Here is a 114,184-nt window from a genome sequence, read left to right as displayed (position 1 = left end):
TGGCACGCAAGTTTGGCGGGCAAAAGGCGGGGTTTACACTCTTTGGCGGTTAGGGGTTCCGCGTTCCTATATGAGCCGGTTTCCAGTAAGGGTGGGCTCTGCGGCTTGACTAGGGTGGGGGAGTGTCTTAAGCAATAAGTAGGTCATGTGGGGGTTATACATGAGATGGTGGGTGTAGCATAAAATGGAGTTAGTCTTGCTCTGCTTGTCCAGGGGTAGGGGGTTTTTGTTAAATTCCTTGGGTCCCACAAGTTAAGCATCTGACTCTTGATCTCAGCTCATATCTTCATCTCAGGGTCGTGAGTTCAAGCCCCATGTTGGGCTCCTTGCTAGGTGTGAATGAAGCCTACTTAAAAACAATAATAATAGGGCACCTGGGTGGCTCAGTCAGTTAAGCGTCTGACTCTTGGTTTCAGCTCAGGTCATGATCTCACAGTTCATGGGTTCAAGCCCCACATCAGACTCTGTACTGAAGTGTAGAGCCTGCTCAGGATTCTCTCTCTCCCTCTTTCTTCCCCTCTCTCCCTCACATACTCTATCTCTCTCAAAATAAATAAACTTAATAAAAATATCTTTAAAAATAACAAAATAAAGAAATTAAACTTTGAAATGAAATTAGAAAACTGTAGTCAAGATCTCTTTAAATCATGGTTGACATTCTTTAAGAATTTTATAAAATCTCTTAATCCTCATGGACCTGAAGTATAGAGGAAAGATCATGTTGATGTCAAAAAAGCCTGAATTCAAATTCCACTTCACCTCTCCTTTGGGTAGTTACTTAAAAGCTAATAGAACTTCTACCCTATGTGTTATTTTTGGCTTTCAAATAGATAGGATGCTTTCTAAGGGAAAAGGTCTGTGACTTTGAGCAAGTATTTGTCTCTTTCTGGGCATTGAGGAAGCACACAAAGATGAGCTATTAACATCTGTGATTTACCCATATCTATGTCTGTTAGCTTTGGTTTATTTCTCCCATTGTGATCAGCAATAAAACCTTTGTTATGGAAAGAGCCTGCCTAGGAAATAAAGAAAGGAACTGGAACCACAGAGGAGCACAAAGTGTCAGGAGCCCTAAACAGGAAAGGTTTAAATTGGATTTGAGATTGGCATTAATGGTTAAATTGGATTTTTCCTCTGTATAGCACAGTGATTAAGAGCATAGATTTCAGAGCCTGACAGACCTGAGTCTTAATGTGTGACTATGACACCTAATAGTCTGTGACCCTGGCAAAGTTATTTAATACCTCACAATTTCTGTATCCATAAAATGGAATAATTGTCACCGTTGTTATAAGGTTGTTGCAAGGCTTAACTGAGAAAATACACATAAAAAGGTTTAGCATAGTGCTTACCTTGATATACTTTCCAGTTACATTGGAATTCCAAGTCAGTCATTGGAATCTATCGAGTAACTAGTAGTATTTGAAATTATAGACCCCTTCCAATAGTACTTGGCATATAGTGTTAATTGATTGACCCCAAAACCTAAATTATGGTTGATTTAGTCTCATAGGTCTTTAAAGGGGAAATCTTTAAATCCACTGCTAATATCCACTAATAATAATGTGCTTTATTTCATGAATCAGTTTCAAAGGGATTTTGATTATACCTTTGCTTTGCATTGAAAATCATTAGTACTAATTTTACAAAATAGCAAAAGTTCTACAAATAGTGGAGATACTAGTGTCAAAACAGTGTCTAGGTTTAATCTACAAGTTCCTTTATATCTTATGATTTGAGGCAAGTCATTTGATCTCGTTAGGCTTCCCTTCATCTGTAAAGGTAGGGAATAATTATCTTTCCTTACAAGATATTTGAGAGTTAAATGCAGTACTTGGCTCATCATTCATAGTATTGGCAGTTTTGAAGGGTTTTGTTTAAGGCCAAATTGATGAGACTGAGAATTAGGTAAAATATGTTTTTGGAAACCCTTTAATTTCCATATTCAAATATGACAACAACATTCTAGGTATGTAATTGAAAATGGTTCCTTTTATAATGTATATTAATGTGAAGTGACAGGAGAGCTAAGGTTTTGTTTTGTTTTGTTTTGTCTTCCAATCCCTGTGCCCAAAGTGGTGCTGAGCCAGCCAGGCACCTGAGCTAAGAGTTTTTGTTGTTCTTCTTAGCTGTTAGTAGTCATATCCCAAGTCAAGAAGGGCTACTCATTAGAGATGGTCCTTGACTGAGTCATTGCAAGATGATTTTGAGCAGCTGTCTTACTGAAGGCATGGGAGTAAGCCATTCGTTTGAAGCACCTGGCTATTGGTGTCGTTTCCCCAAACTTGTTCTAAAGGCTTACTTCTGAAAGCTAAGAGCTCACTGTGGGTACTCCCAGCCTAGGACTTGCTCTTTCATAGGCTGGAGGCTGTGTAAAGACTAAATTTTGAGACTGCATTAGAATCTTAAATTATAAGAACAAAAATGATTAATGTGAGTGCTCATGGTTTCTACCATTCATCCCCTCCTCTCAATTCGAGGAGTTAATGGAGTTAGAACAATTCATTGGACTCCTAAAATGCAGATTAATGGGGAATAGAAGATGGAAGGATAATGGGAAGAAAGGAGGAATTCAGTCAAGAGAGATTGGGTCAATCTACATAATAAAAACTGTGACAAAGGGTGAGGGAGGGGGAAGGGTGGAGTAAGGTTTTACAATTTTTCCTTTTTGAAGTTATAAAACTTAAAAAAAAAAAACCTGTCATCCTAACACAGCTAATCTCATATTTGTATATTAGTGAAGCAATCATATTTATTTTGACCACTCATTAACGATTCTATAGCATTCTAATACTAACGCTGCCCTAGAACATCATCCTCAGGGACAATCTCCACTTCTGTGACCATTTGTGCATTCTTTTCTGTAACATTCACTTGATGCTTAATCACATAATGCCTAAAATCTAAGAAATCTCATGCTATTATGTAACAATGTGGTGGGGAGGAGAGGCCTACTGGATTGGAAGTCTGGAAATAAGAATTGTAGCATACAGTCTGTCACTGGCTTCCTGCGTGACAGACAAGCTTGTTTTATTTAAGACCGTTTCTTCAACTACAAAATGAGTTTCTGAAACTGAAATAAATAACTAAGGCTTCATTCTGGCTTAAACCTTGTTTTTTGGTAATCTCCCTCATTAAATACTCTTAATATACATTATATCAGTTAATTATCTCAATAGTTGTGTGAATGAATGTCAACCCAGATATTATGTTCTCTAGGAAGTCTTCTTGGGGTTGTGTAATGGGTGCCCAGTTTGGATTGTGATCTCTGTGCCTCTATAATAAGCACTGTGGACTGGCCTGTAATGCAATTTAAAATAATATTTCTATGCTTAATATTTCCTCCCCACAAAACTGTAAGTTTCCTGAGGGATTTATAAATTATATAAACTCCAACACTTAAACAGTACCTAGCACAGGTATTTAATGAAATGAATGAATGGAGTTCCATCCAGTACTAGAAACTTGTGCAATAAAACCACTGGTAAGCCATTGCTACAAGTTAATAACTAAGGAATCTATATCTTGCATTAAAGCAAATAGTCTAGAAATAAAGTAGACAAGACACGCTTTACATAAAATTTATAACATTTATTTAGGCAAAAAAAAAAAAAAATTCCCAAAACAAAACTCTGTACACACAACATTAATACCTAAGTGATGTCCTGATTTAAAATATAGCATGATTCATGTACAGAACACTCCCATTCATCTGGCCACAGTGAGAACAGTGCCTTCAGTCCAGAGAATTTGAGAGCCTTGGAAATGTATACACATTACATTTCCCAATGAATTTTTCATATCCTTTGAAAGGAGTTAAACTCTTCCATCGAAATTTAAGCAAAAGATAGCCTTTGTCTCATAAGTCCGTGGGAATTTGACAGTGGGAATTCTACAAAAGTCAAGGATTTTAAGATTTTAAAATTTTATTCTTGCAGATTATCTCAGTATAAATCTTGACATTAACATCATCCCATTTTTAAAGAAAAAAATGCTTTCAACAATTTCTTGCTTTTATGAAAGTGTATCTCAGCTTTCATTAGCTAAGTAGCTTCTTGCTTCTAAGCTGATTAAAATAAGCTTAAAAGAACCCATTTGAACAGTTTCCCCAAAAGGAAGTTCGAAATTACGCTAATAGTATTAATGAACTAGATGTATGATTTTCCATAGAGTAATTTTGATAAATTTGGATTTTCTAAATATTCTTAATAGCCATTCTATCTAGCTCTAAAGTTTGGTTGTGCCATCCAAATGAACTTCGCTTCATCCAGAGAAATGAGAAATAGCACTGACTTTCCCATAATTTACCCAAAAATATTGGCTGAGGGGAGAAACAGAGAAAGCTCTTTCTCAGGCTACCCATCAGTTAATATAGAATGTCTTAGGTTAAGATTTGGAAACTAAAGAATGCATAATTAGGAGTGTACCGTGTCATGCAAAGTCTATCAGATACTAAAAAAGATAAAGCAATTACTCATTTAAAGCACATTGAGCAAATTCCTATCATACTGCTATTCTCATCACTGGATGAAGGTTGGATTTGCATTATTCCTAAAGTAAACAGTACACGAGTTAACACTTAAAATGAAAAATGTGTCGATACAAAGCAAATGGTAAAGGTTAAACATCCAATATCCACACAATCATTTGAAACTGCTACAACGGATTAGAGAGGGAAACCGTAAGTTTGCAAACTTCTCTACAGGCTGCCTTAGAACACTACTCTGAGGCCCTATCCATATAAAGTTCCCAAATAAGTAACATACAGATAAAACTGCCCATATCAGCTGACATTATGATACTGCCTTTAATTTACACCTTCAGTTTAATAATACTGTTTATTCCAAAATAAAAGTTGCGCAATGAACAAATACTGTAAACATAGCATTAGAGAGGGCAGGAAAGGGGTGGGTTTTCCCTGCTACTCATGACCTCTTTTCAGTCTCAGGTATTGGCTGCAGGTTGTTCTACGAGGGCGCCATGCATTTTAAAACACTAAGCCAAAACCATTGTTCATTAATGTATTGTAACTGAGAACATAAAATATATTTTCATTAAAACGTGCTCCAAAGGGCTAGAAGAAGGCCCAATCTTATCTTGACACATGGCATAATTAAACATACAGCTAAATGAAAGTGACTAGGGAGGAAAAGGGCCAACTCAAAAGGTCTCAATAGTAAGAACAACTTCCTAGGCTTGATAGATTTGATGTTTTTAAACACGAATCTTTGAAGTTTGCAAACAAAAGAGATCATGAAATTCAATTCCTATAGCACCCTTTTACGGTGATTCACCTCCACCTTAGGTAATTAAGTTGACTAGTGCCACTAACTGGCATTTCTGTCCAGGGGTAAAGAGCAGCAATATTTAAGGTCAATTCCTAGAACTGTGGGTCTGATACGATTTTTCAAATCCTCAATTAAGATCAGTAACCACTGAGTCCTTGGCCAGAGAGTAAACTAACCCCTTATTACTACTTGATTTATGTTTCTTTTCAACTGCCAAAAGGAAAAAATGATTTTTTAGAGTGTAAAGACCACGAGCAAAACTTATTTGATGTAAAGAACAAGATGCCTGATTTCTGCTTTAATTTTAGACTGTTCTTGTTTTACTCAATGATACCAACATGCATCATTATACTCTTAAAAAGTCTAATTCCATTTCCTTTGGTAGATCTAAACCTTGCTGCTGCTTGTGGACTGATGTAGTGATATTTTACAATATCTGAGTGCACCAGTGATTTGAGCAATGAGTGGTTCAGCCCTAGTCTAAATTGTGCTTGAAACAGCACCTCTAAGCCACTGAAGAGGTAACCCTTGAAGGCACCAAGTACTGTTACATTCTACTATACGCATGTAAAAGATAGGCCCAATTAATAGATTCCAACTGTAGACACAGGCCAGTTATGCCTCATAATTTCAATATATACATCTACTATATTTTAGCCAGATTCAAGACCTTACAGACAATTCTGTGCCTTAGATACACAATTTTAAGAACCATCCCAACCACAAAGGCACTACAATTTTTATATATGGGATGTGAGCAATTATTTTGCTTTTAAGACTCAGAAATATCCCACCATTACCAATGTTCAAAGTAGTAAATTTAAAACTAATTTTCAATATTTTTAAGTCTTCATCTATCAAGTTATTCTGAGCAATGAAGGGAGTTATTGTTTTCTGTACATTGTTAGCTATTTCTGAAAACAATTTGTAAAGATAAAAACCTAAGCCTAGCCTAATAAAGAACACATACTTTTGCTTCAACAGGACAGAAGAGACACTTGAAGCCAAACTTCTCAAACAGGCTTTTCCCTAACTATACAAGCTAAGAGGCCTGGAGATAGTCAAAATAGCTAGCGATTTCCAAGCTAGTGCAGGCCGGCCTATTTTCTACATTTTGCCTTAGACATTAAAATCTAGGAAAAAGGGGGAAAGCTAAAAGAATCTTCCATTTCCCCTGAAATAGACAATCCGTGAAAATTTATCTTGTGCCTATAAAAATTCCTTAAACCAATTAAGTCAGAAGTAATCCACAATATAATATGGTTTTTAATGGTTCTAAATAACTATTTTCTTTTAGTTTAAGTTTTCATCCCTGCGAAGGAGTATGAAATAATTCAAGTATGATTTTTGTGATAGTGGTATGAAATATGTATGTCAAAAATGCTATCAGCACACTAATAAGCCAGCTCTTTTCTAAATAAAAATGCCTCTGAATAATCACCATAATTTAAACATACCATTTTAAATCTCTATTGAAAACAGTTTAGCCATCTATGGAAAAAAATGCAGTCATCTGAAATTGTGATTAACCTTATTCACAAACTAAAATTTTAAATAGAAATTAAATTTCTTGGTGACTTGCTGCCTCCCAGCTGCCATTATTGATATAATGATAATTGATTCTTTACTCTGCTGTAACGGGTATCTCAAAAGGAAAGGCAATTGTCTGAAAAATAACCCATCAAAAAATATTTCCTTTTACACGCTACATCTAGAACCATTGTATTTAACAACAGTCTAATGCTTCTCATTCATTTTTGGCAGTGAGGTGTGGACATCTTTCTCCAACATGAGAACATTAAGATACATGTATTTTGAAAAAAAAAAGAAAGAAAGAAAGAAAATTTAACTTCTTGTGACAAAATTTACTGTTGTTAAGTGTATTTAACTGAGCAGGTAATACCGTGTGTAGTCTCTATGTCACTGAATAAAATGTCTTTGAAATAGAGGGAAAATAATGCTCAGTTTTAACAAGAGACAATTTTATAAAAATTCACATTTTCACAATAGTATGACTTATAGAGATTCAGACAATTAATCTTTAACACAGAATGTTGTAATATTTTACACTGTGATGTCCCGGGAAATATTTCTAGAGAGTAACCAGCAGTCTGTGTAGGAAGCAGCAGCCCATGCTTCCAGGAATAAATATGAAGAATAAGCTACTGCTTACTGCCTCAGAAGAGGTGGGCTCCAGGATAGCCTGTCCTAGTTTAAAAACTGTATTGTAAGAGCAGACCTTTCTCTAGTTCCTTATTTCTTTTTCCCTTAATAGTTTTCTTTCCAATATATTTTTTCTGCCATCCACCCAGGCTCCAGTTGGTGAGTAGCTTTCAAACAGGACTTGGATTTCCGCTCTTTCACACTAAGAAGGACATCTTATAAAAGGTACACAGAGAAGAAAGCCATTTTATACAGAAGCAGTATAAAACTTACAACTGAAGCAGTGCCAGAAATCAGGTTAACAGCTTATCTGAAGCTGCAAATTGATCGGAAGGGACTTTAAGATCAGAAAAGTCTGGCTTAAGGGTTCGTGCAAACTTTATCATAAAACTGTAGAATTTCAAGCACAGGTAAGTTCAAACACGGAAAGATGTGGAAAATTTCCTAAAAGGCAATGATGAAGGAACAGATCCTTCTTGCCTCAGAAGTTAAAAAGCACAAGACAAATTAGAGACTGTTCACATGGGCAGTACTTTACACCGTCAATCCCAAACTGATCTTATGACTCTTGTCATAGAAACCCCTAAAACATCACAGAGGGTAAGATATTCCAAATGAGCCTATCACAAAAAGGATTCCCGTGATTCAGTTATTCAATTACTTATGGCTATCAATTTAGTCTAGCCTGGGGCTGCTTTTTACAGGGAGGTGGTCTCCCATGGCGCACAATGTGTTTTTCTAAGCTGTCTAGAATGGCCACAGCAATCTGTTGGACATGGGGATCCGTCTGTTCGTGTTCTTTGATGTTGTATAAATGCTGTAATCCTCCTTCCTCAATCAGCATGCTGCAATACCTTGAGGCTGAAAGAGGAGAAAGAGCTTTTCTTAAAACACTTAAAAAAAATTATTCTACACACAAAAAAGTTCTTTTTGTCACTTAAATTTCAGCTATTTTTTAATTCTTTTTTTTGAATTTTATTTTTCATTTTTTTTTAATTTACATCCAAATTAGGTAGCATATAGTGCAACAATGATTTCAGGAGTAGATTCCTGAGTGCCCCTTACCCATTTAGCCCATCCCCCCTCCCACAACCCCTCCAGTAACCCTCAGTTTGTTCTCCATATTTATGAGTCTCTTCTGTTTTGTCCCCCTCCCTGTTTTTATATTATTTTTGCTTCCCTTCCCTTATGTTCATCTGTTCTGTGTCTAAAAGTCCTCATATGAGTGAAGTCATATGATTTTTGTCTTTCTCTAATTTCACTTAGCATAACACCCTTCAGTTCCATCCTCATAGTTGCAAATGGCAAGATTTCATTCTTTTTGATTGCCAAGTAAAACTCCATTGTGTGTGTGTGTGTGTGTGTGTGTGTGTGTGTGTGTGTGTATATGTATATATATATATATATATACCACATCTTCTTTATCCATTCATCCATCGATGGACATTTGGGCTCTTTCCATACTTTGACGATTGTTGATAGTGCTGCTATAAACATTGGGGTGAATGTGTCCCTTCGAAACAGCACACCTGTATCCCTTGTGGTAAATGCCTAGTAGTGCAATTGCTGGGTTGGAGTGTAGTTCTATTTTTAGTTTTTTGAGGAACGTCCATACTGTTTTCCAGAGTGTCTGTACCAGCGTGCATTCCCAAAATTTGAGCTATTTTTGCTATTGACTACTACTACATGCTAAACCTTGATAAATACCTCTGTAATGATGTTATGTCTACACTGCAAGGCTCCGCACATAACAATGATTCTCTAATTCATATATATATACAATTCTCATATTCATATATATATGGTTCTCTTATCAAGGCTACCACAGCTATGGGTGGGGGGATTGGTTCCTCACATCCACAAGTCTCTATGTGGAAAGAAAGGGCAGTAGAAAACTTAGACGTTTAAACCAACCCTCTTCCTCCTTTCCTTATACTTTAACTGGGACAGATGAAATAATGGAGGCATATGGAAATTTTAAAACAGTTATATGGAAAAGCATAGACAATTACTTTAGACATGGTAAAAGAAACATTTGCATGTCCTTAAAAAAAAAAAAAGAAAAGAAACATCTGTATGTTCTTAGACTCAAAGTTTGATAAAAGTACCTTTCCATGTGGAAGGCTGTATGTTGATTGGCTAGGTTGAATAGGTTTCTCCCATGTGTTTTATACCAAAAAAATGAAATGGATAAACCATTTTTTTACCAAAAATAAATAAATAAAAATCATAACCTTAAAGCATAGACAATCTGGAAAAGAAAACTTGTTTGATCCCAAATCATAGGTAAGATAGGTGCTATTACACTTTTATGCATTTCCTATATATTTAAAAAAAAATTTAATGGCATTCATATTGCACACGTAATTTTCTTTTAAAATATTTTCTTTGCCTTGTTTTTAAGTATTTCTTCTTTTTATATATACCACTTTTAAAAGTATTTTTAGTTTTAGTCATATTTATTAAAGTATAATTTACACACAGTAAAATATTCCCAATTTAATCTATAATTTGATGAGTTTTGGCAAATGTATACACTTGTATAACCACCACCACAATCAGAATATAGAATAAAAAAAAAAAAAAAAGGTTCCTTGTGCACCTCTGTAATCCCCTCTGCAGCCTCACCTAGGCAACCACTTCTCTAATTTCTATGATATTGACTTTTGCTTGGTCTAGAACTTCAAGTAAATAGGACCATACAGTATGTATTCTTTTGAGTCTATTTTTGCTCAGGATGGCTTATTTAAAAATTTTTATTTTAATGTTTATTTTTGAGACAGAGCACGAGTCAGGGAGGGGCAGAGAAGGAGAGGGAGACACAGAATCCCAAGCAGGCTCCAGGCTCTGACCTGTCAGCAAAGAGCCCCATGCAGGGCTGGAACTCACCCCCTCAGCCTGACTTGAGATGTGTCCATATTGCTATGTATATGTGGTAGTGTTTTGTTTTTTTTTTTTTTAAGTATTTTTAAAATTTGAATATTAGGAGGTGCCTGGGTGGCCCAGTTAAGTGTCTGACTTCAGCTCAGGTCATGATCTCAGATTTTGTGAGTTCGAGCCCCCCATGAGGCTCTCTGCTGTCAGTGCAGAGCCTGCTTCAGATCCTCTGTCTCCCTCTCTCTCTCTGCCCCTCCCCGGCTGTCTTTCTCTCTCTCAAAAACAAATAAACATTAAAAAAAAAAATAAAACAAAATAAACAGGGGTGCCTGGGTGACTTAACCAGTTAAGTGTTCAACTCTTGATTTTGGCTTAGGTCATGACCTCACTGTTGTGAGTTCAAGCCCCATGTTGGGTTCTGTGCTGGGCATGGAGCCTGCTTGAGATTCATTCTCTCTCTCTCTCTCTCTCTCTCTCTCTCTCTCTCTCTCTCTTTCTCTCTCTCTCTCTCAAAAAAAGAAGAAAATAATAAAAAAAATAAAGTATTAAGTATTTTAAGTAAACATTCTATTGCATTGACTATACTATGTATTTTTATTTTTTTAATCTTTTTTTTTTTAATGTTCATTTTTTTTTTTTAACTTTTTTTTTTTTTCAACGTTTATTTATTTTTGGGACAGAGAGAGACAGAGCATGAACGGGGGAGGGGCAGAGAGAGAGGGAGACACAGAATCAGAAACAGGCTCCAGGCTCCGAGCCATCAGCCCAGAGCCCGACGTGGGGCTTGAACTCACGGACCACGAGATCGTGACCTGGCTGAAGTCGGACGCTTAACCGACTGCGCCACCCAGGTGCCCCTAATGTTCATTTTTTGAGAGAGAGGACATGAGCAGGGGAGGGGGAGGGAGGGAGAGGGACAAAGAGAGAGACAGAGGATCTGAAGCAGACTGTGCACTGAGATGGAAAGCCCAAAGCAGGGCTCAAACTCACAAACCATGAGATCATGACCTGAGCCGAAGTAGGATGCTTAACTGACTGAGCCACCCAGGAGCCCAGCATAAGTATTTTTGTGGACTTTCTGTTTCAGTGATCTTGAGGAAATACTTAGAATGCTGGGCAAATGCTAAATGTGCGCTTAACATTATAAGAAATCATCAAACTGTTTTTTAACATGGTTGCATAATTTTTTCATTGTTCTAAATATTTATTTATTCTGAGACAGAGAAAGAGAGAAACTGGGTGAGGGGTAAAGAGAGAGGGAGACACAGAGAATCTCAAACAGGCTCCCCACTGTTAGCTCAAAGCCTGATGGAGGGCTCAAACTCACAAACCATGAGATCATGACTTGAGCCAAAATCAAGAGTTGATGCATAACTGAATGAGCCACCCAGGCGCCCCAAAAATGGCTGTACAATTTTTCAATCTGATCAGTAATGAAGGAGAAAGCTGTGTCACATTCTTGCCAACACTTGCCATCATCCATCTTTTTGTTTATAGGCAGCCTTTTTAGTAGGCATAAACTAGTGTCTCATTGTGGTGTTATTTAATTTTTAAATGTTTGTTTAATTTGAGAGAGCAAGAGCGAGTGGGGGAGGGGCAGAGAGAGAGGGAGAGAGAGAATCCCATACAGGCTCCACACTGACAGCACAGAGCTCAAACCCACAAACCCAGAGATCATGACCTGGGTTGAGATCAAGAGTCTGACACTTGGGGCACTTGGGTGGCTCAGGTGATTAAATGTGACTTCGGCTCAGGTCATTGTCTCGTGGTCTGTGGGTTCGAGCTCTGTGTCAGGCTCTGTGCTGACAGCTCAGAGCCTGGAGCCTGCTTTGGATTCTGTGTCTCCCTCTCCCTGCCCTTCCTCTACTCGCTCTCTGTCTCTCTTTCAAAAATAAATAGACATTAAAAAAGAAAGATTAAAAAAAAAGTCAACTTAACTGACTGAACCACCCAGGCACCCCTCACTGTGGTTTTAATTTGTATTTCTCTAATGACCAATGATGTTGAGCTTCTTTTCATGTGCTTATTGGCCGTTCACATGATCTCTTTGTAGAAAGTCTAGTTAGTCCTCTGCCCATTTTTAAACTGGGTTATTTTTATCATTGAGTTGTAAGAACTCTTTATATATTCTGAAAACATGTCCCTCTATCAGATATATAACGTGCAAATATTTTCAACCTTTCTGTAAATTGTCTTTTCACTTTGTTGATGGTGTCCTCTGTAAATTGTCTTTTCACTTCCTTGATGGTGTCCTTTGAAGCACAAAGTTTTCATTTTTTTAATTAAATCCAATTAAACTAGCTTCTCTGTCACTTAAGCTTTTGGTGTGCTAAGAAGCTACTGCTTAATCCAAGGTTATAGTGATTTATATCTATGTTTTCCTCCTAAAAAGTTTATATGCTTATGTAGATGTAGATGTAGCTCTTACATTTAGGTCTAGAATCTACTTTGAGTTAGTTTTTAATGTTGTTTTTTTTTTTTTTTAATTTATTTTTTGAGAGAGTGTGTGCAAGTGGGGAAGGGGCAAAGAGAGGGGGACAGAAGATCCAAAGCGGGCTCTGCACTGACAGTAGCAAGCCCGATGTGGGGCTCAAACTCACAATCTGGGAGATCGTGACCAGAGCCGAGGTCGGGCACTCAACTCACTGATCCACCTAGGCGCCCCTTGAGTTAATTTTTATATACAGTATGAAGTAAGGAATCAGATTCTTCTTTTACATGTGCCTACTCAGTTTTCCCAGCACTGTTGAAAAAATGGCTCCTTCCCCATTAAATTGTCTTAGCACCCATGTCAAAAATCAATTTTGGGGGTTATTTCTGGACTCTCAATTCTAATGCATTGATATATATGTCTGTCCTAAGGATGTTGAACATCTTTTCATGTGCTTATTTGCCATCCATTAAACTTCTTTGGTAAAGGATCTGTTCAACTCTTTTGTCCATTTTCTCCTCACTTGTATTGTTTTCTTATTAAGTTTTGAGAGCTTTCTTTCTTTCTTTTTCTTTTTTTTTTAAAGAAGATTTTATTTTTAAGAAATCTCTACACCCAACACAGGCTCAAAGTCACAACCCCAAGATCAAGAGGTGCACACTCCCCTGGCTGAGCCAGCCAGGTGCCCCGAGAATTCTTTATAAAAGTTTTGAATACCTATGCTTTATCAGACATGTGATTTGCAAATACTTTGATCCAATATGTGTAGTGGCTTTTGATTCTTTTAACAGTATCTTTCAAAGAACAGAAGTCCTTAAGTTCGATCAAGGGCAATTTAGCTATTTTTTTTCCTTTGTAGATCATGTTTTTGTGCATATTTAAGAAATCTGCAGGGTGGCTGGCTGGTTTGGTCGGTAAAGCAAGCAACTCTTGATCTCCAGGTTGTATGTTCGAGCCCCACATTGGATTGTAGAGATTACTTAAAAAATATAATCTTAAAGAAAAAAAAAAGAAATCTGCCTAACATCAAGTCACAAAGATTTTTTGTTTTCTTCTAGAGCCTTTTTTTAAGTTTGTTTAATTATTTATTTTGAGAGAGAGACAGAGCACGTGCACATGAGAGGGGGAGGGGCAGAGGAAGAGAGAGAGAGAAAACCCCAAGCAAGCTCTGCACTGTCAGTGCAGAATATGACAAACACGGGGCTTGAACTCAGAAACCACTGAGATCATGACCTAAGCCGAAACCAAGAGTCAGACACTTAGCCCACTGAGCCACCCAGGTGCCCCTCTTCTAGAACTTCTTTTTTCTTTTTAACGTTTATTTATTTTGAGAGAGACAGAGTACGTGTGGAGAAGGGGCAGAGAGAGAGGGAGAATTCCAAGTAGGCTCCACTTAGCGCAGAGCCCAACACAGGGCTCAGACTCATGAAACGGTGAGATCATGATTTGAACCAAAATCAAGAGTTGGATGCTTAACTGACTGAGCCACCCAGGCATGTCTTCTAGTACTCTTAAATAGTTTCTTGTTTCATATGTAGGCCTATGATCAATTAAGAGTTAATTTTGGGGGGTGTTTGGCTGGGTCAGTTGGAAGATCATGAGACTCTTGACCTTGAGGTCATGAGTTCAAGCCCCACTCTGGGTGTAGAGGTCACAACCACCCAATCAATCAATCAGAGTTAATTTTTATATAGAGTCCAAGGTAGAATAAGCTCATTTTTTTTTTCCTAAAGTAGGCTCCATGCCTAAAGTGGGGCTTTTTTTTAAGTAGTTTTTTTTTTTTTTTTGTAGTAATCTCTACATCCAATGTGGGGCTCAAACTCACAACTCCAAGATCAATAGTTGCTCTTCCAACTGAGCCAGCCAAGCACCCCTCACTTTTTTTTGCATCCAGAGATCCAGCGGTTGTAGCTGGATTTGTTGTAGCACCGTTTGTTGAAAAGATTATCATTTCTTTATTGAATGCACTTTAAACTTACGTCAAAAATTAATCAACCATATATGTCTAGGCCTATTTTTGTATTCTCTATTCTGGTCCACTGAACCTTTGCCTATTTCTATGCCTGGACTTGCAACTGGTGTCTGAAGTGAAGGCAGTCTTGTGGGACTAACCCTTAACCTATGGGATCTGACACTGTCTCCAGGTAAATGTCAGAATTGAATTCAATTTGTAGTATGCACAGATGCTGTCTGCTGAGAACTGGAAAACTGCTTGGTGGAGTGTGGAAAAAACACGTGTTAGAATTGATGTCAGAAGTGGGGTTTGAGGGGTGCCTGGGTGGCCTAGTTGGTTAAGGTATCTGACTCTTTTGGCTCACGTCATGATCTTGCTGTTCATGAGTTCGAACCCTGCATTGGGTTCGGCACCATCTATGCAGAGCCTGCTTGGAATTTTCTCTCTCCCTTTCTCTGCCTCTCCTATCTCGCATGCGCTCTTTCTCTCCCTCAGAATAAAAAAAAAAAAAAAAGAAAAAGGAAAAAAGAAATGGGATTTGCTATAATGACTGTGGCTCATAAAAATATGTGGTTTGGGAAGAGAAAAGATGAAAGAGGGATGAAAAACCTCTGATTCCAGAGTAGCCAGGTATTCACCATGATATGGAGTAGAAGCTGAGCTGCAATCAGTTACTAAAGGTAAAAGCTGCCAATAGAATTTAGAGATGGATCTAAACCTTACCAGCAACTGCTTGTGGCAGTGGTTATGCAGATTAATCAAGATAAAAGGGCCAGGATTCCTTGGCATGACCCCTCACTGGGGACTCAAAGCCTTTCAGGTAAGACTGGGTAAACTGGTCAGGGAACGGAAAAGTTACCAAAATCCACTGGTGAAGCCCTAATGTGGGCTTATAATTAGATCGAGAGAAAATAAAAATGTGTGGGTTGAGGGGCACCTGCGTGGCTCAGTTAAGCGGCTGACTTTGGTTCAAGTCATAATCTCACAGTGTGTGGGTTAGAGCCCCACACTGGGCTCTGAGCCTGGAGCCTGCTTCAGATTCTGTGTCTCCCTTTCTCTCTGCCCCTCCCTGACTCACACTCTTTCGCTCTCTCACTCTCTCTCTCAAAAAAAAAAAAAAAAAAAAATAAATAAATATTAAACAAAAATTTTTTTAATGTATGGGTTGATGGAATTATGAAAGGTGGAATGTTTAAACAGGTTTTACGTAAAGAAGCTGTGTTTCCTTTACCTGAATGTCTTATGGGAATGAGCTTTATGTCTGGCTAGGGAACACTTCACCTACCTAGTAATATAAGTCAAAATCTGTGGATGAAGTCCTAATGAAGGCTACAGTCAGGAATGTAATAGAATTAAACTAAAAGTTTGTAGGACAACTGGTATGGTTGAGTAGGGTTTATGTAAAGTGATTTTATTTCTTTTACTTGACTGTATTATAAGGATGGACATTTTATTTGACTAGGAAATGTTACTCCTACCTAACATTGTAAAACAGAAAGCATGTAAATCTACTCTTCAAGCAATGTTAAGTAGACGTGCTAAATGGGTACCAGAAGGTTTCTCAAGCCTGTGTAGTGTAGAATATAGGCCGAAGTGCTGGTAGGGACAAATTCTCTGTGCCTTACTTATGTGAAGAACAGACTGGGGCATTGGACTAGAGAATTTCCAACCAAGAGGCATTTACTACCTTGCTATCTGACATTAATTGAAGCTACCTTATGACAGAAGGATTAAAAAATGATCTTAAAACCTGAAATATGCATGGTGTTCTGGGTGATGTCAGAGAAACACTCTAATGGGGATGGCAGTGCTAGGAGAGTTCCCTAGTGAAATGGAAATTGTTTATACAGGATAATGCTGCCTGGGGAATGCAAGGAGGGTATAATCATGGGCAGGAAGACTCTTTCTCCCTAGGACCCACTTGGAAACTGCACAAGGAGCTGCTACATTCTATCATCACTTGGACAGTACCTTGTAAACAGCTGTCCACTAGCCGACAAAGAGTTGCTTGGTTTGTGGACAGTAGTTCCAAGGTGAACAGACAACATCCTGTTTGAAAGGCCAGCACTCTGACTAAAAAAGGTAAAAGCAAATGAGCTCTGTGAGCTGAACTGCATGCTGTTTTCCCAGCAGTGATTAAAGAATTGAAAAGTGATAAAAGGCTCTTTTTCGGTTTTTAATGACTCGAGGGCAGTGGTCAATGGCCTGAGCATACGGATGGGCACAAGGGCAATAGGAACAGAACTGAAGGGGTGCTTGTATGAGACATGGCCCTATGGAAATCACTGTGGGAATCTGAAGAGTGCATTCTAGTAGGACATTTCTACGCCCATCAGAACTCCTTGTAGGTTCAGAAGATAACTGGAATAGACCAGCAGAAGAACTTGCCTGGGGTGGCCACATGGGTCCATGAAATAAGTGGATATGGAGATACTACAGCAATGCAGATATGGGCTGAATGTAGACATATTCCCCTTGCAATCTCTGAGGCACAAATTGCCAGCAAGAACTGTTCAGCCTGCCAGCAAAGGAGACAGACACTGTAGATGGCTATGTGGCAAATTCCCTGGGGGGAAAGGCCCTGATCATAGCTAGCAAGTCAGACTAGCATTGGTAGTCCTGGGGAGATACAGATGGGTCTTGACAGAAGTAGATACTGACTCTGGACTGGGCTTTGCTCAGACAGTGATAGATATGAATGCTTAGAATGCTATAGAGCAACCAAAACATAAGGCATTGAAACAATTTGGACAGCCGACTGTCATTTCTTCTGATCAAGGAACATACTTTACAGTGTATAATGTTGATGGAGTTCAGGACACATTGCCCTAAAACATGGCTTCTTGGCATATTGACTATCCTAAGCTAAAGTTGTTTGAGAAAACAGCAGAAGCAGGAAGATTACTCTGACTTCCCTCCCTCACCCTTCTTCCCTGAAATAGGTCATAAAACGCCCATGTGAAAGGTACCCTCCTTGTACCAGGAAGAAGAAGATATTTTATCACCAGAGACCTGGAATTGGGGGCTGAGGAATCTGTACAAACAAACTGTATTTAACTAACTCTTATTTTCCTAGCCACTTCTTCACCATTTACTACCCCTAGCCAAAACATCTTTGTCTTGTCAATTTTTCAAAAATTTGTTTATCTAAAAGGTATAAAAGCTTCCTGCTCTGGTCACTTCAGGGCTTCATTCTTGTTTGAAGATTCCCACATATAAAACTTTGAAGTTTTAATAAAATTTGTATGCTTTTTTTCTGTAAATCTGTCTTCATCAGTTTAATTTTCAGGCCCATCTGCTCCCTCGAGGTAGCCACCTGGGTCCATGAAATAAGTGGATCTGGGGTACTGCAGCAATGCAGACAGAGGCTGAATCTAGACATTCTTCCTGCAACCTCTGAGGCACAAATTGGCAGAGCTGAGTAACACTTTTTCCTCCCTTCCAATGTCCAACAATGGGCAGAGAGAGATCTTCCTCAGGGTAACAGTTTCAAAGAATTGGAATGGGCAATTCATATATTGGTTGTTTTAAAAAGGGGGTGAGGGGCGCCTGGGTGGCTCAGTCGGTTAAGCGTCTGACTTCGGCTCAGGTCATGAACTCATGGCTTGTGAGTCTGAGCCCTGTGCTGACCGTTCAGAGCCTGAAGCCTGTTTCAGATTCTGTGTCTCCCTCTCTCTCTGCCCCTCCCCTGTTCATGCTCTGTCTCTCTCTGTCTCAAAAATAAATAAACGTTAAAAAAAATTAAAAATTAAAATAAAAAATAAAAACGGGGTGGGGTAGAGGTGAGAAACAGGTCTAAAGAGCTAGATCCCATGCCTTTGTGAGAGTATGCTCATGCTCAATATGAGTGGGGCTAAAAAGAGTGTCCCCACTAGATATTCTTCCGTTTTTCTGGTGGATCCAGAGAAGAGGGAATGGGAAAGGATGCTGGTATGGCTATGTAATTCTTGCCAAGGGAGGATACTGGTAAAATGACCATACTTTTTTTTCCCCCCCTTCTTCTTCTTCCCTGTATCAATTAAACTTAAAAAAAATTGTTTTTAATGTTTATTTTTGAAAGAGAGAGAGAGAGAGGGACAGTGCAGAGTTGGGGGGGGGGGGGGCAGAGAGAAAGGGAGACACAGGATCTGAAGCAGGCTCCAGTATCTGAGCTGTCAGCACAGAGCCAGACTCAGGGCTCGAACCCATGAACCGTGAGATCATGACCCGAGCTGAAGTCTGGCACTTAACTGACTGAGCCACCCAGGAGCTCCAATTAAACTTAAAAAAAAAAAAAAAAAAAAAAAAAAAAAAAATTCCCAACCAGGGGCTTCTGGGTGGCTCAGTTGGTTAAACATCTGACTTCGGCTCAGGTCATGATCTCACGGTTCTTGAGTTGAGCCCTGCATTGGGCTCTCTGCTCTCAACACGGAGCCCGCTTCGAATCCTCTCTTCCCCTCTCTCTGCCCCTTCCCTGCTTGTGCTCTCTCTCTCTCAAAATAAACAAGCAATAAAAAAAAAAATTCCCAAGGGGTACCTGAATGGCTCAGTCACTTAAGCATCCAACTTAAGTTCAGGTGATAATCTTGAGGTTTGTTAAGTTCGAGCCCTGAATCAGACTCTGCACTGACAGTTAAAAGCCTGCTTAAGATTCTCTCTCTCTCTGCCTCCCTCTCTTCCCCTCCCCACTTGTGCGCACATGCACGCTTGCTCTCTCTCTCTCTCAAAATAAAATAAACTTAAAAAAAAATTAAAAATTCCCAGTCTGATGCAGTGGTCACAGATCAGGGCTGCAACTACACATGTTGGAAGCAGGGATGATTCCTAAGTAAGAAATTGTAACTGTATTTTAAAATGTTTTTGTGGTGCCTGAGTGGCTCAGTCAGTTGAGTGTCTGACTCTTGATTTAGGCTCAGGTCATGATCCTAGGGTTGTGGGATCAAGCTCTGAGTTGGGCTCTGTACTGAGCATGGAGCCTGCTTGGGATTCTCCCTCTCTCTCCCTCTCTGCTCCTCTCATACACTCTCCCTAAAAGAGTAAATAATAATAAAATATTTTTGTCAGAATTCCCCAGAGCCTAATGGAGAGGAGATGTTCCATCTGACAGAATTGGGATTAGAAGTGAATGCAATTATACTGCCCGGAAGTAAATACAGCCCACTAGTTCTGTACCTATGTAATCTTACCCTCTCTGAATGAGAGTTGACTCAGTGGGAGACATGTACTAATCTAGTATCACTGCCTGCAATCTAGATCAGCACAGTGGCCAAAACTAATGTCCCTTCCAGAGGTAGAAAAGTTTGGTATAAATGAAGAGAAAGAAAAATAGTAGCTAAGGGTACAGAAATGAACAAATGGGTCATGTCATGAGTGAAATCCAAGAGAACACTAACACCGCTAAAGAAGCTCAGAGCAAGAGATATCTCTTAGCTCAGTTGTACCAGCTGCCTGAGAGCAATATACGTTCATCAGTAGCCTTTATAATATCCTTTATAATAAACTGGTAAATGTCACTAAATGTTTCCCTGAGTTCTATGAGCTGCTCTAGCAAATTAATCAAACAGAAGAGGGGCTTATAGGAACCTCTAATCTTTATAACCAGTCAGAAGCACAGGTAAAAACCTAGACTTGGGACTGGCATCTGAAGTAGGGCAGTAGTCTTATGGGATTGTAGGATCTGATGCCATCTCCAGGTTAATAGTGTCAGAATTAAACTAAATTTGTAGGACATCTAGTCAGTGTTGCTGAGAATGGGAGAATTGCCTGGTGAGTTGTGGAGAAAGCACACACTGGAGCCACAAAACACTGTCTTGATTACTGTAGCTTATAGAATAGCTGGAAGTCAGGTAGTGGAAGTGCTCCAATTTTGTTCTTCATTTTTCTAAGTTATTTTAATATTCTTTGCATTTCTGTATGAATTTTAGAATCAGTCTGTCAATTTCTCTTCAAAAGCCTGCTGGGATTTTGACTGGGGCTGTATAAATCTACAACAGACTTGGGGAGAACTGTCATTTTAACATTATAAAGTCTTTCAACTCATGAATATGGTAGATCTCTCCATTTAGCTAGGCCTTGTTCAATGTCTCTCAGCAGTGCTTTGTTTTTCTGTGTACAGGTCTATACATTTTGGTCAGATACACCCATCCCTAAGTATTTCATAGTTTTTGACACAATTGTAAATGTCATTTTTCCATTTATATTGGTTGTTGTTGGTATACAGAAATGCAACTGATTATTGTGTATATCATGTATCCTGGAACCTTGCTAAACTCAATTAGAACTAGTTGCCCTTTTGCAGATTTCATGGGATTTTTCTACAGAGATAATCAGGTCATCTGTTACCTCACTCTTTCCACTCTGGATGTCTTTTGTTTCCTTCCTGATCACACTGGACAAATCCTCCATTACAATGTTCAATATGGTGAGACTGGACACCCTCTTGTTCCTGATCTTGGTAGGGCAACATTCACATTTAATTTTTCACTATTAATTTTGATGCTAGCTATAGGATTTCCTTAGACATCCTTTATCAGGACTGTGTAGTGGATTTTGTCAATTCTTTTTCTGCATCTATTTTCTGCTTTTCGTTTTTTTTTTTTTTTTAATGTTTATTTTTGAGAGCGAGAGAGTGCGCGAGCAGAAAAGGGGCAGAGAGAGAGAGAGAGAGAGAGAGAGAGAGAGAGAGAATCTGAAGCAGGCTCCGTGCTGTCAGCACAAAGCCTAACGTGGGGCTCAAGCCCATGAACTGTGAGATCATGACCTGATCTGAAGTCAGACGTTCAACTGACTGAGCCACTCAGGTGCCCCAGATTGCTTTTCTTTCCTCTTCTGGTAATAGAAAGGAACACACTGATTTTCAAATGTAAACCAACCTTGCATTCTTGGAATAACCTTCCTGGTCCTTTTTATACACTGTTGAGTTCCATTTGTTAGAAAATTAAGAATTTCCTCATCTACATTCATGAGAGATATTGTTCAGTAATTTTCTTTTCTTACAAGGTCTTTGTCTGGTACTGATTTCAGGGTAATTCTGGTTTTCTTCCCACCCCACATACCCACCGCCCCCCCAAGCTTTATTTCTCTCTAAGCTTCAGTTTAGATAGCTTCTACTGCTATGCATTTAATTTTGCTGATCTTTTCTTCTGTTATCTACTATTAAGTTCATTCAGATATATATTTTTTCATTTTTAGAAGCTTTTTTAATGTTTATTTTTTTCTTTAATTTTAATTTAAATTTAAAAAAAATAATTTACATCCAAATTAGTTAGCATATAGTGCAACAATGATTTCAGGAGTAGATTCCTTAGTGTCCCTTACCCATTTTGCCCATCTCCCCTCCCACAAGTCCTCCAGTAACCCTCAGTTTGTTCTCCATATTTATGAGTCTCTTCTGTTTTGTCCCACTCCCTGTTTTTACACTACTTTTGTTTCCCTTAATGTTTATTTACTTTTAAGAGAGAGAGAAACAGCGCGAGCAGGGGAGAGGCAGAGAGAGAGAAACACAGAATCTGAAGCAGCTCTAGGCTCTGAGCTATCTGCCAGAACCCAATGCTGGGCTCATACCCACAAGTTGTGAGATCATGACTTGAGTTGAAGTCAGATGCTTAACTGACTGAGCCACCCAGGCACCCCATCCAGATATTTTTCATGTCAAATATTTAAAGTTTTAGCTATAGTATTTCTATTTTATTACTTTTTATATTTTTTCTTCTATTAATATTCATGTTTTCTTTAAAATCTTGGATCATATCTATAAAAATTTTTTTGAAGTTACTTTTCTGGTATTTGCATTATCACCATCACTTCTGGGTCTATTTCAAGTGTCTGATTTTTCTTCTGGTTATGGGTCACATTTTCCTGCTTCTTCCCTCATCTAGCAATTTTTATCAGATACTAAACATGTTGTTGAGTTAGGCTAGATTCTGTTCTTTTTTTAAAAGAGTGCTTAGTTTTTCTCCGGCAGAAAGTTAATTTATTTTCAGAGCAACTTAACCATTTCAAACTTATTTTTAAGCTGTGTTAGTGCCACCCTAGAGAAGCCTTTATTTTAGGGCTAGTTTAATCTCTTCTAGCATCTATACTGAATGCCCTGGGTGTTAAGTTCTTTCCAGTGTTAGGAAGTCTAGTATTTCCAAACCCTGTGTGAGCTCCAAGTGTTGTTCAGTTAGCCACTCTTTGGTATTTGTTCTTTCTCAGACCTCAAGGAGTCTCATCCTAGACATTCACAGCTCACTAATCAGACAAAAACTCAAGAAACCTTTAAGATTTCTGGAGTCTCTTCTAGATGTAGCTTTCACCTCTGCATTACTCTGCCTTATACATTCCATACATTTTGTCCGATACCTCAATCTCACCAAACTTATCTCCTCAGGTCAATGAAATTGCTGTGCTGTACTTGGTTCTCTTTCAGGGATGGGAATCTTTGCTGCCTTTTGCCTACTGTCTAGAAAGACTTGTTCCAAATCTTTCCCACCCTGTGTTTTCTAGTATTAATGGTTAGAGGGCGAGTCTGGTACAAGTTACTCTGTCATGGCCCCCAGAGTATAAATTTCTGCTTATATAATTTTCTATCATGTCTTCTTTACTAATAACATACAAATATACCACTGTCTTGGTATTTCAACATTACTTCACATTTATCTATTGCTGGACCTCTAGGTTACTTAAACTTAATTGCTATTATAAATAACGGTCTGATGAATATCTCTCAAACAAGTGCTTGGATATAATTTTAAAATTAACAGGTAGACTACTTAAATGTTGATCAATAGGGAAGTGGCTATATAAATTACTGCTAAGTTCATTTATTAAGTATAGAGGAATGTATTAAGGGTTATGTCCCCCAAAAACACAGGTTAAAGTCCTAATCTCCAGTACTTCAGAATGTGACTTTATTTGGAAATCGAGTTGTTGCTAATATAATTAATTAAGATGAAGTCGTTAGAGTGGACCTTAATCCATTATGACTGGTGTTCTTTTATGAAAAGGGGAGATTTGGACACAGAAACATATGCACAGAAAACAATGTGAAGACATGTGGACAAGATGGTCCTCGGACAGGAGTGATGCGTGTAAAGCCAAGGAATGCTAAGGATTGGTAGCACACACCAGAAGCTAGAAGAAGCAAGGAAGAATTCTTCCCTAGAGCTGTCCCAGAAAGTATGGCCCTAAAGACACCTTGATTTTAGACTTCAAGCCTCCAGAACGGAAAGACAAACATTCTGTTGTTTTAAGTCACCCACATGTGGTACTTTGTTATGGTAGTACTAGGAAACTAATACACCATACAATAAAGATTATGTGATTACTAAAAATCATGTTGTCAAAAACTTTCTAAAATACAGGAAAATACTCATTATAATGTGTGATATAGGTACTATTATTATTCCCATTTAACAAATGTGAAACTGCGGCCCCAGGCTTACTGAATTCTTCAAGATGTCATACATAAGTGCTGGAACATGATTTGAATCCAGGTAGATTCCTGTGTGCTTTTGCTACTATGCTATACTATCTCTTAATTATTAAAAGCTATAAGCAGCATTAGAACTTTTAATGCAAACTGAGAAGTCAATTCCATTTAAATATAAACAAAATAAGCCAGGGAAGCAGGAATATAGAAACCTAAACTACTTGAATTGGAGATAAATATTCTAACATTCCTCAATTACAGTGCATTTTGTTTATTTTCATTTTTTTTTAAATAATCTCTACATTCAACAGGGGGCTCGAACTCACAACCCCAAGATCAAGAGTCACATGGTCTACTGACTGAGCCAGACGGGCACCCCTACAGTGCATTTTGGAATAAATTTTTCAGGAGGATCATCCACAGAATAAACTTAAAAGAACATCAACACTTAAAAGTAATAACAAAAATAAATACTTATGTGATAGGCTGTTAAGAAACTAGGGAGTTCTCAGAACCTGTAAGGACAATAAAAGGAGGAAATTTTTGGATCAGAGGCAGTTTAATATAGCTATTGAGGCAGTCTCAATTTTTTTAAGCTTATTTATTTTGAGAGAGAGAGAGGGGGAGACAGTGTGAGCGGGGCAAAGAGAGAGGGAGAGAGAGAAAATCCCAAGCAGGCTCCTCATCATCAGCACAGAGCTTGATGTAGGGCTCAAACTCACAAATCATGAGATCATGACCTGAGTGAAAACCAGGAGTTAGAAGCTTAACTGACTGAGCCACCCAGGCACCCCAGAGGAAGTGTCTATGAATGAACTGGGGAATATAGTAGGAGGGGTCAGAAAAGCTCCCAGGTAGGGGCGCCTGGGTGGCTCAGTCGGTTAAGCGGCCGACTTTGGCTCAGGTCATGATCTCGTGGTCAGTGAGTTCAAGCCCCGGGTCAGGCTCTGTGCTGACAGCTCAGAGCCCGGAGCCTGTTTGAGATTCTGTGTCTCCCTCTCTCTGACCCTCCCCCATTCATGCTCTGTCTCTCTCTGTCTCAAAAATAAATAAAACGTTAAAAAAAAATTTAACAACAACAAAAAAGCTCCGAGGTAGAAGTTTAGCTGGGTACAAGGCAGTTTTCTCTATCATATCCTATTCTCTAAACCCCTGTCCTCTGTGTATCTCACATAAAAGAGCTTTCACTGAATTGCCTTTTTGTGTTATGCACTGAGTTTTCATCAAAGAATAAGAAGGTATCTTGTAAGATGTTACTGCTATTTACTACATCACTATTGTTAAAAACAACTCTCACACTTCCTATATGAGTCCATTTATAATATCATCCCTATTGAGGTTCCGTAAAAAAAAATTTAATTTGTAGTTAATTGCCCAGAAAAACTTTAATTCCCTGTAAGGATATGGAATGGTATTTCCTCCTTATATGTAAAGAGAACTATGTAGCTGATTATTTGCAGCCCAGCCACAGAAAGAACATGAATCACCATGTATGGTCTATATATTTATATTCTACTATTTTCCCTATAACCTTTAATTTCTTTTCCAATTATTTTTCCTTGGTCCTGATCTCTAATTTTAAATACTAAAAAAAAAAAATGTTTTTAATGTGTATTTATTTTTGAGAGAGAGAGAGAGAGAGAGAGAGACAGAGCACGAGTGGGGGAGGAACAGAAAGAGAGGGCGACACAGATCTGAAGCAGGCTCCAGGCTCTTAGCTGTCAGCACAGAGCCTGACGTGGGGCTCAAATCCACAAACCCCAAGATCATGACCCGAGCCAAAGTCAGACACAATCGACTGAGTCACCCAGGCACCCCTAATTTCAAATATTTTAATTTATACTGTATTAAAATGTTTCTACTATTAAAGTGTTTTTTCTGCAGTGTTTCAAATCATTTAATGGAATGAATTTTATTAATAAATAACCAACAAAGAGTTGTATCATAACCCTCAAAAAAGAATAATATGGAATCTAATCCAAATTCTTGTTTCTCCAGAGACCATGAGTGCAGACAGCAATGTCTTAAACAATGAAGTTTTGTGTGGATGAGGACTGGGCACTGAAATGTACCATAATCACTGGATCACCTTAAAACTTTTTCTCTTTTTTTTTAATTTTTTTTTTCTTTCAACGTTTATTTATTTTGGGGACAGAGAGAGACAGAGCATGAATGGGAGAGGGGCAGAGAGAGAGGGAGACACAGAATCGGAAACAGGCTCCAGGCTCTGAGCCATCAGCCCAGAGCCCGACGCGGGGCTCGAACTCACGGACCCCGAGATCGTGACCTGGCTGAAGTCGGCCGCTTAACCTGACCTGGCTGAAGTCGGACGCTTAACCGACTGCGCCACCCAGGCGCCCCTCACCTTAAAACTTTTGATTAGCAGATGGACTCACTATAGGCTCCTTTTTTTTTTTTTTTTTTTTTTTTTTTTTAAAGGCCCAGCACGGGAGCTTGAACTCACAACCTGAGATCATGACTTGAGCTGTGGTCAAGTGTCAGACGTTTAGCCAACTGAGCCGCCCAGGCACCCCATGTAGGAACCTAATTTTTATACTCCATGACGTCAGAACAGTGTCTCATTCATCACTGTCATTCAGTATCTAGTATTACTGAGATAATTCTGAAAGAATAAATTTAGTTTATAACCTAAGATTCTCTCTTAAGTAATCTCTGCACCCAGTGTGGGTGGGGCTTGAACTCATGATCCTGAGATCAAAAGTTGCATGCTCTACCAACTGAGCCAGCCAGGCACCCCTAAAGGTTCTTATATTGTGTCTTTTAAAATCTGTGTCCTTAAAAAAAAAAAAAAATCACTTCAATATACCATTTAAAGGGCGCCTGGGTGGCTTAGTCGGTTAGGCGTCCAACTTCGGCTCAGGTCATGATCTCGCGATTTGTGAGCTCGAGCCCCACGTTGGACTCTGTGCTGACAGCTCGGAGCCTGCAGCCTGCTTCGGATTCTGTATCTCCCTCTCTCTCTGCCCCTCCCCTACTTGTGCTCTGTCTCTGTCTCTCAAAAATAAACAAAGGTAAAAAAAATTTTTTTTTTAAATATACCATTTAGAAATGGCTTTCTTGTGTAAGGAGAATATCACTTGAAAAAGAAAAACATAGTTCTCTTTTTGGTACATACGATTCTTGCTGCAGACATGTTGCATGGCCCAAACTGCCCATAGCTGGACTCCTGGTGTTGTGAAACAGCCAAGTAAAGGGAAAAATGGATTAAAGGACCTGAAGTTTCAAAAGAAAAAAAATAAAGTTACATCCTATACTTAGTGTCATTTCTAAAGCAATAATTCCTGAGCTTTTCATACTAGAAATTTCATCCAACTTTTTTTAAACTAATATAAATGAATTATAGTACATTTTTTCCTTGTCTTGAGACACGTTCATATAAAGTTTTGGTACAAAAGTTGGAAGGTGATCAGAACAAGGTACTGGCAGAAATATTTTTTTGGAAATACTCTTTTGGTATTGAAGATAAACATTTAAGAACAACAGACCTTGTTTTGGAAACTGAGAAAAGGAGGAGTTAATTGGCAACTATCTGGTAGAACACCACGAAAGTGAATACCAGCTTTTCAATTTCTACCAGTCCTCTGCCTTCTGCTCCAAAATAGATAGAACATAAGTTGGGGGAATCAAAAATGTTGGCACTATCAGCATTTGTGAAGTAGAGAACAAAAATAAGGTGCAATAATGTTATTTATATGGCAATATGGAGTCCTTCAGGAAATTAGTAACTTAGCTCTGAAGTCACCTGTCATAAACAGTGAGGCATCCAATATGCACTTTAAGAAATTATCACAAACTGTTTCCCCAAACTAACCTGGTGCTACTTCTAGTTCTTTCAGTGTATCATCTTGTCCTGGACCTCTTTGCATTAAGACATTATCTCTTCTTCCTAAAATCTTCTGCCCCTACTTAGTTATCTCTCAAAATTCAGCTCATAATTTACTTCCTCTGGAAGCTTTTTACCATTTTCCATTGCATTTAAGTACTGTCATCTTTAATTTCATAGCATCCTATGTATATAACTAGCTTAATAGTGAATTATGTCTGATTCACATTTGGTGTCTCTCACTAGGCTGTAAGGTTCTTGTCTGTAGGCAACATGTCTTTTTTTTTTTTTTCCAGATTAGTTTATTGGATTCATCTTTTTTTTTAAATATATGAAATTTATTGTCAAATTGGTTTCCATACAACACCCAGTGCTCATCCCAAAAGATGCCCTCTTCAATACCCATCTCCCACCCCCTATCAGCCCTCAGTTTGTTCTCAGTTTTTAAGAGTCTCTTATGCTTTGGCTCTCTCCCACTCTAACCTCTCTCTCTCTTTTTTCTCCTTCCCCTCCCCTATGGGTTCCTGTTAAGTTTCTCAGGATCCACATAAGAGTGAAAACATATGGTATCTGTCTTTCTCTGTATGGCTTATTTCACTCAGAATAACACTCTCCAGTTCCATCCACGTTGCTACAAAGGGCCATATTTCATTCTTTCTCATTGCCACGTAGTACTCCATTGTGTATATAAACCACAATTTCTTTATCCATTCATCACTTGATGGACATTTAGGTTCTTTCCATAATTTGGCTATTGTTGAGAGTGCTGCTATAAACATTGGGGTACAAGTGCCCCTATGCATCATTACTCCTGTATCCCTTGGGTAAATTCCTAGCAGTGCTACTGCTAGGTCATAGGGTAGGTCTGTTTTTAATATTTTGAGGAACCTCCACACTGTTTTCCAGAGCAACTGCACCAGTTTGCATTCCTACCAACAGTGCAAGAGGGTTCCTGTTTCTCCACATCCTCTCCAGCATCTGTAGTCTCCTGATTTGTTCATTTTGGCCACTCTGACTGGCGTGAGGTGATATCTGAGTGTGGTTTTGATTATTTCCCTGATGAGGAGCGACGTTGAGCATCTTTTCATGTGCCTGTTGGCCATCGGATGTCTTCTTTAGAGAAATGTCTATTCATGTTTTCTGCCCATTTCTTCACTGAATTATTTGTTTTTTGGATGTGGAGTTTGGTGAGCTCTTTATACATTTCGGATACTAGCCCTTTGTCCGATATGCCATTTGCAAATATCTTTTCCCATTCCGTTGGTTGCCTTTTAGTTTTGTTGATTGTTTCCTTTGCTGTGCAGAAGCTTTTTATCTTCATGAGATCCCAAAAGTTCATTTTTGCTTTTAATACCCTTGCCTTTGGGGATGTGTCAAGTAAGAAATTGCTACGGCTGAGGTCAGAGAGGTCTTTTCCTGTTTTCTCCTCTAGGGTTTTGATGGATTCCTGTCTCACATTCAGGTCCTTTATCCATTTTGAGTTTATTTTTGTGAATGGTGTGAGAAAGTGGTCTAGTTTCAACCTTCTGCATGTTGCTGTCCAGTTCTTCCAGCACCATTTGTTAAAGAGACTATCTTTTTTCCATTGGATATTCTTCCCTGCTTTGTCAAAGATTAGAAGGCCATACTTTTGTGGGTCTAGTTCTGGGGTTTCTATTCTATTCCATTGGTCTATGTGTCTGTTTTATGCCAATACCATGCTGTCTTGATGATTACAGCTTTGTAGTAGAGGCTAAAGTCTGGGATTGTGATGCCTCCTGCTTTGGTCTTCTTCTTCAAAATTACTTTGGCTATTCGGGGCCTTTTATGGTTCCATAGGAGTTTTAGGATTGCTTGTTCTAGCTTCGAGAAGAATGCTGGTGCAATTTTGATTGGGATTGCATTGAGTGTGTAGATAGTTTGGGTAGTATTGACATTTTGACAATATTTATTTTTCCAGCCCATGAGCACGGAATGTTTTTCCATTTCTTTATATCTTCTTCAATTTCCTTCATAAGCTTTCTATAGTTTTCAGCATACAGATTTTTTACATCTTTGGTTAGGTTTATTCCTAGGTATTTTATGCTTCTTGGTGCAATTGTGAATGGGATCAGTTTCTTTATTTGTCTTTCTGTTGTTTCATTATTAGTGTATAAGAATGCAACTGATTTCTGTACATTGATTTTATATCCTGCAACTGCTGAATTCATGTATCAGTTCTAGCAGACTTTTGGTGGAGTCTATCGGATTTTCCATGTATAATAGCATGTCATCTGCAAAAAGTGAATGCTTAACTTCATCTCTGCCAATTTTGATGCCTTTGATTTCCTTTTGTTGTCTGATTGCTGATGCTAGCACTTCCAATACTATGTTAAACAACAGCGGTGAGAGTGGACATCCCTGTCATGTTCCTGATCTCAGGGAAAAAGTTCTCAGTTTTTCCCCATTGAGGATGATGTTAGCTGTGGGCTTTTCATAAATGGCTTTTATGGTGTTTAAGTATGTTCTTTCTATCCCGACTTTCTCGAGGGTTTTTATTAAGAAAGGATGCTGAATTTTGTCAAATGCTTTTTCTGCATCGATTGACAGGATCATATGGTTCTCATCTTTTCTTTTATTAATGTGATGTACCACGTTGGTTGATTTGCGAATGTTGAACCAGCCCTGCATTCCAGGAATGAATCCCACTTGATCATGGTGAATAATTCTTTTTATATGCTGTTGAATTCGATTTGCTAGTATCTTATTGAGAATTTTTGCATCCATACTCATCAGGGATATTGGCTTGTAGTTCTTTTTTTTTTACTGGGTCTCTGTCTGGTTTAGGAATCAAAGTAATACTGGCTTCATAGAATGAGTCTGGAAGTTTTCCTTCCCTTTCTATTTTTTGGAATAGCTTGAGAAGGATAGGTATTATCTCTGCCTTGAACGTCTGGTAGAACTCCCCTGGGAAGCCATCTGGTCCTGGACTCTTATTTGTTGGGAAGTTTTTGATAACTGATTCAATTTCTTCACTGGTTATGGGTCTGTTCAAGCTTTCTATTTCCTCCTGATTGAGTTTTGGAAGTGTGTGGGTATTTAGGAATTTGTCCATTTCTTCCAGGTTGTCCAGTTTGTTGGCATATAGTTTTTCACAGTATTCCCTGATAATTGCTTGTATTTCTGAGGGATTGGTGTAATAATTCCATTTTCATTCATGATTTTATCTATTTGGGTCATCTCCCTTTTCTTTTTGAGAAGCCTGGCTAGAGGTTTATCAATTTTGTTTATTTTTTCAAAAAACCAACTCTTGGTTTCGTTGATCTGCTCTACAGTTTTTTTAGATCCTATATTGTTTATTTCTGCTCTGATCGTTATTATTTCTCTTCTTCTGCTGGGTTTGGGGTGTCTTTGCTGCTCTGCTTCTATTTCCTTTAGGTGTGCTGTTAGATTTTGTATTTGGGATTTTTCCTGTTTCTTGAGATAGGCCTGGATTGCAATGTATTTTCCTCTCAGGACTGCCTTTGCTGCATCCCAAAGTGTTTGGATTGTTGTATTTTCATTTTTGTTTGTTTCCATATATTTTTAAATTTCTTCTCTAATTGCCTGGTTGACCCATTCATTCTTTGGTAGGGTGTTCTTTAACCTCCATGCTTTTGGAGGTTTTCCAGACTTTTTCTTGTGGTTGATTTCAAGCTTCACAGCATTGTGATCTGAAAGTGTGCATGGTATGATCTCAGTTCTTTTATACTTATGAAGGGCTGTTGTGTGACCCAGGATGTGATATTGGAGAATGTTCCATGTGCACTAGAGAAGAAAGTATATTCTGTTGCTTTGGGATGCAGAGTTCTAAATATATGTCAAGTCCATCTGATCCAATGTATCATTCAGGGCCCTTGTTTCTTTATTGACCATGTGTCTAGATGATCTATCCATTGCTGTAAGTGGGGTGTTAAAGTCCCCTGCAATTACCACATTCTTATCAATAAGGTTGCTTATTTTTGTAATTGTTTTATATATTTGGGGGCTCCCATATTCGGCGCATAGACATTTATAATTGTTAGCTCTTCCTGATGGATAGACCCTGTAATTATTAAAAAAATTTTTTTTTCAACGTTTATTTATTTTTGGGACAGAGAGACAGAGCATGAACGGGGGAGGGGCAGAGAGAGAGGGAGACACAGAGTTGGAAACAGGCTCCAGGCTCTGAGCCATCAGCCCAGAGCCCGACGCGGGGCTCAAACTCACAGACCGCGAGATCGTGACCTGGCTGAAGTCGGACACTTAACCGACTGCGCCACCCAGGTGCCCCTAGACCCTGTAATTATTATATAATGCCCTTCTTCATCTCTTGTTACAGCCTTTAATTTAAAGTCTAGTTTGTCTGATATAAGTATGGCTACTCCAGCTCTCTTTTGACTTCCAGTAGCATGATAAATAGTTCATCATCCCCTCACTTTCAATCTGAAGGTGTCCTCAGGTCTAAAATGAGTTTCTTGTAGACAGCAAATAGATGGGTCTTATTTTTTTATCCATTCTGATACCCTATGTCTTTTGGTTGGTGCATTTAGTCCATTTACATTCAGTGTTATTATAGAAAGATATGAGTTTAGAGTCATTGTGATGTCTGTAGGTTTCATGCTTGTAGCGTTGTCTCTGGTACTTTGTCTCACAGGATCCCCCTTAGGATCTCTTCTAGGGCTGGTTTGGTGGTGATGAATTCCTTCAGCTTTTGTTTGTTTGGGAAGACCTTTATCTCTCCTTCTATTCTAAATGACAGATTTGCTGGATAAAGGATTCTCGGCTGCATATATTTTCTGTTCATCACATTGAAGATTTCCTGCCATTCCTTTCTGGCCTGCCAAGTTTCAGTAGAGAAATCCGTCACGAGTCTTATCTGTTTCCCTTTATATGTTAGAGCACGTTTATCCCTAGCTGCTTTCAGAATTTTCTCTTTATCCTTGTATTTTGCCAGTTTCACTATGATATGTCGTGCAGAAGATCGATTCAAATTACATCTGAAGGGAGTTCTCTGTGTCTCTTGGATTTCAATGCCTTTTTCCTTCCCCAGATCAGGGCAGTTCTCAGCTATTATTTCTTCAAGTACACCTTCAGCACCTTTCCCTCCCTCTTCCTCCTCTGGAATACCAATTACGCGTAGATTATTTCTTTTAGTGCATCACTTAGTTCTCTAATTTTCCCCTCATACTCCTGGATTTTTTATCTCTCTTTTTCTCAGCTTCCTCTTTTTCCATAATTTTATCTTCTAGTTCACCTATTCTCTCCTCTGCCTCTTCAATGTAGGCAACATGTCTTACTCATCTTTGAATTTTAAGAGCATAGAACAGGTCCTTGGCACTTTCTTCAATAAATGTGAAATGAAAGAAGAAATGATGAATGACAGGTAACAGAAAAAAGTGAAAATATTTCAATCCTTTTAAAACCAGTAAGAAGATAGATGCCTGAGGGAAAATACATTATACCCCTGGTAGGAATAATCTCCAAGCAAGCGAAATGACTAGGTTAAGGGCTTAATATTAATTATCTTGCTAATTACCTGTATGCTACCATCTCACACTCTGGAGTTGGCCATTTCAAAATAGCTGAATGCTGCAAGACACACAAGAAAGAATACAATATTTATTCAGCACTGCATTATTGCATTATGAAACTCTGATAGCTTAACTACGATGAATGTTTGTTTGTATGCTTCTAGAAAACACCAAATGACCTTACCAGATCATCCAGAAGAGAATTCCTCTGGCTACGGCTCAATGTCCAAGCTTGTTCACCTCTAGATATTAAATGGGCAATAATTCCAGCTGCAAAGTAACTGACTTCCACTTCAACACTATGCAGGAGGCTACTGATGTGGTCTATAAAATCCTTCCACATTAATTCAGAATGCAATTCTTGCACTTCAGCTATATTATTCTGGAAAAAAAGAAGATATAAAAATTGAAGTAATATGCATAATGGCTAAATGACCATCTGTATTCTAAGAAGGAACAGAGATTGTAACAATTTAAACACGTATCTGCAGGGGCGCCTGGGTTGCTCAGTTGGTTAAGTGTCTGACTTTGGCTCAGGTCATGATCTCACAGTTTATGAGTATGAGCCCCTCATCTGTCAGTGCAGAGCCCGCTTCAGATAATCTGTCTTCTTCTCTCTCCCCTCCCTGACTTGTGCCCACGCGCGTTCTCTGTCTCTCTGTCTCAAAAATAAATAAACATTAGGGGCGCCTGGGTGACGCAGTCGGTTAGGCGTCCGACTTCAGCCAGGTCACGATCTCGCGGTCCGTGAGTTCGAGCCCCGCGTCGGGCTCTGGGCTGATGGCTCGGAGCCTGGAGCCTGTTTCTGATTCTGTGTCTCCCTCTCTCTCTGCCCCTCCCCCGTTCATGCTCTGTCTCTCTCTGTCCCAAAAATAAATAAACGTTGAAAAAAAAAATTTAAAAAAATAAATAAATAAATAAATAAACATTAAAAAAAAAACATGTATCTGCATATACATAAAAGGTGAAGACTTTTGTTATGTTAGCACAGTGTGTTTATGGGTGATTTATTTTCTCTCCTCCCAAAACAATAAAATAATACAGAAACAGTAGTGAGTTCCTTTTTCAGGCAAAATGATGAGGTGGATAACCTAAAAAATCCCCTGCTATAAAATATTTAGAAGTGATAGTGGGAAAACAGCTAACAACCTTTATTTATTTGTTTGTTTATTTATTTATTTTCAAAATGTTTATTTATTTGAGAGAGCATGTGGGCACAAGGGGGTTGGTGGGCAGAGAGAGAGGGAAAGAGAGAATCTAAAGCAGGCTCCGTGCTGCCAGCACAGAGGTTGGATGTGGGGCTCGATCCCATGAACTAAGGCTTGATCATGAGCTGAACCAAAATCAAGCGTCAGACACTTAACTGACTGAGCCACCTAGGTGATCCAACAACCTTTAAATATGTAACCTGCTGGGATAAAAAGCAAATAGGGAACCAAACCAGAGCAGTAACAGGCCATCACTGACTTGTAGAGTCAAGAGCACTGGGTTTTAATAGCCATGCAAAGGCAGAAAGTAAGGCTAAAAACTGGAACTAAGACTTCACATATAAGACAAGGACTTTCAAAGTATCACACCTCAGAAAAAGAGTAGACTGACATAGGTGAATGAAAAAGAGGCCTATTGTAATCTGGGATCTGGCCTAAAAGGAAAAGTCTTCTCTTGCCATTTTCAATAAGGGGCTGTCCTCATGCAAGATTGTAGCTCAAATTTATACCATCTGTGTGGTCTGGAGAAACTCCAAGCTGAGAAGCAACAGTAACAGAGGTTGAAGAAAAACCAGGAAAGTTTGGTTATCAAGAAAGCAGAGAGGGGTGAGTGTATCAAAAGGACAAAGGGATTAGCAGTTCTGAATAATGTGGAGAGCATAAATAAAATGAAGGCAAAAAAGCATCCCTTTGAGCAATATAGTGATCGTTTTTTAAGATTTTTTATTTTTAAGTAATCTCTGCAGCTAACATGGGGCTTGAACCCAACGTGGTAGTTCACGTGCTCTACCAACTAAGCCAGCCAGCCACCCCTCATTATAGTAATTTGTGTCTTAAAAATTTCACAGCCTTAGACCTCCACTGAACGCCAAAGTTTGACTGCTGGCCTATATAAGGTAGACGTTTTATCTGGGCTTGGGGTGTGATGGCTTCCTTGCACAGTACATAAGGAAGACCTCTGTTCGCATGGGAAACAACTGAGGGGTTTCCAATTTAGACTATGGGTCTAAAGGATCTAAGATCCAACTTAACATACTGCTCTAAAGATTAATCCTCATTCTTAAAACTTAATTTGATCTACTATGAAACAATAATTTTCTTCCTAACATGTTGATTCCATTTCTTAGGAACCAAAACACTGAACTTTGGATTATTAAGAGACTACTTGTTCCTTAGCTTAAGTCATTTTATAATAAACGAAAGTGAAAGGCATCATGTCCAAATGTATTCTCTGTAATGACTAACAAGTTTTCTTCTTCAACTATGAAAAAGAGGGTAGAAGAGACAAGTTTAACTATACACTACATGAATGTGTATAATCTATTTTTCCACCAGCATCAATGATTAATCATTGCTCCTCTCTAATCTCACATATTCAAATATGAAAAGGCATTTCCATTTATTTTTCTTCTTTCTTAACATTTTATATACTGAGAGAGAGAGTGCATGGACCCATGTGTGCATGTGCGGGGGGTAGGGCAAAGAGAGAAAGAGAGAGAGAATCCAAAGCAGGCTCCATACTACACACGGAACATTTACAAAGATCATATTCTGGGTCATACACAAGTCTCAATAAATTCCAAAGGACTCACATCAAAGTATGTTCTCTGATCACAAAAAATTTAGATGCAATATTTCAAAATAGGTTATTGAAAAAAAAATTCAAACACAAAGTAATGGAGAAAGATCTGGAAGAAAGCACACCAGGTTGTATTAGTATTAATTACCTCATGGAAATGAAAATGATTGAAGTCTGGGGACAGAGTCTTAAGCTTTTCAAATACACTTTTGCACTGTTTCACTAGTTATAATAAGCATGTATTCTTTTTGAAATTAAAAAAAGCATTTTTAAATCCCTATGGAAGCTCTCTTAAAGCCTTATGGAATACTTAAAATAAATTCCACCTTTCCTCTTGTGGTGATGTGAACCAACTTCTGTATCTAATAATCCCTATGAACCCTGAATAAAATAATCAAATACCTTAATTTATTTAATACTTCCCTATCTCTGGGAATTTAGGTCTTTTTACATTTTCTACTTTATATTAACCTGAAGCTACAGTGAACAGATAGGTCTTCTTTAAATGCCAGCCCTTAGCTTTCCCCAAAATCCATTCTCATTGCTCAGTATCTCATACTCTTGCATCTATAAAACAAACACTGATGTATATATATTTTACTCACTAATCTATGCCTCCCATGATCTAATTCCTCAAAAGCACAGATCTGCTCTAGAAAGAGCTTTTACCATACAGGCATGTTTCTAATGTTGCAGTGATTAAAGTTAACAAAACATTTGATCCTTCACCTTTATCTCAAATCCTAGAGGGCTCACTATGTTTTTTTAATTTTTTGTGTGTGTGATTTAAGCTTTTTTTTTTTTTAGTTTGTTTATTTTTGAGAGAGAGAGAGAGCATGAGTGAACAAGGGGCAGAGAGAGAGGTAAAAAGAGAATCCCATGAGGGGCAGAGAGAGGGAGAGAGAGAATCCCATGCAGGCTCCACACTGTCAGCTTGCAGCCTGAAGCAGGACCCAAGTTCACCTGCTGCAGGGCCTGAGCTCACTGGAAACAGGGCTTGAGCTCACCCGAAGCTGGCTCGAACTCACCCTATGCCGGGCTGGAACTCACAAACTGTGAGATCATGACCTGAGCTGAAATCAAGAGTTGGGACACTTAACTGACTGAGCCACCCATGTGCCCTTGGAATATCTAATTTGTTAAGCAGTCTTTTAAGTAGTAATTATTAATTACCAAACATAGCATGTGAGAACACTTACAATTTAGTGAGATTTTGTAATGAGATTTTCCCCCTGATTATAAAAGTAAAATTGGGCCACTATAAAGCTTTATATTATTCCAAAAAATATAGAGAAAGTTATGTAATTTATATTTTTCCTTTTAATGTGGTGAAAAATCCTAATATGTATACATTGTTTTATGGCCTGCTTTTTTTTCCACTTTATTATATTGTATGTATTTTCTGATGTCATTAAGTGTTTACAAATAGAGAAACAACTTTCAGTGTATTATCTCAGAAGAAAAATAATTAATTACAGCTTGGAATTTAGCAGGAAATATTTATATCTTACCAAAAGTCCTAGAACTTTCTGTTGAATAGATGACTCAGTTGGGAAAGACTGTAAAAAGAAAGAAAAACCTATAACTACATAAAGAATCAAATATAATAAATGAATATTTTAATCAATCAATGGGAAAACTATAGGCTAAATTCCCATTCTAACCTCTAGAACCCGCATGAAGAGTTCTAACCCTTGGTTTTCAATAAAATGTCTGCAAGTGGTTGGAGATTCATCTGTGAGGTTCCAAAGTGCACTCAAAGTAAACTTCAAAGTAGTGTCCACTGAATTTTGATTGGTTTTCTGCTTCACTATTTGAAGAAGTTGCTGAAAGAAGGAAAATACAATGAATTTCTTATCACTAAGCTGTTACTACAATTGGTGGTAATAATCACAAGTCATGAGGATTGGTCTTGTGGCTTAAAACATTTCCTAGAAAGGTTTTTATAAGTACAACAACCAGCTTCTTGGATCAGATTTTTCCTTCAACAAGAAAAAATATATAGGATCTTCAGAAATCCTTTATTATTCTCATCATCCCTAAAATCTAATACCCTGTAAATAAAATAAAACGCAAAATGATTAAAGCTTAGGACAAACTATCTTACCCAATCAGTCACAGCATATATTCATTTCTGATCCTGGGATAAAAAAAGTGGAGGGGGAGAAGGGGAAATGAAACTAACATTTATTATAAACATCAGCAAATTATATCCTATATTGTAATACTGTTATACCCATTTTTTGGGGAAAGGAAATTGTGAGAAATATTAAGTAATTTGATCATAGTCAACTTAGTATGAGAAAATAAGAATTGGGAGACCTAATTCTATATAATTCTAAGTTTTCCTTAAGAAAAAAAAAAGGATAAATTACATATAACAGTAAGAGAATTAAAATCTACATTGGCTTTGAATAACATCACAGCTTTGAAATTCCCTTTGTAAATCATTTCTACTATAGCCTTACCCTAAGAAATTTAAGTTTGAAAAGTGAATGTTTTGAGACCTAGATAAGGCACCCATAACTCCATTTTTAGATAATAATTTGGGGGAGGGGAAGGGTGCTCTGCTCAAACAGATACAAGAAAACATTAACGAACACTATTACTTAACGTTACATACAATTAAGGAAAAATTTTTTAAGAAACAAAAACATCTAGGTGCAATTATGTAACTTAATAAGCATAGTGCCTAAGAGTGTAGTACTAGAATTTGCATCTGTGTAACCTTGTTTGCTAATTTAATTCTTTGATTCCTCATCTGCAAATTGTGAATGATAATTAAGAGCTTCAAAAAAAGGAAAAAAAAAGCTAGTGATTACCACTACTACTGCTACTAATTTCCGCTTAAACTAAGCTTAATTTTCCCCCAAAGCATGTAAGTGGATGACTTCCTTAAAATCTTTAACTATACCTCCAGCCAAAATTACTGAAACACATACATAGCAATAAATAGCCATATTTAAAACTAAAAATATCATTCCTGAAAATAGTAAAAACTAAGTAAAAGTAGCATCCTTTTCTACTTATCTAACATATATTGTATTTTGTGCTAAGTACTTAGCATATATTCCTTCTTAATTTTTTTTTAAAGTAAGCCCTATGCTCAATGTGGGGCTTGAGCTAATGACCCAAGATAAGAGTCACATGCTCTATTGACAGCCGGTCAGGCACCACCCCTTCAATTAATCTTAATTTCCTTTTCATTTAATCTTCATAATAACTGTATAAGGTAGTTTATAGAAACTACTGCTAGTAAGTGATAAAATTAGGAATAAACCCAGATATGTTGACTCCAGAATTCCTACTCTTTCCATCATACCATCAACAGCATTCTCCTCTCTTTACATGACTATTTTCACTCATATTGCTATTATTATACTTAGTAGAATATATTACAACCATGTCTACATAACTATTTTCTCTACTACTTCTTATAGACAGACTACTCTTATGAACAGAAATTATAGATATAATTCGATGTGAATCCCTCATCTAGTAAGGTGGTAGAAATTTGCTAAGTATCCTATACATATTTATCAAAGGAATGACTTTCTCATTATATACATAACTTGTAAATCATAAAAAAAGGGAATCTTTCGGGGTGCCTGGCTGGCTCAGCCAGTAAAGCGTGTGACTCTTGTGGGTTGAGCCCCATGTCAGGTGTAGAGATTACTTAAAAATAAAATCTTAAAAAGGGGAAGTCTTTCATTTGCCTTTTCTATCTACCATTATTGTTCACATACATCATGACAGGATTGTAACAAGAAACTCTGAAGTGGACTGCTTTCCTCCACTCTTCCCAAGAACACTGTTTATATTTATTTTCTTTAAAGCTTTTAAACTTTTCATTGTTCACTATATCATCTCCTCAACTGAGTGTAAGCAAGCAAAATCATTTGTCAGTTATCTAAATTATCTTTTCCCCCCAAAGCATGTAGCACAATCTTATGCCTATGGCAGTGTCTACATTTTCTTCATAAACAACAAAATAACAGAATTTTAGAACTAGATAGGATCTTAAGGCTTATTTAGGTTCCAATGTTCACATAATTTGTCTAAATTGACAAACTGAGTTTACAAGTTAGATCCTAGGTCATCGGACTCCTAGTTCAAGGCTCTTTACACCTCTGTTAGGGAATAAAGCTACCTCTATGAAAATAAGTGAATACATCCAGTTAAAAGTAATGAAATACCAGAAGATAACACAACACTGCCTGAAAACAATGAAAATGAAAACTCTCTAATGATCTGCATAGAGGGTATAACAGACTTACCCTGACAATGAAGAGTTCAGCACCAAGCTGTGCAGTTTGTTCTGTAGAAAGCTGTAAGCAAGCAGATGACAAAGTAAATGTCCAAGAACTCACTAGTTAGTGTCAGTTTATTTATTTATTTATTTTTAACATTTATTTATTTTTGAGACAGAGAGAGACAGAGCATGAGCAGGGGAGGGTCAGAGAGAGGGAGACACAGAATCTGAAACAGGCTGCAGACTCTGAGCGGTCAGCACAGAGCCCGACGCGGAGCTCGAACCCATGGGCCACGAGATCATGACCTGAGCCGAAGTCGGACGCTTAACCGACCAAGCCACCCAGGCGCCCCTAGTTAGTGTCAGTTTAATATCATTCACTGTAACAAACTCTAAAGGTCAGACTAAAATCTTTGATTAACATGCAGTTCTGCAATATTGAATGTAGACTGAACAAACAGACTGGCGAAGAGGTGTACTAACTTTTCTGGCATATAGATTTTGGGGGAAGTAGTAACTGTAATGGGAAATAGCTGCCTACATAAAATTATTCAATCATAGGAGTTCAGGTACCTTGGCAGCCAGGATGGAAATGATAGCAACTGCCATCCTTTGCATGTTTTGATCCTCATGGTTGCAGAGCCACTGCATGACAAGCTTGGCTGCTTCAAACCTGAAAACAAACAAGAGGGTTTCATGAATGAATCCTGGAGGCTCAAGCACAGTCTTACAGCTCTAGCTGAGCTGATGCTACAATTCAGGTAGGTGCGAAAGAAAGGGAAAATTCCTCTTAACTGATACAGAATAACAATTATACTTCGTGTTCGGGAGCCGGTGCCTCATTATTAATTCTGAAACTTTGTAAAGAAACAAGAGTTTGGAAAATATCAAAACTATGCCGCATTCATTTTCTAGATTGTAACATATTTCTATTCTGTAGTGATTTCTACACTGTATTGAGTTTTGTCTGGGTTCCTTACAGTACCTAGCACAACAGAAATAAATATTCATTCATTCATTCACAAACATTTATTGAGCCCCTGCTTTGTTCCAGATATTGTTCCTGGTGCTGGAGATAGAGTAGTGAACAAAACAGGAAAATATCTCTACTCTCATAGAGCTTACATCGCAGTATGGACACCAGATCATAAACCAAACAAGTAAAATCTATGGTATATGTTATAGAGAAAAAAGGAGTAAACAGGTAAAAAGGATAGGAAATGTTGAATTTTAGGTACGGTAACCAGGAAAAGCCTCACTGAAACTTTTAAGGAAGTAAGAGAGCTGGCCATGTGGATATCTAGGGGAAAAGCATTCCAGGCAGAGGGAAAGGTAGATACAAGGACCCTGAATAGGGAGTATGCCTGGAGGTTTTGAGAAATAGCATGGAAGCCAGTGAGGCCAGAACAGAGAGAACAACAAGAAGTGTAGTACCAAGAGATGAAGTCATTAAAAAAAAAAAAAAAAAAAAGTAATTAATTAATTAACTAATTTTAAAAAATTTTAAAAAGAGATGAGGTCAGAGGTAACAGGGGGACCAGATCTTAGTCTTTGTAAAGAATTAGCTTTTATTCCAGATGAGATGGAAAGCCATAGAAAGATCCTAAGCAGAGATATGACATGAACTGACTTCTATTTTTAATAGGATTATCCTATTAGCTGTGTTTAAAATGAACTTCAAGAGGGCAAAGAAAGAAGCAAAGAGAACAGTTCAGAGGCTACCACATGATTCAGGACAGAAATCACTTTTAGCTCAGTCCAAGTGGTAGAAATGGAATTGAAGAGAAATGGTTGAATTCTAGATATATTTTGAAGATAACTGGCTTTGTCAAAGGACTGAATGTGGGGTGTGAGACAGGAGAGAAATCAGGACACCACCACAGAATATATCTGATTATCTTACCCACAATTTCATCTTTCAAGACTCAGCTCATATATCACTTCCTCTGAGAAGCTTTCCTTGACAAGTTTATCACTGCCTTCTCACTGCTCCTTAGCATTTGTTTGTAACTCTGTCAGAGAGCTGTGGTTATCTGTAGCCTCACCTGTTCCTTGGGGTAAAGGACCATATCCTATTTAGCCCTCTTTACCAAGAACTCATTACAGAGCTTTACATACAAACAGTGTTTAATTCACGCTGGCTGAATTATAGTGATATAAATTACTCCTCTGCAAATTCCATCAAATTTACTGTTGCCTCCTTTCTATTCCCAAGGCCATCTCTGATTGTTTTATGATAGATTCCTAATGGGCCATTCTGCCTCCATTGTTTTCCCTTCAATTTGTGTCTACAGATCAGTAATACATAAATCTGTCAGAAAACTTAGTTATGATGTCACTCCTGTATTCACAGTATTTTTGGACTCTAACAATGGGCCCATACTTTCACATCTTTTTTCCTGCCTACCCTATGCTTACTGCTTGTTAGTCCCCAAACATGCCCTAGTTATGAGTTAAGATAGCTTGATAGTTAACAGCACAGATTCTGAACTTCCTTGCATTTTGGGGTTTGAATTTTAGTTCTACCTAATGTTGCTGATATAATAAAATAAACTCTTTTACCATGTGAAGCAATGCCATAAAGTCATTAAGCATATCACACACACTGAATTCAGTCTGGATTCAAGTATCATTTCTACCACTTACTAACTTTGGGAACCTAGGGCAATTTCCTTAATCGCTATGAACTTCTATTTTTTCACCTGCAAAATGATAAGATCTATTCTATAGGATTGTTGTGAGGATTAAACGATACTACACATAAAGCTTAAGATTTAGTATAGAACTTGGCACATACCAAGCTTTTGATAAAGGTCATTTTTTACTGGTATTATTATCAACTTCTTCTGTGCCTTTATTTGTGCAGTTCCCACAACATAAAACAATCAATTTAACCAGCTCTCATCTTCAAAGCAACACAGCATGGATGTAAAAAGTAGAGGTTCTGGAGCCATTCTGGATTTAAATCTAAATTCTGCTACTTGCTATCTTATCACCTTAAGAAAGCTACTAAACTTCTCTATGCCTCTGTTTCTTCATCTATAAAATTAAGATTACAAAAGTAACGATTTCACAAGACTGTTTGTAAGGACTGAATAAGCATAAGTAAAACATTTAGCATAGCATCTGGCAATAGGAAGTGCTTTATACAGGTTAGTTGTTATCTTTATGATCTCAAATGCCATCACTAACATGAAATCTTTAATGATCACCAATCAGATGAAATCTTTCCCTCCTCGTTTGGGGGCCCAATGCATTCTGTCATCTTCTTCTATGAAAAATTCTGTCTTCTGTTATACTCATTTTTCATTCATTCATCCACCAAACATCCACTTAAGCACTAGAGACAAAGAGATTAACCAATCACAATCTCTGACCACAAAGAAGCTCAAATCTAGCAGAGTGCATTGGCTAGAGCAGAGGTAAGTAAACTGTAGCCTACATATAGTGATTTTAATAGCTGTGGGTCCAGCTGCTTGTTTTCTAAAGTTTTATTGAAACATAGTAAAATCCCCATTTTTTATATATTGTCTATGACTGCTTTGGAGGTACACTGGCAGAGTTAAGTAGTTCCAACAGAGACCCTACGGCTCATAAGCCCAAAATATTATTTGCTGCCCTTTTAAAAAAATTTGCCAAATCTTCGGTTAGTTGATACTTTTCTTTTAGGAGAGTGACTATGTCCTTCCTACATATGACTTCATGTAATCAGTGCAGATGCTCAATATTTATAAAATAAAATTAGTAATCTACATGAGATAGCTGTTGTTATATTTTTATCCAAACTATTTATTTGAAATAGTAAATGGAACACCTCATTCCTCAGCTGTGCCAGATAACAGTGTACTGTTACCTGAATAAAAGTAAATCACAGTAAAATTGTTGCTTGAGATATACACTTTTCATAAAACCGTAAGATATATTTTTTCAAAATACCACCATTAAAAAATTATATTTAAAATATTAAGATGACAAAAAAAATCACCTTTTTAGCTCTCAAATCACAGTATCCTAGAAAACAAGGGAATCGTTTATACTTATTTGAATCCAACTATCTAACCTCCCTTAACCTCTGGTTAAGAAGTTTCTTCTATAACTCAGTATCAAATAACAATAATAATAAGAGATATGATACAGAGAAAAGAACACTGGACCTAGAACTAGAAGGCTTGAGTCTTTCTAGCCTTGTAGTCACTAGACACAAAACTCTGATCAAGACATGGAATCTAAATGCCTCGGTTTCTTCAGCCTACAATATTGTGTGGATATTCTAAAAACCATAATATAAAAATATACATTTTTAAGCAAAGGGCTATGAAAACAGGGGCAAATCTGCTATCAGGAATGTCAAAGTACTAAATTAGAGAAAGTAGAGTTAGCATTTCATAAGTTAATGCACAATCCCATCCACTTAATTAACTGTACACCAAGGATATCCCAACTGGTAAGAAATGGCCCAAGACAGACTTTGCCCCATTTTAAGTTCTAGGGCTATCACTTGCCTGTTGAATGGAACATCTTGAAGGATCCGGTCACTGCAAAGTGAAAGGAGGCAATTCTTCTGTAACTAAAGAACCAAAGGGAGAAAAAAATTCCTTAATGAAATATTGCTTTGTTATTTTTTAACCAGGGGTAGCCTTTATAAAAAAAGGTGGCTGATGAAATACCAACGATTTCTTACAACTTTTATTCTGCCCACCTATTGTTGAAAGACTAACTTCCACTGGACCCATACAAGTTTACTTGTACATTTTTTTTTTTGTCTCCATTAGACAAGATAGGATAATAAACAGAATTAATACCAGCTAATCTCCTTCCCTTCTGGTGGCCTTTGGGTGGATCTTGCTTTTTTCTCTGTCCACCTGGCTTCCAGAGCCACAAAAGCCAAAGCCTAAAGTTCATCCAATTTGGCAAGTGCCCTCAATGAGGGAAGCTATCTTTAATGATTCACTCACCAATCTGGGTTGTCATTTTTACTTGGTTTTTCACCTCTGAGTATTTTTTTAACATAATTTTTTTTAATGTTTATCTATTTTTGACAGAGATAGAGAGGTAGCATGAACAGAGGAAGGGCAGAGAGAGAGGGAGACAGAGGATCCAAAGTGGGCTCTGCGCTGACTGCAGTGAGCCCGATGTGGGCCTTGAACTCACGAACTGTGAGATCATGACCTGAGCCAAAGTCAGACACTCAACTGACTGAGCCACTCAGGCACCCCAACCTCTGAGTATTTTTTATTAATTTATCAACTGCCTGCTAAATTTTAATTAAAAATATAAGGGTACCCGGGTGGCTCATTTGGTTGAGCATCTGACTGTTGATTTCAGCTCGTCATGATCTCACGATTCATGAGACTGAGTCCTGCGTGCTAATGGGAGTGAAGCCTGCTTATGATTCCCTCCCCTCTCACCCTCCCCTCCCCCTGCATATATGCACATATGCTCTCTCTCTCCCAAATTAAATTAAAAAAATTTTTTTAGTATAATTCAAGCAACATTTTTAGTTTTCATCCTGAGGACAGGACAGGTTATGTAGTCTACCATACTGCTAGAAACAATATCCACGTCTTATTCGTTTCTGTATCCCAGTACTTGATAGTGCCTGGCCCAGAACAAATAGGCTATGGCTGTTTGCTGAAATTATCACAAACTCAAGATTGAGGTGGAAGATGTGTTTTTTTATGGTTTGCACTATTTCCCTCAACATTTGGATTTAAATACTTTTAGGCAGGGAATGCACTCTTTAGTTTTCTACTTTCCTGTTGTCCTACACTCAGTCATACCATAAATTTATTACTTTACAGCCTGTAAAGGCATTTGAAATTCTAGTCTTGGTCTACTAAATTGAACTTTATGGAGATAAGGAGGAGGGTAGGGGATACTAAAAGGACTACTTGATTAGGAATTCCCACATGCTTACCTGCTGGTGATTGGGAAAATGTTCCATGGCTTTGAGCAGCAAATGGGTCACATCGGCCAGCAGTCGGACAGGCATTCCTGCAGCAAGATCTTGCTTAGTTAAGTTAAATACACAGGCGCTTGCAGCAAGTTGTACTGGCAAATTCATAGGGTGGTTTCTCATCCCAGTAACCACAAGCTGGAAAAAAAATTAGTTCTTTTTATTTACAGTATAAATACAAGCCCTCTTAACATAGCATCATTACTTTGTTATCTATGATAATATCTATGATGTCTTATCTTTTTTATCCTCAAGTGCAAAGAGCCTAGGGCATAGTAGTCACTCATCAACATGCAGTTCCTGCCTACCTGGTTCAGGAAGGTATCAAGTTGTTCATGTTGGGGTATTTTTCTGTTGGGCTAATGAATTTTCTCTATTCAGATAACTCATCTTTGTATTTTTCAGACATAGTACAGTGCCTATTATACATTAAGCACTAAATAAATTTTTACTGACTTTAGAGTAAACAAGTGGCAAACTTTTCATTTTCAAATCCCGACATTCAGTTCCTTGAGGACACTGCTAAAGTTACAGTACCATAAAATCCATTCACTTCCCTCTGGGCCTAGATAACCACTTCCTCATCTTTTCCTCTCTCCTCAATCCTCCCAATCTTCACTATCAGCTGAAGACCTTGCTTCCAATTACACTGAGAAAATGAAAACATTCAGAGAAGACTTTGGGATTCTCACTACCACATGTATCCCCTTTACCAGTATACAAACACCCAAATGCTGCCTTCCTGCCCACTACCATAAAGGATCTTTTGGGCTCATCTCTGAAAGTAGGCCCTGCACTTATATGCTAGATCTTTTCCTTCTTGTTTACTCAAGGACATTGCTCCAGCTCTTCTTCCCTCTCCTATATCAATTTTTCATTTTGTAGTGGATCATTCATATTAGCATAGGACAAACAAGCTGTTTTTCTCCCATTTTAAAAAAGAAAAAAAAACCTCCTTCTTCGGTTAACTATCATCTTTTTCCTTTGCGCTCTTTTGCAGCTAAATTCCTTAAAAGAACTGTCTATATTCTTTTAAATTTCTCTGTACCATTCCCTGAATCAATGAATAAGTATTTTAGATGAGGACTAGAGGTCCTTTGTTGCTCAGGTTCATAGTAACCAAAACCAAAAAAAGATAGTTCATGTACCAAGTACCAATATCCTCTGGTATATATGGAGGGGATGACAGGTGTTGGGGACAATAGCATCTCAGTGATTGAAATGTTAAGCACCCCATTCTCAAAATTTAAGATAACTGGCTGGTTAAGTCATTTTTGGCTCTGCCACTAACTTACTGTTACATTATTTAATCTCACAGACCCTCAGTTACACAATCTGTAAAATAAGAGATAAAACTTTTCTCTTGGGATTATTGTGCCCACTAAATGAGGTATCAAATATAATACAGTCCTATATTCACTGGCTTCAAATGTGTATAAGAATTATCTTTGGGGATTATAAAAATGCAGATTCCTGTCCTCATCCAGCCCTATTGAATCTAAATTTCTTGGAGTGGGGTTCACAAATATACTTTTATTATTTTTTTATTTAAAATTTTGTTTTTATTTTTACAAATATGCTTTTAAAATAAACAATATCCCAGACTCCTGGTGGACAAAGGACCACATTCTTTTTTTTTTTTTAATTTTTTTAACATTTATTTATTATTGAGAGACAGAGAGACACAGAGCGTGAGCAGGGGAGAGGTAGAGAGAGGGGGAAACACAGAATCTGAAGTAGGCTCCAGGCTCTGAGCTGTCAGCACAGAGCCTGACATGGGGCTCGAACTCACAAACTGTGAGATCACGACCTAAGCCGAAGTCGGTCGCTTAACCAGCTGAGCCACCCAGGTGCCCCCAAAGGACCACATTCTAACAAACACTGCCCTATGCTATCAACTAAAATTAAGAATCTTCCTTTCTTGGGGCACCTGGATGGCTCAGTCAGTTAAGCATCCAACTCTTTTTTTTTTTTTTTAATGTTTATTTATTCTTTGAGAGAGAGAGAGAGAGAGAGAGAGAGAGCATGAGCAGGGAAGGGACAGAGAGGGGGAGACACAGAATGTGAAGCAGGCTCCAGGCTCCGAATTGTCAGCATACAGCCCGACGCAGGGCTCAAACTCATGAACTGTGAGATCATGACCTGAGCCGAAGTCGGACACTTAACTGACTGAGCCACCCAGGTGCCCCAAGCATACGACTCTTGATTTCAGCTCAGGTCATGATCTCCCAGTCATGGGATCAAGCCCCAAGTTTGGCTACACACTGTGCCTGGAGCCTACTTAAAAAAAAAAAAAATACTTTCTTGGCCTTCAAAAGCTGTCTTGGTTAAGACATTTTAATTGAGGAATAACATGAATTAATTATGAAAGCACAGGTGGTTAATAAGTGTCATGGAAAGATGCCTTATGGAATTCCAATATTGTATTTCTTTAAAAAGTCTATATGGAAGCAATACAATGCAGTATTGTAATTCTAGTGTTATAATTCAATTTTCTACTATAGATGGTGAAAAAAATATCACACTGGTCACTGGTTTTAGGTAGTTAAATATGAGGTGGAAGGCAATGATGTTGCTTAATGAGACTACTATAATACTTCAAAAACTTTATGCAACTATTTTCTCTCTCATTTATGGCTAAAAATTAAAATCATACATCATCAATCCCATTACCCACCCCACCCCCCAAAGTCCAAAGATTAAATGCAAATTTTCACTATTTTCTTCACAAAACCATCATCTATATCAAGGGAGATAATTTCAAAATGTTCATGTTCCTTATTCTTACCTTTAAAATTTCTGGCTTTGTTTTTTCCATCACATGAGTCAGGCTAAAAAGGTGAAATAGGGCTTCCCGGACAAAGAATGCCCGTTCACTGTACCGCTTCAATGCTTCTGCAATCTGAGTTTCATTGGCTTCTCCAGACACCTTTGAACATAGCCAGAAGATTAGTTTTTAGGATTTTTTCAACCCTCTAACTTTCCAAACATCATTTGCATAGATGGCACCCAGGATAACTATGTAAAGGCCTGAAACAAATGGGAATGATTACTTTCCAACCTACCCAGGATAGTCATCCTGTGAAGGTGGACGTATGCTAAAGAGATGTTAGATAGGCTTAGAGCCCCCTATAAGCCTATGGGTAAGATTTTCTATAGTGCACCTAAAGTAAATCCTAAGATATTTAACACTATTTATAAAGCCTTACCACGTGATTAGATTCTTATCTCTCCCTTAAGGTAACCCCTTAACTTCCCTAACTCAATGTTAAAGCTACACTGGCCTTTTTTCTCTGATCTTTTAATTTTTTTTTTTTAATGTTTATTCATTTTTGAGAGAGATTTAAAAAAGCATGATCTCACGGTTTGTGAGTTCGAGCCCCGCATCGGGCTCTGTGCTGACAGTTGGGAGTCTGGAGCCTGCTTCAGATTCTGTGTCTCCCTTTCTTTCTGCCCCTTCCCCATTCATACTCTGTCTCTCTCTTTCTCAAAAAATGAATAAAACATTTAAAAAATTGAAAAAAACAAAGCAAGGACATATTATTCAAGTCAGGAAAGAGGTTACTTTTGTGGAGAAAGAGGGAGCTGTGATCTAGATGGGGCACACAGAACTTCAGGGTAGCTGAAAAGTTCTATTTATTAACCTGAGTAATGTCCTCAAGTGTGTTCACCTTATTTGCACCTTCTTAAGCTACACATTTTTTATTTATGGTCTTGACATCTGTCTTATTCACATTAAGGTAAAAAAAAAAAAAAAAGCAAAAACAACCTCTATCTGTCATTCAAGGAGCTAATCTCTTTAAGTTGGAAGATAGACTACAGGACAGATGTGTGCCAATTGACACAAGAGCACATATTAAGCATTTATAAGACTGTAGAAATAACAAGGGAAGTTTTTTTACAAATTCTTTTTAAACTATGTAAAATATACACACATACATATTGGTCTTGATTATGTACTCACATATATAAATGGTTATTGAATAATGAAAAATTTCTAAGTGTTCAGTTCTTTTTTAATCATCCTAAACTTCTTCTTAGATTTTCTTAGATTTAGAAAGACATTAAAATATTCTGTAAAATAAAAAGGATTATAAGCAGGAAAATGTAGAAAATGTATAACAATGATTTCAGTAATACTTGATTTACTCACATCTGGTTGATTCAACTACTTAAAAAAAATTTTTTTTTCAACTTTTATTTATTTTTGGGACAGAGAGAGACAGAGCATGAACGGGGGAGGGGCAGAGAGAGAGGGAGACACAGAATCGGAAACAGGCTCCAGGCTCTGAGCCATCAGCCCAGAGCGTGACGCGGGGCTCGAACCCACGGACTGTGAGATCGTGACCTGGCTGAAGTCGGACGCTTAACCGACTGCGCAACCCAGGCGTCCCTACTTTTTAATATCTATATGAAATACAGCCTCAAGTTATCTTTGAATGTAAAATTAAAGAATTTTTGTTACTGGGAATTAAATACTCTAAACAAATTTCACTGCATGTATGTTTTATTCAGTGATCAATACTTCTCTAGCCAGTGATAAACCTTCAAATCAAGTAGTCTGGCTCCTCAAACTATAAGCATCTTCAGTTAAGTCAAGTTCATATGCTAGATGATAAAAAACAAGTATCTGTATGTATTAGTTTCTCAAACAAATTAACTAATTAATTAATTTAAGGTGTGTGTTTGTATGTTTGTCAAGAGTGCAAGCCAGGGATGGGGGGAAGGGCAGGGGGCAAAGAGAGAGGGACACCAAGAATCCCAAGCAGGCTGACAGGATCTCAATCTCACCAACCATGAGACCATGACCTGAGCCAAAATCAAGAGCCAGACATTTAAATGACTGAGCCACCCAGGTTAAAACAAAGAAAATGTCCTCAACCACTAAATTAAGCCTTGTTAATATTTAATATACTGAGTAAAATTAAAATTTATATTCTAAGGAAAATTTTCCTTTTCTTTCCTTTTTTGTTCTTAAATGTTTATTTATTTTGAGAGAGAGAAAGCAAGCAGGGGAGAGACAGAGAGAAAGGGAGAAAGAGAATCCCAAGCAGGCTCCATGTTGTCAGCACAGAGACTGATGCGGGGCTTGATCTCACAGCCGTGACATTATGACTTGAGTGGATTTCAAGAGTCCGGACACTTAACAGACTAAGACAACCAGGAGCCCCTAAGGAAAAATTTTCTTATAGCACTCTGTATATAACTCTATTATAGCACCTTCCACACTGAATTAAAGCTATTTTAAAATTTATCTGTATCCTCTCCAGTAGAATAGAATTCCTCGAGGGCAGGGGCACTAACTCAGACATCTTTAAAAAGTACTCAGTAGGAGACTGTCTTTGAAGCTGTTCCTGAATTTACAACTGAGAGAACACAGCAGCCCAGAACGGCAGCCCAGAAAGCCAGGAGGGGAGATTGATGCTGTGGGAGAAAGGGGTTCATTATGGCAGATGACCTAAAGTGATTCCTGTATAAAAGATTACCAAGTTCAGAGAGCCTTGGTGACTCAGTGGTTAAATGTCTGACTTCAGCTCAGGTCTTGATCTCGTGGTTGACATCAGGCTCTCTGCTGTCAGTACAGAGCCTGCTTTGGATCCTCTGTCTCCCTCTCTCTTTAACCCTCCTCTGTTTTCTCTCTGTCTAAAAAATAAATAAACATTAAAAATAAATAAATAAATAAATAAATAAATAAATAAATAAATAGGGGTGCCTGGGTGGCTCTATTAAGTGTCTGACTCCTGATATCAGCTCAGGTCATGATTGATTTCATGGCTTTGAGATAGAGCCCCTCATCTCATTTTGGGAATCTCTTTCTCCCTCTCTCTCTGCCCCTTCCCCACTCTTTTTCTCAAAATAAATAAACTTAATTAAAAAAAAAATTACCAAGTTCTGGAGCCTGGAGGTACAAGATCGAGGTGCCAGCATGGTTGGATTCTCGTGAAGGCCCTTTTTTGAGTTACAGATTACAGACTTCTCATATCTTCCTATGGTAGAAGGAGGGCTAGCTAGCTCTCTAGCCTTAAATAAGGGCACTATTCCCATTTATGAGGGCTCTACCCCCATGGCCTAATTACCTCCCAAAGGCCCCACCTCCAAATACCACCACAATGGGATTAAGGTTTCAATATATGAATTTTGGGGGTGACACATTCAATCCATTACAAACATATACATACATGTGCCTGTACTTGTTATTACATAAGTTGCTTCCTGTATGCTCTATTCAAAACTGTGTGTTTTTCACTTAACAATATACTTTTGAGATCAGTCCTTCCCAGTACATATAAAGAGCTGTTTGGGGTTTTTAATAAATAAATAAATAAATAAATAAATAAATAAATAAATAAATAACTAAATAAAAGTACTTAGTAAATGTTTTTTGAAATGGATCAACTCTTCTGCCTAAAAACTTATATAGATCTTCACTGAATGTTGATATGTTGATTATTACAGTTCAATATAGGGGTCTTAGTTCAAGGGAGAAGTCTAGCATATAGATTTAAGGACCAAGAAAAGGAACACTCTAATATTTAGAAACCTGGGAGAGGAAGAAGAGTTTTTTATAAAAACAAGACAAGAGTGATTCCCAGGAAGCTGAGTAAAAATAAGTATTTCAACAAGGATAACATCAGGGGCTCCTGGGTGGCTCAGTCAGTTAAGCATCTGACTTTGGCTCAGGTCATGATCTCGCAGTTCGTGGGTTCGAACCCCACGTCGGGCTCTGTGGTGACAGCCCAGAGTCTGGAGCTTGCTTCGGATTCTGTGTCTCCCTCTCTCTGTCTCTCTCTCTGCCCCTCCCCCATCACATTCTGTCTCTCTCTCTCTCTCAAAAAATAAACATTAAAAAAAAAAAAGGAGCATAACATCAACTGTGACAAATACCACCTTAGATCAAATAAGATAAAGACTAAGAACTAATATTGGATTTAGCACATTTCCAGTGATTCTCAGGGACTGGGAACCACAGCATGCTAGATTACCCCCAAAGTCTGGGAATGAGATGACCAACAAATCCTAGTTGTGGAGGGGCACCTGGGTGGCTTAGTTGGTTGAGTGTCCAACTCTTGATTTCAGCTCACGTCATGATCCCACAGTTGTGAGATCAAGCCCCATGTCAGGCTCCATGCATGTGGAGTCTGCTTAAGATTCTCTCTTTCACCCTTTGTCCCTCTTCCTCATTCATGCTTTCTTTCTAAGAAGAGAAAAGAAAGGAAAGGAAAGGAGAGGAGAGGAGAGGAGAGGAGAGGAAAGGAAAGGAAAGGAAAGGAAAGGAAAGGAAAGGAAAGGAAAAAAGAAAAGAAAAGAAAAAAAAAGCAAAGCAAAGAAAAAAGAAAAGAAAAGAAAGGAAAATAAAAGAAAAAAAAGAAAAGATGGTAGTTGTGGAAAAATGGAAGATTCAGGAAGCTGTTGGTGACAGGAGAGCAAATTTGGTGGGGAAATACTGACGACAGAAATTCTATGGTAAGTAGGAAAGTTCTTAAGATTCTCAAATACAGACAATGAGATGTAGTGGAAAGGACACATGCTTTGGCATCAAATAGTCCAACACAAAGGCAGACTCTAGTATCAGTTGGTTGTAACCCTTAAAGCCATTCCCTCTCACTGAGGGCAATAATACCTCTCTCAGAGAGTCAAGAAATCCAACTAAGTAATATACATGAAAGTGTGATAAACAAACCACTTGTTCTTATAACCACCAACTCAGAGTACCACATAATGCCTTATAAGGAATACTGGAGAGTCACAGTGTTTCTATTTCTTACATTCTTTAGTGTGGCCTAAAAAACTGAGGCACGTAAAGCCAAAAAGCCAACCTCAACTAATTTAAAGCATCACACTACTAAGACAATCATTTCAGACAAGTTTTTCATCAACTTTGCTAAACTGGGCAATTTTTAAAAAAATTTTAAGTCTTTTTAATTTATTTTGAGAGAGACAGAGACAGTGCAAGTAGGGGAGGGGAAGAGAAAGAGGGAGAGAGAGAATCCCAAGCAGGCTCCGCTCTGTCAGCACGGAGCCTGACACAGGGCTTGTACTCAAGAAACCGTGAGATCATGACCTGAGCCAAAACCAAGAGTTGGACGCTTAATAGACTGAGCCACCCAGGTGCGCCCCTACACTGGACTATTTTTAAAAAAGAGATTTGGTAATCTCGGCTCTCCTTCCTTAACATGACTATTTTTCAGTTCTCAAATTAGTAAACAAATAACTTAAAAGGAACATCAATTTTTGAATATAGTTGACTAAAGGGCAAAAGTTCCAATGATCTCTTTAAGTATGTTTCTTTTTTTAAAATAATCTCTACACCCAATGTGGGGCTAGGCCTCATGACCCTGAGATCAAGAGTTGCATGCTCTCCCAATTAACCCAGCCAGGCGCCCCCCACCCCATGATCTCCTTTTTTTAAAAAAAAAAAATTATTTTAAAACGATTCTCAACTTTAGCTGTATATTGCAATCACCTCGGGAGCTTTAAAAAAATACTGATGCCTGAGCCCCACTTCCCTGTGGTTCTGATTTAATTGTTAAAGCTCTACAAGTGATTTCTTTTAATCAAAAATTTTTTCCAGGGTTGCCTGGCTGTCACAGTCAGAGTAGCAAGCGACTCTTGATCTCAGGGTTGTGAGTTTGAGCCCCACATTGGGTGTAGATTACTTAAATAAACAAAACTTAAATTTTTTTTCCAGCTTTATCAAGATATAATTGATATATATCACTGTATAAGTTTAAGGTGCACAACATGATCGTTTACTACATGTATATACTGTGAAATGATTACCATGATAAGGTTGGTTAACATATCCATCACCTCACATAATTATACTCCAGATGATTTTAATTGTAGTCCAGGTTGAGAATCACTGCTTCAATGTTTACAGAGGTAGAAACTAGACAATAATAGCAAATAAAGTAGGTGCTTCATACGGCCAAGATTTCAAAGCAATAACCGTTCTGTTTGTGAAATCAAACTTGTTTTCACAGAGGCATTATGGAATACAGATGTCCTACTAGCCTCAATTTTGCAACTTAGGCTAATTCACTGAAGAGTCTGTTGGTTTTTAAAAAGAATTAGCAAAAATTTTACTGCTCTGGTATCACACCAGATCCTCTGGTAGGATTTCTGCCTTGAGAATATTATTTAGCTTAATGTACCAGGAACACATTCCTTCCATCCTTCAAGACACAGGTCAAGCTCACCTTTTCTGGGAAATTCTCCCTCAATTCTCTGCACACAGGGATTTCTTCTCTTCTAATTTTTGCCATTCTTTACTATCAGACCAATTTGCTAGGCAGCAATTTGTAACATTACAATAGTAATTTACATTTTTATATTTCCTTCATCAACAAGCCCTGTGCTAAACATCTGTCTTGTTCCATAACAAGTTGTTAAGTAAGGTCCTCACACTTCTTGTTGCCCTGAACCTGGCTTATGCGATCTTTCCAAGTCTGGCCCTGATGCCTACTTCTCCAGCCTTATCTCATTGCTTTATGACTTTCTACTGTTGCGTTCTAGCCACAGCGGCCTTCTTTACTACCTTGGATGTACCATGCTCCTTCCTATTACATGTATTTACATATATTATTCTGTCTAGAATGTCCTCTACCAACCTACTCATCCTTAAGATTTACATCTACTCGGAGTACCTGGGTGGCTCAGTTAAACATCCAATACTTGATTTTGGTTCAGGTCATGATCTCACAGTTGATGAGTTTAAGCCCCACATTGGGCTCTGTGCTGACCGTTTGGAGCCTACTTGGGATTCTCTCCTTCTCTCTCTGCCCTTCCCCCGCTTTCTCTCTCTCTCTCTCTCCCACCCTCTCTCCCTCCTTCCCCCCCCTCTCTCTCAAAATAAATAAACAAACTTTAGAGAAGGGGCACCTGGGTGGCTCAGTTGGTTAAGCATCTGACTTCAGCTCAGGTCTTGATCTCACAGTTCATGGGTTCAAGCTCCATGTCAGGCTCTGTGCTGCCAGCTCAGAGCCTGGAGCCTGATTCAGATTCTTTGACTCCCTCTCTCTCTTGTCCCTCCCCTGCTTGCACTCTGTCTCTCCGTCACTCAAAAATAAACATTAAAAAAAATTTTTTTTAATTCTTTACAGAAGCCTAAATTAAATCAAGTTTGTTGAACATTCTCATACATAATATTGTGTATCTTCCAGATTCTTAGCACAATAAAGTTTAAAGCATATATATGTGTGTGTATATATAGTATATATAAAAATATATATATGTACGTGATATATATTTAAACCTATATTTAAATGTGTATGTGTGTATATATATACTTAAAGCACACACACACTGTTGGCATATGATATTTGATTGTCTGACTCCCTCACTAAATTACAAGCTCCATGAGGGCAAGATCACATCAGTCTGGTCTCACCATCAAATCCCCATGTCCAGCACAGTGCCTAGTGCACAGAGGCACATAAACATTGAATGAATAAAAAGAGTGACTCAAAATCATTTTTTACATTCTATTTTTTAAGGTCTAAATTTACAAATAATTTAAGAACTGAGATGTTCATAAGATGTTTACAACTAACTTTTCCTTCTCCTTTTTTGAGTCAATGCTGGTTACTCAAAAAAGATACCTTGCCATTTGGGTCACAGTATCCGCTTCTAGGCCATCCCTGACTGCTCCAGGTGGGATCAAAAGATGCTTCTGCTTAAGTAGTGTTGGCAGTAGGGGGAAAAAAATGGGGCTCTGGAATTAAACATAAATCCAGTTGTTGGTTCTAACTAACTATAAAATCATGTAATTTCTATGAGTCTGTTTCTCATCTATAAAATGGGGGTGGGGGGAGCTAATACCTATCAATGTAAAGCATTTAGAGGATACAGTGTATATTAGAAAAATATCAGTTTTTCTTAAACTTGCCATTATTCTATCCTTCAAGGTCTGACTCAGATACGATTTTTTCCATCAAGTCCCAGATTCTCCAGCTAGAAGAAATTTCTCCCACTCTTACAGCAATTACACTGATCCTTGGCTTTACAGTTGTTGAGGATTGTACCATCACCACTCCTGTCAGACTTAGCTCCTTGGAGGCAGATCCTGTATCTTTTTCATCTTTCAATCCCAAGCTGTACCAAGCAGATGAATTTAAACTATTAGGCATGAAAAACCTTAAGAAAAGCAAAATTCCACCATTTCTACAGCAAAGATCTCCTTGGAGAACTTGACTTCCCAATGGATACCAATTCAACAAGGAGTTTTTTAAAGCAACCCATTAGAAATGGTATGTTTCAATGGTTCAAAATATCTAAACATTACCAGCATGAAAATGATCATTTATCCAGGGCCTACTAGGACTTGCGCTTTACATATATGACTATTAATTTTCAGAAGAATTCTGTAAGAATATCTGTTTTACAAGTAAAGAAATGGAAACCCAAAAAGTTACATCCATAGCTTGCTCTGAGTCACGAAGCAACTAAGCTAGGATTTTTATCGGAACTCTCTCACTCTAAAGCAAGGCCTTTCCACTATACAATGCCCTCTTTCACAAACATCTTCCATATATTGTTAGACATTCATCTTAGTGGAGTTTTATGCAAACTAAGACATTGGTCAGCCTGACAAAATAATACATTTTTAAAGTCTAACCTTCAAATGTCCTTCGCCGGTGAGGAATTCAGAGTAACCTGCATCAGTGGCCAGCAAACCTACAAACTGCATGCTGGGCCGTTGTTGTATAAAGGCTTCAACAGCTTTATCTGTCACATGCTTTCTCCCAGAAACATCTAGTGAGACAAGGTTGGGTAGGATGTCCTTTTGTTCTAGTAAGCGAAGAGCTATGTCTGATGTAAACTGTTTATCATCTGAAATATCAAGATGATTCAGATGTTTCAGTTCCCGAACAACATCCAATATCTGGGTAGTTGTCATTTTTAAACATTTCAAGTGGTGCATGGTTAGAGACTTGAGTCGGTCTTTGCAGGCCAGCAAAGCTGTGATGTCTGTGATCGAGGTGTTAGAAATATCCAGGCTCTCTAATCTTGGCAACGAGGCAACTTCAGCCAGGTCTTCATTATAAAAGAGAACGTTAGTGATGCTTAATGCTCGAAGGCCAGAAAGCCGGCTGAAGCACCGCTCATAAGGATCTTCGAGGGAGAGAGTTAATGAGTTCAGCACTAGGCACTGGAGATTTTGCTGGATCCATTTGTTACTGCCAAGCCCACTGATGATGTCTGTAATTGTGATGTCAGCATTCACACCTGTGGCATCAAGTTCCACTAACTTGTGGTGGCAGAAGGCTTTCCGGAAAGCAACCGCAGAGATCTTGGCTTTGCGAATGCAAGCTCGCTTTAAGCGCATCTGGTTGCCCCTGAAAATACCTACAGTTCCATCATTCAGTAGACCTGGAAAAAAAACAAGCAGCACTTAATTTCAAAAAATGATTAAAGAATTGCTAAAATTTCCAGCATACTTTACATTTCCAAAGCACATCCATGTAACAGTATTTCATTTAAATATATGTTAACAATTCCACAAGATAAAAATATTATTATCTACAACTTATAGATGAGTAAACTGGGGCTCAGAAAAGTGGCTTTCCAAGATCAGAGAGCTAGCAAGTGGCAGAATCAGGACTGTGGTAGATATTACAGATATTCACTAATATCTGGTTCTACTTGCCTTCTTGGACACAGAGAGAACTACATTTTCCAGCCCACCCTTAGCGTTAGATGGGGCCATGTGCCTAGTTCTGGCCAATGGGCTTTAGGCTGAAAGACCCGAGAGTCAGTGCATGATTTCCCATGTTATCTTTTCCTGCATGACAAATGAGGAATCTTCAAGTTCTAGACAGTATAGTTTTCTGAGAGTGGAGTCTCCATCAGCCTGGATCCAAGGGCAACCATGGAGAGGAACCCTCCATGTACTTGCACCATTTATGTACCATAAGTGAAGTATAAATAAGCTTTGTGTTAAGCTATTCAATCTGGGGGATTAATTTGTTACTACTACATTATGAGTTTATTCTTCAATTTCACTATAACACATTATTATACATACAAACATATATATACACACATATATTTACCACATGCATGTCTATAACTCATTGAACTACTGGCTAGATCTGAAATTTTATTAAAAGTATCTAGAGGTTATAACCCCTTTCCGTCAGATGAATTCAAAGTAGATATAGCAACTTTTTATTTTTATTTATTTATTTTTTTAATTTTTTAAAAATTTTTTCAACATTTATTTATTTCGGGGACAGAGCATGAACGGGGGAGGGGCAGAGAGAGAGGGAGACACAGAATCGGAAACAGGCTCCAGGCTCTGAGCCATCAGCCCAGAGCCTGACGTGGGGCTCGAACTCACAGACCGCGAGATCGTGATCTGGCTGAAGTCGGACGCTTAACCGACTGCGCCACCCAGGCGCCCCGATACAGCAACTTTTTAAACTCCCTTAGAGATCTACCTGATCTTAATAGTGCCAGAAGTATATGATGCTTTGGAACCACATCTATCTCAACAATATCATGAATCAATTAAACAACATTTACTGTGAAAGAAATAATGGCCATGCCAATATAAGGTGGCCTAAGAATAGTCTGGGGTAAGTGAATAGTTGGGACCAGGTAAATAAATAGCCTGGAGTCAAGGGAAAAACTCTAAGTGGTACTTCAGCAGACTCATACTAAAGATAGAACTTGGGCAGTCAGCCTGTCACCCTTAAATTAGAACGAAAGTTTTTTTGTTTTTGTTTTTTTCTTTTAAGGGAGCACTGCCTTCTAGTGGATTTTGCAGACTTATTTATGGTTAAAGAGTTAAACTCAAGAAAAACCTTTACCTGTCACAGCGGACAAAAATGACTATATATTAAGAATTACAGGGGCACCTGGGTGGCTCAGTAAGTTGAGAGTTAACCTTGATCTCAGCTCAGGTCATGATCTCACAAGTTTGTGAGATGGAGCCCTACATTGAGTCTGCGCTGGTAGCATGGAACCTGCTTGGGATTCTCTCTCTCCCTTTCTCTCTCTCTCTGCCCTTCTCCCACTCTCTCTCTTTCTCAAAATAAATAAACTTAAAAAAAAAAAGAATTCCATTATTGTGGAATTATTGTGCTGTCCAATACAGTAGCTACTTAGCACACACAGTTATTGAGCACTTGACATGCAGATAGTCCAAACTGAGGGATGCTGTAAGTGTAAAATACACACTAGATTTTGAAGATATACTACAAAAGATGAAAAATATCTCACTAATAATTTTCTTACCGACTATATGCTGAAATGTTATTTTGGCTATATTAGATTGAATAAAAATATGAATTAGTTTCATGTTTCTACTTTTTAAACGTGGTCACTTGTAAATTTAAAATTTCATGGGGTGCCTGGGTGGCTCAGTAGGTTAAGTGCCCGACTTTGGCTCATGTCATGATCTCACGGTTTGTGAGTTCGAGCCCCACATTGGCTCTGTGCTGACAGCTCAGAGCCTGGAGCCTGCTTCAGATTCTGTGTCTCCCTCTCTCTCTGCCCCTCCCCTACTCTCACTCTGTCTCTCTCTGTTCTCAAAAAGGAATAAATGTTAATTTTTTTTTTTAATTTCATATATGACTCACATTTGTGGCTTATGTTGTATTTCTTTGAGCAGTGCCATTCTAGAGACAGTCTTAAACCACCTCAATTCTATTTCAGGGGAGTTAATTTAATTAATTAATTCATGGTAAGTTTCCAGCCATTGAACAATTATTAAGCAATTATTATATGCCAAACACTATGAAATGTATATACAAAGCAAAATAGGATATGTCCCTAAACTCAAAGAATTCAAAATTCCATGGAGTAGAAGTCTCAAACAATGGTAACAAACTGAAGTATATGGTATACCAGAGCTAAGTACAAAGTACCATGAAAACAAAGAAAAGGAAGCAACTCATTATGCCTGAAGACCTAGAAAGATTCAATGGAAGAGGTGATCTTTGAGTAAGTCCTTCAAAGATGAAGAAAAATTCAAGGATGCAGAAAGGTGAGTGGTATTGAAAGAATAAACAGCATAAACAAAGTCTTAGCATACATATATCAAATCATGTTGTACACTTCAACTAATATGTTATATGTCACTTTTATCTCAATTAAAAAATGCCCTCCCAAAGACCTCAGAGATGTGAAAGCACAAAAATAGTTAGGAAATGGCAAGTAGTTCTACACTGCTTGAACATAAGAAAGGGTAGAGCTACGTTTCCCTAATAAAGAGGGGAAGAGGAATGAGATATGCTCAGAGATTTAAGCATGCAAGTGGGGAAAGACAAGAAACAAGATGGAAAGGTGAGTTGGGGCTAGATCATGCTTAAAGAGAAGAAAAGCAGATCAGCTAGGGACCTTGGGACCCAACAAATGACATGATGAAGTTCCTGAAGTTTTTTCCTTGCCCCATATATCCCTCTTAAAGTTGAAGAAGTTGGCAACCCAGAAATGCAGACAGGGACCAAAAAAAAAAAAAAAAAAAAAAAGCTCCCCCCAAATCTGTTCATTCTAGCTAAAGAACCAGGAAGAAAGCAACCTAACAAGACAGAAAACTTTTATTTTATTTTAAAGATTTAATTTTTTTAAGTAATCTCTATACCCAGTGTGGGGCTCAAACCCACAACCCCAAGATCAAGAGTCATATGTTCCAGTGACTGAGACAGCCATGCACCCCTGGACAGAAAACTTACAGGCAGTAACTACTTTACTTCAGCCAACCACCACAGAAAAGACTGTGGTCCCACCGTTACCCATACCATCATATGCCAAGCGGGGGGCCTAGACTTTTACCCTCCTTACCTGTAACTAGTTGCCCCAATCTCCCCACAGGAAGGTGTTAGAGAAGGCTGAGTAGGGAGCCAGGTCTCTCATCCTTGTTGGGTGATAAGAACCAGTTTCTCCCCTCTGATGGCAGTGGATACCATCCAGGGAGCTTGGACTTTCACATCCATCTGGCAGTAATGAGGTGCCCTTCCCCTCCCTGCTGGGATAGGCTCATACACAGCCTGATGAGGAGTCAAGTCTTTCACCAATGCCCAACAGTAATGAGGCCACCTCACCCCAAAATGTCAGTGGAAGTCAAATGGGAAGAGAAATGAGGTAGTCACATCCCTCTCTGCTAGGAAGATATCAGTAGAATCCTAGTGGGGAACCAGAACTCCATCCCTTGCATAACTGTACTGAGAAGCCCCATGTCTTGGGTGTCAACAGAAGTCAAGAGGGGAACCAGAATATATACCCCAATCTGGCAATAACAAGGTAGGCAATAAAAAGGCCTCTACCTTCCTCAATGGAATGGTGTCAGGGACACAAACTAAAACAGAAAAGTCCCATAATACTTCAAATGTCTAGATGTCAATCAAAAATCACTTATTATACCAAGGAATCACTTATCATAAGATCTCAAAATGAAAAAAGGCTATCTATAGATGTCAACATTGAGATAAGAGAAATGTTAAAATTATTTGACAGATTTTAAATCCTTTTTTTAAAAAAATGTTATTTATTTGAGAGAGAGAGAGCACGCAGGGGAGAGGCAGACAGAGAGGGAAAGAGACAATCCCAAGCAGTCTCCACACTGTCAGTGAAGATCTTAACGTGGGGTTCGAACTCACAAACTGTGAGATCATGACCTGAGCTGAAACCCAAGAGTTGGATGCTTAACTGACTGAGCCCCCTGACATCCCTTGACAGATTTTAAAGGAGCCATCATAAAAATTCATAAGTAATTATAAGCAAGCTCAAAAGAAATGAAAAATTGCCTCAGCAAACAGAAAATATAAAAAGAACTAAATGGAAATCTTAAAAATGAAAAATAATGGTTGAGCTCAATAACAGAATGAAGGAACAACAGAATCAGTGAACTAAAAGATAAAACAACAGAAATTACCTAAATCTAAATAACCAGAAAAACATATATATACTGGGAAAAAAAGTGAATAGAGTTATTTATGTCGCTGCAGTCCCAGAAGAAGAGAAAGCGGGCAGGACTGCAAAAATACTTAAAGAAATGACTCAAATACTATCAGAATGACTCAAACAAAAAACAGTAATAATAGCAAATGCTGGCAAGTATTTGGAGAAACTGAATTAGTCATATATTGCTGGTAGGAATATAAAATGGTAGAGCTACTCTGGAAAACAGTTTTAAACAAATTTTAGGAGCACTGGGTAGCTGATCAGGGAAATATTCAAGAATTCCTGGCCAGTGCTGAGAGAGCCCATCTTTACATTACTGACGCCTCCTCATCATGCAGGTCTCAGCCAAGTTATTGCCTCCCTGGAGAAGCTTTCTCTGACCATCCAATCTAAAGTAGATGCCTTCTTTTTTATTCTCCCTGAGAGAACCATGTTCTTTTTCCCTCAGAGAATTGATCACAAGTTGTAATTCCATATGTTGGTTTGCTTCTTAATTACAGTTAAGTAAGTTAACAAGTCCTACTGAACAATATGCTCCATGAAAGCAAGATTCCTCCTGTGTTCAATATTGTACACTCAATACCTAACATAACACCAGGTACACAACAGGTGTTTAATAATTTTCTTCTTCTCCGGAGCTTCCTTCTTATACATTTTACTTCTACTGGGCCTCTTCTGAACCCACTAGTAACCCCCTCTACACATATGTTAAGGAACTTCTGTTGAGGACCCTTGTGCAAACCAAAAATGGAAATAGATTCTGAGTTAGGATCAATGTTTTCCTGTTTATACCACAAAATATATTTGCACATATTTTTTATGTCAGTTTTGTCTTTTATAGATGAAACTTTAGACTCTTCAGTTAAGACTGATTTTAATCTTATAGTGACTATCACCGTGCATTACAAAATGTGCTGTCAAATTTTGATATCATATACATACATTTTGTAAAATAGTTACTCCTGGTCTCTTTGGGTCAATCTATATTAAGCAAATTTTTTTCTTTTAAAAAAAAAATATTTATTTATTATTTAGAGAGATGAGGGGGTAGGAGGGACAGAGAGATGGATACAGAGGATCTGTCACAGCAGAGCCTAACATGGGGCTTGAACTCAGGATCTGTGAGATCATGACTTGAGCCAAAATCAAGCTGGTGGCTTAACCAACTGAACCACCCAGGTGCTAAGTAAAGTTTTCTAATAACTAAGTTTAAGGTCCTACATTTAATAGTAATGGAATTAAAACAGCAAAGAATTTTTAAAAATTTTTTTATTATTATTTTTTTTAACAGCAAAAATTTTTAAAAAGAGCATGATATCTGGAAATCAGTCCTGTGTTTAAGTCCTGGTTCCAACATTTATTGGCTTTTTGACACTAGAGAAATTATTCCACAAGTCTAAGATTCCCTATCTATAAAAGGGGAATAATTATGTCTCCCTCACAAGGACTGCTATGAAGATTAAATAAGACAATATATATAAAAAGCATTTTGCAAACTGAAAGCACTACCCAAATGTCATTACTACATCTGAAGGAAATCTTTCTGGATTATCTTCCCCTTCTTTCAAAAATGAACATATTTAAGAATCGTCTACTTTTTTCCATGACCAATAATTGTACTTGCTACAGTATATTTAAGCTAAATCTTCCTTCACTGTCATACTATCTACTTGGGTTGTTAGTTGGCAGCCTGTCCCCTTTAGATGATCAATTCTTAGTTTGTTATGAACCAAGGGGGGTGCTTGGGCTGCTCACTCAGTTAAGCATCTGACCCTTGATTTAAGCTCAGGTCATGATCTCACAGTTCAATGGGATCAAGCCCCGCATCGGGCTCTGCACTGAAAGCCTGCTTGGGATTCTCTATTTCTCTCTGTCCCTCTTTGCTGCTTCCCCATTCTCTCTCAAATGAACAAACATTAAAAAAGAGAGAGAGAGATGGGGCGCCTGGGTGGCTCAGTTGGTTGAGCGGCCGACTTCGGCTCAGGTCACGATCTCACAGTCCGTGGGTTCGAGCCCCGCATCGGGCTCTGTGCTGACAGCTCGGAGCCTGGAGCCTGTTTCGGATTCTGTGTCTCCCTCTCTCTGACCCTCGCCCGTTCATGCTCTGTCTCTGTCTCAAAAATAAATAAACGTTAAAAAAAAAATTTAAAAAAAAAAAGAGAGAGAGAGAGAGAGAGAGAGAGATCTTTCTCAAAAAAAAAAAAAAAAAAAAGACCCAAGGTAACTAGAACCATGTATATTTAAGAATATGCTCTAGATTATCTACACTGATGTGGGTATTATTTAGGAGTATCTATGGGACAAAGTGACTTAGGATCCTCCTACTCTACCACAGTTCTCAATACTCCCATTCAAGAATATGCTCTAAATGAAGGTTCCTCAAGCGCTTCTTTCAAGAAGTGAAGTACACAAGCCTAAATGCAAGGATTTCGCCCGACAGCATTTTTTATTGCTTTCTGGTTTAGACTATAGACAGCAAAGGTGACCAGCAATGTGAGCTCCAGATAAGTGGGGTACTACTCTGGGAGAATGAGCTCTCAGTCACCTAGAAAGTCTAGTTGACTATTCAAGGATGAAATCCATAATGTTTCAAAAGGTATTATTCTTTTCAATTTAATCTCAAAACAGAAGGTTGAACATGTCAAGGTGTATCAGTTTAGATTAGGTACAGAGGCATTACCATTAGATGACAAAATTCTTATTCTGATTTCTAATTCTTATGCACACATTCCCTTGAAAGTTTTTAGCACCATGGCACAGAATAAGCAAAGATTATGGCAAGAGAATCAAAGATCCCCATAAGTAAAACTTGTTAGCATCTGGCTTATTTTATTTAAAAAAAATTTTTTTTAACATTTATTTATTTTTGAGAGATAGAGTCAAATACAGCGTGAGCAGGGGAGGGGCAGACAGAGAGGGAGACACAGAATCTAAAGCAGGCTCCAGGCTCTGAGCTGTCAGCACAGCGCCCAACATGGGGCTTGAATCGTGAACCGAGATCACGACCTGAGCCGAAGTCATACGCTTAACCAACCGAACCATCCAGGTACCCCAGTATCTGGCTTATTTTAATAAAACCTGCTACCAGTATCGTTACTCCTTTGAATTGGGTAAATAAGAAAGAATTTTTGATGTAAAGAAGCTAAGTATTTTCTAAAATCATTATGCTATTAAAAAATGATATTATAAATTCTAAAAGTATTCATAGGACTTCTTCCATTTTATTATGAAAATTTTCAAATACACAGAAAAACTGATAAAACAATTTTATAAATTTTGACAAGAATTGGCAGTATGTTCTTTTGCATATTATCAGTAGTATCCACTTGTTTTTCAATTTTTCATATTTTAATTATCTCTTAATCTACATTTGACAAATACATAAGTTGAATTTCAAACTTGTCATGTAACATATAATACAGCCTAGAAGTACTGTAAGGTTTTTTTCCCGCAGATTTCTACTTTTTATTATTTTTTTAAGTTTCTTTTTCCAAAGGGCTTGAATATTTTAATGGATAATTTTTTAATTTAATTTAATTTTTAAAAATTTACATCCAAATTAGGTAGCATATAGTGCAACAATGATTTCAGGAGTAGATTCCTTACTGCCCCTTACCCATTTAGCCCATCCCCCCTCCCACAACCCCTCCAGTAACCCTCAGTTTGTTCTCCATATTTATGAGTCTCTTCTGTTTTGTCCCCCTCCCTGTATTTATATTATTTTTGTTTCCCTTCCCTTATGTTCATCTGTTTTGTCTCTTAAAGTCCTCATATGAGTAAAGTCATATGATTTTTGTCTTTCTCTAATTTCACTTCGCATAATACCCTCCAGTTCCATCCACGTAGTTGCAAATGGCAAGATTTCACTCTTTTTGATTGCCAAGTAATACTCCATTGTATATATATACCACATCTTCTTTATCTACTCATCCATCGATGGACATTTGGGCTCTTTCCATACTTTGGCTATTGTTGATAGTGCTGCTATGAACATTGGGGTACATGTGTCCTTTCAAAACAGCACACCTGTATCCGTTGGATAAAATATCTAGTAGTACAATTGCTGGGTCATAGGGTAGATCTATTTTTAGTTTTTTGAGGAATCTCCATACTGTTTTCCAGAGTGGCTGCACCAGCTTGCATTCCCACAGCTTTCTACTTTTTAAATTTTTATCTTTACTACTGAAGTATAGTTGGCATACAATGTTATATTAGTTTCAGGTGAATAGTATCCACCCTTGATTGTCTGCAAGTGGGTATAATTTTTGCAAAGAGATTAAGTAATTCAGAACATTTTTTGGTGAATAAGGCAGGTAATCACATTGGGGTAACACAATGGGAGGGCAAGTTATTTCTCTGACTCTCAGTTTCCTCATCTGATAGCAGCTTGCAAAGGAGAGGTAGAAAACACACTGATGAAGCATATAGCCTCTCTAAGACACTACTTTGGAGTATAACCATTTAGTTACACTTAAAAACTACTTCCATAATTTTACCCATATAAAGCATTTGCTACAGTGCCTGGTATGTGATAATAAGTATTCAATAACTGTTAGCTGCTATTCTTAGCTATCAGTGGTTATATTTCAAAAATAATGTGGCAAACTTAAAACTTTAGTTAACATTCTTTTTTTTTAACGTTCATTTTTTATTTTTGAGAGAAAGAGGGAGAGAGCATTTGCGTGTGGGGAAGGGTCAGAGAGAGAGGGGGACAGAGGATCCAAAGAGGGCTCTGCGCTGATAGCGGTGAGCCCAATGCCGGGCTTGAACTCACAAACCGTGAGATCATGACCTAAGCTGAATTTGGACACTTAACCGACTGAGCCACACAGGCGCCCCAACATTTATGCTTTTGATTTACAAGATTAGTTATATGTATATATATGTGAATTGAGTATGTTAAGCATAATCATTAAACTAAGACTAAGAAAGAAATGTTGGCACTGTCATAATCTCTTAAATTCTTGCGTAGCTCTGTAAGGGATCTTTAACTTTACCATATGTAGTACCTTTGAAATTTACCCTAGTTCCTTTTGGCAGGCTGGAAGAATTCAAACAGACTACAGACTTGAGCAACTAGTGCAAAAAGGAGTGCAGACGTCTTCTTTCCAAAATTATTCCAAAATGCCTCAATTACAGCCTTATTTCTCCTACCCTTCCTTGGAATGCATTATCTAGATTCAAACTTTATGTATATATAAACTATGTATATAAATATATATATATTTAAGGCCACAGCAAAAATGTATAGCATTATCTGGCATCTAGGAGCAGGGATATCTCTAAGGGGGATGTAGAAAGATTGTGTGGCAGTGAAAACAGCACAGATTTGGAATCAGACAGACTTACATTTAAACCAGGACTGATGCATTGTGACCTTTAACAAGTTACTTCTCTGAACCTAGGTTTCTTTATCTGCTTATATATAAATGGGATAGTAATGGTTATTTTAGAGGGTTTTTGACAAAATTCAAGGAAAACATAAAATGTCTGGCATGTAACAGGTAATATATAAATGATAGTTGTTATTATCGCCACACTTTCATTCTATTTTATACTTGTGGACAAGTTTTATTTTCTACTTGTAAGAGTTTATAAACCAGAAATATATAAAGACATTATCCCTTTGAACTTAAGCAGAAATAACAAAAATCCTCAATATACGTAAACAGAATTTCAGAGAGAAGACTTTCCCAATTTATGTTCAGAATTTGTTTTTGAAAACAGAAGTACTAAATTAAGCGACACTTTCCCAATTCAAAGGTCAACAGCAGAAGTTAGTTTCTCCCTAATAGTATTTATTCTCCCACTGCCAAATGAAGATGTAAGGTAGGGGTGCCTGAGTGGCTCAGTCGGTTGAGTGTCTGACTCTTGATTTCAGCTCAGGTAGTGATCCCAGGGTTGTGGGATTGAGCTCTGTGTGGGGCTCTGAACTGGTCATGGAGCCTGCTTGGGATTCTCTCTCTCCTGCTGCTCCTCTCCTGTTCATCGTTTGTGTGTGTGTGTGTGTGTGTGTGTGTGTGTGTGTGTGTGTGTGTGTTTTCTCTCTCTCTCAAAAGAAAAAAGGAAAAATGTAAGGTATTTTATACCAGCAAATTTCTAAATGGATATTTTGAAAGTTTAGATAAATTATTTTTGCCATGAGAAAAGCAAAGAAGAAGAAAAAGAAGAAGAAAGATAAAAAGCAATTTTCCCAGATTAGAAAAGAAAAACGCTTATTCCAAATTACACAGTAAGTGGCAGGATAGGCAAAAATAAATGAATTCCTCTTCCTGGAATCAGGCTCATCTGGCCTTTTCTAAGAAAATAATTAAATGGCCACAGCAGCATTTCAAAATCCAATGCCAATTAACAGCACATAATTCTGGTTTCCTCTGTCTAGTTTTTACCATGAAAGGCCATGGTCTGAAGCAGTCGATCAGCCACCTCCTGTGGGAATACTCCAGGTTCCTGCAGACACAAAGTTCCATCTTGTCTTGCTGAACAGAACTTCTCAAGGTGAGTAGTCAGGAAATTTAAGCAGATATCAAGTAAGGAATACGGAGATGCCTCCTCCTTGGAGCCCAGAAAAAACATAAAAGGAATACAAAAGCCAACAAGTTAGTTTCTGGGAAAGTAGAGAACAAAACATTCATTTACTCGTTCAACAAGTATTTTTACTCAGTCCACCATATGTTAGATATTGTGTTAGGCAGTGGGAATACAACAGGTGACCCATGTTTTCAAGAAGCAGAAGAGAAACATTTAAACAAGTATTTACATAAAGTGCATTAAATACCATATTAGAGGACATATTGGGTAGTATGTAAGCACAAGCAGGGTGCCCTAATCAGTCAAGGATGGTCAGGGAAGACCTCAGAGGTATAGATTAATCTTCCTAAATTACTATTCATGACCCTTCCCTGCTCAAACCTTGAATGGACTTTCATGTGTCTGAAGAAGACAAAATTCTTAGATTATTAGACTGATGACTCAGTTCTTCCAAAATCTAGCCCCATTTATTTCCAACTTGATCTCCCACAAAATCCCCATCCCAATCTGATAATTTAAACAAGATGAATTTCTGTGGGTAAAAGAATTTGCTTTAGGTGTTAGCATCCTCAAAATAGAAAAGGTTAACCCAGTTATTCCAGTCTGAGGAATAAAGAATTAATCAAATAAGCACAAAGATGTGAGTGTAAGGGTTTTAATTATAGAAATAAACACTCTAAATATCCCCAATAATATAATTAAAATACAATTATAGGAGCTATTATTCATTACATGCTTTCTATGTGACTGTGCTGAGTATCTTACATGAATTATCCATTATTTCATTTATTCTTTCACCCCTATTCTAAAAAGTAGTCAAGCATTATCTTCATTTTTAAAGTTTTAATTGAAAACTAGCGCAGAAAAGTAACATCCTTCTCATCATTCTGCACACGCTGATAAAGTATATCTTCAAATTAAAAACTGACTCAGGAGGACAAATCTTAAACGAAGTATACCATACATGTGACATTTTAATGGCAGCCATTAAAAAGTACAGTTCAAAGATATATTAATGACATACAGAAGTAAGGTATAAAAATAGTTTATAGAACTTCCTCAACCTGATAAAGATTATGAGAAACCCAGTCAGTATCATACTTAATGTTTAAAGTCTGAATATTTCCCCACTAAACTCAGGAATAAGACAAAGATACCTGCCTTCACCACTTCTATTCAATATTGTACTGAAGGTCCTAGAATTAAGCAAGAGAAAGAAATAAAAAGCATACAGATTGGAAAGAAAAAGTAAAACCATCACTATTTGCAGGTGACATAATCCTGTACAAAGAAAATCCTAAGGAGGGCACCTGGGTGACTCAGTTGAGTGTCCAACTCTTGATTTCGGTGCAGGTCATGGTCTCACAGCTTGTGGGATCAAGGCACGGGTGGGGCTCCGTGCTGACAGTGGGGAGCCTGCTTGGGATTCTCTCTCTCCCTCTCTCTCTGGCTCCCCCCAGGTGGCACGTTCTCCTTCTCTCAAAATAATTAAATAAAAAAAAAAAAAAAAATAGGGGCGCCTGGGCAGCTCAGTCAGTTAAGTGTCCAACTTCGGCTCAGGTCATGATCTCGTGGTTCGTGAGTTCAAGCCCCGCGTCGGGCTCTGTGCTGACAGCTCAGATCCTGGAGCCTGCTTCGGATTCTGTGGCTCCCTCTCTCTCTGCCCCTCCCCTGCTTTGTCTCTTAAAAAATAAATAAATATTAAAAAAAAAATAAAAATAAAAAAAGAGAGAGTCCTAAGGAATTAACAACAAAAACTATCAGAACTTAAAAAAAAAAACAAAAAACAAGTTCAGCAAGGTTGTAGGCTATAAGACCTGTTTTATTTATAATACATAATATCAATTATATCTATATGCTTATAATGAACAATTTGAAATGAAATTAAGAAAACAATTCCAGGGGCGCCTGGGTGGCTCAGTTGGTTAAGCGGCCGACTTCGGCTCAGGTCATGATCTCACGGTCAGTGAGTTCAAGCCCCGTGTCAGGCTCTGTGCTGACAGCTCAGAGCCTGGAGCCTGTTTCTGATTCTGTGTCTCCCTCTCTCTGACCCTCCCCCATTCATGCTCTGTCTCTCTCTGTCTCAAAAATAAATAAACGTTGGGGCGCCTGGGTGGCGCAGTCGGTTAAGCGTCCGACTTCAGCCAGGTCACGATCTCGCGGTCCGTGAGTTCGAGCCCCGCATCAGGCTCTGGGCTGATGGCTCAGAGCCTGGAGCCTGTTTCCGATTCTGTGTCTCTCTCTCTCTCTGCCCCTCCCCCGTTCATGCTCTGTCTCTTTCTGTCCCAAAAATAAATAAACGTTGAAAAAAAAAAATTAAAAAATAAATAAATAAATAAATAAACGTTAAAAAAATTAAAAAATTAAAAAAAAAAAAAAAAAAAAAGAAAACAATTCCAGGTGTGCCTGGGTGGCTCAGTCAGTTAAGCATCCGACTTCAGCTCAGATCATGATCTCACAGTTCATGGGTTCAAGCCCCATATCGGGCTCTATGCTGACAGCTCAAGCCTGGAGCCTCCTTCAGAGTCTCTGTCTCCCTTTCTCTCCGCCTCTCCCCCAATTGTGCTAATTCTCCCTCTCAAAAATAAATAAAACATGAAAAAAATAAAAAGGAAATTCCATTTACAATAGCATCAAAAATAATAAAATAGGAATAAATTTAAGAAAAGTGTTAAAATAAAACATTAAAGACCTAAATGGAAAGACATCCATATTTATAGATCAGAAAACTTAATATTATTAATTGATCTACAGATTCAATACAATCTCTATCAAAATCCAGCTTACTTTTTGCAGAAATTAACAAGCTGATCTTAAAATTCATATGTAAATACAAGGGATCTAGCCAAACTATGGAAAGAGCCCAAATGCCCACTGACTAATGAATGGATAAAGAAGATGTGGTATATACACACAATGCAATATTACTCAGTGATCAAAAAGAATGAAATCTTACCATTTGCAATGATGTGGATTGAGGTGGAGTGTATTATGTTATTGAAATAAGTCAGCTGGAGAAAAACAAATACCATATGATTACGCTCATCTGTGGAATTTAAGAAACAAAACAGATGAACATATGGGAAGGAGAAAAAAAGAGAGGGGACTCTTAATGATAGAGAACAAACTGAGGGTTGATGGGGGAGGGGGGCGTGGATGGGGGAATGGGCTAGATGAGTGATGGGTATCAAGGAGGGTACTTGTTATGATGAGCCCTGGGTATTGTATGTAAGTGATGAACTACTGAATTCTACTCTTGAAACCAATATTGCACTGTACATTAACTAAATAGCATTCAAGTAAAAATTTGAAGGAAAAAGAAAAGAAATACAAGGGACCTAGAATAACTGAAATAATCTTGGAAAGGAACAACAAAGTTGGAGGACCCACACTTGCCGATTTTGAAACTTACCACAAAGCTACAGTAATTGAGATAGTGTAGTAATTGAGATAGAATAGATATATAGATCAATTAAATAGAACTGAGAATCCAGAAATAAACTCTTATATTTATGGTCTATGTTTTAAAAAAATTTTTTTAATGTTTACTTATTTTTGAGAGACAGAGCATGAGCAGGGAAGGGGCAGAGAGAGAGGGAGACACAGAATCTGAAACAGGGTCTAGGTTCTGAGCTGTCAGCACAGAGCCCGACGCAGGGCTTGAACTCACAAACTGCGAGATCCTGACCCAAGCCGAAGTCGGATGCTCAACCGACTGAGCCGCCTAGGTGCCCCAGTGGTAAATATTTTTTTATGGTCAATATTTTTGACAAGCATGCCTAGACAATTAAATGGGCAAAAGAACAGGCTTATAAACAAATGATGCTGGGACAAATGGACATCTACATACAAAAGGACAAAGATGGGAGTCCAACTTCACATCATATACAAAAATTAACTTAAGATGGATCAAAGACCTAAATGTAATAGCTAATTAACATCTTGGACGAAAACACTGGTATAAATCTTCCTGATTTTGGATTAATAAATGGTTTCTCAGATACAACACCAAAAGAACAAACAACCAAAGAAAAAACAGACACTTTGAATCTCATCAAAATAAGAAACTTTTGTGCTTCAAAGGTCATCATCAGGAAAATGAAAAGAAAGCCCACAGAATGGGAGAAATGAGTTGCAAATCATATATCTAATAAGAGATTTGTATCTAGAATATATAAATAACTCTTACAACTCAATAATAAAAAAAAAAACTCAACTAAAAACAGGCAAAGGTCTGAATAGATGTTTCTCCAAATAAGTATAAATGACCAATAATCATATGAAAAATGTTCAACATTATTAGCGATCAGGGAAATGCAAATCAAAATCATAATGAAATAAATACCTTACATCCAAGAGGGTGGCTATAATCAGGAAGTCAAATAATGAGTGTTGGTGAAGATATAGAAAAACTGGAACTCTCATACATTGCTAGTGGGAATATAAAGTGATGTGGACACTTTGAGGAAAAAAAGTATACCATTTTACCATATAACTTAGTAATTCCAGCCCTGCGTATCTACCTAAGGGAAATGAAAAACTTGTATGTGAATATTTATAGAAAACTTATTAGAATAACTAAAAAGTAGGAACAACCCAAATGTCCATCAACTGATGAATAGATAAACAAAATATAGCATATCTACAGAATGGAATACTATTTAGCAAAAAAAAAAAAAAAAAAAAATCCTGATATATTACACAACATGGATGGACCTTGAAAATAGTACACTAAGTGGGGCACCTGGCTGGATCAGTTGGAGGAGCATGTGACTCTTCATCTCAGGGTTGTGAGTTCGAGCCCTACATTGGGTGTAGAGATTACTTACAACAAACAAATAAATGAACTTAAAAAAAATAGTATGCTAAGTGAAAAAAGCCAGTCACAAAAGAACAAATACCGTATAATTCTATTTATATAAAATGTCCAGAATAGGCAAATCTATACAGACAGAAAGTAGATAACTGGATGCTAGGGATGGGTGGAGGAAGAGTTGAAGAAAAATGGGAAGTGAATGCTCATGGCTATAGGGCTTTTTTTTGTGGGGCGGTGATGAAAATGTTCTAAATTCATTGTGGTTATAGCTGCACAACTCTACAAATATATTAAAAACCACTGAATTGGGATACACTTTAAATGGGTGAACTGCATAATATGTGGATTATATCTCAATAAAACTGTCGTAAAAAATAGTTTATAGGGGCACCCGGCTGGCTCAGTTGGTAGAGCATGCAACTTTTGATCTCAGGGTCGTGAGTTCAAGCCCCACATTGGACATGGAACCTACTTTTTAAAAAAAGTTTATGAAACTGTAAATAAATACAAGACTAGAAAAAAAAATACATCGAAATGTCAATGGTAGTTAATTTTGGGGATGTTACCAGTTTTCTTCTCCGAAAAAAAAATGAGACTTTCTATTCAGCACAGATTTCTATAATCAAAAATTGTTATTAAAATATTTACATGTTACAGTTTACAGAGTGCTTTCACATTCACATATTTGATTTTGTACTGAATAAGGTGAGTAACAAATATATTATTTTATACATGAGGAAACAGACTTCATAAAAGCCATAAATGGCTGGCCCAGTGTGACATTGACTATTGGCTGCCAACCCTAATATCTGTCCTCTGTTTCTATGTTAATAAAACCTTTTATTTTTACCTGACCATACAACCACTTGTAACAAAGACCACACATCCCAGCTTCCTCTGCAGCTAGATGTAGTAAGGACACATTAGAACAATTTCAAAGGAAATAATTCATTGAATTCAACTGCTGCCACATAGAACTTTACCTATCTTATTTCCCAAGTTTTTTTTTTAATTTTTTTTTAACGTTTATTTATTTTTGAAACAGAGAGAGACACAGCATGAATGGGGGAGGGGCAGAGAGAAAGGGAGACACAGAATCAGAAGCAGGCTCCAGGCTCCGAGCCATCAGCCCAGAGCCCGACGCGGGGCTCGAACTCACGGACCGCGAGATCATGACCTGAGCTAAAGTCGGACGCTCAACCGACTGAGCCACCCAGGCGCCCCTTATTTCCCAAGTTTTAGCTATGAATTCTTCCTGCTTTTTCTATTCTTCATTGTACCATTTTCCTAAATGTTTAAAATTCATCCCCCAGATAAAACAAGCTATATTTCCACCTCAGTTGGTAAACTTCAAAATTACTTATTTTGCAGAAGAGAAAATAAATGAAAGTTGTGTGTCAGAGGGAAGATATCAAACTTTATGAGTACATGCTTTTTACAAGACATTTAGCAGAATAAACTCAGGAAGTAATATATGAACGTTTATAATATTAAATAATCATTCTTTAACAAGTGGTAAAATATACTCAACAAGGAGGTTTGGACCTCATAAATTTTTCCTTTTCACGGAAATTCCACTTTATCTTGTTAATTGGTAAGCCAAAGAATTTTCTAGATAGTTGCTCTGTTAGGAAGTGTATCTGCCTAATATTAATAACCTGGGCTTTGGAGCTAGCGTGCACATCCTAACTTCTTACTTGCTAACTGTGTGACATCATACACATTACCCAAACTTTTGTTCTTCAGTTTTCTCACTTATAATAGGGATAATCATAATGCCTATCTCATGAAGTTGTTGTGAGGATTAAATGAGATAAAGCAGGAACCAGAGAACATAGGATAATGGCAGTGTGTCTGGAAACACAGAGCTTGTAAGGGACAGAGCCAGAATTGAAACCCAGGAAATGTGGCTCCAGAGCCTACAACTTTATCCAATGGCAATATATTACCTTTTCAACTTTATACACCAATGTTGAATACAGTATCTCACCTATACTCAAAAGTAGGCCTGTGATATGAACAAGGATAATCACCTCCATTTAAGAACAGAGAGGTTGGGGCGCCTGGGTGGTGTAGTCGGTTAAGCGTCCGACTTCAGCCAGGTCACGATCTCGCGGTCCGGGAGTTCGAGCCCCGCGTCAGGCCCTGGGCTGATGGCTCAGAGCCTGGAGCCTGTTTCCGATTCTGTGTCTCCCTCTCTCTCTCTCTGCCCCTCCCCCGTTCATGCTCTGTCTCTCTCTGTCCCAAAAATAAATAAACGTTGAAAAAAAAAAATTAAAAAAAAAAAAAAAAGAACAGAGAGGTTATGTATCAAGCAGTGAAAGAACTAGAACTATACTTAGGTTATCTAAGCCAATATCTAAACTCCCATGATTCCCCAAATCCTAGTCATTTAAGCTAATACAGAAGTATTGAGAGACCAGTGCTTTCTACTTTATTTTTTTTAAGTTTATTTATTTATTTTGAGAAAGAGAGAGAGAGAAAGCAGGGGAGGGACAGAGAGAGAGGGAGAGAGAGAAAGAATCCCAAGCAGGCTCTGCCTGATCCGGGGCTTGAGCTCACAAACCATGAGATCGTGGCCTGAGCCAAAATCAAGAGTCAGACACTTAACCAATTGAACCACCCAGACGCCCCCTACTTTATTTTGAAACAAATAACAGTAGCACAGAAGACTAAAAAAGAAAGGATAAAGGAGAAGCTAGAATTCAGTGCCTAAAAAATGAATCTCTTGGAAATTCCTGCTCAAAGGTTTTCCCCTTTACCAACTAGGTACACCCCCGGCAGAGTAAGAACAAAACTCCTACCAAAAATAGCAGAAGAGAGAGGAGGTCAAATCTGACTTCATTTGAATGTTGTTGTTTTTTTAAATTTATTTATTTTGGGGGGGGGGGGGGGAATAGAGACAGAATCCGAAGCAGCCTCCTTACAGAGCGCGACTCAAGGCTCAAACCTACTCATGATCTGAGCTGAAACCAAGAGTCAGATGCTTACCTAACTGAGCCACCCAGGTGCCCCTGACTTCATCTGGATCATAAAACAATCCACACAGTTCAAAGACTAAACAATTTCTAGAAAGAATAGGAGAGTTGTGGTTTTTTTTTTTGAGAGACGAGAAAGAATCTGCTTTGTGTGTGTGTGTATTTTGAGAGAGAGTAAGTGTGAGTGGGGGAGAGGTGTAGGGGTGTTAGGTGGGGATTGAGAGAGAGAAAATCTTAAACTGACTCCTAACCCAGCTCCAAGCCGACAATGTGGGGGCTTGATCTCAAAAACTGTGAGATCATGACCTGAGCTGAAATCGAGTCTGAGGTTTAATTGCTTAACCGACTGCACCACCCAGGTACTCCAGGAAAGTTCTTTTTAATTAATTGAAATGCAATCTATTCAATCCAGCCCTACCCAGTTCTTTAATGCACAGCTCTTATCCTATTACTCTACTTCTAAAAAAAAGCTTCGAAGGTGCCATATTATCTATAACCACAGTTCTCATGCTGGGAACACATACAAGGGGTTCCCAGCAGAGGTGTGCCAGGGAACTAAAGCTAGAGAATAAACTTGGCACATCACAGAATATTAAACATATCCAAAGATTATTTGAGGGGATGAAGAGTATGGGAGGATGGCAGAGAGGGAATTATGTAACCAATATGTGACTTCAAATATTTTTGTACTGAAACAAATACATGATGTAGACGGAAAACACTGCATGAATTTTAAGACAAAACAGAAGTTATCAAGAAATTAATGTTTGTAACACCAGTTTCTAAAAATTCCCTTTCCTATCCCACAGCAAATTTAGTTTCCTCTGCTGTTAGAAGTTGGAAAAACAGGGGTGCCCAGGTGGCCTCGACAGTTAAGCATCTGACTCTTGATTTTGACTCAGGTCATGATTTCACAGTTCGTGAGTTAGAGCTCCACATAGGGCCTGAGCTGACAGTGTGGAGCCTGCCTGGGATTCTCTCTCTCTGCCCTTTCCCAACTCATGCTCTCTCGCTCTCTCTCAAAATAAATAAATAACTTAAAAAAAAAAAAAGTTGGAAAAACAAAGACCTTAAGAATAAAGTGTAAACACTTCAGCAAGGTATTCAAAATGTTTTACTAACAGGCTCCAACCTTCCTTTCAACTTTCATTTTCCACTGTTCCCTTCTCCCACCAAATATGCTACCTACCAGGTACACTAAACTATGTGTAACTTAATGCAACCTACTACTTAACACTGTTCCTTAAGCACTGTGACAGGCACTTAGATACCTCTGAGTCTTTTTTTTAGATTAGTACTTCTATGTGGTAAAATTTCACATGTCCTTCAAAATTCAGTCAAACATCACAAGTTCTGTGATGTCTTTGTTAATTTCCAAAGCAGATTTTACTCTCAGCACCTGACAAATTAAACTTCACCATAACAACAGCTATCATGTACTGAATGACAGCTGTGTGGTACCAGGCACTAACGTAACTACTTTATACATGCTTGCAATCTCAAAACAACTTTGTTTTGAACAAAGTAAGTAAACCGAGGCTCAGAAAAAATAATTTACATGTCAAAGATAAAACAGCCAGCAGATGGCAGAACAAGAATAAAAATTACCACTGCTATTTTTCATGAAACACTAAGTCTCAGGTCCTGGTTCAGAGCTCTTTTAGATACATGAGTTCTTTCAATTTCTATGAATCAAGCACCATTACAAGATGCATTTTAAAAATGAGGAAACTGAGATTTAGGTTAAATATCTTCCTCATATTTACATGGCCAACAGGTTACTCAACTGGGACTCCTAACACAAGAATGAGGTCACAGCCTACATTTTTAAGCTTTTACCCACTAAGCTATAACAGTATCATAATCATAATTATTGAGCTCATGCTATTTGTTAATATATGCTATATGCCTAAACTATGGTCAGCACTTTACATATATAATTTCATTTACTTCCCATGAGAATTCTGTAAGTTAAATTCTATCAGTATCTCCATTCTACAAAGATGAGGATGCTGAGGTTTTGAGTGGTTAAGTAATCTGCTTAAGATGATACAGCTAAGAAGTGGCAAAGCCAGGACTAGACCTCAGGCAATCTGACTGTAAAGTTAATTTTGTGCTTTAATCACTACATAACAAGCTGCCACTTATATCTGACTCCAAATCTAGGTTTCTTTTACAATGCCATGTTAACCACAGTTATTAATCACTGTGTGTCTCCCCCACCAGATCATGATGTTCTTTAAGTTCAAGGAACCTATTAACGCTTTTCTTTTTTTAAGATTTTAAGTAATCTCCACACCCAACATGGGGCTCAAAGTCACAATTCCAAGACCAAGAGTTGCATACTTTACCGACTGTACCAGCCAGATGCCCCTTAATGTTTGCTTTATATTCCTAGCACCCAGCACAGTCCCTGACATTTGCTGGTTTAAGGAGAAAGAAAGAAAGAAAGAAAGAAAGAAAGAAAGAAAGAAAGAAAGAAAGAGAGAGAGAGAGAGAGAGAGAGAGAGAGAGAGAGAAAGAAAGAAAGAAAGAAAGAAAGAAAGAAAGAAAGAAAGAAAGAAAGAAAAGAAAAGGGATTCAAATTAGAACCAGTAAAGGGACTTGTCCAGTGTCACAATATTTCTAAGAAGTAGGGCCAAGACACAAACCCAGATCTGTTGATAATGAAGTACATACTTCTTCCACTATACCATACCATCTCTCAGAACAATTATTAGTTTGGCACTGATGCAAATTCCAAAAAACAGTCTGGGGACCCAGTGGTTGTTACGATGGCTCAGACATGAGGTGATGATGCTGTGGATTAGGGTAGAGGTAATGAAAACGGAAAAAAACAACCAAAAGTAAAAAATAATTTGAGGGAAGAATTGACAACATGAAGTAAGTATTTCTGAACCCCAGTACCTACCACAATGCCTGGCACTCTACTAAACAGGCAAATGTTCTCTGAAGGACTGACCAACATTCATCATATAGCATACTTTTGACACACATTATCTCATTTAGCCCTTACAACAGTCTTGAGGACTGGTATAACAGACATTTTGTATATGATGATACCAGAGCTCAGAAAGAATATGACCAAATTCATCCAGTTAGAATGTGGTAGAATTGAGTTTTGAATCAAGGTATATAATTTCAAATATTATGCCCTTTTTCTTATCTTATATAGCACCCTAAGGTGAAGAAGGGAAGTAGGAAGAAGGGAAGCTGAGATAAAAAGGAAAAAAAAACAAAAACAAAAACAAAAACAACTCCAAGATTTAAAGGAGTTAACCAGGAAGGAAAAAATGTGTGTGTGTGTGTGTGTGTGTGTGTGTGTGTGTGTGTGTGTGTGTAACAAGAGGGGAGCATGATAAAGCACATGGAATAAAATGCTAACATTTTGGGCAATTTTGGTGACTGTTACATAAGAATTCTTTGTATTATTTTTGCAACTTTTTATAAGTCTTAAATTGTCAACATAAAAAGTTAGAAAATAAAAATAAAAAACGAAATAGTGATTAATACTTACATAACCTCACTGACAAAACTGACAAGACTAGGCAAAGGATTACTTCTTCAGAAGAATTTGTTGTAGTCATGGAGTCTGTCTGCTTAGGCAAGTACAGAAAAGGAACTAATGCTTTGGTGAAAGAACTGAGCTGAAAATACAGATTTAATTAGCATCCCCTAGTGGTGACAACTGAATGGTAAGAATAGATAAATTCTCAGAGGGAGTGATAGATCAGTAGAGATTAACTAAGCCCTATAATTAACTATCACAAGTATAGCAGGCAGAATGACATGGTCCCTGAACAATGGCTGAAAAAATATCCTATAGCAAATAGGAAAAACACCAATTTCCAGTATGAAAGAACAACACAGCTCTTTTAAACATTTTTTTGGTTAATATGGTATTTTCTGGAACAGGATATAATCCTGACACAGTGAATTATTCAAATAAAGTTTGCCTAGATTGGTCTTCTCCAATACTGCTGGTCAGAGTGTAAACAGGCACAATTTTTCTGGATATGAAAGATTTAATAATAGTCTTTAAAACATACACACTCTTGATCCAGTACCTCTTCATCCAAGAATTTACCTAAAAAATAGTAAATGATCAGAGATATTAACAAAGGTATTTACACAAAGGGACTGATCACAGTTTTTCTGACAAAAAAAAAAAAAAAATGACACATACAAATGTCTAAAATGGGGAGGGGTGCCTGGCTGGCACAGTCAGTAGAGCACATGACTCTTGATCTCAGGGTTGTGAGTTCGAGCCCCACGTTGGGTTTTGAGATTACTTAAAAATAAAATCTTTAAAAAAAATAGGGGGAAATGGTAAGCAAATCATAGTGTATCAACTCTGTAGAATATTACACAGCAATATGTGTGGTTCTGAATAAATTTTAAAGACATGGCAAAACACTAAGAATAAAGTATTAACCTAAGTTAAATAAAAAATATATGCAGCAGGATTTTAATTAAACATCTATACAGTCATAGGAAATTATATTGCCTGAAAAGCATTTTAGAAGATTAGAGAGCTGCCTCCAAATTAAATAATATGCTGTCGTATATCTACAGAGAAGAGCAAGGGAAAGACATGAAATAAAACAGGATAGAGGATACCTCAAAGGTAGGGAAAGTGGCATAAAGCAATGGTGCACACAGGGAAAAAAATGGCAGTGGTCATGCTCTATTTCTTAACTTGGGATACTAGGTTTTTAGGTATTTGTTTACTATGTTTCATGACTTACATAAATGTTTCATATGGTCTTCTGAATATATCAAATTATTAAAAATGGAAAAAAGACAAAAATAAAAATTAATGGAAACCAAAAAAGCTGTATTTGTTTCTGCTTTTCGAGTATTATAAAATAACCAAGAAACTGTCATTTTATCAGAGACAATATTTTTCAATATAATAGTTTCATATTCAAACTAAAACAGACATTTGATTGGACTCAGTAACAATATTTTAATTTTGAATGATAACATGTATGTGTACACACGTGCATGGGCACACATATTATTCCTGAATTGGCCATAATGTAACTTCTTACCACTGCTCTTATACCCTTTCCCAATGTAGTCTTACATTCCCCACAGGTTTTACCATCTGCTAGTGATGGACTGTTGGAAAGGGAGCCTTAGGAGGGTTTTCAGAAGAAAAGCAGAGGAGCAGCTATGATGTATGTATAAGGGAAGCAGACAGGAAATAAAAAGAGAATTTTGAGAAGCAGATCTGTGAACTCCCTTCTACTTCACAATGTTGCACAATTTACAAATAAAGACTTACACTTATTTTGAAATGACTTTTTGGCTGTGGGGGATTATGGTCCATGGATTATGATACTGTTAAGACTAGATACATAGGTCACAATTTAAACAGTTATATATAAGCGGTTAAAGAATTTCTCCTACTATTAAAGCTAGGTATATACACAAATCTTCTCTTCTGCACCTGTGTTTAGATATTACAGAGCAGGGCCTTGAAGGAACAAAACAGAGGAAAAGAACGACTAGAATGAAAGGATGTCAAAAGAGGTCTTGACGTGACATTACCTACAAGAGACACAAAAGGCTCTCAAATGTTGGAAATGTTGAAGGAAGGAAGGAAGGAAGGAAGGAAGGAAGGAAGGAAGGAAGGAAGGAAGTGCTATAGCTAGCACTTCAATTTATAAAACCTTTTCAAAATAATCATCATGACTCTGTGAGTTAAGGAGAATAGACATTATTTCTGTTGAGGAAACTGATGTTCAGAGAAGGAATGTTACCAGTGGTAGCCATGCCTCCCTTTCTTTATATATGCTGTTCCCTCTTCTTAGAATGCCCTTTCCCGTCTGTCCATCTATCAAATTCCTGTTCCTTCTACAAAAGCCAGTACATTATGCCCACTCCTCCATGATATTCCTCATATACCAAAACACACACAGATGTAATCACACTACAGTTTGTATATAGTTCTATTATAGTCACCTATTGTATAACTTTTTCTTAGATGGCTGTCTCCCCCTCTAGACTATGAATCCAAAGAAAGCTAGTAGCTCTCAAATTTTTTTGTTTGTGGCTCACTTAGGTGGGGCAAAAAAAATTCACAGCTTACTTGGTTCCCAAGCTCCAGGGGGAAATTAACAATTAAGTATCATTACAAGGAAATTTTATAAATATCTGTTTTAATAACAAGAAAATGAATGTTTCCTATTTGATTAACAATACATTGTCAAAGTCTGAATTGGGAAATTTTTTCAATTTTTTTTTTTTTTTTTTTTGAGAGAGAGAGCGAACACAAGCAAGGGAGGGTCAGAGAGAGGTTGAGAGACAGAATCCCAAGCAGGATCCACGCTGTCAGTGCAGAGCCAAATGCAGGACTTGAACCCAGGTCCTCATGACCTGAGTTGAAATCGAGTCAGGCACTTAACTGACTGAGCCACCCAAGTGCCCCTAAGTTGGGAAACTTTTATGTGGAGAGTACTATTAATGCAAATATACATTACCACACACTAGCTTAACAAATAAAACACAACAAATGATACCAATAATAAAGTTAAATTAAGGACAGTTCAAAATTAAGATACAAAACTAGCAACAATAAAAAAGTACCAACTCAAGACTATTGATATACTGATTACAAAGCTCTCTTTCAAGAAATTACAGGAAATCCAACAAGCTACATTTGTACATATGTAGTAGGAGCTTTGCAACACTTCCAAGTGTCAAACTTGTTCATTAAAGACTAGTCTTCAGTTAACTCATAATCTGGTAACTTTAGCTTATGATTATTAAATTGTAGGTTTTTTTTAATGTTTATTTTTGTGAGAGAGAGAGAGAGAGAGAGAGAGAGCGCACGCGAGAGACAGCGAGCATGAGCAGGGGAGGGGCAGAGAAAGAGGGAGACACAGAATCCGAAGTAGGCTCCAGGTTCTGAGCTGTCAGCACAGAGCCCAGTACGGGGTTTGAACTCACAGACCATGAGATCACGACCTGAGCCGAAGTTGGACGTGAAACCAACTGAGCCACCCAGGTGCCCCTAAATTGCAGTAATTCTTAATTACACACTAAGTAGTTCTCTTGTATGTAGATATAAAAATGAGAAGTCTGGGGAACTGCATCACTTACCAGCCCCTAGGAGTTACAAAAGGATGTTTAGAACAGTTCATCATCTATCAGTAGGAGCTTTCTGTCTCACAAATTGAAAACGACTGGAGTTAAGATCCATGCCTTACCCATTTTTATATCCCCTACTCTGGCACAGAGCAAATGCCTGTCTACTTGAGTCTGTGAATACGTGAACTACCTGTAAGCAGATTCCCTGCTTTTGAAACGCTGCTTCTTATAAGAACATGGCACAGCTAGGGGTGTGGGATAATGAAGCCAGGGGAAAAAAAGAATAGTTCCTCAAAACAGCTTTTTCCACTTGACTACTTTTTGTGGCAAGTACTAGTTTCTAAGAGCAAGAAAATGTCTTACCAAGATATCATCTCTCTCTCTCTCTCCCCCATAAAAGACATGTCTTATATAGCAGTGTATCTTTTTGGATGGCTTTCCATGTCTACAGAACCTAGCTCCATACCACCCCAACAACAAGAGGATCCTTCCTTATCTATTGCTCTTTAAAACCCTAGGTCCAGTATTCCTCCTACTAGCCTCTGGAAAAGGCACTTCCTTTTGTGCCTCAGCTTCCTTATCCACAAAATGACACCTATAATATTTTTCCTTTCGCTTCATAAGGTTATTGAATCAAATGAAATAAAGGATATGAATATACTATTTTATTCTTAGACGTTGTTACTAGGGACATCCATAAAGTGTATTTTTCCTTGTAATTAACCAAAAAAGAGACCTCATTACTCAAGGGATTCTGGAAGCTACAGGGTCTGTCTTTGAGGAAGCTCATGTTGAACTCATTAGCTCTTCCTAAACCTTCTCATGGCTTTCTTTTAATCTCTTTTTTTTTTTTTTTTTTTTGCTTCCTTATATTCTGTTTCCTTGAAATATTTAGTCATCTATACAACACTCAGTTAGAGGAAAGGCATTCTCAGTCCCTTTCCCATGACTTAGTTATGTATTTGTAGGTTGGTTTGTTTTATAAATTTATAAGCTTCATCTGTTACTATGTTGCCAGGGTCATGGCAAAGCAGCATTTCAATATTCTAAGTAGTGGCCCACTCATTCCTACCAAGTGGGAAGGTGAGGGACACTGGGAATTGTCTATTATCACAATTGTAGTCTACTGTTGAGGGCACTGTGGCTTCCACTACTGCTGGTATGACAAAAAATGAAAGAGATCAGGCATCTTTTCTTTCATTCTTGAAAGCCCCATAAAATGCATCCAATAAGTTATTTCTTGAATGAATTAGTAAATTACTGGATGGTAACTTGTCTCAAAACTTATTTTATTTCTCCTAATGATACTACTTCAGGAAACATCTGATACAAAAAAGTATCAAAATTGCCTTAATTCCTTAAGACAGAACTTGTGGGCTTTCAGGATCACTGAATATTGAAGTCTCTCTTTTGATTAATTATAAGAAAAATATACTTTATGGATGATGCTGGTAACAATGGCTTACAGTAAACAAAGGCAGCTCACATTCTTTATTTCATTTGACACAATAGTCTTATGAAATGAAAGAGAAAATATTGCAAATTTTATTTTACAGATAAGGCAGCTGAGGGACAAACATGAAGTACCCTTTCCAGAGGCATTATGGTGAGTAGGAAGAATACTGACCTAGATTTGAATTCTAGTGGTGTTAAACTGTAAACTATCCAGCTTTTCTGACCCTCAGTTCTGTCCTTGGTACAATGGGGTAATATTGGTACTTACCTCATGATGCTGTTGTCAGGATGAAGTGAGAAAGTATGTTCAAAGCCCATAACACAATGCCTGACAGAGTAATTATTCAGTAAATATTCCCTTCTTACTAGCCATGATCTCACGCAAGTAATATAAATTTAGGTTTCAGACACATAGGACAGCAGGTTGTTGGTTGTAAATTCTCGAGAGATTTTTCCCATGCAGAGTCCATGTCAAGACAAATAACCCTCTTTGTCTCCCTACACCATCAAGCAGATATTTAAAAAAAATTTTTTTTAATGTTTATTTATTTTTGAGAGAAAGAGAGACAGAGTGTGAGCAGGGGAGGGGCAGAGAGAGAGGGAGACACAGAATCCAAAGCAGGCTCCAGGCTCCAAGCTGTCAGCACAGAGCCCGACGCAGGGCTCAAACCCACGAACCGTGAGATCATGACCTGAGCCGAAGTCAGACGCTTAACTGACTGAGCCACCTAGGCACCCCAAATAGATATTTATTTTTTATGCTACCTTTTCACTAACGGTGTAATTTTAGGATCCTGGCTTTTTGTAGCTGTCTCAGTTCCAACTCATGTGAGTCAGGCTCAACATACCTGAAATGTTCCTAAACCTGACAAATCTTCCAAGAGAAGACAAATGGCTCTGATAGTGCTCCTTTTTTTTTTTTTGTATCCCTGGATGATTTTTTTTCTTAAGACTGGGACAAAAACCAGGTGACTACAAAGATTACAAACTTGACAATTTTATGATTAAAAATAAAATTTTTATTGACATCTCCCTGAAGGATTGTGTAATACTGTTCTGAAAAGTGGTGGTTTGAGAGTCAGCTTGCCTAAAGTGCCAGTTCTTCCACTCACAAAACAATAAAATCTTAGGCAAAGTACCTAATCTCCCCGTGCTTCAGTTTCATGATCTGCAAAATGCAGACAATAACAGTACCTACATCATAGGAGTATTGTCAGAATTAAATAAATTCTAAGTGGAAGACACTTAGAACAGTGACTGATATATTAACTGCTCAGTAAATATTACCTATTATTATAGAAGATAAACTCAATAGAACTGTTTTATTCACTGCTGCATTCCCAGAGCCTAAAGTAATGCCTATTACAGTGGGCACTAAATGTTTATTGAGTGAACAAACGAACAATCAAGCACAAATTTATTGTTAGATGTACTTAAGATAATTTTAACTCCTAGACAAAAAGACTGTATGCCCATAGAGAAATATTAAGTCCTAAGTCTAGGCCTGAAAGTAAAGACTGGGAATGAAAGGCACACAAGTGTCATTTGAGTTCACGGGTATAAGAAAGTTCAGATACTGGACAATCTTTGACTCCTTATTTTAGTAGTACTCCATGGGAAATCTCTTCTTAGTTTATTGGTTTTGGGGTTTTTTGTTTGTTTGTTTTGTTTTTTTGTATTTTCTATTACTGATTCAACCAAGTCAAACTTCTAGCAATAAATATCTAAGATAACCTTAGATATGATCTAAACCTTTTACCTTCTCCTTCCCCAAACACAATCATTTTATAAATGAGGAAGAAGGAAGGTAATACCAAGGGCACAGATATATTGTGCCTAAGGGTACAGATTTATAGAACTATTTGGCATGGACTATAGGGTCTTATTTTTCTAAATCCCTGGATGCCAAATGAAAACACAGGTAAGACAAGCTTCTTGTACGTATCACTTCAAGGCCTGGCCAGTGTGGCAAACAACTATGTGCTAAAGGGCAAGGAGCTAGAGTTCTACTTAAAAAGATCAAGGCCTAGAAAGGTAAATAAATACCCTTCTCTTCCATTTTAACTCCTGTAATAAAACAGTCTAAGAAACAAAACAAAAATTCAGGTCAGTAATCACTAAACATATGAATAGATCCTAGGAATCGCTAATTCAAACAGATACTTCAGCATTATTTTTCTCCTAACTACTAACATGAGTTTTGAAATATAATATGGTAAACAGAGAAGCCAGGTTAATAATGGAAAGAACACTGGCCTGCAGTCAGTTCTGGCTCTGCTACTTACTAGCTGTGTGATCTCAGGAAAATAAATTAACTTCTCAGTTTTATTACCTGTAAAATTGATACTAAGCTTCTATCTTGACTACTTCACAAAATGGTAATGAAGAATAAATGGGACGTATATGAAAATGCCTTTAAAATACTACAGTACTATTCAAATTTTAACATAATGGAATGAAGGGGTGTGAAAAGTTGGTAATATATTCATGGAGATTAAGAGCTCAAGTGCCCTGACCCCTTAGTACTATAGCTAACAGAATGTATCTACTATATAACAACTTACCTTAACTGGCTAGAATCTTATCACATTTTTTAAGAGGTGGAAGGGATCACAGAGAAGATTAAACACAACTTTTCCATTTGAGAAATTTTTAAATGAAGGCATACACAGGTGAAATGATTTGCCAAAGGTTACAAGGTCTATGAAAAGAAAAAAAAAAAAACCTGACATGTAACCAAGAACATTCAAGCTTAAAAAATGTCCTTAGAAAAGGAGAATATGACATTGAACAGGCATTAAGATGCTGGAGAGCTAAGAAAAATGTTTGTACAAGGGAGAACTAAAGATAGGAAAAGAAAAACAAAAGATCTTTACACAGAGCTAACAAAATGTTTAAATAATTAACCACCCCTCTAGATTTAACAGTAACTGATTCTTTACTATCTGTGTTTAAATATGCTATTCTCTGAAAGGGCATCTCCACAAATTATAGACAAATAATTGGAAAGTATTTATACAAAAAGACATTGCTTGGCAATTCATCTCAAAATCATCTGGCTTCTTCCCCAAGTCTTCCTGTTGAACTCTTCTGGACAGAAACATTTATTCTAGCTCAAAAGCACCTCTTGGGGGCTAGTAAGAGAAACTATCTGATCCAACATTTCTTGCCCATCAAACCTCTTTTTCCTCTCAGGAGACCTGTGCAGAGTATTCATCTTTCTTTCCTTTTCATAACTCACATCTCAGTTAACATTACCTTAGGCAATTCTCTACAAAGTACACATACTCTTTAACTGAACAAATATTTATTTACTTACTATGTCTCAGGCATTATGCTAAATGCTTAAAACATGAAGTTGAAAAACACTACTGTCCTTGTCCTCAGAGAGCTCACAATCTGGAGAGGCAGCCACCTTCCTTAACAAACAATACAAAGTACAAGAGAGACACAAAGAGAGGAGTAACCCAAGGATGCCTGGAGGTAACTGAAGGCTTCACAAAGGAGATAGGTCTTAAGGAGACACTCAAAGTCAAAAAGTCGAGAAAGAAGACAGCATCCTAGACAAAAGGAACAGTGTAAACAAAACTCAGAAGCACAAAAAACACATAATGTGTACTCAGTATTACTGAGCATGCAGACTTTTCTCATAAAATGATTAGATCATTAGATTAAAAGATAATAAGGGTCCTAGTATTATATGCAAAACACATTCATTTAACAACTATTTGCTGAACCCTACTATGTGCTAGACACTGCCAAGTACCCAGGATACAGATCTTCGTAGACCCATTGCTGTCCATATTATAGCTGCCACCTGAGCTCTACAGTACAATTTGTGCAGCCCTAGCAACACTATAGGACGACTATAAACTAGCGGGACCCAAACTGCAGACTCCTCAAGTATGGTAGAGTCCATAAATTCACATGCATACCACGAATGCGCTGTACACAATAAAATCTTGAAATATCTACTATTTTCAATGTTGTTAAAATTAAGAGCAAAGTATCACTTTAAAAGTTAAAAACAGGGGCGCCTGGGTGGCGCAGTCGGTTAAGCGTCCGACTTCAGCCAGGTCACGATCTCGCGGTCCGGGAGTTCAAGCCCCGCGTCAGGCTCTGGGCTGATGGCTCAGAGCCTGGAGCCTGTTTCGGATTCTGTGTCTCCCTCTCTCTCTGCCCCTCCCCCGTTCATGCTCTGTCTCTCTCTGTCCCAAAAATAAATAAACGTTGGAAAAAAAAAAAAAGTTAAAAACAGAACTACCCAATGATCAATCCCACCACTGGGTACTTACCCAAAGAATACAAAAACACTAATTCAAAGGAATACAGGCACTCCTATGTTTATAGCAGCATTATTTACAACCCAAGACATGGAAGTAGCCCAAGTGTCAAGTGTCCATCAATTGATGAACAGATAAAGACCGTGTGAGATATCTATATCTCCAGCCATAAAAAATAATGAAAAAGAATGAAACTTTGCCATAGAGCTCAAGAGTATAACACTAAGCAAAATAAGTCAGAAAAAGACAAATACCAAATGATTTCACTCATATGTGGAATTTAAGAAACAAAACCAAAAAGCAAAGGAAAAAAATGAGAGAGAGTCGAAGCAAGAAACAGACTTTTAATTTTAGGGAACAATTTGACCATTACCAGAGGGGAGAGGGTTAAGGTTTGGGTTAAATAGGTGATGGAAATTAAGAAGTGCACCTGTGATGAGCACAGGGTGATTTACAGAACTGCTGAATTACCAAATTGTACAACTGCAAATAATATGACACTGTATGTTAACTAACTGGAATTAAAATTAAAACTTAAAAAACAAGAAATGTGGTAATGGTTATATTCAATTTGACTCTTCATTTATTGGAAATGAACTATACTTCCAATGTTTTATTTGTGGGAACAGGCTTGCAAGTAGCAGCTTAATACCATTGCTTTTATTTTGTCATTTAGAAATGAAACAGAACAGGGGCGCCTGGGTGGCGCAGTTGGTTAAACATCCAGTCTTGATCCCGCCTCAGGTCATGATCTCACAGTCTGTGAGTTTGGGCCGCCATCATGCTCTGCGCCATCAGTGCGAACAGAGCCCACCTGAGATTCTGTCCCTCTCTCTGCCCTTCCCCCACTCGTGTGCAATGTCTCTCTCTCTCAAAATAAATAAATAAAGTTAAAAAAATTCTTTTAAGTTGTTAGAAATAAAACAGAACAGCACAAAACCTTTTGATTTTTTAAGTACAAAAATGCAAGGATTCCAAATTTAAGGTTAAAAAGTCATTTCGTATCTATTTTGATGCCACAAACATAATTTCAATCTACACTGCAATATATTCATTTTAAAATATGACAAATAGTGCTTTATCTTAATTAACGTGTCATTTGTTAAATAGGAAAAGGCTGAAATTTGTTTTAATATGTTTTGTTCAATGTATTATTAAACTACATAAATAATTTAAAAATAAAGTATATTTTACTTAAAATTACTTTTTTTTAAATCTTCTATTTATTTAAATAATCTCTACACCCAACACGGGGCTCGAACTCATGAGATCAAGAGTCACATGTTCCACATGCTCCGCCAACTGAGACAGCCGGGCACCCCAAAATCTCTCCTTTCTTATACCACAAAATCCATTAAAAAAATTAAATAAGGTTGGGAAGTACTGATTCTCTTTCAGTGACCTAATATATGACCTTTGGAAGACATACTCTACATAAATAAAGTCTTTGGTAGAGTAAATTTACTCTGTTTCAATATTCTCATAAATCCTTAACGGCAACATATATAAAAACTGAGGCCCAGTGAGCAAAATTGCAAAGCTGTTAGTGAGTCTGTGCTTCTACAACTCCACAGTAATGCCTCTATGGAAAATTCACGTAGCCAAAAAGTGTATGCCAGATCTTCACATTTTACTTCCTTATATTCTCCTTCTTCCAATTTAAATCACTACCACAATAAGCCTAGAGTGAAAGTTCATACACTTACATTTCACCTAGACTAGTGCAATAGCTCTACCCCCCCCATCATGTTTCATATTGATTTAGAGTGATAACCTTCAAAATCTCTTAATTATGATACTCCTTCACACAAGAAAACCTTTCAAGGCACTCTGGGTCTTTATAGTGAAGCCAAAACTCCTGAGCTTATGACTCAAGGTCCTCCATGATCTGACCCTAGGCTCACCTAGTCTCATCTCCTGCACCCTCAATAGTAAAGCCATATATTTCCCAGAATACATCATGCCTGCTTCTGTCCTAGTTTTTAAGCTCAAGCTGGTCCCTTTGCCAAGAATGGCCTTCCTTCCCAAATTCCTACCCAACAAAATCCCACTTGTTAAAACCCCCAATTCAAACATTCCTTTCTCAACAATGCCTCTCTGACTTTATGATCATCCCCAAAGTCATTCATTCATTTAAAAAATATTTATTGAGCACTTAAAATGCACCAGGCACTATGTGAGTGTTAAAGATACAACTGTGAGCCAAACAAAACATGGTCTCTACCTCCACAGAGCTAGTACTTTTCTCATTGGGTTGCTATGATGATTAAATGAGATAAAATATATAAAGTACTTAACACAATCATTTTCAATAAATATTAGCCTAACTAGACCATCTAAAATAGTTGCCACACACTCATATGCCTTTGACCCTTAAATAGTATGGGTCTGAACTCTGTGGGTCCGCTTATACACAGATTTTTTACAGTACGATACTATAAATGTATTTTCTCTTCCTGGGGTGTCTGGGTGGTTCAGTCCATTAAGCATCTGACTCTTGGTTTTGGCTCAGGTCATGATCTCACGGTTCATGAGTCTGAGCCCCACATTAGGTTCTGCACCGTCTCTCTCTCTCTTTCTCTCTCTCTGCCTCTCCCCTGTTTACTCTCATCTCTCTCAAAAATAAGTAAACTTAAAAAAAAGTATTTTCTCTTCCTTATGATTATCTGAGTAACATTGTTTCTCTATCTTACTTTATTATAAGAATACAGTATAAAATATATACAACATACAAAATATATGTTAATTGACTATGTTATCAGTAAGGCTTCCAGTCAACAATAGGCTATTATTAGTAGTTAAGTTTCTGGGGATCAAAAATTATATTGGGATTTTTGACTGCACAGGGGTCGATGCCCCCAAGGGTAATGTTCAAGGGTCAACTATACAATGTCATTTTATATTTTACCCTGATTTATTACTTTTTAGCATTTATGACTAGTTCTCATAATTACAATTCATATGTATTCTATGAAAGAGGGTTGGTTACACAATGGAGGGGTTGTGACTTAGGATTTTTCTTTGAGGGGTTAGTGGGGCAGATGAGGTTTCCCTGAGTTCCTTGAGCTGAGGACTGCAGGATATGCAGAGTTAAGGAGGCAAGAGAGAGTACTACCACAGGTCATTTACTGTGCTATTCCTTCTATGTGGTTTTCCACAATACAACTCCTATAACTTAATCCTTTGGTTTCCTTCCTGAAAGTAAAATCCTCTGAGAAGCCAGCCCTGACTACACCCTATCATGATCCCACAACTTTTCTTAGCACTCTTCACATTTAAAATTACTTTTTGCTTGATGTCTATATTGTCCACGCACACAATATACAAAAAGGTAGGGTCCATATCTGTTCCGTTATTTTGTAATACCCCCAGTGCCAACACAGTCAATGGCACTCAAAAAAAATTAGGAAAAAAAAGAACTACACCTTAAACCAGAGGTTCTCAAAGTGTTGGTCACAAAACGGAAACATCAGCATGACATAAGTACTTGTTAGAAATGTAAACTATCAGGCCCGATTCCAATCTGATAAATCAAACTCAGGAAGTGGTGGCACAGCCCTCCAGCTGATTTTGATTTATGGTAAAATCTGAGAACCCTTGTCTTAGACAACTATTCAAAACACAACAGTGAAAAATTTGAAAAATCTAAAATACAAAGCTTTATAATGTTTAACTCTATTTACTCACTGCCTACTACATATATTGCACAAGAAAATAGAGTAGCCTCTAAAGACAATTCTTAGCTCATAAGCTATTATTTTGCATTCTCTTCACTTTTTCCAGACATACACCCTTCCCCTTATGTATGTGTTTAAACAAGTAAAGAAAATCAAGTTAGTTACAGGCAAAGTTGAAATGAATGTCATCCTGATATACCGTTCTAGTTACATTTCTTCATTTCCCCATCTCTCCATGCTAAAGAAAGATGATCCTGCTACCTACAATATACTCTCATTACTTTCTACTCACATTCACAACAAAGCATTCTGTGCCTTCCCCAAATTATCATAATCACATTCATCTTTCAGGCCCAGCTCAAATGACACTTCTGGATCCTAAACACCCAAAAAGAGTTTAAATCTTCTCCCTCTGTTCTCATAAATTCATTTTCAGTGGGAGGGCCAACACTTCGAAAAACCTAGAAATTTGGTGTGTTAGGCAGGACAGCTCTTTGGTGTGTTATTCTAAAGTGATCATCCCATCTTACTAAATTTATTTTTTGAACCAAAAATAAAATTCTCAAACTCACTCTTTCTATGTAGTCCCCTAGTTGCCTCAAATTTCAGTTTAAAATCATACTTGTCAGATAGGAAAACGAGGCCACAAAGTGAATCATTCAACCATGTATGTGGCCTGAGGGCTGGGAACAACAGGAGTAAGTAAGGCACATTGCTGCCTAGAAAAACCCACATTTCAGGGGGAGAAACAGGTTAATACACAAAGAGAGTGTGATGGGTTTTATATGTGAAGGGTTGTTGTAGAGGTAGACAAAGAATACCCTAAAAATGTAGTCAGTTAGGGGAAGTTCCCAGATTAAATGATTTTATAATAAACCACTTTCCTAAAACGAATGGAGGAAAAACAAAAACTGACTAACCTCCTAGGAGAACATGACTATCAGGAATGTCTTCTTCCTCCCAGGGACCAAAATTTAGATTGCTATATATGATAGGGCAATGTGTTCATTAAATGTACTGCAAACCATGTGTAACCCAACTCAATGAAAAACCAACTGAAGCTTCAACTTATTTTGAAACAGGAAGGAGAAAATGTGCAAATATCAGGGTCTCCCAACCAAAGACAGAAAGAGCAAAACAAACGATGGTATCAGAAGGCATCAAAGAGATTGTCACAATCTGCCAACCTGATTTTCAGTTTTCTGATGCCCTGGTCTCTGCCTCCAAACAAACACAAACCATTTGCTCCGAGCAACAGTCAAGCCTGTAAATAAATATTTTTAAACTTCCCAAACTGTACCTCCACACTAAAAGACACACAAGATAAAAATACATTTCAAAACATGTTTAATTATTTGTCAAAAGGCTGGATATCTCAAAAGGTCATAGTACAGATGCCAGCCCTCACCCCATGCTTCACTCCAAAACACACTATCACCCAGGTTTTGCAATAACATTAGGCAATAAGGCGTCCAGGCTCTCCCCAATACTTCCCATCTCCTCCTTTCCCTTTACAAAAAAGAAAAGGAAGAAGAAAGCCTATGAATCTACCAGCCCCACTGTTCCTGGGAAGCAATCGCCCTCGAATTGTTTCTGCATAGACCCCTGAAGCCTTAGAAGGAAATGGGGACAGCTGTGAGAGCGGGGGAGAGAGGACATCCGATTAAGGGGGAGAGGAAATGTGGCTGGTAGAGGACGAAGGGGAGAAAGGATACGAAGAGGAGGGGGCAGTAGAGATAAAATGATGAAAGGGAGTAAGAAGCAAGAGCCAAGAGCAGGAGCGAAAATAGGGAGGAAAAAGAGAGGAGTAGAGATCCCAAAACAGAGAAAAAGGTAAAATGGTAAGAGAAAAGGAAGGTCGGGTTAAAGGACGAGGAGGGGGCGGCAAAGGGGACAGAGAAAGCTGTCACTGGAGGTGATAAAAAAGGGTGTCACCGGGAAGGAGAGCGCTGGGGTGATGGGGGGTATGTCACCCCAGCAGGTGGCCGGGGAACAGGGGGAAGGAGAAGCGAGGCGCCGAGGGGTAGTAACAAGGGAGCGAAGTAAAGGCAGGGGGCAGAGGGGACATCAGAGCTAGGGAGGGGCAGGCCGCGGGGGCTAGGGTGGCTTGCGGCTGCAGCTTAGGCAGGCCTCTCTCCCTCACCATGGCTGCGCCGGCCTGGTCCTCGGGCGTGCAGCCTCTGTCCTGGGTTCGGCGGCGGGCTGGGCCTGAGCCCGCCCCCAGGCTGAGCCGGCGCGGAGGCTCCAGGAGGCTCCGGGGAGCGGCGGCTCCGGGCTTGGCCCAGGCCTCGGCCTCCTTCCCTCAGAAGCTGGAAGTGCAGCAGCCGCAGCCGCAGCCGCAGCCCGATCCGGAGCATAGACTCCGCCCCCGCATGGCCCACCCCCATGGCGAGCCTGAGCTTGGCCCCGCCTCCGCTCTCACTGCGCAGACTCAGCGGAGGAGTCCCGACCGCGCGCCTGACCTCTGGGTTCTCCCCCTGCTAGGTCCTTAAAGGAGCCTCAAATCCTAGCCTTTTAAAAAATAAGAGTTTTAAATATTACGTCATAACAGGAAATTAGAGCACTAACTCGTTTCTGTAACCTATAGACCCTGCGTTTCTGGTTCATTGTCATTTACTACCATTGTCATAATTATGGGTGATCTGTGCCCTCTTAGGTAATTCTTGCAATGCCCTCACCTCTCAGGCTCTTCTCCACTAGAGATCACCCTTGCCTCAGTCTCTCATTTCCATGCTCTTACCTTAGATCTTATCATATCCTATCATTGTAACGCCTCTATAATCTCAATTTTAATTATCTGGCTCTCCCATCACAAATCCCTTCATTTCTAGCTCTCTTCCTCTAATACCGCACTCCAAAACTGCTTCAGCTCGTTCTCCAAGACTCAAAATCCACTGATCCTATTATCTTTTCACCCTTCCTTACATGGCCCTTCTGTCCTCACTTTCCCTCCTTGAAAGTTCTTGAGTTTAGATTCTGTTGTCCATCATGAAAATCATTCCAGGGCAGCTGGGTGGCTCAGTCAGTTAAGTCTCCTACTCTTGATTTTGGCTCAGGTCATGATCTCACTATTCCTGAGATTGAGCCCTATATTGGGCTCTGAGCTGACAGCACTAGTTGGCTTGGGATTCTCTCTCTCTCTCCCTCTCTCTCTGTGTTCCTCCCCTGTTCACGCTTGCATGCACACACATGCTCTCTTTCTGTCTCTCAATAAATAAGCAAACAAACAAAAGCCTAGGTATTAGCCTTCATTTCTTCAATCCTTTCCTTGTACTCACCTGATGAAATCTAATCCTGAACCTGCAGCAAAACCGGGGAGAGTGGAAAAAAATCCAGAATCATACTGACTTGGCTCTCTTTAAATTTGATAATCATTATCCTCAAATAGGCCCTTAATGTTTAGCTATACTACTACATTTCTCCAATTCCACACACTGTCCCAGCCTACTAGATGACTATTTCACATCTCTTTTTAAACGTTCCTCCCTCATCCTCACTTAACTGATGATTTTGCTACCAATTCACTGAGAAAAAGAAGAAAGAAAGAAAGAAAAGAAAAGAAAAAGAGAATATCTACAAGTTCCCCACAAGTCACCATGACTTCTAGCCACCATGACTTCTAGTCAACCTCTGACTGCTCTGCCTGTAACTCTGCTTCTACATTCTGCCTTCCTTTCCTTAGTAGGCGTGAACCGTTCGACTTTTAACTGAGGTCAAACCCTCCTTAGTTCTTCTCAAACTACCTACGCTGGAAGACTTTTTTTTTTTTGGAGGGGGGTGGGGGGCAGCGCCTGGGCGGCTCAGTCAGTTAATCATCTGACTTCCCCTCCGGTCATGAACTCAGGGCTAGTGAGTTCAAGCCCTGTGTAGGGCTCTGTGCAGACAACTCGGAGCCTGGAGCCTGCGTTGGATTCTGTGTCTCCCTCTATCTCTGTTCCTCCTCCACTCACACTGTCTCTTTCTCTCTCTCTCAAAAATAAATAAAGATTTTTAAATATTTAAAAAATAAAATAAAGGACTTTTTTTTTTCCCAATCAAACCTAATTTTAGCAAAATGCAATAAAGACTAATTACTAGAGGGGCGCCTGGGTGGCGCAGTCGGTTAAGCATCCGACTTCAGCCAGGTCACGATCTCGCGGTCCGTGAGTTCGAGCCCCGCGTCAGGCTCTGGGTTGATGGCTCAGAGCCTGGAGCCTGTTTCCGATTCTGTGTCTCCCTCTCTCTCTGCCCCTCCCCCGTTCATGCTCTGTCTCTCTCTGTCCCAAAAATAAATAAAAAACATCGAAAAAAAATTTTTTTTAAAAAGACTAATTACTAGAACAAATTAAATTTAAAAGCAGGCATACAAAATGTAAGCCCAGATAATTTTTTTTTACCATCTTCACCATTATTAAGTGCACAGTTCAATGGCACTAAGTACATTCACATCGTTGTGCTACCACCGACCACCAGCTCCAGAACTATTTTCATCTTGCAAAACTGAAATTCTGTACCCATTAAACAATAACCCCTTATTCTCTCCTCCTCTACCCAACTGACAACCACCATTCTACTTTCTGTCTCTATGAATTTGACAATGCTAGGTCAGACTTTTCGTTATTAGATCCTACAGTCTAAATTTTTTCTATCAACTTGCAATAAAGGTTTCTAAATATTTACTCTCAGTTTCTACCATAAACTGGTAACAAGCTGTTCACAGTCCATCTCTAATCCACAGATCACACTTTGAGCAGCATAATGCCAAGTCCCACATGTTTTCATTTCCTCAAAGACATCTGTCCAGAAATTCTTCCTCTCTTCTATATCATTGTTATTTGTCTTTTCCATTGACATACCCACATGGATTTATCTCTTCCATCTCAAAAAACAAAAGTAAAAACAAAAACACGTCTCTTGACCCAGCTTGACCCTGCAGCTCTCAGCCTGATTCTCCAGCCTGCCCCATTTCTCTACCCTTATTTACAGCAAAATGTCTCATAAAGGTGGCCTGTACTGTACTCCTTGATGTCTTGACTTCATTTTTCCCATTTTCTGTGGGACCCTGTCCTCTACCACTCCACTGAAATGCTTGTATCAAGGCCACCAGTGACATCATTTATTAACAGTCACTTCTTACAGTTACTTGACCTGCCACATGCACTAAACATTTCTTTCTCCTTGGCTACCATGGCATTCCACTCCCCTGGTTCTTCTTCTACATCACTGGTGCTCCTAGTTTCTCCATATTTCTCTGACCTCTAAACACTGCCCCAGTCAACACTTTGACCTTTTATCCTTTCCATTTATACTTGCTCCTTGGATCTTTTTTTTTTTTTTAATTTTTTTTTCAACATTTATTTATTTTTGGGACAGAGAGAGACAGAGCATGAACGGGGGAGGGGCAGAGAGAGAGGGAGACACAGAATCGGAAACAGGCTCCAGGCTCCGAGCCATCAGCCCAGAGCCTGACGGGGCTCGAACTCACGGACCGCGAGATCGTGACTTGGCTGAAGTCAGACGCCTAACCGACTGCGCCACCCAGGTGCCCCTCCTTGGATCTTATCCCATCACATTACTTTAAATATGATCTATGCAGAGTTAATCCCCCAAATTACACCTCCATTCCGGACCTCTGTTCTGAATTTCAGATTTATATGTCCAACTACCAGCCATACACCTCTCCTTGTAAGTCTAACTGATTTCTATTATTTGTAGTAGCCACCCAATAGACTTTCCCTAAAGTCCTACTGGCCATGAATAAACCAACAGATAACAAAGAGAATAAGACTACCAATATTAGCTTTGGCCAATCATGAGTTAGTCTCTATGTCTGATCTGGGAGTCACCTTAGTGACTTACCTTAGTCACCTTACCTGAGGACCTGGTGGTAGAGGAGGAAAATCACCATTAAAAAAAATTAGGGTTCTGCCATCAAGAAAGAATGGAGCCACAGTTGATCTGTAATCAATGACACAGAATAGAAAATCCAAAATGTATCCAAACATGCATTGGAATTTATATGATAAAGTTAATTTTTAGGTCACCAAAAAAAAGGTAGTATTGTTTTTGGTGTTAGAATAACTGCATAGCCATCTAGAAAAATTTAACTTGGATCTACACCTCACACTATTTATCAAGATAAATTTCATACATCAAAGATTTAAATGTAAAAAAAAAAGAAACTAAAAAGTACTTGATGAACCATGGGAGAAATTTTTATAATCTCAAAGTGAGTAAGGGCTTTTGAAATACAGAACAAGAGAGGCCTGCATGACTCAGTTGGTTAAGCATCTGACCTTTTGGTTAAGCATCTGACCTTTGATCTCAGCTCAGGTCTTGATCTCAGGATCATGAGTTCAAGCCCTGTGTTGGGCTCCATGTTGGGTGTGGAGCCTACTTAAAAAGAAATACAGGGGGAAAAAATATATAGGGGTGCCTGGGTGGCTCAGTAAGTTCAGCTCAGGTCATGATCTCATGATTCGTGAGTTGGAGCCCCACATCAGGCTCACTGCTATCAGCACAGGGCCCACTTCAGACCCTCTGTCCACCCCCGCCCCCCGCCTGTCCCCTACTCGCGCTGTCTCTCTCAAAACTGAATAAACATTAAAAAATTACAAAACAAACTTGGATGCTATAAAAGATTGATAAATTTAACTATGTAGAAATTTAAAAAAAATGTTTGTAGGGCAAAAACTACCTTAAGAAGAGCGAGATAACAAATGACTATAAGCATGTTTGCATTTCATATCATAGGAAATTGATAATTTTTATATTTATATACACAGTGGAAATCATGAAGAACAAAAATCCAAAGGGAAAAAATGTGCAAAAAACATAAACTGATAGTTAATAGAAAAAGAAATATAGGGACACCTGGGTGGCTCAGCCGGTTAGTTAAGCATCTGACTTGGCTCAGGTCATGATCTCATGGCTCATGAGTTTGAGCACTGTGCTGACAGCTCAGAGCCTGGAGGCTGCTTCCAATTCTGTGTCTCCCTCTCTCTATGTCCTTTCCTCACTTGTGCTCTGTCTCTCTCTCTCTCTCTCAAAAATAAATAAACTTAAATAAAACTTTATATAAATACGTATATATATGAAGAACATAGAAATGGCTCTTTAATGATCATTCTTACTTTTAATAAGAGAAATGTGAATTGGAATTTGCTTGAAAGGCTATTTTTCATCTATCAGATTGATAAAGATCTTCAAGACTGGAAAGACACTATAGAGTGGCAGGGGCAATTTGACATGTACTCTTCTATTTTGTTGCTAGCAGTGTAAGTTGGAACAATTTCTATGGAAGACAATTTGAGGTGTTTTGTTTTTTTTTTAATGTTTATTTATTTTTGAGAGAGACACAAAGTGAGGTGGGGGAGAGGGGCAGAGAGAGAGAGAGAGGGAGACACAGAATCCAAAGGAGGCTCCAGGCTCTGAGCTGTCAGCACGGAGCCCGACGCGGGGCTCGAACCCACAAACCATGAGATCATGACCTGAGCCGAAGTCTGACCCTTAACCGACTGAGCTCAGCCAGGTGCCCCTTGAGGGTTATATTTATCAAATTTTTAAAATAATTTTTAAAAAATTTATTTATTTATTTGTTTATTTATTTATTTATTTATTTTTGAGAGTGACAGAGACAGCACGAGTGGGAGAGGCGCAGAGAGAGGAGAGAGAGAAAAAGAATCCCAAGCAGGCTCCACACTGCCAGCGCAGAACCTGATGCAGGGCTCAAACCCACAAACCATGAGATCGTGACCTGAGCTGAAACCAAGAGTCAGACGCTTAACCAGCTGAGCCACCCAGGCACCCCTATCAAATTTTTAAATGCACATTCCCTTTTACTCAGGAATTCCACTTCTAACAAGCTTTCTTATAATAACAAAAGATGACAAAAAACCTAAATGTTTATTAATAAACAGCTTATCAATAAACTGGCAAAAAAACCAGTGTATTCCTACAATACATATTCTGCTGCCACAAAAAAGGATAAGCAAGTTCTTTAGTGGTATGGAATGATCTTCAACATCTATTGTTAAATGAGGAGCATCTGATGGCTCAGTTGGTTGAGTGTCCAGTTCTTGATTTCAGCTTAGGTCATGTTCCTGGGGTTGTGGGATCGAGCCCAACTCTGGCTCCACGCTGAGCATGGGGTGTCTGTTTGGGATTCTCTCTCTCTCTCTCTCTCTCTCTCTCTCCTTCTGCCCCTCTCCCCCACTCTCTCTCTCTCCAAAATTAAAAAAAAAAAAGTTGGGGGTGGTGGTGCCTGGGTGGCTCAGTTGGTTAAGCATTCAACTTCAGCTCAGGTCAGGATTTCAGGGTTCATGAGTTTGAATCCTGCATCAGGCTCTGTGCTGGCAGCTCAGAGCTGGAGCCTGCTTCAGATTTTGTGTCTCCCCCCTCTCTGCTCCTCCCCAACTTACGCTCTGTCTCTCAAAAATGAGTAAACATTTTTTTTTTTTAATTTAAAAAGAGGAGGACTCCTGGGTGGTTTAGTCAGTTGAACAACCAGCTCTTGATTACAGGTCAGGTCATGATCTCACAGTTTGTGAGATCAAGCCCTTGTTGGGCTCTGCACTGAAAGTGCAGAGCCTGCTTAGGATTCTATCTCTCTCCCTCTGTCTCTGCCCCTCCCCTTCTCATGCTCTCTCTCTCTCTCTCAAAATAAATAAATAAACATGAAAAAAATTTCAAAAAAGATCTATTCTTAAGTGAAAAAGCAAAGTCCTAAACAATGTGTATTGCATACAAACATTCCCGTAAGAAGTGATGGTAGTAATATATATATACACTGTTTACATATGCAAAAATTATCCCTGGAAGAATTTAAAAGAGACTAATATCATCAATTGATTGCTGCTAGGAAGGACAACTGGATAGCAGGAGGGAGACTTTTCATAATATAGTCTTTTGTACCTTTTGATTAAAAAAAAATGTTTATTTATTTTGAGAGAAAGAGAAAGAGCATGCGTGAGGGGGAGAGGGGCAGAGAGAGACAGAGAGTAGGAGAGAGAGAGAATCCCAAGCAGGCCCCACACTGTCAGCACAGAGCCTGATTTGAGGCTCGATCTCACAAACCATGAGATCATGAACTGAGCTGAAATCAAGAGTCGTATGCTTAACCGACTGAGCTACCCAGGCACCCCTGTGCCTTTTGATTTTTTAGTCATGAGGATGTATTATCTATTCTAAAAGTAAGTAAGATTTTAAAGATAATTTTTAAAAATATATTCAAAAGATAATCACTGGGAGGCACTTATTTATTTTACAAGTAAAATAATTTTTTACGATGAAGAATGACTTTATTGATGTCGCTAATTTTAAGAGATTCTGACAGTCTTTTATTCTTGTTGAGTAAATTAGAACTAGATCAGTAGTGGGGGACCTGGGTGGCTGAGTCAGTTAAGGATCCAACTTCAGCTCAGATCATGATATCGTGGTTGGTGGGTTCGAGCCCCATGTTGGGCTCTGTGCTCACAGCTCAGAGCCTAGAGCCTGCTTCAGATTCTGTGTCTCCTCTCTCTCTGCCCCTCTCCTGCTTGTGCTCTGTTTCTGTCTCTCAAAAATAAACAAACATTGGAAAAAATTTTAAAAAAAGAATTAGATCAGTCATTACTCATTGTAAGTGGTGAATATCATTGTTTGGTTTATCAACCTCTTTTGGCAAACAGTTTATAACTTTAAATGAACAAATATCATTTTCTGAAACAAACATTCTGACAAATGTAGTTTCCTATGACAATTCATAATCCCAAGGTTACAAATCGAGATTCTTTGAAGTGATTAAAATAACCTTTGATATTATTGGGAAACCCTGCTCCTTTTGATAAACATAGAAACTCAACTTTATGAGGCAAGATTAAGTGTAGCTTTAGCTTAAATTCAAAGAAAAATGGTACATAATTGTACACTATTCTTTCTTCTTACCTATGTGAACAGAAGTTAATGGTTAAATCAGTGTTTTGTCCTCTCAGAAACACTTGTACCCTTACAAAATTTTTACTTTGAGCTTGTGGCCTGTGGTCTCAATCTAACTATGATTATAGACTATAGTTTATAGACTATAAATATAGACTATAACTATATCTATATAGACTATAGATTATAGACTATAGACTAACTATAGATTCAGACTTGATTAAGTCTGAATCTAAGGTGTTCAGGGCTTGTGAAAATTTTTTTATCCAGAAAGTCAATTGTTTACAGAATGTGGAATTCCTTCATATTCTTGAATGATAGCTGTCATTATTGTAAAGAGAATATCAATTTGTTCCATTTTTCTTTAGAAGTTAGAGCTACAGGAGCACCTGGGTGGCTCAGTCGATTAAGCATCCAACTTTGGCTCAGGTCACAATCTCAGTCTCGCCATTCCCAAGTTCGAGCCGCACGTCAGGCTCTGTACTGACAGCTCAGAGCCTGGAGCCTGTTTCAGATTCTGTTTCTCCTTTGCTCTCTCTGCCCCTCTGCCACTCATGCTCTCTCTCTCTCTCTCTCTCTCTCTCAAAAATAAATAAACATTAACCATTTTTTTTTTAAAGAGAGAAGTTAGAACTAGAGGTAAATGGGATGACAAACTACAGGAAAGATTTCAGTTCAACAATAGGAAGAACATTCGAAAAGCAAGAACTATCCCACATGGAATGGGCTACTTGGGAGGTAGTAAACTCCTGATCACCAAAGATGTGCAAAAAGTAGCTGATTGACAGAACATTGGAGGTGGATAGACAGGAGTTCTATGATTTGTTTAGAAATGGACTGGATTGCTCAGATTCCTTCCAATTCTTTTTTTTTTTTTAACATTTGTTCATTTTTGAGAGTGAGAGAGGCAGGGCGTGAGTGGGAGAGGGGCAGGAAGAGGGAGACATAGAATCCAAAGCAGGCTCCAGGCTGTCGGCACAGGTCCCGACGCAGGGCTCAAACCCACCGACTGCAAGATCATGCCCTGAGCTGAAGTCGGACGCTTAGCCAACTGAGCCACCCAGACGTCCCAGGTTCCTTCTAATTCTAAAAGTGATTCAAGAAAACTGAAGGGGAAAAGGGGAAAACAAAGGATTAGGAATTTCAGTTCAACTCACTGATTTCAGGGCAGGATTTCCTGTTATTTTTAATATTCAGTGCCCTGAATCTCTAAGGGAGGGGACCATTCTAAAGGTCTTCTGTCTTTTGTATTACGTTGGATAATGAAAAAGGCTCCCAGTTAAAAATAAATAAGCTTCTCTTTAACAATCTGGCAAAGGGGAAACCAACTGATTGAGGATGATGACATTTAAATTGGCTTCTCCTGAGCGTGAGGTGCCGAGCTGCATTCCAACCACTCAGAACCTAAGACTCAGGGCAGAAGTTCCCAATAAGCATTACCTGTTAGGAAAGTCCACCCTGGTTGGTGGCCAGCTACTCTCTGTGTAGAGCTAAGCAGTACCAAAGGGATTTTTCAGGGCTGAAAGTAGCAATCCATATACTAACTCTCATAATCCCTCGCTAAGTCACAGCAGTTTTTTAAAAAGCAGTTTATCAGCAACCCTCATTTTTTTTGAGAGAGAGAGAGAGAGAGAGAAAGAGAGAGCATGTGCACAAGTTGGGGAGGGGCAGAGAGACGGGGGGGGGGCAGATCTGAAGCGGGCTCCATGCTGACACCAAAGAGCCCCATATGGGGCTCGAACTCACAAACCACAAGATCATGACCTGAGCCAAAGTTAGATGCTTAAACAACTGAGCCAGCCACCAGGCACCCTGCTACCCTCACATGTAATCCTTGTAACAATCCCCTGGAGCTGATAGAAGGGGCTGTTATCTATATGATAGATGGGAAAACACAGGCTCAGAGACAGGAAACCTCCCAAGTCAGCCATGAAAGAGCTAAATCTGAGCCCAGAGCTCATTCCACTACCTCACAGCTTTGGAGAGGATTGGAATTTCTCTGTAGGATAGGAAAGACCATGTGAACAGAAGGTCTGTCTAATGAGGAATTAGTTACTATAAGGTATCTTAAACTTTAGGGTCTATTAGAATCATCTGGAGCACTGGTTAAAGCAGATTGCTAGGTCCCTCTCCCAGAGGGGGTCTGGGTTGGGGTTCAAGATTTTATATGACTAGCATATTCCTAGGAGATGCTGATGATGCTAGTCCAGGAAGACACTGGGAGAGCCACTCTTACTCTATCCTTCCTTTCCACTGTCTTCTTTCAGATTCCCAAAGGCAAATGAGGATGATTTGAGCAGAAAAACAGAAGGATTTTACACCTTCTTGCCTGCTGCTAAGTGTGCTGTCTCAGGATGAGACTGAAGAGCACTATGCCAGTAGTCAAAGGATGGAATTCAAGGCCCTAGCTGTGACACTAGGGAGGTGAGATGTAATGCCTTTAAGATCACTTAGATCCCTGAGATGCTGAGGCCTTAGGCAAATCTTTCTTCTCTCTCTCTGGAGCCGTTTGATCAGGATTGTAAAATGTCCTGAGGGGTTGTATGGTCAGGTGGGGTGACCTCCAAGGTCTCTTCCAGTTGTAACATTCTGACTCTATACTTATTCAGCTCGAATCTTGATTTCTCTAGGTGCCCACGCCTCCAAGGTGGACAGAGTAGCTGATATTTAACATAAGCCACAGGAGCTCTGAGAAATCAGAAAGTGCATGAGAAATCCTCTTCACGTGATGGCTCTGAGACCTCATGGGGAAGCTGATGAGAACTCCGGATTGTGAAATTAGAAATTATGTCTCCAGAGAAGAGAAATGTGGGTTAAAAATCAATTAAATATCTTCTTGTTCTGTCTTAATTAAAAAGAAACAACCAACAGAGGGTTTTGTACGGAAAGGAAACAAACTCTTCAGACCTATTAGTGATAGAAAACAAGCCTTGTTATGTAACTAATCAGGCTAAGGCAGAGGTCTCCAGTAAGAGTACATTTTTACCATGTTCTGTCTTTTAATGTAAGTTGCAAGTCTTTTCTGTATTTTCCCAACTTTTAATGTAAATAGATAGGGGTAACTCCTAAAGCTTGTAACATACGTTTCAGAGAGTTGCATAAAGGCACGAAACACACTTACTGTGAGAAAGAGCATTATGTAAAACCTTGGATTGCGAGTAACTTGTTCTGCGAGTGTTCCACAAGATGAGCAAACATTTCTAATACATTTTAACTTGATAAACGAGCAATGTCTTACAATATGAGTAGTCTGTGACGCCAAATGTCACATGATGACAACTGAACCAAAAGTTCTTGAAATTCACTTTGATATACAAGTGTCTTGGATTACAGGCATGTTTCTGGAACAAATTATGCTTGCAAACAAAGGTGTTACTGGTACTTTGAAAAATATGCCTTGCCTGCTATTATTCACTTAATTTATAAATAACCTCTCTAGTGTTTTCCTTTTCCTTTCTTTATTCCCCAACACATAGTGAAACCTCTGGGAGTAGAAAGCAGTTAGGCAGTTCAGGCTTCTTTTACTCCCCTGAAGTTGTTGGTTTTGGAATTAAGGTGTCTTTAGCTGTTTCTAATTCAAACATCAAGGTGAAACATATTCCATAGAACAAGGAATCAGAGCCCTAGGATGCAAAGCTTAAGGAGGGGAGAGAAGAGCTTCCCAAACTTCTGCTGTCGAGGGTAGGGAGAAGTATGTGCCCAAGGTTGACATAGAAATGACCATCAGGTGAAGCATCCAAGTGTCAAGGCCACACTTAAATCAATTGTTTCAAGTTGGTATCTCTCCTTCATTGCTCTTATCAACTAAACACATTCATAGAAGAGCTTGGCATCTGACCCAGTCTTCACTCTATTGCAGTAATTGTCAAAGGGTAGTTACCAGACCGCTTGTTAGAAATGCAAATTCTCAGGCCACCAAGACAACTAAATCAGAAACTCTGGGTGTAGGGCCCAGAAATATGTTTTAAAAAGCTTTCTAATGGATTCTGATCCACACTAAAGTTTGAGAGCTACTGGGCTATTGCAATCCTACAAGTTGAGTCACTTCAATATTCAGCTCAATGACCATTCAGCTCTCTAGCCTCTTGCTCCCTGACATCCTCAATTCTAATGACTCTCCCTTTCACTGCAGTCACCCATTCCCTCGGCTGCATCCTGGACCTTGACAGACTCAACAGTCCTTCATATCTGAAGTCTGAAAACATCCTACACACACATTACAATCCCTTTATCTTTGTACAGTTTGTGCTTTGAATGGTAACAAATTCCTTGAGGACTTCATGTAGACACGGAGAGGTCAGCCCTATATTCTGATGAGCCCAAAAACCTTCTCCTGAATCTTTCTCCCAAGCTTCAGACTTCCACATCCAACGCCAAATGCAGACTTCACCTGGATATCCCACTGGCGTCTCATAGCAATGGTCCAAAAATTAACTCCCTATCTTTCCCCCAAATTTGTTCCCCTTCTTGTGCTCCCTATCTCAGAGGCAGATGCCCACAGATGAGTTTTTAAGGGTGACCCAGGAGTCATCCTTTTTTTTTAATTTTTAGAAAAATTTTTAAGTTTATTTTTGAGAGAGTAACAGAATGTGAGAGGGGGAAGGGCAGAGAGAGAGGGAGACACAGAATCAGAAGCAGGCTCCAGGCTCCAGGCTGTCAGCACAGAGCCCACCACAGAGTTGGGAACCCACCAACTGTGAGATCATCACCTGAGCCAAGGTTGGACACTTAACCAAACGAGCCACCCAGGCACCCCAGCAGTCATCCTTGACACCTTCCTCTCTTTCACCCCCTACAGCCAAAAGGTCAACCAAATCTCGCCAATTTTACCTCTTGGAGGTCATAAGTTATTCATTTATTCTTCAATAAATACTGAGTCTTGCAAAGCCCTTTCAGACCAGGAATCCTATGGGTAATTCCCTCAAATCTGTTCTTCCTTCCTCCTTCACATCCCTAGCACTGGTGCCTATGTTTTAGTCGCAATATTCCTTCTCTAGGCCAGTGGTTCTCAATCCTGACTTCACATTAGAATCACATAGGAAGCTTTCAGAACTATAAGGCCTTGCTCCAGTATCCAGATAATCTAATTTAATGGGACTGGGCTGGGACTCCAGAAACAGTGTGTGTTTGTTTGTGTGTTTGTTTGTTTGTTTGTTTGTTTTAAGGGGAGTTTTACATTTATAGCAAAACTGAGAGGAAAGTACAGAGATTTCTGTTTAAAATTTTTTTAACATTTATTTATTTTTGAGACAGAGAGAGACAGAGCATGAACAGGGGAGGGGCAGAGAGAGAGGGAGACACAGAATCTGAAACAGGCTGCAGGCTCTGAGCGGTCAGCACAGAGCCGGACGCGGGGCTCGAACTCACGGACCGCGAGATCATGACCTGAGCTGAAGTCAGGTGCTTAGCCGACTAAGCCACCCAGGTTCCCCAAGTACAGAGATTTCTAAAATACTGCCTACCTCCACACATGCTAGTCTCCCCCATTATCAAAATCCCACACCAGATGTACCAGAGTGGTACATTTGTCACAACTGATGAACCTACATTGACACATCATAATCACCTGAAGTCCATAGTTTATGTTAGAGTCCATTCTTGATGTTATTCATTCTATGGGTTTGGACAAACGTATAATGACTTATATGCACCATTATATTATCATACAGAATAGTTTCACTGCTCTGAAAATCTTGTGCTCTGCCTATTCATCACTCCTTCCCCTGAAACCCCTGACAAACCTGATCTTTTTACTGTCCCCATAGTTTTGCCTTTTCCAGAATGTCATACAGCTGGAATTATATAGTATGTGGCTTTTTCAGGTTGGCTTCTTTCACTTGGTAGAAGTTATAAGCATTTAAGATTTCTCCATGACTTTTCATGCTCATTTATTTTTAGTGCTAAATAATATTCCATTGTCTGGATGTCCCACGAAACCTAGAGTTTTTCATTTTAAGCACCTTAGATGATTCTAAGGCAAAATCAGTTGTCAACTTTATCCTTTGGCATCTTCCAAAAGAACTTTGATAAACTATGGTTCTCCTCACACATTTTAAATTTGACATCTATATTTTTATTAGCAGTTTAATAATTGCTTTCCAAACATTCTTGCTTTGCTCTTCTGGGACTCTCCCTCAGAAGCCTGGAATAATCAAATCAATGAGTTTTAAGGGTGACCTAGGAGTCATCTTTGACACCTTCCTCTCCCCTACCCCTTACAGTCAAGAAATTATCCAAATCCCATCAGGTTTACCTCTTAGGGCATCATAAATTGGTGGTCCAGACATTTTTATCCCCAGGGCAATACTCTTACAGTAATATTCAGCATAGGTGAGAAGTATATCTTTCCTTTAAAGGTGAAAGAAACATTGTTGTGAAAGAGAAGAAATAAAAGGCACATTATCAGGCAGATTAATTTTAGGGGAGAGTGTATACATAAAAGTTGGGAATGTAGAAATTTTTCATGCTTTGTACCCCACTGGAAAGTCTTCATGAACTTCCAGGGGTGTGGGTTCTCTGTTTGAAGGTTGCTGCTTAAATCATTTCAGTCGCCTCACTGGCCACTCTTCCACCCATGTTTTATTTAGATATACAATTCACATGCCATAAAATTCACCCTTTTAAAGTGTACAATTCAGGGGCACCTGACTGGCTCAGTTGAGAAGAGCATGTGACTTCGATCTTGGGTACTGGGTTTGAGCCCCACACTAGGTGTAGATATTACTAAAAAAAATAAACTTAAAAACAAACAATAGATGAAGTGTACAATTCAGTGTTGTTGTTGTTGTTGTTGTTGTTTTAGTGAATTCACATAATTATGCAATCATCACCAGTAGTTTCAGAGACCTGTACCCAACAACAGTCATTCCTTCCTACCCCCAGGCCCTGAAAATCACTAATCTCTGTTCTGTCTCTATGAATTTGGCTATTCTAGACATTTCATATAAATGGTATCTTCTTACAATATGTATCCTTCTCTCTCTGGCTTTTTCCACCTAACATTATGTTTTCAAGGCTCACCTATGTTGTAACATGTATCAGGACCTCATTCCTTTTCATAGTTGAATAATATTCCATGGTATGGAAGTACCATAATTTGTTTATCCATTCATTAGTTGATGTACACTTGGGTTATTTTCATTTTTTGGCTATTATGAATGATACTGTTATGAACATGCATGCAAAAGGTTTTATGTAAATGCATGTCTTCATTTCTTTTGGGTATATGCCTAGGAGTAGAATTGCTGGGTTAATTTTGATGAACTGCCAAACTGTTTTCCAAAGAAGCTGCACCATTTTACATTCCTACTAGGAATATATGAAAGTTCCAATTCCTCCATATTCTCGCCAACATTTGTTATTGTCCAGCTTTAAATTTTTTTTAAGTTTATTTATTTAGTTTGAGAGAGAGAGACAGCACAAGGGGGGAGAGTCAGAGAGAGAAGGAGAGACAGAATCCCAAGCAGGCTCTGCAACATCAGTGCAGAGCCCAATGTGGGGCTTGAACTCACGAACTATGAGATCATGACCTGAGCCTAGATCAAGAGTTGGATGCTTAACTGACTGTGCCACCCAGGTGCCCCCATATTTTTTATTACAGGCATCCTAGTAGGTGTGAAATAGTATCTTGTTATGATTTGAATTTGCATTTCCCTAATGACTAATGAGGTTGAGCATCTTTTCATGAACTTAAAACTTGTTTCCAGTCTTTTTTTAATATATAAAAATATGTATGTGTGTGTGTGTGTGTGTGCACACGTGCACGCTTTGGTGCTTGTTTTTAGAGAGAGAGTGTGAGTGGGAAAGAGGAGCAGAGGGAGAGAGAGAGAGAGAGAGCGTCTTAAGCGACGCAGGGCTTGATCCCACAACCCTAGGATCATGACCTGAGCCAAAATTAAGAGTCAGATGCTCAATTGATTGAGCCACCCAGGCACCCCTATCTCTAGTCTTAAATCTCTAATTCAACCCTCTTTTGCTACCAAATTATTTTTCTAAACCACATTACATTCCTGTTTGGAGGTTTTTAATGGCTCTACATCTCCTCCAGGGTAAGGGCCAACCCCCTTAATTTGACAACTGAGGCTTTCCTACATGGCCTCTGTCCATGCCTCCAGCAACAACATGTCCATTCTGTGTCCCTGAGCTCTCTGTTTTAGCCATATTAAACTACACATAGTTCTTGGAATATATATATATATATATAGTGCTGTTTCAAGCCCCTGTGCATTTATTTATAGCATTCTCTCTGTCAAGAAACCCTTTCTTGGTTTCTTCAAATATGTCTTCCACTTGGTCTTTGATACTAGACTTATGTATCTCTTCCCCTAGAATGCCTTTCCTGATCAAACCCTCCATAACTAAGTTAGATATCCCTTATGAGCTTCCCTCTATAGCAAAACTATATCAGAGTCGTCTCTTTGCTTGTATCCTCAACTGGGCTGTGAGCTTGAGAGTATTGACTGGATTCAATTTACTTCTGTTTTCAGGGCCCAGAACATGGCATGACTGGAGGAATTAATTTCATGGGATCCTCATGTCCCTCAAATGCCCTCTGGCTGAAGTGCTAGGAACTTGTTCCAGTTCCTCAGGAGAAGGCAAAGTCAGCTTACCTTTAGGGCATCTTAAAATAGCCCAGACGATTCAGACACAAAACCTTCTTCCAGTTGCAGGAGTGTGTACTAGTTGAAAAACAAGACGTGTAAAAGGAGTAATATTAATGGAGCCATATCTCAACTGCAGACCCTGGATTATTTTTTTATTGTCAGTATTTGTCATACACTACTAGGAGCCGGACACCTTCACTCTCACAAAATTATCTTTTTAAAGAGGCAATATAGAGTACAGAACCTATTAGAACTATAGGTTCTGGAGCAAGCCAATCTGCCTGGGTTTCACTCCTAGCTCCATAATTACTAGATGCATGATCCTGGAAAAGTTATGTGACATTTCTGTGTCTCTGTTTCTTTATAAAATTTTATTGTACTTACCTGATAGAATTTTGGTGAAGGTTAAGAGGATTAATTATTATATATTATATGATTATTATATATAATAATATTATATACATATATATATCTTAGAACAGGACTTGGCAGGATATAAGCGTTATGTAAGTATTAACAATTGTTATAAAATCCTCCTGACAATCCTGCAAGCTAGGTATTATTATCCCTATTTTACAGATGAGGAAACTGAAGTTTACAGAGAGGTCATAGAATTAACTTGACTCCCAGGCCTGGTAACTGATCAAGATCTCATACTTTGTGTACACATTTTCTTGTCTTTAACCCCTCTGCCACTCTCTGTCAGGATGAGGTGGGAGAAAGGAAGAAGCAGCAGCTAGTTTGGAACATTCACCCCAATCGGACTATTGCGGCCTTGTCTCCAGGTACCTTTCTGCAGACGGTCATCTACCCATGTTCTCCAAATCATGATATGCCATGGACAGGAGGCAGGGGGCCGTGTGCATATGAAATTCCACTTCCCTAGGCACCCTTGCCTGTCATCTACTCTTCAGTGTCCTAGCTCTTTCCTAGGAGGTCATATGCATGTATATTATTTACAAATAATTTGTTCTTCAATAAATATTAAATGAGGCTTTGCAAAGCCCTTCTTAAACCTGAAAGAATTCTATGGGTGGCAAATTCCCTGACTAACAATAACTCATTTACTCTACATTCTTTCCACTGGTTCACATGCCCAGCAAATACCTCTCCTTTGTGTCACACCATATGCTGGACACTGAGGACACAAACATAAATAAGACTCAGTCCCTGACATCAAGGTGCTCAAGTCTTGTAGGGAAAAAGACAACAGCAGAAGAATAGGATCAGGACTCATATGTGTCTCACATGTGTCTACCAGAGCACAGAGGAGGCATCCAGCCCACTTGACCTGGGTTTTGAAAGGCAAATATGAATTTCCTAAACTGAGAGGAAAGAGAACCACGTGCGTGAAGGCACTGGAGGATGAAACCACAATGATGTGTTTAGGCTCTACAAATAGTTTTGGACAAGGCACAAAGAGTATATGTATGGCAAGGGAAGAGAGAAAGCTGGAGAGGCAGGCTGGGGCAGATCACAGCAGGACTT

At 38.4% G+C, this 114,184-nt stretch overlaps 1 protein-coding gene across 1 annotated transcript; it reads right to left on the bottom strand.

Moving 5' to 3' along the window:
• Positions 1–3,576: 3,576 nt before the first annotated feature.
• On the bottom strand, positions 3,577–96,595 carry ZYG11B (zyg-11 family member B, cell cycle regulator). The gene is made up of 14 exons (XM_043574988.1): positions 96,343–96,595; positions 69,751–69,916; positions 58,071–58,825; positions 49,242–49,382; positions 46,415–46,591; positions 45,000–45,064; positions 41,071–41,170; positions 40,523–40,573; positions 37,910–38,071; positions 37,757–37,804; positions 33,643–33,840; positions 33,464–33,516; positions 27,241–27,338; positions 3,577–8,312 (listed from the first exon to the last, which is right to left on the bottom strand). Exons 1-14 carry the CDS (start codon positions 96,343–96,345, stop codon positions 8,122–8,124), a joined length of 2,208 nt encoding a protein of 735 aa, XP_043430923.1. The 5' UTR covers positions 96,346–96,595; the 3' UTR covers positions 3,577–8,121.
• Positions 96,596–114,184: the final 17,589 nt, after the last annotated feature.

This window comes from Prionailurus bengalensis, chromosome C1, assembly GCF_016509475.1.
Source record: "Prionailurus bengalensis isolate Pbe53 chromosome C1, Fcat_Pben_1.1_paternal_pri, whole genome shotgun sequence".
NCBI classification, from domain to species: domain Eukaryota; kingdom Metazoa; phylum Chordata; class Mammalia; order Carnivora; family Felidae; genus Prionailurus; species Prionailurus bengalensis.
This window is presented reverse-complemented; position numbering and strand designations above follow the sequence as displayed.

Coding starts and splice junctions, on each gene's coding strand:
- ZYG11B (XM_043574988.1), bottom strand. Junction 40,574..41,070: donor TTTCCATCCTGGCTGCCAAG/GTACCTGAACTC, acceptor GCTTGCTTACAG/CTTTCTACAGAACAAACTGC. Junction 33,841..37,756: donor AGAAAGTTCTAGGACTTTTG/GTAAGATATAAA, acceptor CTTTTTTTCCAG/AATAATATAGCTGAAGTGCA.